The sequence below is a fragment of the Corylus avellana genome, chromosome 1 (assembly GCF_965113065.1).
Source record: "Corylus avellana chromosome 1, dhCorAvel1.hap1.2, whole genome shotgun sequence".
Taxonomy (NCBI): domain Eukaryota; kingdom Viridiplantae; phylum Streptophyta; class Magnoliopsida; order Fagales; family Betulaceae; genus Corylus; species Corylus avellana.
This window is the reverse complement of record NC_142490.1, coordinates 38,142,427-38,257,367: the sequence shown is the minus strand read 5'-3', so window position 1 is coordinate 38,257,367 and position 114,941 is coordinate 38,142,427. Positions and strand designations below refer to the sequence as shown.

Below are 114,941 nucleotides of genomic sequence, written 5' to 3'. Positions count from 1 at the left end.
TTATTTTTTTAATAATTTTTTAAAATTTATTGACGTGTTAATTTTGACATGTCGGTAAATTTTGACGTGTTTAACAGTAATACATCAGTAAAAAAAATTTACTGACTCCTATGTTTCTGATATTCAACACACTTCAGAAACGCCACGTCAGAAAAGTTTTCTGACGTTTTAGACACCATGACATGTCAAAAAACTTTGGTAAGGAAAAAATTGATTTTTTTTTGTAGTGAAACATAAATATTTTACGTTTAAGAATGGGTTAGAGTGTTGGATGGAACTTTCACACCGTCAATTCACTTTTATTTAAATTAAATATTTTACGTGTTGGACATTACCTATTAAAAGATAATTTGTGCCTATATGTGAGGTAGAGTGTTAGCAATAATTGAGTGATTAATTTTACATCTTCCTATTAGTTTAAACTTTTAGAATAACTGATAATTTAACAAAGTACCTTCCGTTTGGTTTAGGCTTTGAGGTGGTGGAGACAACACGAGTCCCTCACCAAAAAAAAAAAAAAAAAAAGGAAAAAAAAAAGAAGTCAAATTAAGAAATCGCATAACTGCACGTTCTTTCCACTATTGATCATAGAGGAGACGATGATCTTGATGTATGTGCCCAACTATGTGGTTCCGAGATCGTTGAAGATCTGGGAAGTTGACCCTTTGTCCATGGCATGGCATGGTGGGTAATTGATGTTTGAGTGTTAAGTTCACGTCATGGTCATGTCAAAATATGATTAACTTTAATTTAATTTATTTAATTAAATGAGTTAGATTTTTAATTTCAATTCGTTAATTTCACATGGAATTTACAGCTCGTATAAAAAATTAACAACCTAAAAATTGCATATAGAGTTTAAGTTGTGTCGAGATTTAGGTACAAATTCACTAAATTCATATTAAATTCGAGTTAATTCACGGGTCAAATCAAAACTCAGTCCGCAGCTTTGCTGGGTTACTAGCTCAACATGAGTCATTAAGAAGATAAGCAAAGGCTTTACTAAATTCGATATCTAGGGGTGCTATCAAATTCTCATTTGTTTATAGATTTTGAATTGTTATCTTAATTTTGGGTTTTGGTGACTGTTCTAATGGAAGTCATGATTATCCTTTGACATGTAAATTGTGAGTAGGATTGGTACTTTTTATTAGCATTTAATGCTTTTGTGTAAATAAAGTTGAAGAATTGCACAAAATTTTTTTTGTCTCGGCTGGAGAAGGAAAATCTTGCAAGGGATACAAGGAAAAATTTCAGAATACTTGAAATTAAAATGAACTAAGAACATATGAAGAGCTTACTTGTAAAGTACTTCAACAGGTATAGCATGAAACCCTATAGAATTATAACAACGAAAATTGCAATTGTCTCCTAGTTCATGAACTAAGGCTCAGTGATTCTCTTGCTGCTACCATAAACTAAGGCTCCGTTTGTTTTAATTTCAAATCAAAGCACTAATAAGAATAATCGGAAACGAAATAAGGAAAACTTTAATACATTACTACATTAGATTGAATTTCAAGCTCAATTTTCTGTAGGGCAAAAATTTTCTTATAAATTCGAAAATAATAATAATAACTTAAAAAAAAAAAAGGCACGCCACCCCTTGGTTTTTCATTTTTCCTTTTTTTTTTTTTTAATTCTTAAAAAAAAAAATTAGAAAAGATTTATAATATCATTATTTTATGATAATACTCCAACAAGGTAACATTGTGGCATACAAGCCACAATTTCTTATACTATCACAGTTTATGCGGAATTAACAGATATTTATCAAAGTAAACAACCATCAAAATATAAATAATCACACACAAGGATTTTAGTGACGAAGATGAAACCTTTTAGAAATCGATCTAAAAGTAAAACCTCTCTAGGGTAGCCAAACTTAAGAAATCACTATCAAAAGATTATTCAGAGATTACAGACACTAGGAACACTTACAACCCTTTGCAAGACCTTGGCTCTGTAAGATTGACAAGCCTACATCTCGTCTTCTTGCTCACAATCTTCTTCAACTTGATTCTCCTTAACCGGACCATTTCGATAGACTTCTCAATAAAGCTCAATGAAACTAACAATAATCAAGCCCACACAGATTTTCTCTCTAAGTATAGCCTCTCACGAAACCTATGGCAGAATTTTGTTCATCTCTCTCTCTCTCTCTCTCTCTCTCTCTCTCTAAAGATGTATATATACTCCTGACAAAACCCTAGACCTAACCCACTTAAAATCATGTTTTTGGGCCTAAAACTTACGGGGTGTCCGAACAGGTTTAGTTGGCTGTTCGGACAGGGCCTTGCGGAGCAGAAACAGAGTTTCTGGAAATGCTGTCCGAACATGGGGAAGGCATGTCCGAACAGGGCATGCAATGGGTGAAACTGCATTATGGAAATGCTGTCAAGCCTTGATCAACAGCTCCGATCGATGGGCTTTTGTGGTTCGATTGAGCTAAAATTTTGCAGAGACGTTCATCACACATGAATTTACATTATGAACGGTGAAGATTGTATTCTGAGTATTCTATATTAGTGTTTGAGTCCGTGAACAGTAGCATCTGTATTTTGGAACTGAATTAAGCTAACACAAGAACTAACAAACTCCCCCTTTGGCAATTTGGTGACAAAACCAAAATGCCGAGCCAATCCCATCATCTCCCCATATTTACTCCCCCTTTTTGTCACAGAATGACAAAATGTCTTCATATTTTCTGAAACATTTCACAAAATACATCAAGGCATATATAGAATAAGAATACATAAATAAAACTCATGATAAAAAAAAAAAAAAAATGACGTAGAATGCAAGATCATAAAGAAACATCAGCAAAACTCCCCCTCAATGTATGACTTAATTATCAACAAGAAACTGGAAAAGCAAAATATGTTTCTCCCCTTCAAAAGTCAAATGAACACACTGATATATATATCAATGACTCATGTATTGCACAATGAATATCCCAAACATGCTCCAAATATGCAAAATATACATGAGACTAGAAATGGCAAGAAACTTATATTGCTTAACCAAAGCAAAGAAAAATATTTCATTCAACCCATGCTTGTGTGGTGTGTGTGTAAGCTATCCAAAGAGGAAAAATTTCAACATACAAAATGAGGAGAAAGTTTCACCACCATGAGGTTTTGACAAGTATATTAAATCAAAAGTCAAACCTTATCATACTAGGGCCTAGCCACTCTCATCCTATACATTTCACTTTGTAAAACATTTTGCACAAGTTTGACACAGTGAAATAAATGCCTTTTGGAATATGATCTTTTGATTTTATTTGTTTCACTATTTTGTTTATTTTTCTCTTTGAGAAAGTGTCCTTAAACTTTTGGTGCTTATCACAAAAGAGAAAGCAGGAATTTTTAAGCCTTTGGTTCAACTAGCAAATGGTCAATTTGAAAAATATGACTAGTCAAAAATCTCATATGGTTACCTAATAGACGTCACAAATAAAGTAAAACAAAACCTCAATTTAAGCTTAAATGTGCACAAGAGATAAATGATAGGCAAAATGTACCACATAAGCTCAGGCTTTAAGTAACCACAAAAACAAGTCCATTGACATAAATTTTCATCTCATGCATATTAAGAGCATTCCAAGACGCAAGGAATTAAATCCATAAAAAGCAACATGAGAAATTAATGGACTATCTAGCTGTATAAGACAAAAAAAAGAAAAAAAAAAAGAACCAAAGTAAAATATTTTTGTCTTTTTGATATTATTCACAAAAGAAATGCACACAAACAAAATACAATTTCAAAACAAAATAAAACAAAAATGCAATTCAAAACGAAAAACAACATGCTCTAAGATATGCAAAGATACGCAAGAAAATCAATCCTAAGCATGTGGGTGATTCACCTAACATAAGGTGAGATCATCACCACTCCACCTCAAGGGGTGAATGGTATCATCCTTCCTAACCCAAACTCGAAAAATCTTAAGTCTAGACTTATGACTTTGCTCAAACTTATCTAGGCTAGATAATACTTATCTCATCATTATGACCAAACCCTTAGTTTCTTTCCTAGAATAGGAATTTTCATTTATATGCACATGAGGTTTCAAATTAAAACAAAGTCGAATGTGACCCACTTTTCCATAGTGATGACATAGAGGGACAAACATTTGAGAAGGTAGTTTCCTAGGAGGTTGCATGACTCTAGGTGTAGAGTAAGATGCATGAGGCTCAATGTAGATTTTCTTACCTTTCTTACCTTGAGGAATTGGAGCAATTGCTTGTTTTTCTTCACTTGAAGATTATTCTACTTTCACTTGTTTAACAAAAACAGTCTTTGAAGTAGAAGCACGGTTAAAAGACAAAAGAGTAGTTTTTATCAAATCCTAAGCCAGATCTGTCACTAGAATGCTTTTGAATATGCAACATTTTATCAAGCTTTTCACTAGAGAAATTACTCAAGTGATTTCTAGATGCAGTCAGATCATTTTGAAGGGATTTATTTTTAGCAATTAACACATGATTTTCAGATTTAAGAATATTGCAAATAACATGTGAATCACTCAAAGATTTCAACAAATTATCCCTTTCAAGCTCAAGATTCTTAAAATCCTTAACAATTTTTAAGTTAATAATTCTAAGCATAGAAAACTTTTCCATTAAATTGTTAAAGGAGTTTTGAAGATCATTAACCCTATTTGATTCATTATCAGAGGCAGACTGAATATCTAATTGACTAGAATCATCAGAATCATAGGATGCCACAAATGCCACATAATTAAGAGTTTCTTCCTCATCAGTGTCACTCAAGGTAATATTGAAGGCTTTTTGACCTTTTGGATTATTACTGTTGAGGTTAGCACAATCCTTTCACACATGACCATAGCCAGAACATTCATAATATTTTGGACCACATGGGTCTCTTTCATTTCTATCCCGAGTACTCTCCTTTTGTTTTCCAAATTTCTTGGAAATTTTATGTTCATTTCTAAAATACCTTCGAGCTATCAAGGCAAGTTCCTCTTCATTTGGTGAATCATCATCAGATAACTCATCAAAGTTCTTCCTAAGAATTCTAAGGGCAATATCCTCATTTTTCCTTGGTTGAGGCAAGGAAAACTCATAATTTTGAAAAACACCAACTAACTCTTCTATCCTCATGGTATTAAAATCAGTGCATGACTCAATAGTAGTTACCTTCATTCTGAATCTTTCAGGAAGTGATCTCATAATTTTTCTAATAAGCTTAATGTCAGAAACTTTCTTTCCTAGATTTATCATGAAATTTCTAATTTCACTAAGTTTACCAAAAAATTCATTGAATGTCTCATCCTCTAATATTTTAATATCCTCAAACTGAGAAACTAACATTTGAAGTTTCGAAGCTTTAACAAGATTAGTTTCTTCATACGTAGTTTCTAAGATCTCCCATGCATCCTTGGCACTATCACAATTTGAAATTCTGCAGAACTCGGTTTGTGAAATTACCAAGCATAGAGCATTCATAGCTTTGTCATTCGCCATACAAGTTTGTTTTTCAACATTAGACTATTCAGCTATCGGCTTATCTGGAGCTTTAAATCCAGATTCAATGACATGCCAAACGTCTATAGATTTTAAGAAAAATCTCATACGAGACTTCCAATAGCCATAATTTGATCAATCAAAATTAGGCACAGTGTTAAGAGTTTGAGATATCTTAAACAAGAAACAAAGATCACACTTAGGAATTTAATCCTTCACGGAGTGAACCCGCTTTGATACCAATTGAAAAACTCTAAACAAATAAATATCACAGTTTATGCGGAATTAACAGATATTTACCAAAGCAAACAATCACCAAAATATAAACAATCATACACAAGGATTTTAGTGACAAAGAGGAAACCTTTTAGAAACCGATTTAAAATAACTTAGAGAATAACTTCTTTATGGGTATGGCACAAACCCACCCCTATGTGCCCACCAATGAAGAGTTGACTCCTCAGCATGGAGCATATTAGAAATATAAACCCAAAACACCTGAATATATCAGGTTTTTTTTTTTTTTTTTTTTAAGAATTTGCAGAGGGAGGGGATGAGGGTGGCTCGCCACCACCTGCTCATCTGGGGTGGCCAGCGAGCCGCCCCAGATGGGTGGAGGTGGCCACGCAGCCACCCCTGGCAAATTTTTGAGGCAGTCTTATTGACATTTTCCTTTGCTACCTTATGAAGATGGCAAAATCAGTCTTCATAGACAATGGCATAAGAAGAGAAATGGCCCTTCTTATACGTCATCACCTCGTTAGCCACCGAAGACACGTGGATTGACACAACAAAATTAGGGGTGTCAATGCGGGCGGTTAAAAACTGCCCGTTAACTGTTAACCGCTAGCTGCTTAACCGTATTAATCGCCTAACCGCTATAACTGCCTAGCGGTTATTGGGTTTACTAACCGTAACCGCTAACCGCCTTTTTATATAATATATTTTTATAATTATAATTATAAAAATATTTATACATATAACATAATCACGTGATCATTAAATCACAATTTGAGTATTAATATATTATCACTATAATTTATATGATTGTATCATATAATCACTTGATCATTAAATCACAATTTTTTTTAAAAATAATTAAATTACAATTTGAGTATTAATATATTATCACAATAATTTATATGATTATATCACATGATTAATTGATCATTAAATCATTTGATTATATAATAACAAATTATACATATATAATATGACATAACTCATAAGTATACCAATTCATACTAATACAACAATTAACTATCTAGAGACTTATTTTCAATGTATGTTATAAACTTATAAGTCTATATAAGTCTACATATGTATATGAATAATATAAATGTATAATATCAATACTTAATCATATGATTCAATGACAATTCAAAAAATTTATTCAAGATTTCAAGTAAATCATATTATTAATGTACAATGATGATATGATTCGTATAATATCAAATTAAGTAATTGAAACTAGATTAAATAATGACCAATGTGTTACTTATAAACACAATTTAAGTATTAATGTATTATCATTATATGTTGTGACAATTGTTTGAATTCTGAACTTTTTTTTTATATGTAGTGTTGATTTTTTTTTTTTTTTTAAAAAAAGTTAACCGGTTATGATTTAATATTTAAGAAAAAATTTTTATAAGTACAAGTAAATGTAAATTTTGGGTCAAATATTTTTGATTTTTCAATATGGGCTCTTTTTATAGCAATTGAGCCCGAGAAGACACTAAAAAAAAAAAAAAAAAGAGGGTAAAAAAAAGCCCAAAAAAAGAAGCATAAAAAGCCCTAAAGAAAGCCCAAAAACGCCCAATTTTGAAAAAGCGGTTAGCGGGCGGTTATCTATTTCACTAACAACTAATTGGTGGTTAACCGCTAAGCGGTTAGCGGTTGCGGTTAGTGAAATCTACTAACCGCTAAGGCGGTTACGGTTAGCGGTTACTGCCAATAACCGCTAACCGTAACCGCCTTGACACCCCTAAACAAAATCATCCTCAAACCCTAAGTTTTCTAATCCAATTATGCATGTCAATATCTTAATTCCTCAATTCTAATTTTCTAATCAATTCATTTTCAAATCTCAGCAATTTTGATGACAAAGATGGTAGCATTTAACTTAATTGGCTCAACTGTAAAATAGCAAATTTTCAACATGCTTTATTTTGTTGAAGATTTGGAGAGTTGTGTCACTGTTGCTTTGTCCACATTAACATGTTGAGACAATTTTAAACTTATTATCACTAATGTGATACTAATCACTTGCACCATTCTCATTTAAGGAATATATATTCCATCATACATGAAATTCTACCACTCTTTCTTTTGCACGAGACGTATCCCCCATTGTTTGAGCTAGCTGTATAGGTTGAGATGAGACTTCTTTCTACTCATTAAGAGTACGGTTGGTATGCGGATTAGAACTCAGAATAGAATAGTAATACTGGAGAATAGTTATTCCATTCATTTGGTTACTTTTTTATTCACAGGATAACAATCTATGTTGAATAGTTATTCTTCAAAATGACAAATAGCTAGGAATAACTATAGCTTTAGTGATGGGAATAGCACATATTAATATCCAAACAGAAGCCATCCATTAAGAAAGTAGTCCCTCATGTCACTGAATAGTAGTGTCTTATAATACTCTTTTTTTTTTATTATTATTGCTTTGTCACTCAATGGCCACTTATTCCAACCGCTTTGCTAGGTCACTAGCTCAATCCAACCCACATAACCCATTTATTTTCCAAGAACAAGTAAATAAGCAAGACTGAATAAAAATCATGGTCTGAATCATTAAGAAGATTATCAAAGGCTTTATTGAATTTACTATCTAGGTGCCATCAAATTCTCATTTCAAGCACCCAGTTCTTATTTTAATTCATTTGGTTGAATTTTTTTTTCTTTTTTCCTTCAGATTTTGATCAATTGTTGTTATCTTAATTTTGGGTTTTGGTGACTATTCCAGTGGAAGCCATGATTGTTCTTTGACATGTGAATTTTGAATATTGGTGCTTCTTATTAGCATTCAAAATTTTTACAGTCCCGGATAGAGAAGGAAAATCTTGCAAGGGATTCAAGCAAAAATTTCAAAATACTTAAAATGAACTAATTTACATATGAAGTGTTTACTTGTAAAGTACTTCAACAGGTATAGCATGAAACAACATAGAATTATAAAAAGTGAATTGCAATTGTTTCTGGGTTTGTGAAATTAGCGAAATAGATTTTCTACAACACCATTGATCTATTGTCAAAGCCAAGCCACGAACTGAAAGATTTGATGTCGAATCAAAGCACCAAGAAGAACAACTGCAAAAGACACAAGGAAAAACTATTATACATGAGAATGCATTTCAAGCTCCTCCTCCTGATTAAACATTGTCCATTCAAGATGCCAGTTAAGCCAAATACAAAACCCTTTTTTTTAAAGCATTTCAGCATTGTTTTATTTCAGTCCCTGTAGTTATACTATAATTAATGCAATGTTATTTTAAGGCAATTTTGTTCTATTATAATTAATTGGATAATGGATGGTGCGAGTTCGAAGGTCATGACTATTTCAATTTGTAGGGAAATATATCATAAGTATTACTCTTTTATGAAAATACTCCAATGTCCTATTGTGGCATACAAGTAATAGCTTCTTATACTAAATAAACTATCCACTATAACACATTGGTTTCAAAGCCCTCAAAACTGTTACATATGAGAGAACAAACCCCCCCAAAGAATTAATCTTTTAATTATAAAAGGTCATTTGTGTTGGCCCAAGTCTAATTACCACTGCTAGATCCTTGTTGTAACATAGATTAGAATCAAACTCTTTTTAGTGATGACAAATTAAAATATCAAATAAATAGAGATACAAAAAACAACGAACACAATTTAGTGAGGAAAAGGAGTTGGTAGCATTCAAACAGTAGCTTAGGTGGGAACTCATCGCGCGGCCAATGTATGACTTTGTTAGAGCTTCTTTAGGATTGCGTTTGAAAAATAGAGGTTTTAGGCCAAACAGAATTAATCAAAAATCTCATTTCGTCTTTGAGACATATTCTCCCACCAGCATAATATGGGTCCATTATAGTTAGAAAGTACAAACTCCAAGTCTCATCTTCCAATAGTGCAATAACTAATACAAAGACATACTTAGGGTGGTAAACGAGCCAATACACTCGACAATCTGCTTGGTTAAGGTCGACCCAAAGTCGAGCTCGATATTGTACAAACTCACTCGTTACTGTAGAAATCCACTCGATTAGCAAGTGATACATACTCCACTCATTCGATTGAACTCGATGGGGGTTTGTGAGCTCAACTCGTTTAAAGCTCAACTGGATTGCTAGCACGGCTCGTTAGTCCAACTTATTAGCTTGTTCATATTTCTTTTGTGTGTGTGTGTGTGTATTACAAAAAATTAGTTATATAAATTTAATATGTATGTATATTAGTAATAAGTAATATATGTTATATAGATTATTTAATATTTATATGTGTATGTATTAGTTAATATACTATAGGTTACTCAATATTTCTATGTATATTACTTATATTATTATATATGTAAACTAAAAAAATATATATATTATTATATATATGTGTCTTATATATTAGTATTAACATACTAGTTAGTTAATTAATAAACTACCATATTAACTAAGTTACTAAGTATAATTAAGTATAGGTTACTTTGATAAATAAATTATAGGCTATTTAATGTATATATATATACACTAACTTAGTATATATATTAAGTTAACTATTTTTTTTTTTAAAAAAAATGTAAATTAAAATATTAGTTAATATGAAATATAGTTAAGAAGAGATTCGACGATGGTCACAAGCTTTGTTGCAAAGCAACATTTGTAGTGATTTGATTCACGAATTATGATGTCATGCTGTTCATTTGGTCATTGAAAAAATAAGAATAAAAAAAATTGCAGTTGAAAAAAATAAAAAAAAATAAAATTGTAAGAAAGTACACACTATTTGTTATTATTAGGTGTAGAAGAAGTCATGTTCAGTAATTAATTAGGAGAAGGGAGAACGAAGTGACACGGGTGTGAGACAAGAGATAAAATATTCAAAAATATATATTGGTCTAGTCAGAAAGTTGCATGTTGCAGTCATTTATTACGTGTCCAAATTTTGTTTATTTAGCCTGTTCTAATTATTCTTGTTGAGCATCTTAACTATCAAAATTTTTTTGTAAAGAAAAAAAAAAAAAAAAAACACACCTTTTAATCCTATTTTATTTTGGATTTCGTTTCTCGTGCATTTCAATGTCGTTCAAAGAAAACAGCCTTTTGATCATGTCTCTTTCACTTTTTTTTTTTTTTTTTTTTTGGTCTCTTTTACTTTTTTAAAGTTCCCTTTTCAACTCTTCTATCAACTTTTCTATTTTCTTCACCCTTCTTCTTCCATTGTCATAAGCCTACAATTATATTCTCCACCTCCACCTCCATAAGACTACGACTTAAACGGCTCGAATTCGGATTGTTTAAACGTCAATTAAAATGAGCTTGTCGGAAAATGTCAAAACTCAAAAAAATACTAGTAGCAAATACCTTATATGTTATTCACTTCCTTATGAGAAACTTGTGCTAGTGTTCTTGTTGAACTTTCTACTTCTAGCTACATTCCAGCAATAAGCGAGCGAACGGAGTATCTTATCTTGAAGTACCTCACATGCACATATTTCCTTCATCCAACTACTTCTCATATATTAAATGCAAACACCCACAATCTAAATCTTCCCCTCTGACTTAGCAAACCCAATGAAAACAAGAACACCCACAAACCAAAAACAGAAAACCCACATAAAAATCCAATCTTTAAAGCAAAACAAAAGAATACCCAAAAGGAAGAGTCATGTTCAAGACCAAAAAAAAAAAAAAATCTATGCTCACAAAGAACATTGCAGAAACTAGGGGAATTTGAAGCTTTTACCTTGAATTACGTTGGGTATGACTCTATGGCTCCATTTTGTGGATGATTCAATTAGTTTTTGCAATCCAGCTGCAGTCTAGGACATCCGAATTACTCTTGACTAATCAGCACACACAAAAGTCACTTGAGAAAGGCTATACTCGCAGTTAATGTTTGCAACTCTTTTGAGATTTGGAAGAGGGTAAAGATTAGTACTTTGAAGAATAGTAAACTGTATTTCTCTGGTCTATCATGTTAAAAGCAAAACAAGCATACATGATACAACCTCTTCTTTTCCTTCTGCCAACCAAAAGTCTGGTCCACCGCCACTCAAGTAAAAAACGGTCAGCTCACGCCGAGTTTCCGTTTGGCCTTTGAGGTGGCAGAGAGTCAGAGACAAAACAAAAAAAAAAAATTAGGGTAACTCCACTTACACGTAGGGTTGTTAAGTGAGCGAAGCGTCTCGCGAGCAAGCTCGGGCTCGGCTCGTGCTCGACTCGAATATTAAATGAAGCACTTCATGAACACAAATCCTAACTCGAATATTAAACGAAGCAAGTTCGACTCGACTCGGCTAGACTCGTGAGCAAGCTCGTATAAGCTCGTGTGTATATATATATATAAACTAAGTAATACATAATTAATTATAAATCTCATAATTATTAAAATCTTAAAATTGCATTTATATTTAAGCGTTAGAGAATGAAAAATTCTAAACCCTTCGTGATCAAAGAGAGAGAGAGAGCAATCATTAAAAAGACATCGATTCAATTAGAGTAGACCCAAACGAAAGGAAGAAGAATCAAGCAGAAACTATTGAGGGAGATTGCAAAAGGCATAAACTATTGGAGAATCATACAGACCTAAACACTATCACTACTTGTTTGATGAGCGAGAGTGAAAGAGTGGGAAATGAGAGTTTAGGTAGAAGATGCGCTGTGACTGGTGAGGGGGATTGAGAGAGAGACGTTGAAAAAATAGTTTTTTGTAGGCGGCGTTGTCCCAATGCAGTCTAAATACAACCTGTTAACTTGTCCCATATTGTTAAGAAAACATTAATCTCCAAGTTTGTTTATCTATAAAATGATGCATATCCTCTCTCTTTGAAACCAAATGCCTTGTTGTATTGACTCAGGCTCCATACTCGACTAGCCAGGTTAAGCAAATATTCATATGCAAACTAACTTCTTAAGCCGTTTAAGAGTACTTGAAGTTAATTTTTTTTTAAAACAAAAACATTAAATATAAGAGCCAGCTTGCGAGCTGGCTCGGCTCGACTTATTATTAGCTCGAGCTTGATTTTTTTGGCTCGCCCTTGAGCTCGACTCGAGCTCGAGTAAAATTTAAACGAGTCAAGCCTGAACAAGGAAAGCTCGCTCAAATTCGGCTTGTTTACACCCCTACTTACACGTGAAATAAGTCTAATGACGCGTTTTTTCCGAACACTCTAATGTTTAAAAACTCTCACTTAAGTGTATCAAACTTTTTTTCGTTTCAATTCCACACTCCGTTAGGATTTAACAATAAATCATAACGGAAGAGTGAAATTCTTAAAATACCATAATTTTCTATTAAAAGATCATTTTTGTTTTTTTTTTTTTAAAAAAAAAACTCTTAACCCGTAGGTTCACTGGTGGATCTAACCCACTCGTCTTATGGCCCACAGGTCATATTATTATTATTTTTCTAAAAAAGGACCATCATGGGTGACCCTCTGTTGGTCACAAGGTGACCCACGAGGTTGGTGTGTTTGTTAAAGGGTTTTAGTTCGATACTGTAATAAAAATTGATTTATATAAAAAAAAAAGTAAGAATATTTAAAAAAAAAAAAAAGAAAAAGTAAGAATGTTTGGTATGGAATAATGAAAATTTTTTGTTTTGTAGTGATTTTTTTATTTGAATAGTAATAAAATGAGTAGAGATTTTTGGCTGCCAAGAGTCAGCCAAGCGTCTGCCAAGTGTGATTTCTTTACTTTCTATGTTTTAATTGAAGAGGAAAGAGGTTACAGTGGAGATTATGGATGACTGAATTTGAGGCATTAGCACCAAATTTGAGGTATTAGCACCAACTTTAGGATGACTAAATTCCTTTAGGGTGATACCATCCCTAGAGGGTTAACCTTCCACTTCTAAGTTTTAGTTTTAAATCCAACAATGAGTTTTGAGACATTAGAATCCAAATATTAGCTCACAGATTTAAAAAAAAAATATATATATACAAAAAAAATACAATAGAATTTTCATTTCTTTATTATTATTATTATTATTGTTTTTAGAAGCAGCCATGCGTTGGACGACGTTTGGCTACCTCAATTTGGCCGCCGAATAGACAGACCAAATAAAAAGTGATTACTTTGAATCGCATCCAAATTTAAAATCCTCATTTAAAAGAGATTACTTTGAATCATCATATCTCTTTAGTAGAGAGAATCAGCGACGTACGATTGATTGCTTAGAATTAATATCCTTGTACCACTCCTTATTTGCTTAAAAAAAAAAAAAAAAAAAGTTAGACGATTGATTATTTTGAAGAGAATTATATGGATTATTTCACTTTTCTTCCCTTCCCATTTTTAGAACACCTTGCCGACACCACCTTCTCATTCATTTTGTTATTTTTATTTTATATTATTTTTTCCTTTTCCTCCCCTCAATCAACGCACCTTTGTCATCTTTATATTTCTTTTTAGCCTAGGCCGACTCCCCTATCACTTCTCTTTCTCCATTATTTTCTTTCCTTATTTTATAATCACAGCCGCCCTTCTTTTTATTATTTCTCCTTTTCCCTTCTTCTTTTCCTTTCCTATTAATTTATTCCTTCTCCTTGTCTTCAACGGCAAAACAGGACACAGTGAAATCGTGAGAAGAGAGTTCAAGGGAGACAGAGAGGGCTGGGCGATAGAGCTCACGAAGAAAAAGAGAGAGAGAGAGGGAGAGTAAGTTACTAAGAATCATTACAAAAAAAAATCAATTTTTGACGTGGCTATAGTACACAATTTTTTGTCACGTCAGTAAATATTTTTTTGACGTGGCAAAAAGTAAGACATCAGAAATTTCTGACGTGTTAAATGTTGGTATGTCAATAAAAAAATGAGCGGAATTTTCAACTTTTTCTTTCTTTTTATTATTTATTCTTTCCCTCTTCATTTATTTCCCCACTCTCTCTCTCCTCTCTTAATCTCCCTCCTCTCTTTGCACGGCAGCTCCCTCTAGAGGAAGAAAAAAAAGAAAAGGTGAAGAGAAAAAGAAGAGAAGCAGCAGATCAAAGAAAAGCAGAAGAAGAAGAAGAAGAAGAAGAAGAAAAAAAAAAAAAAAAAAAAAAAGAGAAGAGAAGAGGAAGAAGAAGAGAAGATAAAGAAATTTTTTTTGAGTTTTTGAAGATTAATTTGTTGGCTTTGACGTTTAGGTTTTTGATTTTTCAGGTTGATTTTTTGATTTGGGATTTTGATTTTTTGAAGATTTTTTCGGTTTGGATTTGGGTTTTTGAAAATGGAGAAAAGAATAGAGAGAGAGAGTGAGAAGATGAAGAAAAGAGACAGCTAGAGAAAAGAAGAGAGAGAGAGAGATCGAGTGAGAAAATGGAGAAAAGAAGAGAGGGAGAGCTCCCTCACTGCATGCCGTGCAGAGAAATTACAAAAAATAATAATTTAATTGAAAAATAATTTGGGAAACTTCGGAAAGTCCTCCTGAACTTCCAGCTGTTTTGACATATCCCCTGAATTTTCAAAACTCTCACTTTGAACCCTTTTAACTTTGTATACCCACTTTACCCTTAACCAAAACTACGTCGTTTTGGACTCCAAAACTACACCGTTTTGGGCTTCAAAACTACATCACCACTAAACCCAAAACGACGTCGTTTTGAGCATAATATTTATAAAAATAAAAATTAAAAAAAAAAAAAAAACCTGAAATCGAGCCACCCCCCTTGGCCAAAATGGGGTGGACCACCCCATTTTTGGCCAAGGGGCCCAGCCGGTCTGGGGGTGGCCGGACCACCCCCTTGGCCATGGGGGTTGTCCGGCCACCCCCAGAAGGCCAAAAAAAAAAAGGGGGGGTGGGAGGGGATCGGGTGCATTTGGGGGTGGCCGGACCACCCCCAAGGGGCTGGGGGTGGTTTCGGCCACCCCATACGGCCAGTATGGGGTGGCCGAAACCACTCTAGCCCCTTGAGGGTGGTCCGGGCCGTATGGGGTGGCTGAAACCACTCCAGCCCCTTGGGGGTGGTTCGGACCACCCCCTCACCCCCAGATCGGCTAGGGGGTGGCTGGAGCCACCCCCCTTGGCCAAAAATGGGGTGGTCCGGCCACCCCATTTTGGCCAAGGGAGCCACCCCCGATTTCTTTTTTCTTTTTTCTTTTTTTAAATTTATTTATTTTGGTTTTCTTTTTCTTTTCTTTTTTTTTTTAAATAAAAAAATAAATTAATGCCTAAAACGATGTAGTTTTGGGGAGGGTAAAATGGGTATAAAAAGTCAAATTTTTTTACTTTAACGTTAAAAGGGTCCAAAGTGAGAGAAAATCAAAGTTCAAGGGGCCTAAGTAAGAATTTTGAAAATTCAGAGGGTATGTCAAAACGAGTAGAAGTTCAGATGAGCTTTATGAAGTTTCCCCAAAATAATTTAAATTAATAAATTTTTTAATTGAAAAAAAAAATTCAGAAAAAATTAAAATATATATATATATATATATATATATATATATATATATATATATATATATATATATATATATATATTTTAATTGAAAAAAAAAATTCAGAAAAAATTTAAAATATATATATTTAATTTTTTAAAATTTACTGACGTGTTAATTTTGACACGTTAGTAAATTTTGGCGTGTTTAACAGTAATACATCAGTAAAAAAAATTTATTGACTCCTATGTTTTTGACATTCAATACGCGTTAGAAACATCACGTCAGAAAATCTGGTAAGGAAAAAATTTATTTTTTGTAGTGAAACATAAATATTTTACGTTTAAGAATGGGTTAGAGTGTTGTATGGAACTTTCACACCATCAATTCACTTTTATTTAAATTAAATATTTTACGTGTTGTGCATTACCTATTAAAAGAGAATTTGAGCCTATATGTGAGGGGAAGTATTAGTAATAATTGAGTGATTAATTTTACTTCTTCCTATCAGTTTAAACTTTTGGAATAACTGATAATTCAACAAGGTACCTTTCGTTTGGTTTAGGCTAAAAAAAAAAAAAAAAAAAACAAAAAAAAAAAGAAAGAAAGTCAAATTATGCCATCGCATAACTACACACTCTTTCCACTACTGATCGTAAAGGAGACGATGATCTTGACGTATGTGCCCAACTATGTGGTTCCCGAGATTGTTGAAGATCTGGGAAGTTGACCCTTTGTCCATGGGATGGCACGGTGGGTAATTGATGTTTGAGTGTTAAGTTCACGTCATGGTCATGTCAAAATATGATTAACTTTAATTTAATTTATTTAATTAAATGAGTTAGATTTTTAATTTCAATTCGTTAATTTCACATGAAATTTACAGCTCGTATAAAAAATTAACAACCTAAAAATTGCATATAGAGTTTAAGTTGTGTCGAGATTTAAGTACAAATTCACTAAATTCATATTAAATTCGAGTTAATTCACGGGTCAAATCAAAACTCAGTCCGCAGCTTTGCTGGGTTACTAGCTCAACATGAGTCATTAAGAAGATAAGCAAAGGCTTTACTAAATTCGATATCTAGGGGTGCTATCAAATTCTCATTTGTTTATAGATTTTGAATTGTTATCTTAATTTTGGGTTTTGGTGACTGTTCTAATGGAAGTCATGATTATCCTTTGACATGTGAATTGTGAGTAGGATTGGTACTTTTTATTAGCATTTAATGCTTTTGTGTAAATAAAGTTGAAGAATTGCACAAAATTTTTTTTGTCTCGGCTGGAGAAGGAAAATCTTGCAAGGGATACAAGGAAAAATTTCAGAATACTTGAAATTAAAATGAACGAAGAACATATGAAGAGCTTACTTGTAAAGTACTTCAACAGGTATAGCATGAAACCCTATAGAATTATAACAACGAAAATTGCAATTGTCTCCTAGTTCATGAACTAAGGCTCAGTGATTCTCTTGCTGCTACCATAAACTAAGGCTCCGTTTGTTTTAATTTCAAATCAAAGCACTAATAAGAATAATCGGAAACGAAATAAGGAAAACTTTAATACATTACTACATTAGATTGAATTTCAAGCTCAATTTTCAGTAGGGCAAAAATATTCTTATAAATTCGAAAATAATAATAATAACTTAAAAAAAAAAAAAAAAAAAAAGCACACCACCCCTTGGTTTTTCATTTTTCCTTTTTTTTAATTCTTTTTTTTTTTCAAAAAAAAAAAATTAGAAAAGATTTATAATATCATTATTTTATGATAATACTCCAACAAGGTAACATTGTGGCATACAAGCCACAGTTTCTTATACTATCACAGTTTATGCGAAATTAACAGATATTTATCAAAGCAAACAACCATCAAAATATAAATAATCACACACAAGGATTTTGGTGACGAAGATGAAACCTTTTAGAAATCGATCTAAAAGTAAAACCTCTTTAGGGCAGCCAAATTTAAGAAATCACTATCAAAAGATTATTCAGAGATTACAGACACTAGGAACACTTACAACCCTTTGCAAGACCTTGGCTCTGTAAGATTGACAAGCCTACATCTCGTCTTCTTGCTCACAATCTTCTTCAACTTGATTCTCCTTAACCGGACCCTTTCGATAGACTTCTCAATAAAGCTCAATGAAACTAACAATAATCCTCTAAGAGGAATAATCAGGCCCACACAGATTTTCTCTCTAAGTATAGCCTCTCACGAAACCTATGGCAGAATTTTGTTCATCTCTCTCTCTCTCTCTCTCTCTCTCTATAAAGATGTATATATACTCCTGACAAAACCCTAGACCTAACCCACTTAAAATCATGTTTTTGGGCCTAAAACTTACGGGGTGTCCGAACAGGTTAATTGGCTGTTTGGACAGGGCCTTGCGGAGCAGAAACAGAGTTTTTGGAAATGTTGTCCGAACATGGGGAAGGCATGTTCGAACAGGGCATGCAATGGGTGAAACTGCATTATGGAAATGCTGTCAAGCCTTGATCAACAGCTCCGATCGATGGGCTTTTGTGGTTCGATTGAGCTAAAATTTTGCAGAGACGTTCATCACACATGAATTTACATTATGAACGGTGAAGATTGTATTCTGAGTATTCTATATTAGTGTTTGAGTCCGTGAACAGTAGCATCTGTATTTTGGAATTGAATTAAGCTAACACAAGAACTAACAAACTCCCCCTTTGGCAATTTGGTGACAAAACCAAAATGCCGAGCCAATCCCATCATCTCCCCATATTTACTCCCCCTTTTTGTCACAGAATGACAAAATGTCTTCATGTTTTCTGAAATATTTCACAAAATACATCAAGGCATATGTGGAACAAGAATACATAAATAAAACTCATGATAAAAAAAAAAAAAAAAGACGTAGAATGCAAGATCATGAAGAAACATCAACAAAACTCCCCCTCAATGTATGACTTAATTATCAACAAGAAACTGGAAAAGCAAAATATGTTTCTCCCCTTCAAAAGTCAAATGAACACACTGATATACATATCAATGACTCATGTATTGCACAATGAATATCCCAAACATGCTCAAAATATGCAAAATATAGATGAGACTAGAAATGGCAAGAAACTCATATTGCTTAACCCAAGCAAAGAAAAATATTCCATTCAACCCATGCTTGTGTGGTGTGTGTGTAAGCCATTCAAAGAGAAAAATTTTCAACATACAAAATGAGGAGAAAGTTTCACCACCATGAGGTTTTGACAAGTATATTAAATCAAAAGTCAAACCTTATCATACTAGGGCCTAGTCACTCTCATCCTATACATTTCACTTTGTAAAACATTTTGTACAAGTTTGACACAGTGAAATAAATTCCTTTTGGAATATGATCTTTTGATTTTATTTGTTTCACTATTTTGTTTATTTTTCTCTTTGAGAAAGTGTCCTTAAACTTTTGGTGCTTATCACAAAAGAGAAAGTAGGAATTTTTAAGCCTTAGGTTCAACTAGCAATTGGTCAATTTGAAAAATATGACTAGTCAAAAATCTCATATGGTTACCTAACAGACGTCATAAATAAAGTGAAACAAAACCTCAATTTAAGCTTAAATGTGCACAAGAGATAAATGATAGGCAAAATGTACCACATAAGCTCAGGCTTTAGGTAACCACAAAAACAAGTCCATTGACACAAATTTTCATCTCGTGCATATTAAGAGCATTCCAAGACGCAAGGAATTAAATCCATCAAAAGCAACATGAGAAATTAATGGACTATCTAGCTGTATAAGACAAAATAAAGAAAAAAAAAAAAAAGAACCAAAGTAAAATATTTTTGTCTTTTTGATATTATTCACAAAAGAAATGCACACAAACAAAATACAATTTCAAAACAAAATAAAACAAAAATGCAATGCAAAACGAAAGATAACATGCTCTAGGATATGCAAAGATATGCAAGAAAATCAATCCTAAGCATGTGGGTGATTCACCTAACATAAGGTGAGATCATCACCACTCCACCTCAAGGGGTGAATGGTATCATCCTTCCTAACCCAAACTCGAAAAATCTTAAGTCTAGACTTATGACTTTGCTCAAACTTATCTAGGCTAGATAATACTTATCTCATCATTATGACCAAACCCTTAGTTTCTTTCCTAGAATAGGAATTTTCATTTATATGCACATGAGGTTTCAAATTAAAACAAAGTCGAATGTGACCCACTTTTCCACAGTGATGACATAGAGGGACAAACATTTGAGAAGGTAGTTTCCTAGGAGGTTGCATGACTCTAGGTGTAGAGTAAGATGCATGAGGCTCAATGTAGATTTTCTTACCTTTCTTACCTTGAGGAATTGGAGCAATTGCTTGCTTTTCTTCACTTGAAGATTCTTCTACTTTCACTTGTTTAGCAAAAACAGTCTTTGAAGTAGAAGCACGGTTAAAAGACAAAAGAGTAGTTTTATCAAATCCTAAGCCAGATCTGTCATTAGAATGCTTTTGAATATGCAACATTTTATCAAGCTTTTCACTAGAGAAATTACTCAAGTGATTTCTAGATGCAGTCAGATCATTTTGAAGGGATTTATTTTTAGCAATTAACACATGATTTTTAGATTTAAGAATATTGCAAATAACATGTGAATCACTCAAAGATTTCAACAAATTATCCCTTTCAAGCTCAAGATTCTTAAAATCCTTAACAATTTTCAAGTTAATATTTCTAAGCATAGAAAACTTTTCCATTAAATTGTTAAAGGAGTTTTGAAGATCATTAACCTTATTTGATTCATTATCAGAGGCAGACTGAACATCTAATTGACTAGAATCATCAGAATCATAGGATGCCACAAATGCCACATAATTAAGAGTTTCTTCCTCATCAGTGTCACTCAAGGTAATATTGAAGGCTTTTTGACCTTTTGGATTATTACTGTTGAGGTTAGCACAATCCTTTCACACATGACCATAGCCAGAACACTCATAATATTTTGGACCACATGGGTCTCTTTCATTTCTATCCCGAGTACTCTCCTTTTGTTTTCCAAATTTCTTGGAAATTTTATGTTCATTTCTAAAATACCTTCGAGCTATCAAGGCAAGTTCCTCTTCATTTGGTGAATCATCATCAGATAACTCATCAGAGTTTTTCCTAAGAATTCTAAGGGCAATATCCTCATTTTTCCTTGGTTGAGGCAAGGAAAACTCATAATTTTGAAAAACACCAACTAACTCTTCTATCCTCATGGTATTAAAATCGGTGCATGACTCAATAGTAGTTACCTTCATTCTGAATCTTTCAGGAAGTGATCTCATAACTTTTCTAATAAGCTTAATGTCAGAAACTTTCTTTCCTAGATTTATCATGAAATTTCTAATTTCACTAAGTTTACCAAAAAATTCATTGAAAGTCTCATCCTCTAATATTTTAATATCCTCAAACTGAGAAAGTAACATTTGAAGTTTCAAAGCTTTAACAATATTAGTTTCTTCATACGTAGTTTCTAGGATCTCCCATGCATCCTTGGCACTATCACAATTTGAAATTCTGGAGAACTCGGTTTGTGAAATTACCAAGCATAGAGCATTCATAGCTTTGTCATTCGCCATACAAGTTTGTTTTTCAACATTAAACCATTCAGCTATCGGCTTATCTGGAGCTTTAAATTAAGATTCAATGACGTGCCAAACGTCTATAGATTTTAAGAAAAATCTCATACGAGACTTCCAATAGCCATAATTTGATCAATCAAAATTAGGCACAGTGTTAAGAGTTTGAGATATCTTAAACAAGAAACAAAGATCACACTTAGGAATTTAATCCTTCACGGAGTGAACCCGCTTTGATACCAATTGAAAAACTCTAAACAAATAAATATCAAAGTTTATGCGGAATTAACAGATATTTATCAAAGCAAACAATCACCAAAATATAAACAATCACACACAAGGATTTTAGTGACAAAGATGAAACCTTTTAGAAACCGATTTAAAATAACTTAGAGAATAACTTCTTTATGGGTATGGCACAAACCCACCCCTATTTGCCCACCAATGATGAGTTGACTCCTCATCATGGAGCATATTAGAAATATAAACCCAAAACACCTGATTATATCAGGTTTTTTTTTTTTTGAAGAATTTGCAGAGGGAGGGGATGAGGGTGGCTCGCCACCACCTGCTCATCTAGGGTGGCCACGCAGCCACCCCTGGCAAATTTTTGAGGCAATCTTATTGACATTCTCCTTTGCTACCTTATGAAGATGGCAAAATCAGTCTTCATAGATAATGGCATAAGAAGAGAAATGGCCCTTCTTATACCTCATCACCTCGTTAGCCACCGAAGACACGTGGATTGACACAACAAAATTAGGGGTGTCAATGCGGGCGGTTAAAAACCGCCCGTTAACTGTTAACCGCTAACCGCTTAACCGTATTAATCGCCTAACCGCTATAACAGCCTAACGGTTAGCGGTTATTGGGTTTACTAACCGTAACCGCTAACCGCCTTTTTATATAATATATTTTTATAATTATAATTATAAAAATATTTATACATATAACATAATCACGTGATCATTAAATCACATTTTAAAAAAAATAATAATTAAATCACAATTTGAGTATTAATATATTATCACTATAATTTATATGATTGTATCATATAATCACTTGATCATTAAATCACAATTTTTTTAAAAAATAATTAAATTACAATTTGAGTATTAATATATTATCACTATAATTTATATGATTATATCACATGATTAATTGATCATTAAATCATTTGATTATATAATAACAAATTATACATATATAATATGACATAACTCATAAGTATACCAATTCATACTAATACAACAATTAACTATCTAGAGACTTATTTTCAATGTATGTTATAAACTTATAAGTCTATATAAGTCTACATATGTATATGAATAATATAAATGTATAATATCAATACTTAATCATATGATTCAATGACAATTCAAATACTTTATTCAAGATTTCAAGTGAATCATATGATTAATGTACAATGATGATATGATTCGTATAATATCTAATTAAGTAATTGACACTAGATTAAATAATGACCAATGTGTTACTTATAAACACAATTTAAGTATTAGTGTATTATCATTATATGTTGTGACAATTGTCTGAATTCTGAACTTTTTTTTATATGTAGTGTTGATTTTTTTTTTTTTTTTTTTTTTTTTTTTTTTTTTTAAAAAAAAAAAAAAAGTTAACCGGTTATGATTTAATATTTAAGAAAAAAATTTTATAAGTACAAGTAAATGTAAATTTTGGGTCAAATATTTTTGATTTTTCAATATGGGCCCTTTTTATAGCAATTGGGCTCGAGAAGACACTAAAAAAAAAATAAAGAGTGTAAAAAAAAGCCCAAAAAAAGAAGCATAAAAAGCCCTAAAGAAAGCCCAAAAACGCCCAATTTTGAAAAAGAGGTTAGCAGGCGGTGATCTATTTCACTAACAGCTAATTGGTGGTTAACCGCTAAGCGGTTAGTGGTTGCGGATAGTGAAATCTACTAACCGCTAAGGCGGTTACGGTTAGCGGTTATTGTCAATAACCGCTAACCGTAACTGCCTTGACACCCCTAAACAAAATCATCCTCAAACCCTAAGTTTTCTAATCCAATTATGCATTTCAATATCTTAATTCCTCAATTCTAATTTTCTAATCAATTCATTTTCAAATCTCAGCAATTTTGATGACAAAGATGGTAGCATTTAACTTAATTGGCTCAACTGTAAAATAGCAAATTTTCAACATGCTTTATTTTGTTGAAGATTTGGAGAGTTGTGTCACTGTTGCTTTGTCCACATTAACATGTTGAGACAATTTTAAACTTATTATCACTAATGTGATACTAATCACTTTCACCATTCTCATTTAAGGAATATATATTCCATCGTACATGAAATTCTACCACTCTTTCTTTTGCACGAGACGTATCCCTCATTGTTTGAGCTAGCTGTATAGGTTGAGATGAGACTTCTTTCTACTCATTAAGAGTACGGTTGGTATGCGGATTAGAACTCAGAATAGAATAGTAATACTGGAGAATAGTTATTCCATTCATTTGGTTACTTTTTTATTCACAGGATAACAATCTATGTTGAATAGTTATTCTTCAAAATGACAAATAGCTAGGAATAACTATAGCTTTAGTGATGGGAATAGCACATATTAATATCCAAACAAAAGCCATCCATTAAGAAAGTAGTCCCTCATGTCACTGAACAGTAATGTCTTGTAATACTCTTTTTATTATTATTATTGCTTTGTCACTCAATGGCCACTTATTCCAACCGCTTTGCTAGGTCACTAGCTCAATCCAACCCACATAACCCATTTATTTTCCAAGAACAAGTAAATAAGCAAGACTGAATAAAAATCATGGTCTGAATCATTAAGAAGATTATCAAAGGCTTTATTGAATTTACTATCTAGGTGCCATCAAATTCTCATTTCAAGCACCCAGTTCTTATTTTAATTCATTTGGTTGAATTTTTTTTCTTTCTTTTCTCCTTCAGATTTTGATCAATTGTTGTTATCTTAATTTTGGGTTTTGGTGACTATTCCAGTGGAAGCCACGATTGTTCTTTGACATGTGAATTGTGAATATTGGTGCTTCTTATTAGCATTCAAAATTTTTACAGTCCCGGATAGAGAAGGAAAATCTTGCAAGGGATTCAAGCAAAAAGTTCAAAATGCTTAAAATGAACTAATTTACATATGAAGTGTTTACTTGTAAAGTACTTCAACAGGTATAGCATGAAACAACATAGAATTATAAAAAGTGAATTGCAATTGTTTCTGGGTTTGTGAAATTAGCGAAATGGATTTTCTACAACACCATTGATCTATTGTCAAAGCCAAGCCACGAACTGAAAGATTTGATGTCGAATCAAAGCACCAAGAAGAACAACTTCAAAAGACACAAGGAAAAACTATTATACATGAGAATGCATTTCAAGCTCCTCCTCCTGATTAAACATTGTTCATTCAAGATGCCAGTTCAGCCAAATACAAAACCCTTTTTTTTTAAAGCATTTCAGCATTGTTTTATTTTAGTCCCTGTAGTTATACTATAATTAATGCAATGTTATTTTAAGGCAATTTTGTTCTATTATAATGAATTGGATAATGGATGGTGCGAGTTCGAAGGTCATGAATATTTCAATTTGTAGGGAAATATATCATAAGTATTACTCTTTTATGAAAATACTCCAATTTCCTATTGTGGCATACAAGTAATAGCTTCTTATACTAAATAAACTATCCACTATAACACATTGGTTTCAAAGCCCTCAAAACTATTACATATGAGAGAACAAACCCCCCCCCAAAGAATTAATCTTTTAATTATAAAAGGTCATTTGTGTTGGCCCAAGTCTAATTACCACTGCTAGATCCTTGTTGTAACATAGATTAGAATCAAACTCTTTTTAGTGATGACAAATTAAAATATCAAATAAATAGAAGTACAAAAAACAACGAAAACAATTTAGTGAGGAAAAGGAGTTGGTAGCATTCAAACAGTAGCTTAGGTGGGAACTCATCGCGCGGCCAATGTATGACTTTCTTAGAGCTTGTTTAGGATTGCGTTTGAAAAATAGAGGTTTTAAGTAAAAAAAAAAATCTTTTGGCAAAAGTTTCAATATTAAGATTTTGACAAAAGTGCGTTTTTGACATTTTTTAGGCTTGTTGGATCCTTGAAAATGCTTTTAATTTTTTTACCAAATGAGTACTGTTTTCTTCACACTGACATTTTGAGCGTTAAAATCACTTTTACGCCTCTCAAACGCAATCCCAAACAGGCCCTTAGTCAGCCATATAATGTGAAGAATTTTATCATTACATATAAAAAATATATATAAAAAGAAAAATTCATGGAAATCTTGTGGCTATTTAGAAGTGCATACCTTGTTCATCATTGAAATTCTACACGGCAGTTTGATCCCCCTAGATTGACCCTTGCAAACGCTCCAATAAGTCCGAATCACCGAGCTTGTATATTTGATATCGTTCTCCTTTAATCCGATACTTGAGACGGATAGTAGTTACCTTCTTGACTTTCCAATAATCTTCGCCTCCATCAGGCTGCATACGTAGTACAAATTCTCTCTGCATTTCATAGAAGTCGATAAGCTTTAGGCTTTCAAGGTGTTGGATTCCAGAGGGTACCTCCTTCATTTGTGGGCATGGCCCAATCTCTAGTTGCTCAAGACTGGACAGTGATCCTTTGTCTATTTCCACCATCTTTAATTTTTTCATCTCTCTGAGGGTGAGCTTCTTGAGTTTTCTAAAACCTCCCTCAAAATGCAGTTGCTCCCCATCATACGCTTGATTGAGGGAAAGGGTAATTAGATTTGGCAAAGCTTGGACACACGACAGTGGATATTCCTCTAATGATGAGAAAAATAAGATTAGCGTTACCAAATTTTGAAGCTCTAGAATCCAATTCGGCAACTTCTTCAATCGCCCTCTTAGATAGATATGCATTAGAGATGGAGGGGGCAAAGAAATTGATTCTAAGTCTATAAGCTCATCTTCACAAATTGAGCCTACAACCAAAATTTTAAGGTGGACCATCTTTTGTATGGAGGTACATAGGGCCCTCCCTCGTTCTGTAGTCATATTTGAAATGCCGAACATCCTCAACTGACTCAAGTTTCCGAGCTCTTCAAATAAACCAACCCCATGATGATTTGCCTCAATCATTGATAGGTCCTGCAATTCGTTTAAACATCCAACCCCTTCATGTACTTTTACTCCTTGTATCGAATAAAGGCTACTTTTAATTCCAAAGTCATGAGAATGATCAATAACATGTTGTAACTTATAAAGCCTAAATATCTCAATTGGTAGCTCACGCACTGGGGTTTGCATAAGATTTAGTGTCTGAAGGTTTTGTAGCATACCCACTGAATTTGGAAGTATCTTCACTTTTGTTCCCCTCAAATTTAAGTACTTCAAATGGAATAAAGTACCCACTTCTCGAGCAAGATAATCAATAGGAGCATCTTCAAAATCTAACACTTTCAAAAGCTTGAACTTTTTGAACAATTTAACCATGAAAGACCTAGGCATTTCATGAATGTTGAAGAGAAAAATAGAACGGACACGAGAGTACTCAATTGTCTCAAAGACATTTTCTCTAGCATCGTGGATTGATAGGCTCCGACTTTTACCATGGAAAGTAGTATCGCCTGCTTCCAGAACTTGAGAGAAATTCAACTCTCCAACCTTCAATAGGATGGTTTCATGCAGCAGATCATGGATTCTATACTTTCTAATTATATCATAATCAAACTCCCCAAATGAAACTTGAACCAAGTTTCTGTGGATAAGCTCCATTAAGTATTCTTCAGCTACCTTTAGCAATGTTTTTCCCTTCTTTCCTTTTATGAAGCCCCCAGCTTCCCATAGCCAAAGTAATCTTGTACTTGTGATTGAGTAGTCCTTTGGAAAAATGCCGAAGTACAAGTAGCAAAACTTTAGGTAGCAGGGAAGATCATGATAACTAAGAAAGAGAATTTTTGTTACACTTGTAAGGTGTGGATTACATTCTAGCTCAGAACTGAGGCTATCATGCAACTTTTTCCATTCTAATGGCACCTTTTCCTTTGTTGACAAAAGACCACCTATGGCAACAATTGCAAGTGGCAGGCCTTCACATTTTTTGACAATGTCCATTGACAGTTTCACCAACACTTTGGGACAACACCTTTGAAACTCGGACTGGAATGCCTTTCTACAAAACAATTCCCAAGCCTTGTCTTGAGACAGAGGTTGTAGCTTGTGGACCTGATCGAAAAAAAGATTCTTTACAACATACGCCAATGAGATCACTGCGTGTTGTGATAATAATCCTGCTTCCTCTGTCATTGCATGGTAAAGCATGTTTCACAATTTCCCAAAACTCTAACTTCCAAACATCATCAAAAACCACAACATACCTCTTTTGCTGTAAATATTTCCTCAGCTGGCTGATTAATGTGATCTCGTCCGTCATGTCTATTTGCCCTGGAGCCGTTTCATTTTCACAGTAGACTTTCTTTGTCATGGAGCTGAGTATCTTCTGGACATTGTATGACTGAGACACTGTGATCCAAACATGGCAGTCAAAATGTCCTTTCACTAATTCATTCTCATATACTTTCTTAGCAAGAGTTGTCTTACCAATTCCGCCCATGCCTACAACTGAAATAACAGATCGTTTAGATACTCCCCCCACCAACCAGCTTACGAGCTCATCCCTTGTAGACTCAATGCCCACAACTTCATCTTCCCCAATGAAAAGTGCACCCACACTAAGGTCATGGCATGTAACACTAGATTCACTACTACTTGATCCTTGCTCTAAGGAACTAAAACCATATCTTTCACTTCTTTCCTTGATTTCACGGATTGATATTTTGATATCTTGAATCTTTGTAGCTATGTCATGACGTGGTTTTAATTTTTTGAATAAGTGGCCAATTTTATGGAGGAAAGCAATAAAACTTTGCTGATGACGATGTCGTGCCACGTGAAGAACGTATTCATCAATTACATCTTCTATATGATAGGCTACTTCTCTCACTTATTTCACCCATGTTTTGACGCCATCTTGGAGGTCCCCTCTATCTGCATCTTTGAGGAAACACTGGATGCTCTCAAGTTCATCTCTAATGTCCGCAACATCTCGGTGGACACCCCTTAGCAATTTTGATTCATGAGCAATCAGCTGAACCAGCTGATTGATGACAAGGGTCACAACAGTTTCTGTCATGGTTTCCTCTCTAATATTGTCACAATTAGAAATGAATTTGGGTTAATTGTCACGCCCCAAGCCCAAAGCAAGACATGACACCTACTTAGAACTTGTATTGTGTTTCTTTTAGAAGTAATAGAAATATCATTAAAAAAAGAAAACACAATGCAAGAACACATGAACTATACATGAGAAACACATAACTAGGAGAAAAAAGAACATGAAATCAAGAAAACTAAGCAAATTAGTAAAGACAAATGCTATTGTCCAAAGATAAAGAGTAATAAAAAACGCAAATACAATTTATACTAAGCACTGATATTAAATCGAATTCAAACATTTTCTTACAGTTATATTTTATCCAATAACCAACTACTTGTACTACCAAATTACTTATAAAACATCAATTAGAGATCTATAAATAATCCAAACACAATTAATCAAAAATCTCATTTCGTCTCTGAGACATATTCTCCCACCAGCATAATATGGGTCCATTATAGTTAGAAAGTACAAACTCCAAGTCTCATCTTCCAATAGTGCAATAACTAATACAAAGACATACTTAGGGTGGTAAACGAGCCAATACACTCGACAATCTGCTTGGTTAAGGTCGACCCAAAGTCGAGCTCGATATTGTACAAACTCATTCGTTCCTGTAGAAATCCACTCGATTAGCAAGTGATACATACTCCACTCATTCGATTGAACTTGATGGAGGTTCGTGAGCTCAACTCGTTTAAAGCTCAACTGGATTGCTAGCACGGCTCGTTAGTCCAACTTATTAGCTTGTTCATATTTCTTTTGTGTGTGTGTATTACAAAAAATTAGTTATATAAATTTAATATGTATGTATATTAGTAATAAGTAATATATGTTATATAGATTATTTAATATTTATATGTGTATGTATTAGTTAATATACTATAGGTTACTCAATATTTCTATGTATATTACTTATATTATTATATATGTAAACTAAAAAAATATATATATTATTATATATGTGTGTGTTATATATTAGTATTAACATACTAGTTAGTTAATTAATAAACTACCATATTAACTAAGTTATTAAGTATAATTAAGTATAGGTTACTTTGATAAATAAATTATAGGCTATTTAATGTATATATATATACACTAACTTAGTATATATATTAAGTTAACTATTTTTTTTTAAAAAAAAAAATTTAAATTAAAATATTAGTTAATATGAAATATAGTTAAGAAGAGATTCGACGATGGTCACAAGCTTTATTGCAAAGCAACATTTGTAGTGATTTGATTGACGAATTATGATGTCATGCTGTTCATTTGGTCATTGAAAAAATAAGAATAAAAAAAATTGCAGTTGAAAAAAATAAAATAAAATAAAATTGTAAGAAAGTACACACTATTTGTTATTATTAGGTGTAGAAGAAGTCATATTCAGTAATTAATTAGGAGAAGGGAGAACGAAGTGACACGGGTGTGAGACAAGAGATAAAATATTCAAAAATATATATTGGTCTAGTCAGAAAGTTGCATGTTGCAGTCATTTATTACGTGTCCAAATTTTGTTTATTTAGCGTGTTCTAATTATTCTTGTTGAGCATCTTAACTATCAAAATTTTTTTGTAAAGAAAAAATAAATAAAAAAACATCCTTGTTTGGCTGGACACTTTTTTGTTTTTGTTTTGTAATTTGTATTTTTTGATTTTGTAAAAAATTTTGGTTCAGATTTCTGAAATGTAAAAATTTTCATGTTGAAGATAAAGTACAATTCTAGTTTGAAAACCACACTTTTTTGGGTATTCACAAATTGTTGGTTGCCTTAAATGCAAATGATTAGTCATTGATGACAAATAATTTGCATGAGATGTTGTCATAAAATATTTTAAAAAATAATCATAATAATCGACCTGGGTTTTGGGAATCTCTCACTACACGTAAAGTAACAAATAATTAAAAAAAAATTGGTGATGCTCTTGTTTTTGTCCGTAGGTGAAGTGCACAATGCAGACCTATGTAAATTGATTGCTTCATTCTATTTCCTTTCTTTTCGTCAACCGCGCGTGTGCTGGGGGATAAGGCATTGCATCTTCATTTCTAAAAAAAAAGGCTTGTACCTTGGGTTAAAGCATTGCATCTTCATATCTTTTTTTTTTTTTTTGAAAAAAAAAAAACATGCAGCTTCATTCAAGCTTTCTCTTAAGCTACAACATTCAAATGTGATCCTACCAACAGCAAATCATCCAAACGTAAAATAAATTACATCCTTCCAAACAAGGTTTTTTCCCTAAGACAAGCGACAACCGGCATAACAAAAATGCAATGCCAACAAAAATATATTCAACCAGTGAAGGGCACCAATAGTAGGAGGAATTCTAGGCAACATAATGTGCAAACGACCGAACCAAAATAGTACCGTATAGCAGTCTTTTGCCATTGTTTTGCCAATGAGTGGTCATCTTCTTCGATTGCATTATCATCACCATTCCAGTAGTTTTACTGTTCCACGTCAAGTGGAGTAAAAAAGTTGGTCACAGAGGGGAAAAGTGAGATTTGGAGTAAAAAAGTTAGGAATATTGGATTAAAAAAGGTTGGTCTGCTATGAGATGAGATTTGATTTGTTTCATTTATTGTGAATTGTCCCATTTGATGCCAGAAATCAGATCAAATCTTCATCCAGGGGGCATTAAAATTTTAACCATTTCTAATCTTTAATGGGTAAAGCTTCCACTTCCATCAGGTTTTGATATTCTCCAAATTGGTGTAAAGTCATCACCTTCTTCAATGCTTTATTGATTGATGATCTTGACAATCCGCAAATGCAGGCAAATGCATAAACTCATAATCTAAAAAATAAATAAATAAATAAATAATTCGTCCATTATTATATTGTTCAACTTGATATCTTGGTTGATTTTTTCTAAATTCACCATTGAATCTGTAAGTTTTATGTCTCGTATTGCTTGACGTAATGTCATAGTTATTATTATTTTCTCAAATCTACATGCAAGATTAATGAAAAAAGAAAAAAAAAAAAAAACGAAGAGGGTCTTTAAAAGTCACTTGCATCTTTAGGTGTTCGGACACTTCGGCCCCCTTTTGGGGCAAATGAATACCATTGAAGTCCTCTTTTAATTGACTATCCAAATTCAAGGACACCAATCCAAGAGACAGGAGGGGAAGGCGAGGATATGATTGTCTTGCAATTGGGCTGTTTGTTAATGTTTTAGTTCGGAAAAAAAAAAATTAAATTGGTTCATGTGCTTTATTTTGACAAATAACTTCATAGCGTTTAACAAATGACTAAACACTCCCTAAGGCAAAATAAAAAAAGAAAAAAAGAAACGAAAAGAAAAGGTCCTTACTATTAAAAAAGCTAACATAATTCGTTAATGTAGCACAACTACATCAATCATATTGTGACACGTTTCAATTACAATTAAAAATTAAATTATAAAAAAAAAAAAGACAAATAAAAACAAAGGAGTGGTCCGCCCCGAGCTACATATAATATCAAACCATGCATTACCGTGATCTTACTAAGAAAAGATCAATTACCGAAAAAATAAATTATCCTTCTTGCAAATTTCACAGCAAAAAACATACAAGTAAAACAGCAAAACACAAGCAACAACCAGTTACTATTGATGCAATACCACCAAAATGCACTTCAAGCAAATAAGACCACTAATATTACAATTACTCCTAGGCAACATAAACAGCACACGACCGAACCAACACAGCATCGCATAGCAGTATTGAGCCACTGGTTGCCCAATGCACCGCTATTACCATGTTCACCCACTTCTAAGATATCGGCCGATGGTGTTGATATATTTTCCAACAACTCATCTTCCCAATCTACTCGCCCTTGTTGGGATGTGGGTGGCGGCAAATTTTGTAGTAGCTCATCTTCCCAATGGAAACTACCTCGATGATTCTGCAATAACACCAATTGAGCATGGATATAATACCAATGTATTAAAAAAAAAATATAAGCATATTAATAGTTGAAGCACCTCGGTTAAATCAGCTAATGTTGCGTCATTCTTAAAACAAACTATTATGTTGATAGCCAGAAAAATTAATTACAAAACACACCACCTTTGGATCTGTTTTATACCCATCCCACTAGCCTCAAAGGTGTCTGCTATATGTGAACATTTATTTTTGCATCATTGTCAATGCTAAGTCACAAACAAGATGCAAAAACAACCAACGAATTATTGATACAACAATAAATTCAAAATCCAATGATAATTTCTCCATCTATGTAAGTCTAACGACGCAATAACATGATTTATTGTATAGGTAAAGCAAAAACATTGCATACCTTATAGAGGGGACACTTGTAAAAGCGCCTCATGTAGTTTCTGTCGGTTCTAGAAACGAGTAGTTTCATCGGTCCAGCACCACATGGACATTGCATCTCGAGCTCCATAACTAATTTATTTAACACATTTATGAAGCCAACGAAAATGACATACATGTACAATATACGCCTAACAACCGACATAGCAATACAAGAACAATTATCTTAATGCATAGACATAGATATGAGACCACACGTTTTGATAATTATACATAGCAATCACCAAAATGACATAGTCATATATGTGTCCACAGCTGACATAATTATACATAGCAAATACCAAAATAGAACTCAAGCCATCCATAGCGAGCATGTTGGCACACACAAAAGTAGTTTAGCACAAGTAAATGTGCTACAATGGCGAGTCATACAAAGAAATAGTCCCATTACACAACACATACCATAAACTAATAAACGGTACTGTAGGTACCGTAACAAAACATGAACTATATCACCATAGTTCCATTGCAATACCCAACACCACGTCAATTCGGCCCAGACCTATTATCCCACATCAACTGCGCAATTTGGTCCCTAGTGTTTGCCATGTTCAAAGCAGAAGCATCAGAGAAGTCATAGTGGTTGGGGTAATCAGCACCATCGCCAAGAATCACAGGAGGGGCATGTTCAAAGAACATATCATTCCGGTCAGCTTGTCGGATGAAGCTGTGTAGTGTGCAGCATGCATTGACTACAAGGGGCTGGCGACAGACTTTGTACTTAGGCATGTCGTTCAAAACATGGAAACGTGTTTTCAGCACTCCAAAGCATCGTTCAATCACCATACGGAGTGAGGAATGACGGTAGTTGAACAATTCCTTGAACCCCTGCGGGTCCCCACCATTACGAAAATCTTGTAGGTGATATCTCTCCCCACGATAGGGCGGAAGATAACCCATATAGCATGGAAACCCCGAATCAACCAAGTAGTAGTGATCTGAAAATTACCATGCAATACGTGTCATGATTGAGACCAAAGTTTAAAACATAAACATAGTTAATAGAGTTGGTTCGTGTAGTGAAGAATGCTCACCTTCAGGTGCTGTAGGAAATTCATTTTCAGGTCTCGTTATAGCATCGTAGAAGACCCTCGAGTCATTAGCGGTTCCCTCCCACCCGGTATACACGAATGTGAACATCATGTCGAAGTCACATGCGCACACCACATTTTGAGACACGACCCCCTTCCTCCCCCTGAAGGCATTTTGTTTCTGCGCCGGGACCCAAGCTTTGATATGGGTGCCATCAATAGCTCCAACACAATTCTACCATACCAGTAATTGTCAATTAGTGTAATGATAAAGTATGGCCCCAAAGTCGACCATATAATTGAAATTACATATTACTATTGTTTCATACCTGAAACCAGGGGTAATATTTCGGATTTTCTTGGATGTATGGGTGCACACCGTCAACATTCCTAGGCCTTATAATGCTCTTGCCCAAGTTGCATAAAGCCCTCATGACACACTTGAAATGGCGTGAAATGGTCTCGGTGGAGTGTTGGAACCTGTCCTCCGCAACCCTCATCCCTTGGCGGTGCCCAACTATCAAGCAAAATATGGCTAGCGATTCTTCCACACTGACGGTGCGAGTATCTTGTATGTAGTTCGCCCTAAGGACATCTGCTAAGGAGATAAAAGTATCTCTTTTCATGCGAAATAGCTCGTAGCAAGTGCCCGGATGCCCATGTAATACCTCATGCACGAATGCAGCACCCGTGAGGGCTGACGTGCGCTGGGGTATCCTGTCCACTTCGTTTTCTTCATCACACAAAGCCTCAATGTGAAGCAAATTCAAGAACATCTCCTCAAACCAGTCATCGTCATCCATGACATGGTCAACAGCACCATAGAAAACAAAATTTGGGACATTTGGGTTCATCCTGTTTGGAAAATGTATAAAATGGCAACGTCAAACACAAATGATTGTAATTACATGGTCATTACCAAATATTTTGCCATTTTTAATATTGTTGTTATCTCTCTTTTTTTGTTTTTTTTTTTTCCCCTCTGCACAGTAAGGAGATAGAACAATTTATTAGTGCAAGTATGGTTTTTTCAAATACAACAAACGATCGGTGTTCCCTTTTGATTGGTGGTATGTCGTGGATTTGTGTTAGTCGGTACTGTTATATCTATCAAGTGACCTACAATTAAATTAACTAATTAAATAATAATATGTAGTAAGTCATAATGTGACTTGTAACATTAATTTTTGAAAAATATATAATAAGTTATTATTTTATGAATAAATTAATACATAAAAAATTTCTTGAACCGAATTCTTAGACAAAACAGTTGTATGCTTGTCAAATGATCAGTGTAAGTATTGATTATTCAATATTGGGTACTGATGGTTTAACCCATTTTACACAATTTCTTAACTATTCTCATTTTAACACGAGTTAAGGTAATAACAACAATTAAATAAAGTAAAAAAACCAATAAAATTGAATTAGGTTTTGTAGTGCGAATATAATTGAATTAGGTCTTGAACAATTTTTTTAGGTAAAAAATAATCCTAACAAATGAATATCAAAATAAATTTTTTGATATTGTTATAATATTAATATTAATCAAATAACTTAATTTATTATTTGTTTAGTATTTTTTTTTTGGGGGGGGGGGGGGGTGGGTGGGTGGGTGGTTGGTGAACATTGATTTCATGCTATTAACACGTGTTGGGCTTTACGGGTTTAGACGATAATTTTTTTTCCCATCTTGTAAAATGGGCAATTTAAACACAAGGTGAAGTATACTTTGCCTACTCCTATGAACTTCAACCATTGTGCGGTCATTTAACATGTCTACCTACTAAAATAGAAGCATACAACAAAATCTATTGCAAAGTAGAACTCAAAACAATCACAATCAAAAGCTTTTAATTTCAAACCACGTATTTATATTAATTTTGGTACTTGGATATTCAATAAGTGTTAATTAGATAAATTTTTTAAAATGTTTTGCATATCTTTTATTATATATTGTCAATTTTCGTTTTTAAAAATTGATTTTTTTTTTTGGATTTTTTAAACGAAGGTAGCAAATCTTTCTTTTTTTTGTTTTTAAGAATTTCTATAAAATTTAAGATATTTTAACATATATACACTTAAGATTATTGATACATTACTCCGTAGCTAAAGTCTTAATATAACTCTTATATTGTTTTAGATAACTCTTATATTGTTTTAAGCATAAATTAACTAACTCTAGAAATTGAGATACAAGGGATAAAATAAAATGGGAAACGATAAACACAAAGTGAAGTATATTTTGCTATTCCTATGAACTTCAACTATTTGGGTGGTAATTTGTGTTTAGCTCTTATATTGTTAAATAGGCATAATTCCTATGAACTTGACCTATTCCTAATTTGTGTTTAACTCTTACATTGTTTTAGGCATAAACTAAGTCTACAAATTGAGATGCAAGGGATAAAATAAAATGGGAAATTTAAACACAAAGTGAAGTATATTTTGCTATTCCTATGAACTTCAACTATTTGGGTGGTAATTTGTGTTTAGCTCTTATATTGTTAAATAGGCATAATTCCTATGAACTTGACCTATTCCTAATTTGTGTTTAACTCTTACATTGTTTTAGGCATAAACTAAGTCTACAAATTGAGATGCAAGGGATAAAATAAAATGGGAAATTTAAACACAAAGTGAAGTATATTTTGCTATTCTTATGAACTTCAACTATTTGGGTGGTAATTTGTGTTTAGCTCTTATATTGTTAAATAGGCATAATTCCTATGAACTTGACCTATTCCTAATTTGTGTTTAACTCTTACATTGTTTTAGGCATAAACTAAGTCTACAAATTGAGATGCAAGGGAGAAAATAATCATTACCAGACAACAATGTTCATTCTAATATTAATATAATGTACTAGAAGATAGAAGGATACAAGTATTATTAACAATAATCATAGGATTTCCAACCAGACATACTAGCAAACCATAACAAATGGAGAAAGTTGAAGATAAAACAGGAGCTAAACAAGAAGCAGCATATAGAAGATAAATCAAACATGTCACATTAGTTAAGTGCAAGAAGTTCAAGCAAATATAAAAAAGGTGCCAGTGGCACTAATATTACATGCCAATTGTTCTTGGAAATAAGCAAATATAAAAAAGCAAATATAAAGGTGCCAGTGGCACTAATATTACATGCCAATTGTTCCTGGAAATAAGCAAATATAAAAAAGCGCCAGTGGCACTAATATTACATGCCAATTGTTCTTGGAAAATAACATAATAAAACAAGCCGACAAACCCATAGAAACATGCTGAAAAAACAAACAATGCCATAAGTAGCATTAGAAACGGTCCAACACTGGACTATGCAGTCAGCATGCATACAAACTTAAACCACAAGCCCAACAACATAGTTACAGCTTCCCAATCCAAGCCTTCTTCCTTTCTGGAGGTAGTGCAATAAAACCATTACGGACATTCTCATCCCTAAAGAGCTCAAATGCCCTAAAATACCTATCATCATCTAGGTCGGGGGCAATCTCATCCAACATGCCAATGGCCCTACTCATGCCATTGGAAAAAGATGCACCACTACCCCCAGCACCTGCACTACCTTCCCCACTACTCATTCGCAGTTGATCTTGTAACAAGATTTCTTTCTTCAAACGGCTAACCTCAGTAAACTCTTTTAATGCATCACTATGAAGAGAATCTATATGAGATTTACCCTTACCTTTCCTCTTGTGTTCTGTGCTAGGCCCAGAACTATCAACTGGACGCTTACCACGTCTGTTACCCCCAATGACTATACCCCTATTTTGAGGAGGAGGTTGGCCACTCCCCTGACTCGAACCACCCACAGAACCAAGAAAATCCCCACTCACACTGTTATCAACAGCCGCTTCGGTTGCTTGACTAACATGCATTCCAAACCGCAAGAGTTGCTCATTCAACTCGTCCTCTTCGTCACTACTCGGTGGTGTCCTAGCGGATGAATGGCGGAGGACCCCAGTGGCTGTTGAGCCATTGAAGAGTAGACCCAACATTTCGTAGTTTGGACAGCCCTTCCTTCGAAAACGACTAGCCTTCGGCTTGATCTAGGACAGACGAAAAAATAAAAAATAAGAACACTTCTGTGTGACCTCAAATGAGAGTGTGGGAACTGATATATTAGGCAAGGGTTACCGAACTTTACCCTAAGTTACTGCTGCCACTGGGTCTCCGTCCCCTAGACTGTGTTTGATACTGGGTCCCAACCAAATCCAGTTCTGTGCTGGAGTAGGTCAGAGAAGTCACGGTGGTTCATCCTAAGTCTGGAAAATTTAGTCCGACACTGTACGGCAGTGTAGGTCCGACCGGTCATTGTGGAAAGCTGGGAAGCTATAGGTGACCACAGGTTCATATTAACTGACCCATTCACTATTCTCCCCGTATTGGACAATTCGACCAACATTTGCACAAACATACGTTCAAACTCAGGAGACCAAAGTGATGGGTCCTCGCCTTCAGCGGGTTCCATCTATGCATAAATATACCAACGTAAAAAAAAAAAAATGTTCATGTCTACATCTTAACCAACACAGCATTCCACTGCCACACAACAAAAAAAAAACCCGAATAGCTCGTGTGAGGCATACCTTACGCCTTTTGTAGGAGATGGGTGTCTCTGGGTCCCGAGATCGCTTGCTACTCCTTGTCCAATACGCCTGCACAAATATAGGTAACAGTGTGTGTAAATGATATAGAAATTAAACAAATTGAACGAAAAGGAGCATAGAAATTGAGAGGGAGTGCGATTATTACCTTCCAAGACCGTGTCTTCGAAGGGGTGCCCGTGTCCGTAGATGCTGAAATGATACAGGGTCGCCATTGCTTACGAGGTGACTGCGGAATAGTTGTAACGGAGTAGCTATCGGAGGATTTCACAGACCCCTCTGAAGAAAGGTCTATGAAGATGGCCTTCTGCATGTCGTTGTGGAGGAGGATTATATGGACGGGTGATTACTATTCACATATCAGCTCAGCTCCAGGGAAAGTGTACTAGGTATTGATGAGGACTCCATTAGCGCGCGGCTCGGGGTGGAAGAAGTTGAGGGCATACGTACTGCAGAGGACGCTGGAGAAGACGGGTGTAATTGCCCATTGAAAAAATGCATCGCAGCTCTGGTTTGTGGAGATAAGCGAAAATGCTTCAGACAAACAGATCAACGACGATTGAAAGGGCACGTTGTGCTCACATATCTGGTATGGACGGCCCACATTTGTTCAAAAAGAAATGGACGGTCTGATGAGCATGCACAAATCAAGATGCCACTAGACATACGCGGTTCGCAATTCACGCAATGGGTGTGATTCGGTGTGGTGTAGGTGCAATGCAAAAGTCTGCGCGAATCTTTGACATACGTTTGTTAGGCACAAGTTGCATGATGGGTGAGGTGGCGTCCATCCACGAGTCGATTAAGGGAATTTCATCCCTTTACAGTGAGTGCAAGTCCATCCTAAAATAAACTAAGTCTGAAAACGGACGGTCAGATGAGGTTTGAAAGAAATCGGACGATGCTCAGCTAATGTTGGAATTCCCGCACATCAGTTGTGCTTTTCGTTGGATTCGCCAGCTTTCACGGCAACCAACGCATGGAGAACGTGCGTTGGTTGCCGTTGTGAATCTTGCAGTGGATTTTGTTCTACTGTCTATTAACTTTTGACAGCAGTGGTTGGTGATTCCGTGGGTCGCGGATTTGAATGGAATTACAGGGACCTGCCACATGTCACCCTTAGCATTACTGAATACCGACTGACGGTTAGGATTAAAGCACCTTTGCTCTTACAGATGCATCTCGTCTCCCAAGCCGAGTTCACCGTGACATTGGGTACAGGTGATTTTAGTTCATTGTTGCAGAGCCGCCTGACAATTGTGTGATCTTCACGCCAAGCAGTAAATCAGCTGCAGTGGGTTGGTGTGTCGGTGCGTGTGAGTCGATGGGCAGTAATTATTGGGCCTTGTTTCTGAACCCCTGTAGGTACTGTAGAACACTGGCCTTAAAATCAGGGCTGGTCGTGCTTGGGGTTCGAGTGTGCGAACGGGCCGGTTTTGGAATTTGGACCTGGATCACATTTCAGAATTAAATTCCAGTTGGGTTTTGTGACGAACGGGCCAAACACCAAATCTGCATGGGTTTTTTAAAATATCCAAAACAAAAACAAAATCTGGCCCATCCAAACAAGGCCATAAGCCTTTTAATCATATTTTATTTTGGATTTCGTTTCTCGTGCATTTCAATGTCATTCAAAGAAAACAGCCTTTTAATCATGTCTCTTTTACTTTTTTTTTTTGCAAGTCTCTTTTACTTTTTAAAAGTTCCCTTTTCAACTCTTCTATTTTCTTCACCCTTCTTCTTCCATTGTCATAAGCCTACAACTATATTCTCCACCTCCACCTTCATAAGACTACGTCTTAAACGGCTCGGACTCAGATTGTTTAAACGTCAATTAAAACGAGTTTGTCTGAAAATGTCAAAACTCGACAAGAGTACTAGCAGTAAATACCTTATATGCTATTCACTTCCTTATGAGAAACTTATGCTCAGTGGCGGATATACGTGGGGGCGACCTAGGGGCGGTCGCCCCTGGTAAAAGAAAATTTTAAAAAATTTCTTAAGTATTTTTCCTACAAAATTTTGTTACCGCCCCTACAAAAAAAAAAAAATAATAAAAATAAAAATAAAAATAAAAATAAAAATCTTACCCTTAAGTCAACAGTCACCCAGGAAGAGGAAAAGAGAAAAACTCATCAAGATGGTGAGGGCCGCAAGGCCCGCAACTCGCAAGACTGAAGACTGCAAGAGCCTCTGGACAACTATCGCCGATCGGCACCTTGAATCCTTGATATATATATTTTTTGTTTGGATTTCGGGTGACTGGTGAGGTTCATAGTTTTCTGTTTCTGATTTTCTTTTATTTGGGTTTTGTTCATATTTTGTTAATTTGTTCGGATCTGATCTTTGTATATATTAGGTTGATTAGAAAAAGTGAGGAAGAATGGAAGATAAACAAATATTTTATTTTTTAGTTCTTAGTTTGTTGCGCTGCACGCCTGGCGCCTGCACTGTGCGTGTTTCTTTGTGCTTTGTGCAGTCTGTGCGTGTGGTGTAGAGGGTGGACCATTTCTTTTGATATGATCTTGTATATATATATATATATATATATATATATATATATATATATTTTTTTTTTTTTTTTTTTTTTGTAACACTGATCTTGTATATATTTCATATATTTCAATAGTGGGTTGCTTAGAAGTTAGAAAAGTGAGGATGATTGGGCAAGGTGTGTTTTATGATTGGGATTTTGCACCTTGAATCATTTAGTTTCTAGTATGATTGGGATTTTGTGGAGCTTTTTGATTGGGCAATTTACTGAAATTTACAAACTCTAATGAATAATATGATTGACTGAAATTTTTGGAACTTTTTGATCGACACATATCTCTTATTTTCATCATTTTATTTATCTTATTCTAAAAAAATATTGTTATTTTTTTGTAAAGTGTATTTTATATACTTTAGGATTTTGTCGAGCATCAACGAGTTTCAAAAGATTATTGTCAATCTCATGTTTGTTCGTTTTATTAATTCATTTTAGGCTAATAACAATCGGAATATGGCACTAATTTTATTATAATATTATTAGAGTATGTTTCATTAGCCTTTTTTAGTTTGAGAAGTATTCAAACTAATAAATAAATAATATTTTAGGGTTCTGAAAAAACTTAGATTACATTATAGGCAAGACAAAAACAATTTATGCATTTTTTTAAAAAAAATATATTGATTCAAATTTTAAGCACTTTATATTTTGTATTTTCTTTTACTTTTGTACTAGTGCTTACATAGTAATTGATATATAAATTTAGCATATATTTATGAAGTCAAATAAATATGTTTTTTGTGATACATATATTGTGATATAATTTCTTTTTATTTTATTGTATTTACCATATTATAATAAAAATATAATATATAAAGAGAACAAAAAAAATATATTTTATCATTATATTTTATTATTTTATTGACGCCCTGGTAGAATGAATTTCTGAATCCGCCACTGCTTATGCTAGTGTTCTTGTTGAACTTTCTACTTCTAGCTAAATTCTGGCAATAAGCGAGTGAACGGAGTATCTTAACTTGAAGTACCTCACATGCACATATTTCCTTCATCCAACTACTTCTCATATATTAAATGCAAACACCCACAATCTAAATCTTCCCCTCTGAATTAGCAAACCCAATGAAAACAAGAACACCCACAAACCAAAAACAGAAAACCCACATAAAAATCCAATCTTTAAAGCAAAACAAAAGAATACCCAAAAGGAAGAGTCATGTTCAACACCAAAAAAAAAAAAAAAAAAATCTATGCTCACAAAGAACATTGCAGAAACTAGGGGAATTTGAAGCTTTTACCTTGAATTACGTTGGGTATGACTCTATGGCTCCATTTTGTGGATGATTCAATTAGTTTTTGCAATCCAGCTGCAGTCTAGGACATCCGGATTACTCTTGACTAATCAGCACACACAAAAGTCACTTGAGAAAGGCTATACTCGCAGTTAATGTTTGCAACTCTTTTGAGATTTGGAAGATGGTAAAGATTAGTACTTTGAAGAATAGTAAACTGTATTTCTCTGGTCTATCATGTTAAAAGCAAAACAAGCATACATGATACAACCTCTTCTTTTCCTTCTGCCAACCAAAAGTCTGGTCCACTGCCACTCAAGTAAAAAACGGTTAGCTCACGCCGAGTTTCCGTTTGGCCTTTGAGGTGGCAGAAAGTCGGAGACAAAACAAAAAAAAAAATTAGGGTAACTCCACTTACACGTGAAATAAGTCAAATGACTCGTTTTTTCTAGGGGTGCAAATGCGGTTATGGTTAGCGGTTAGTGGCAAAATAGATAACCGCCTTAGCGGTTAGTAGATTTCGTTAACTACAACTGCTAATCGCCTAACGGTTAGTAGTTAGCGGTTAACCACCAATTAGCGGTTAGCGAAATAGATAACCGCCCGCTAACCGCTTTTTTAAAATTGGGCTTTTTTTTTGGACTTTTTTTTACCCTCATTTTTTTTTCTTGTATTTTTAATATCTTCTTGGGCCCAATTATTATAAAAAGAGCCCATATTAAAAAATCAAAAATATTTGACCCAAAATTTACATTTACTTGTACTTTAAAAAAAATTTCTTAAATATTAAATCATAAATGGTTAACTTTTTTTTAAAAAAAAAAAAAAAAAAAAATCAACACAACATACAAAAAAAAGTTCAGAATTCAGACAACTGTCACAACATATGAAAAAATATATAAAAAAAGTTCAACACAAAGCATATAAAATAAGTTCAAATAAAACATTAAATGATACAAATACATTAATACTTCAATTGTGATTATAAGTAACACATTGTTGAATCTAATGTCAATTACTTAATTAGATATTATATAATTATACAGTCTCATTAAATTATATCATATGATTCATATGATTAATTATTTAAATTCTTATCATATTTACTTATAATCTTTTTTCTTTGAATTGAACTTAATATCTAATGGTAAATGGTAATGTTTAAACTCCTAAATCCTAAATTCCTAAAGTATCTAATATTGCTTTAATTAAATTGTAGACTTGTAGTTATAAGTAATATATTGTTTAATTCAATTGAATCAATTGTGATTATTATTGTACATGAATCATATGATTAACTTGTAGACTTATGACTTATGAGTTATGTCATATTATATATGTATTATTTATTATTATATAATCATATGATTTAATGATCAAGTCATCCTGTGATATAATCATATCAATTATAATGATAATATATAAATTACTAAAATTATAATGATAATACATTAATACTTAAATTGTGTTTATAAGTAACACATTGGTTATTGTTTAATCCATTGTCAATTGCTTAATTTGATATTATGCGAATCATATCATCATTGTACATTAATAATATGATTCACTTGAAGTCTTGAATAAAATATTTGAATTGTCATTAAATCATATGATTAAGTATTGATATTATACATTTATATTATTCATATACACATGTAGACTTATATAGACTTATAACATATATAGACTTATAAGTTTATAACATACATTGGAAATAAGTCTCTAGATATTTAATTGTGGTATTAGTATGAATTGGTATACTTATGAATTATGTCATATTATATATGTATAATTTGTTATTATATAATCAAATGATTTAATGATTAATCTCATGTGATAATCATATAAATTATAGTGATAATATATTAATACTCAAATTGTGATTTAATTATTTTTTTTTAAAAAAATTGTGATTTAATGATTAAGTGATTATGTTATATGTATAAATATTTTTATAATTATAATTATAAAAATATATTCTATAAAAAGGCGGTTAGCAGTTAACGGTTACGGTTAGTAGACCCAATAACTGCTAACCGTTAGGTGGTTATAGCGGTTAGGCGGTTAGCGATTAATGCGGTTAGACGGTTAAGCGGTTAGCGGGCGGTTTTTAACTGCCCGCCTTTGCACCCCTAGTTTTTTCCAAACACTCTAATGTTTAAAAACTCACTTAGGTGTATCAAACTTTTGTTTCGTTTCAATTCCACACTCCGTTAGGATTTAACAATAAATCATAACGGAAGAGTATGAAATTCTTAAAATACCATAATTTTCTATCAAAAGATAATTTTTGTTTTTTTTTTTTTTAAAAAAAAAAACGGTTAACCCGTAGGTTCACTGGTGAATCTAACCCACTCATCTTATGGCCCACAGGTCATATTATTATTATTTTTTTAAAAAAGGATCATCATGGGTGACCCTCCGTTGGTCACAAGGTGACCCACGGGGTTGGTGTGTTTGTTAAAAGGTTTTAATTCGATACTGTAATAAAAATTGATTTATGTAAAAAAAAGTAAGAATATTTTTTTAAAAAAATGAAAAAGTAAGAATGTTTGGTATGGAATAATGGAAATTTTTTGTTTTGTAGTGATTTTTTTATTTGAATAGTAATAAAATGAGTAGAGATTTTTGGCTGCCAAGAGTCAGCTAAGCGTCTGCCAAGTGAGATTTCTTTACTTTCTATGTTTTAATTGAAGAGGAAAGAGGTTACAATGGAGATTATGGATGACTGAATTTGAGGCATTAGCACCAAATTTGAGGTATTAGCACCAACTTTAGGATGACTAAATTCCTTTAGGGTGATACCATCCTTAAAGGGTTAACCTTCCACCTCTAAGTTTTAGTTTTAAATCCAAAAATGAATTTTGAGACATTAGAATCCAAATATTAACTCACACATTAAAAAAAATAAAAAAATAAAAAAATAAAAATACAAAAGAATTTTCATTTCTTTATTATCATTATTATTGTTTTTCGAAGCAGCCATGCGTTGGACGATGTTTGGCTACCTCAATTTGGCCGCCGCATAGACGGACCAAATAAAAAGTGATTACTTTGAAACGCCTCCAAATTTAAAATCCTCATTTAAGAGAGATTACTTTGAATCATCATATCTCTTTAGTAGAGAGAATTAGTAGACGTACGATTGATTGCTTAGAATTAATATCCTTGTACCACTCCTTATTTGTTTTTTTTAAAAAAAAAAAAAAAAAAAAAAAAAAAAGTTAGACGATTGATTATTTTAAGAGAATTATATGGATTATTTCACTTTTCTTCCCTTCCCATTTTTAGAACACCTTGCCGACACCACCTTCTGATTCATTTTATTATTTTTATTTTATATTATTTTTTCCTTTTGCCTCCCCTCAATCAACGCACGTTTGTCATCTTTATGTTTCTTTTTAGCCCAAGCCGACTCCGCTATCACTTCTCTTTCTCCATTATTTTCTTTCCTTATTTTATAATCACAGCTGCCCTCTTTTTATTATTTCTCCTTTTCCCTTCTTCTTTTCCTTTCCTATTAATTTACTCCTTCTCCTTTTCTTCAAGGGAGACAGAGAGGGCTGGGCGATGGAGACAACGCGAGTCCCTCAAAAAAAATAAAAAAATTAAGCAATCGCATAACTACACGTTCTTTCCACTACTAATCGTAAAGGAGACGATGATCTTGACGTATGTGCCCAACTATGTGGTTCCGAGATCGTTGAAGATCTGGAAAGTTGACCCTTTGTCCATGGCATGGCATAGTGGGTAATTGATGTTTGAGTGCTAAGTTCACGTCATGGTTATGTCAAAATATGATAAATTTTAATTTAATTTATTTAATTAAATGAGTTAAATTTTGAATTTCAATTCGTCAATTTCACATTGAATTTACAGCTCATAAAAAAATTAACAACTTAAAAATTGCATATAGAGTTTAAGTTGTGTCAAAATTTAGGTACAAACTCACTAAATTTATGTTAAATTTGAGTTAATTCTAGGGTCAAATCAAAACTCAGTCCGCAGCTTTGCTGGGTTACTAGCTCAACATGAGTCATTGAGAAGATAAGCAAAGGCTTTACTAAATCCGATATCTAGGGGTGCCATCAAATTCTCATTTGTTTATAGATTTTGAATTGTTATCTTAATTTTGGGTTTTGGTGACTGTTCTAATGGAAGTCATGATTGTCCTTTGACATGTGAATTGTGAGTAGGATTGGTACTTTTTATTAGCATTTAATGCTTTTGTGTAAATAAAGTTGAAGAATTGCACAACAATTTTACTGTCTCGGCTGGAGAAGGAAAATCTTGCAAGGGATACAAGGAAAAATTTCAGAATACTTGAAATTAAAATGAACTAAGAACATATGAAGAGCTTACTTGTAAAGTACTTCAACAGGTATAGCATGAAACCCTATAGAATTATAACAACGAAAATTGCAATTGTCTCCTAGTTCATGAACTAAGGCTCAGTGATTCTCTTGCTGCTACCATAAACTAAGGCTCCGTTTGTTTTAATTTCAAATCAAAGCACTAATAAGAATAATCGGAAACGAAATAAGGAAAATTTTAATACATTACTACATTAGATTGAATTTCAAGCTCAATTTTCAGTAGGGCAAAAATTTTCTTATAAATTCGAAAATAATAATAATAACTTAAAAAAAAAAAAAAAAAAAAAAGGCATGCCACCCCTTGGTTTTTCATTTTTCCTTTTTTTTTAATTCTTTTTTTTAAAAAAAAAAAATTAGAAAAGATTTATAATATCATTATTTTATGATAATACTCCAACAAGGTAACATTGTGGCATACAAGCCACAGTTTCTTATACTATCACAGTTTATGCGGAATTAACAGATATTTATCAAAGCAAACAACCATCAAAATATAAATAATCACACAAGGATTTTGGTGACGAAGATGAAACCTTTTAGAAATCGATCTAAAAGTAAAACCTCTCTAGGGCAGCCAAACTTAAGAAATCACTATCAAAAGATTATTCAGAGATTACAGACACTAGGAACACTTACAACCCTTTGCAAGACTTTGGCTCTGTAAGATTGACAAGCCTACACTTCGTCTTCTTGCTCACAATCTTCTTCAACTTGATTCTCCTTCACCGGACCCTTTCGATAGACTTCTCAATAAAGCTCAATGAAACTAACAATAATCCTCTAAGAGGAATAATCAGGCCCACACAGATTTTCTCTCTAAGTATAGCCTCTCACGAAACCTATGGCAGAATTTTGTTCATCTCTCTCTCTCTATAAAGATGTATATATACTCCTAACAAAACCCTAGACCTAACCCACTTAAAATCATGTTTTTGGGCCTAAAACTTACGGGGTGTCTGAACAGGTTAATTTTGCTGTCCGGACAGGGCCTTGCGGAGCAGAAACAGAGTTTCTGAAAATGCTGTCTGAACATGGGGAAGGCATGTCCGAACAAGGCATGCAATGGGTGAAACTGCATTATGGAAATGCTATCAAGCCTTGATCAACAACTCCGATCGATGAGCTTTTGTGGTTCGATTGAGCTAAAATTTTGCAGAAACGTTCATCACACATGAATTTACATTATGAACGGTGAAGATTGTATTCTGAGTATTCTATATTAGTGTTTGAGTCCGTGAACAGTAGCATCTGTATTTTGGAACTGAATTAAGCTAACACAAGAACTAACAAACTCCCCCTTTGGCAATTTGGTGACAAAACCAAAATGCCGAGCCAATCCCATCATCTCCCCATATTTACTCTCCCTTTTTGTCACAGAATGACAAAATGTCTTCATGTTTTCTGAAACACTTCACAAAATACATCAAGGCATATGTGGAACAAGAATACATAAATAAAACTCATGATAAAAAAAAAAAAAAAAAATGACGTAGAATGCAAGATCATAAAGAAACATCAGCAAAACTCCCCCTCAATGTATGACTTAATTATCAACAAGAAACTGGAAAAGCAAAATATGTTTCTCCCCTTCAAAAGTCAAATGAACACATTGATATACATATCAATGACTCATGTATTGCACAATGAATATCCCAAACATGCTCCAAATATGCAAAATATACATGAGACTAGAAATGACAAGAAACTCATATTGCTTAACCCAAGCAAAGAAAAATATTTCATTCAGCCCATGCTTGTGTGGTGTGTGTGTAAGCCATCCAAAGAAAAAAAATTTCAACATACAAAATGAGGAGAAAGTTTCACCACCATGAGGTTTTGACAAGTATATTAAATCAAAAGTCAAACCTTATCATACTAGGGCCTAGCCACTCTCATCCTATACATTTCGCTTTGTAAAACATTTTGCACAAGTTTGACATAGTGAAATAAATTCCTTTTGGAATATGATCTTTTGATTTTATTTGTTTCACTATTTTGTTTATTTTTCTCTTTGAGAAAGTGTCCTTAAACTTTTGGTGCTTATCACAAAAGAGAAAGCAGAAATTTTTAAGCCTTAGGTTCAACTAGCAAATGATTAATTTGAAAAATATGACTAGTCAAAAATCTCATATGGTTACCTAACAGACGTCACAAATAAAGTGAAACAAAACCTCAATTTAAGCTTAAATGTGCACAAGAGATAAATGATAGGCAAAATGTACCACATAAGCTCAGGCTTTAGGTAACCACAAAAACAAGTCCATTAACACAAATTTTCATCTCATGCATATTAAGAACATTCCAAGACGCAAGGAATTAAATCCATAAAAAGCAACATGAGAAATTAATGGACTATCTAGCTGTATAAGACAAAATAAAGAAAAAAAAAAAAAAGAACCAAAGTAAAATATTTTTGTCTTTTTGATATTATTCACAAAAGAAATGCACACAAATAAAATACAATTTCAAAACAAAATAAAATAAAAATGCAATGCAAAACGAAAAACAACATGCTCTAGGATATGCAAAGATATGCAAGAAAATCAATCATAAGCATGTGGGTGATTCACCTAACATAAGGTGAGATCATCACCACTCCACCTTAAGGGGTGAATGGTATCATCTTTCCTAACCCAAACTCGAGAAATCTTAAGTCTAGACTTATGACTTTGCTCAAACTTATCTAGGCTAGATAATACTTATCTCATCATTATGACCAAACCCTCAGTTTCTTTCTTAGAATAGGAATTTTCATTTATATGCACATGAGGTTTCAAATTAAAACAAAGTCGAATGTGACCCACTTTTCCACAGTGATGACATAGAGGGACAAACATTTGAGAAGGTAGTTTCCTAGGAGGTTGCATGACTCTAGGTCTAGAGTAAGATGCATGAGGCTCAATGTAGATTTTCTTACCTTTCTTACCTTGAGGAGTTGGAGCAATTGCTTGCTTTTCTTCACTTGAAGAGTCTTCTACTTTCACTTGTTTAACAAAAACAGTCTTTGAAGTAGAAGCACGGTTAAGAGACAAAAGAGTATCAAATCCTAAGCCAGATCTGTCACTAGAATGCTTTTGAATATGCAACATTTTATCAAGCTTTTCACTAGAGAAATTACTCAAGTGATTTCTAGATGCAGTCAGATCATTTTGAAGGGATTTATTTTTAGCAATTAACACGTTATTTTCAGATTTAAAAAATATTGCAAATAACATGTGAATCACTCAAAGATTTCAACAAATTATCCCTTTCAAGCTCAAGATTCTTAAAATCCTTACCAATTTTCAAGTTAATATTTCTAAGCATAGAAAACTTTTCCATTAAATTGTTAAAGGAGTTTTGAAGATCATTAACCCTATTTGATTCATTATCAGAGGCAGACTGAACATCTGATTGACTAGAATCATCAGAATCATAGGATGCCACAAATGCCACATAATTAAGAGTTTCTTCCTCATCAGTGTCACTCAAGGTAATATTGAAGGCTTTTTGACCTTTTGGCTTATTACTGTTGAGGTTAGCACAATCCTTTCGCACATTACCATAGCCAGAACACTCATAATATTTTGGACCACATGGGTCTCTTTCATTTCTATCCCAAGTACTCTCCTTTTGTTTTCCAAATTTCTTGGAAATTTTATGTTCATTTCTAAAATACCTTCGAGCTATCAAGGCAAGTTCCTCTTCATTTGGTGAATCATCATCAGATAACTCATTAGAGTTCTTCCTAAAAGTTCTAAGGGCAATATCCTCATTTTCCTTGGTTGAGGCAAGGAAAACTCATAATTTTGAAAAACACCAACTAACTCTTCTATCCTCATGGTATTAAGATCAGTGCATGACTCAATAGTAGTTACCTTCATTCTGAATCTTTCAGGAAGTGATCTCATAACTTTTCTAATAAGCTTAGTGTCAGAAACTTTCTTTCCTAGATTTATCATGAAATTTCTAATTTCACTAAGTTTACCAAAAAATTCATTGAATGTCTCATCCTCTAATATTTTAATATCCTCAAACTGAGAAACTAACATTTGAAGTTTCAAAGTTTTAACAAGATTAGTTTCTTCATACGTAGTTTTTAGGATCTCCCATGCATCCTTGGCACTATCACAATTTGAAATTCTGGAGAACTCGGTTTGTGAAATTACCAAGCATAGAGCATTCATAGCTTTGTCATTCGCCATACAAGTTTGTTTTTCAACATTAGACCATTCAGCTATCGGCTTATCTGGAGCTTTAAATCCAGATTCAATGACATGCCAAATGTCTATAGATTTTAAGAAAAATTTCATACGAGACTTCTAATAGCCATAATTTGATCCATTAAAATTAGGCACAGTGTTTAGAGTCTGAGATATCTTAAACAAGAAACAAAGATCACACTTAGGAATTTAATCCTTCACGGAGTGAACCCGCTTTGATGCCAATTGAAAAATTCTAAACAAATAAATATCACAGTTTATGCGGAATTAACAGATATTTATCAAAGCAAACAATCACCAAAATATAAACAATCACACACAAGGATTTTAGTGACGAAGATGAAACTTTTTAGAAACCGATTTAAATTAACTTACAGAATAACTTCTTTATGGGTATGGCACAAACCCACCCCTATGTGCCCACCAATGATGAGTTGACTCCTCAGCATGGAGCATATTAGAAATATAAACCAAAAACACCTGATTATATCAGTTTTTTTTTTTTTTTTTGAAGAATTTGCAGAGGGAGGGGATGAGGGTGGCTCGCCACCACCTGCTCATCTGGGGTGGCCGGCGAGCCGCCCTAGATGGGTGGAGGTGGCCACGCAGCCACCCTTGGCAAATTTTTGAGGCAGTCTTATTGACATTCTCCTTTGCTACCTTATGAAGATGGCAAAATCAGTCTTCATAGACAATGGCATAAGAAGAGAAATGGCCCTTCTTATACCTCATCACCTCGTTAGCCACCGAAGACACGTGGATTGACACAACAAAATTTGGGGTGCCAATGCGGGCGGTTAAAAACCGCCCGTTAACTGTTAACCGCTATCCGCTTAACCGTATTAATCGCCTAACCGCTATAACTGCCTAGCGGTTAGTGGTTATTGGGTTTACTAACCATAACCGCTAACCGCCTTTTTATATAATATATTTTTATAATTATAATTATAAAAATATTTATACATATAACATAATCACGTGATCATTAAATCACATTTTTAAAAAAATAATAATTAAATCACAATTTGAGTATTAATATATTATCACTATAATTTATATGATTGTATCATATAATCACTTGATCATTAAATCACATTTTTTTAAAAAAATAATTAAATTACAATTTGAGTATTAATATATTATCACTATAATTTATATGATTATATCACATGATTAATTGATCATTAAATCATTTGATTGTATAATAACAAATTATACATATATAATATGACATAACTCATAAGTATACCAATTCATACTAATACAACAATTAACTATCTAGAGACTTATTTTCAATGTATGTTATAAACTTATAAGTCTATATAAGTCTACATATGTATATGAATAATATAAATGTATAATATCAATACTTAGTCATATGATTCAATAACAATTCAAATACTTTCTTCAAGAGTTCAAGAGAATCATATTATTAATGTACAATGATGATATGATTCGTATAATATCAAATTAAGTAATTGACACTGGATTAAATAATGACCAATGTGTTACTTATAAACACAATTTAAGTATTAATGTATTATCATTATATGTTGTGACAGTTGTCTGAATTTTGAACTTTTTTTTATATGTAGTGTTGATTTTTTTTTTTTTTTTTTAAAAAAAAATAGTTAACCGGTTATGATTTAATATTTAAGAAAAAAATTTTATAAGTACAAGTAAATGTAAATTTTGGGTCAAATATTTTTGATTTTTCAATATGGGCTCTTTTTATAGCAATTGGGCCCGAGAAGACATTAAAAAAAAAAAGTAAAAAAAAGCCCAAAAAAAGAAGCATAAAAAGCCCTAAAGAAAGCCCAAAAACGCCCAATTTTAAAAAAGCGGTTAGCAGGCAGTTATCTATTTCACTAACAGCTAATTGGTGGTTAACCGCTAAGCGGTTAGTGAAATCTACTAACCGCTAAGGCGGTTACGGTTAGTGGTTACTGTCAATAACCGCTAACCGTAACCGCTGACACCCCAAAACAAAATCATCCTCAAACCCTAAGTTTTCTAATCCAATTATGCATGTCAATATCTTAATTCCTCAATTCTAATTTTCTAATCAATTCATTTTCAAATCTCAGCAATTTTGATGACAAAGATGGTAGCATTTAACTTAATTGGCTCAACTGTAAAATAGCAAATTTTCAACATGCTTTATTTTGTTGAAGATTTGGAGAGTTGTGTCACTGTTGCTTTGTCCACATTAACATGTTGAGACAATTTTAAACTTATTATCACTAATGTGATACTAATCACTTTTACCATTCTCATTTAAGGAATATATATTCCATCGTACATGAAATTCTACCACTCTTTCTTTTGCACGAGATGTATCCCCCATTGTTTGAGCTAGCTGTATAGGTTGAGATGAGACTTCTTTCTACTCATTAAGAGTACGGTTGGTATGCGATTAGAACTCAGAATAGAATAGTAATACTGGAGAATAGTTATTCCATTCATTTGGTTACTTTTTTATTCACAGGATAACAATCTATGTTGAATAGTTATTCTTCAAAATGACAAATAGCTAGGAATAACTATAGCTTTAGTGATGGGAATAGCACATATTAATATCCAAACAAAAGCCATCCATTAAGAAAGTAGTCCCTCATGTCACTGAACAATAGTGTCTTATAATACTCTTTTTTTTATTATTATTGCTTTGTCACTCAATGGCCACTTATTCCAACTGCTTTGCTAGGTCATTAGCTCAATCCAACCCACATAACCCATTTATTTTCCAAGAACAAGTAAATAAGCAAGACTGAATAAAAATCATGGTCTGAATCATTAAGAAGATTATCAAAGGCTTTATTGAATTTAGTATCTAGGTGCCATCAAATTCTCATTTCAAGCACCCTGTTCTTATTTTAATTCATTTGGTTGAATTTTTTTTTTCTTTTTTCCTTCAGATTTTGATCAATTGTTGTTATCTTAATTTTGGGTTTTGGTGACTATTCCAATGGAAGCCATGATTGTTCTTTGACATGTGAATTGTGAATATTGGTGCTTCTTATTAGCATTCAAAATTTTTACAGTCCCGGATAGAGAAGGAAAATCTTGCAAGGGATTCAAGCAAAAATTTCAAAATGCTTAAAATGAACTAATTTACATATGAAGTGTTTACTTGTAAAGTACTTCAACAGGTATAGCATGAAACAACATAGAATTATAAAAAGTGAATTGCAATTGTTTCTGGGTTTGTGAAATTAGCGAAATGGATTTTCTACAACACCATTGATCTATTGTCAAAGCCAAGCCACGAATTGAAAGATTTGATGTCGAATCAAAGCACCAAGAAGAACAACTGCAAAAGACACAAGGAAAAACTATTATACATGAGAATGCATTTCAAGCTCCTCCTCCTGATTAAACATTGTCCATTCAAGATGCCAGTTTAGCCAAATACAAAACCCTTTTTTTTAAAGCATTTTAGCATTGTTTTATTTTAGTCTCTGTAGTTATACTATAATTAATGCAATGTTATTTTAAGGCAATTTTGTTCTATTATAATTAATTGGATAATGGATGGTGCGAGTTCGAAGGTCATGAATATTTCAATTTGTAGGGAAATATATCATAAGTATTACTCTTTTATGAAAATACTCCAATGTCCTATTGTGGCATACAAGTAACAGCTTCTTATACTAAATAAACTATCCATTATAACACATTGGTTTCAAAGCCCTCAAAACTGTTACATATGAGAGAACAAACCCCCCCAAAGAATTAATCTTTTAATTATAAAAGGTCATTTGTGTTGGCCCAAGTCTAATTACCACTGCTAGATCCTTGTTGTAACATAGATTAGAATCAAATTCTTTTTAGTGATGACAAATTAAAATATCAAATAAATAGAAGTACAAAAAACAACGAACACAATTTAGTGAGCAAAAGGAGTTGGTAGCATTCAAACAGTAGCTTAGGTGGGAACTCATCGCGCGGCCAATGTATGACTTTCTTAGAGCTTGTTTAGGATTGCGTTTGAAAAATAGAGCTTTTAAGTAAAAAAAAAATCTTTTGGCAAAAGTTTCAATTTTAAGATTTTGACAAAAGTGCGTTTTTGACATTTTTTAGGCTTGTTGGATCCTTGAAAATGCTTTTAATTTTTTTACCAAATGAGTACTTTTTTCTTCAAACTGACATTTTGAGTGTTAAAATCATTTTTAGGCCTCTCAAACGCAATCCCAAACAGGCCTTAGTCAGCCATATAATGTGAAGAATTTTATCATTACATATAAAAAATATATATAAAAAGAAAAATTCATGGAAATCTTGTGGCTAATTAGAAGTGCATACCTTGTTCATCATTGAAATTCTACATGGCAGTTTGATCCCCCCAGATTGACCCTTGCAAACGCTCCAATAATTTCGAGTCACCGAGCTTGTATATTTGATATCGTTCTCCTTTAATCCGATACTTGAGACGGATAGTAGTTACCTTCTTGACTTTCCAATAATCTTCGCCTCCATCAGGCTGCATACGTAGCACAAATTCTCTCTGCATTTCATAGAAGTCAATAAGCTTTAGGCTTTCAAGGTGTTGGATTCCAGAGGGTACCTCCTTCATTTGTGGGCATGGCCCAATCTCTAGTTGCTCAAGACTGGACAGTGATCCTTTGTCTATTTCCACCATCTTTAATTTTTTCATCTCTCTGAGGGTGAGCTTCTTGAGTTTTCTAAAACCTCCCTCAAAATGCAGTTGCTCCCCATCATACGCTTGATTGAGGGAAAGGGTAATTAGATTTGGCAAAGCTTGGACACACGACAGTGGATATTCCTCTAATGATGAGAAAAATAAGACTAGCGTGACCAGATTTTGAAGCTCTAGAATCCAATTCGGCAACTTCTTCAATCGCCCTCTTAGATAGATATGCATTAGAGATGGAGGGGGCAAAGAAATTGATTCTAAGTCTATAAGCTCATCTTCACTAATTGAGCCTACAACCAAAATTTTAAGGTGGACCATCTTTTGTATGGAGGTACATAGGGCCCTCCCTCGTTCTGTAGTCATATTTGAAATGCCGAACATCCTCAACTGACTCAACTTTCCGAGCTCTTCAAATAAACCAACCCCATGATGATTTGCCTCAATCATTGATAGGTCCTGCAATTCGTTTAAACATCCAACCCCTTCATGTACTTTTACTCCTTGTATCGAATAAAGGCTACTTTTAATTCCAAAGTCATGAGAATGAGCACTAACATGTCGTAACTTATATAGCCTAAATATCTCAATTGGTAGCTCACGCACTGGGGTTTGTACAAGATTTAGTGATTGAAGGTTTTGTAGCATACCCACTGAATTTGGAAGTATCTTCACTTTTGTTCCCCTCAAATTTAAGTACTTCAAATGGAATAAAGTACCCACTTCTTGAGCAAGATAATCAATAGGAGCATCTTCAAAATCTAACACTTTCAAAAGCTTGAACTTTTTGAACAATTTAACCATGAAAGACTGGGGCATTTCATTAATGTTGAAGAGAAAAATAGAACGGACACGAGAGTACTCAATTGTCTCAAAAACATTTTCTCTAGCATCGTGGATTGATAGGCTCCGACTTTTACCATGGAAAGTAGTATTGCCTGCTTCCAGAACTTGAGAGAAATTCAACTCTCCAATCTTCGATAGGATGGTTTCATGCAGCAGATCATGGATTCTATACTTTCTAATTATCTCATAATCAAACTCCCCGAATGAAACTTGAACCAAGTTTCTGTGGATGAGCTCCATTAAGTATTCATCAGCTACCTCTACCAATGCCTTTCCCTTCTTTCCTTTTATGAAGCCCCCAGCTTCCCATAGCCAAAGTAATCTTGTACTTGTGATGGAGTAGTCCTCTGGAAAAATGCCGAAGTACAAGTAACAAACCTTTAGGTAGCATGGAAGATCATGATAACTAAGAGAGAGAATTTTTGTTACATTTGTAAGGTGTGGATTACATTCTAGCTCAGAACTGAGGCTATCATGCAACGTTTTCCATTCTAATGGCACCTTTTCCTTTGTTGACAAAAGACCACCTATGGCAACAATTGCAAGTGGCAGGCCTTCACATTTTTTGACAATGTCCATCGACAGTTTCACCAACTCTTTGGGACAACACCTTTGAAACTCGGACTGGAATGCCTTTCTACAAAACAATTCCCAAGCCTTGTCTTGAGACAGAGGTTGTAGCTTGTGGACCTGATCGAAAAAAGATTCTTTACAAGATACACTAATGAGATCATTGCGTGTTGTGATAATAATCCTGCTTCCTCTGTCATTGCATGGTAAAGCATGTTTCACAATTTCCCAAAACTCTGACGTCCAAACATCATCAAAAACCACAACATACCTCTTTTGCTGTAAATATTTCCTCAACTGGCTGATTAATGTGATCTCGTCCGTCATGTCTATTTGACCTGGAGCCATTTCATTTTCACAGTAGACTTTCTTTGTCATGGACATGAGTATCTTCTGGACATTGTATGACTGAGACACTGTGATCCAAACACGGCAATCAAAATGTCCTTTCACTAATTCATTCTCATATACTTTCTTAGCAAGAGTTGTCTTACCAATTCCACCCATGCCTACAACTGAAATAACAGATCGTTTAGATACTCCCCCCACCAACCAGCTTACGAGCTCATCCCTTGTAGACTCAATGCCCACAACTTCATCTTCCCCAATGAAAAGTGCACCCACTCTAGGGTCATGCCATGTAACACTAGATTCACCACTACTTGATCCTTGCTCTAAGGAACTAAAACCATATCTTTCACTTCTTTTCTTGATTTCACGGATTGATATTTTGATATCTTGAATCTTTGTAGCTATGTCATGACGTGGTTTTAATTTTTTGAATAAGTGGCCAATTTTATGGAGGAAAGCAATAAAACTTTGCTGAGGACGATGTTGTGCCACGTGAAGAACGTATTCATCAATTACATCTTCTATATGATAGGCTACTTCTCTCACTTGTTTCACCCATGTTTTGACGCCATCTTGGAGGTCCCTTCTATCTGCATCTTTGAGGAAACACTGGATGCTCTCAAGTTCATCTTTAATGTCCACAACATCTCGGTGTACACCCCTTAGCAATTTTGATTCATGAGTGATCAACTGAACCAGCTCATTGATGACAAGGGTCACAACGGTTTCTGTCATGGTTTCCTCTCTAATATTGTCACAATTAGAAATGAATTTGGGTTAATTGTCACACCCCAAGCCCAAAGCAAGACATGACACCTACTTAGAACTTGTATTGTGTTTCTTTTAGAAGTAATAGAAATATCATTAAAAAAAGAAAACGCAATGCAAGAACACATGAACTATACATGAGAAACACATAACTAGGAGAAAAAAGAACAAGAAATCCCGAAAACTAAGCAAATTAGTAAAGACAAGCGCTGTTGTCCTAAGATAAAGAGTAATAAAAAGCAAATACAATTTATACTAAGCACTGATATTAAATCGAATTGAAACATTTTCTTACAGTTATATTTTATCCAATAACCAACTACTTATACTACCAAATTACTTATAAAACATCAATTAGAGATCCATAAATAATCCAAACACAATAAATCAAAAATCTCATTTTGTCTCTAAGACATATTCTCCCACTAGCATAATATGGGTCCATTATAGTTGGAAAGTACAAACTCCAAGTCTCATCTTCCAATAGTGCAATAACTAATACAAAGGCATACTTAGGGTGGTAAACGAGCCAATACACTCGACAATCTGCTCGGTTAAGGTCAACCCAAACTCGTGCTCGATATTGTACAAATTCACTCGTTACTGTAGAAATCCATTCGATTAGCAAGTGATATATACTCCGCTCGTTCGATTGAACTCGATGGGGGTTCGTGAGCTCAACTCGTTTAAAGCTCAACTGGATTGCTAGCACGGCTCGTTAGTCCAACTCATTAGCTCGTTCATATTTCTTTTGTGTGTGTGTGTGTGCGCGCGTGTATATATGTTACAAAAAAATTAGTTATATAAATTTAATAAGTATGTATATTAGTAATAAGTAGTATATGTTATATAGATTATTTAATATTTATGTGTATGTATTAGTTAATATACTCTAGGTTACCCAATATTTCTATGTATATTACTTATATTATTATATATGTAAACTAAAAAAAATATATTATTATATGTGTGTGTTATATATTAGTATTAACATACTAGTTAGTTAATTAATAAACTAACTAAGTATAATTAAGTATAGGTTACATTGATAAATAAATTATAGCCTATTTAATGTATATATATATACTAACTTAGTATATATATTAAGTTAACTATTTTTTTTAAAAAAAAATGTAAATTAAAATATTAGTTAATATGAAATATGGTTAAGAAGAGATTCGACGATGGTCACAAGCTTTATTGCAAAGCAACATTTGTAGTGATTTGATTTACGAATTATGATGTCATGCTGTTCATTTGGTCATTTTAAAAATAAGAATAAAAAAAATTGCAGTTGGAAAATTTTTTTTTTAAGAAAGTACACACTATTTGTTATTATTAGGTGTAGAAGAAGTCATGTTCAGTAATTAATTAGGAGAAGGGAGAAAGAAGTAACACGGGTGTGAGACAAGATAAATTGGTCTAGTCAGAAAGTTGCATGTTGCAGTCATTTATTACGTGTCCAAATTTTGCTTATTTAGCCTGTTCTAATTATTCTTGTTGAGCATCTTAACTATCAAAATTTTTTTGTAAAGAAAAAAAAAAAAAACCCAGCCTTTTAATCATATTTTATTTTGGATTTCGTTTCTCGTGCATTTCAATGTCATTCAAAGAAAACAGCCTTTTGATCATGTCTCTTTTACTTTTTTTTTTTTGCAAGTCTCTTTTACTTTTTTAAAGTTCCCTTTTCAACTTTTCCATTTTCTTCACCCTTCTTCTTCCATTGTCATAAGCCTACAACTATATTCTCCACCTCCACCTCCACCTCCACCTCCACCTCCGTAAGACTAGACTTAAACGGCTCGAGCTCAGATCGTTTAAACGTCAATTAAAACGAGCTTGTTTGAGAATATCGAAATGGCTCGGACTTGGATCGTTTAAAGGTCAATTAAAACGAGTTTGACTGAAAATGTCAAAACTCGACAAGAGTACTAGGAGCAGATACCTTATACGCTATTCACTTCCTTATGTTTTAAAAAAAAAAATTAGAAAAACCACAAAAACATATGCACATCAAATTTCTTGTATTTAACTAACGGTTGTTACAGTGTTTTTTAATGCATAGGAAATCAAAAGTGATTCTCTACACATTATTTTAGTATAAATATTTCTCTTTTCTCTCTTCTCTTTCATCTTTTTGTTTTAATTAAAGATTGTGTTGAGATTTTGTGAAAAAAGTGAGAGTAGGTAGAGATCTTATATTTTATAAAAAAAATAATATTTTAATTATATGAGGAAAGCTAATAAAAATTATTGTGAAATACATTTTTATAAAATAAAAAATATATATATATATATATATAGTTTTGTAGTCTAAACATAGGAAAAATCAAAGAGAAACTTGTGCTATTGTTCTTATTGAACTTTCTACTTCTAACTAAATTCCAACAATAAGCGAGCGAACGGAGTATCTTAACTTGAAGTACCTCACATGCACATATTTCCTTCATCCAACAACTTCTCATATGTTAAATGCAAACACCCACAATCTAAATCTTTCCCTGTGAATTAGCAAACCCAATGAAAACAAGAACACCCACAAACCAAAAACAGAAAACCCACATAAAAATCCAATCTTTAAAGCAAAACAAAAGAATACCCAAAAGGAAGAGTCATGTTCAACACCAAAAAATAAATAAATAAATAAATAAATAAAATCTATGCTCACAAAGAACATTGCAGAAACTAGGGGAATTTGAAGCTTTTACCTTGAATTATGTTGGGTATGACTCTATGGCTCCATTTTGTGGATGATTGAATTAGTTTTTGCAATCCAGCTGCAGTCTAGGACATCCGGATTACTCTTGACTAATCAGCACACACAAAAGTCACTTGAGAAAGGCTAAACTCGCAGTTAATGTTTGCAACTCTTTTGAGATTTGGAAGAGGGTAAAGATTAGTACTTTGAAGAATAGAAAAACTGTATTTCTCTGGTCTATCATGTTAAAAGCAAAACAAGCGTACATGATACAACCTCTTCTTTTCCTTCTGCCAACCAAAAGTCTGGTCGACCGCCACTCAATGAAAAAACGGTCAGCACACGCCGAGTTTCCGTTTGGACTTTGAGGTGGTAGAGAGTCAGAGACAAAACAAAAAAAAAAAGAATTAGGTAACTTCACTTACACGTGAAATAAGTCAAATGACGTGTTTTTTCCAAACACTCTAATATTTAAAAACTCCTATTTAGGTGTATCAAATTTTTGTTTTGTTTCAAATTCCACACTCCGTTAGGATTTAACAGTAAATCATAACGGAAGAGTGTGAAATTCTTAAAATATCCTAATTTTCTATTAAAAGATAATTTTTGTTTTTTTTAAAAAAAAAAAAAAAAAAAACTCTTAACCTGTAGGTTCACTGGTGGATCTAACCCACTCGTCTTATGGCCCATAGGTCATATTATTATTATTTAAAAAAAAAAAAAAAAAACCATCATGGGTGACCCTCCGTTGGTCACAAGGTGACCCACGGGGTTAGTGTATTTGTTAAAGGGTTTTAGTTTGAAACTGTAATAAAAATTGATTTATGTGAAAAAAAAAATAAGAATATTTAAAAAAAAAATGAAAAAGTAAGAATATTTTAAGAGAATTATATGGATTATTTCAATTTTCTTCACACCTTGCCGACACCACCTTTTGATTCATTTTATTATTTTTATTTTATATTATTTTTTCCTTTTCCTCCCCTCAATCAACGCACCTTTGTCATCTTTATATTTCTTTTTAGCCTAAGCCGACTCCCCTGTCACTTCTCTTTCTCCATTATTTTCTTTCCTTATTTTATATTCACAGCCGACCTTCTTTTTATTATTTATCCTTTTCCCTTCTTCCTTTCCTTTCCTATTAATTTACTCCTTCTCCTTGTCTTCAACGGCAAAACAAAGACACAGTGAAATCGTGAGAAGAGAGTTCAAGGGAGACAGAGAGGGCTGGGCGATAGAGCTCACGGAGAAGAGAGAGAGAGGGGGGGAGAGTAGGGGTGTCAATGCGAGCGGTTTAAATCACAATTTTTTTTAAAAATAATTAAATCACAATTTGAGTATTAATATATTATCACTATAATTTATATGATTATATCATATAATCACTTGATCATTAAATCACAATTTTTTTAAAAAATAATTAAATCACAATTTGATTATTAATATATTATCACTATAATTTATATCATTATATCACATGATCAATTGATCATTAAATCATTGATCATATAATAACAAATTATACATATATAATATGACATAACTCATCAGCATACCAATTCATACTAATACAACAATTAAATATTTAGAGACTTATTTCCAATGTATGTTATAAACTTATAAGTTTATATATGTTATAAGTCTATATAAGCATATGAATAATATAAATGTATAATATCAGTACTTAATCATATGGTTCAATGACAATCCAAATACTTTATTCAAGACTTCAAGTGAATCATATTATTAATGTACAATGATGATATGATTCGTTTAATATCAAATTAAGTAATTGACATTGGATTAAACAATGACCAATGTGTTACTTATAAACAGAATTTAAGTATTAATGTATTGTCATTATATGTTGTGACAGTTGTTTGAATTCTGAACTTTTTTTTATATGTTGTGTTGAATTTTTTTTTTTTTTTTTTATATGTTGTTTTCTTTTTTTTTTTCTTTTTTTTTTTTAAAAAAAAAGTTAACCAGTTATGATTTAATATTTAAGGAAATTTTTTTAAAGTACAAGTAAATGTAAATTTTGGGTCAAATATTTTTGATTTTTCACTATGGGCTCTTTTTATAGCAATTGGGTCCAAGAAGACACTAAAAATACCAACAAAAAAAAAGGGGTAAAAAAACGCCCAAAACGTCCAAAAAAAAAAGCCCAAAAAGCCCTAAAGAAAGCCTCAAAAGCCTAAAAAAAAAGGTTCAATTTTGAAAAAGCGGTTAGCGGGCGGTTATCTATTTCACTAACTGCCAACCGGCGGTTAACCGCTAACCGTTAACCGCTAAGCGGTTAGTGAAATTTACTAACCGCTAAGGCGGTTACGGTTAGCGGTTACTGTCAATAACCGCTAACCGTAACCGCCTTGAGACCCCTAAGGGAGAGTAAGTTACAGAGAGAGAATCACTACAAAAAAATAATCAATTTCTGACGTGGCTACAGTACACAATTTTTTGCCACATCAGTAAATATTTTTTTGACGTGGCAAAAAATAGAACGTCAGAAATTTTTGACGTGTTGAATGTTGGCACATCAATAAAAAAATTAGCGGGATTTTCAACTTTTTCTTCCTTCTTATTATTTATTCTTTCCCTCTTCATTTATTTCCTCACACTCTCTCTCTCCTCTCTCAATCTCCCTCCTCTCTCTGCACGACAGCCCCCTTTAGAGGAAGAAGAAAAAGAAAAGGTGAAGAGAAAAAGAAGAGAAGCAGCATATCAAAGAAAAGCAAAAGAAGAAGAAGAAGAAGAAAAAGAAAAGTAAAAGAGAAGAAGAAGAGAAGCATAAGCAAAAAAAAAAAAAAAAGGAGAAGAGAAGAAGATTTTTTTTGAGTTTTTGAAGATTAATTTGTTGGGTTTGACGTTTGGGTTTTTGATTTTTCAGGTTGATTTTTTTATTTGGGTTTTTGATTTTTTGAAGATTTTTTTTGGTTTGAGTTTGGGTTTTTGAAAATGGAGAAAAGAGAAGAGAGAGAGAGAGAGAGAGAGAAGATGGAGGAAAGGGAGAGCTGGAGAAAAGAAGAGAGAGAGAGAGATCGAGTGAGAAAATGGAGAAAAGAAGAGAGGGAGAGCTCCCTCACCGCATGTTGTGCAAAGAAATTACAAAAAAAAAAAAAATTAATTGAAAAAAAATTTAAATTAATAAATTTTTTAATTGAAAAAAAAAAAAATTAAAAAAGCAAAATTATTTTTTTAATAATTTTTTAAAATTTACTGACGTGTTAATTTTGACACGTCAGTAAATTTTGACGTGCTTAACAGTAATACTTCAGTAAAAAAAATTTACTGACTCCTATGTTTCTGATATTCAACACACGTCAGAATCGCCACATCAGAAAACTCTGGTAAGGAAAAAATTGATTGATTTTGTAGTGAAACATAAATATTTTACATTTAAGAATGGGTTAGAGTGTTGGATGGAACTTTCACACCGTCAATTCACTTTTATTTAAATAAAATATTTTACGTGTTGGGTATTACCTATTAAAAGAGAATTTGAGCCTATATGTGAGGTGGGAGTGTTAGTAATAATTGAGTGATTAATTTTACCTCTTCCTATCAGTTTAAGCTTTTGGAATAACTGATAATTTAACAAGGTACCTTTCGTTTGGTTTAGGCTTTGAGGTGGTGGAGACAACGCAACTCGCTCACAAAAAAAAAAAAGTCAAATTAATCCATCGCATAACTACACGTTCTTTTCACTACTGATTGTAAAGGAGACGGTGATCTTGACGTATGTGCCCAACTACATGGTTCCGAGATCGTTGAATATCTGGAAAGTTGACCCTTTGTCCATGGTATGGCATGGTGGGTAACTGATGTTTGAGTGTTAAGTTCACGTCGTGGCCATGTCAAAATATGATAAACTTTAATTTAATTTATTTAATTAAATTAGTTAGATTTTTAATTTCAATTCGTTAATTTCACATGGAATTTACAGCTCGTATAAAAAATTAACAACCTAAAAATTGCATGTAGAGTTTAAGTTGTGTCGAGATTTAGGTACAAACTCGCTAAATTCATATTAAATTCGAGTTAATTCACGGGTCAAATCAAAACTCTAGTCCGCAGCTTTGCTGGGTTACTAGCTCAACATGAGTCATTAAGAAGATAAGCACAGGCTTTACTAAATTCGATATCTAGGGGTGCTATCAAATTCTCATTTGTTTATCGATTTTGAATTGTTATCTTAATTTTGGGTTTTGGTGACTGTTCTAATGGAAGTCATGATTGTCCTTTGACATGTGAATTGTGAGTAGGATTGGTACTTTTTATTAGCATTTAATGCTTTTGTGTAAATAAAGTTGAAGAATGGCACAAAATTTTTTTTGTCTCGGCTGGAGAAGGAAAATCTAGCAAGGGATACAAGGAAAAATTTCAGAATACTTGAAATTAAAATGAACTAACATATGAAGAGCTTACTTGTAAAGTACTTCAACAGGTATAGCATGAAACCCTATAGAATTATAACAACGAAAATTGCAATTGTCTGCTAGTTCATGAAATAAGCGAAAAATGGATTTTGTACAACCTCAGTGATTCTGTTGCTGCTACCATACACTAAAGCTCCGTTTGTTTTAATTTCAAATCAAAGCACTAATCAGAATGAGAAATGTTTGGCTTCATTAAAAAATCTATTTTTTGGCCATTTTAATCCTAGGTGGTATAGTCCATTTTCCAGAAATCTATTAATTTATTGTTTAAAATCTATGAATTTTAAAATGGACTATGCCACCTAGGATTAATATGGCCAAAAGATAAACTTTTTAATGAAGCCAAGCATTTCTCAATAAGAATAATCAGAAACGAAATAAGGAAAACTTTAATACATTACTACATTAGATTGGATTTCAAGCTCAATTTTCAGTAAAGCAAAAATATTCTTATAAATTCGAAAATAATAATAATAATTAAAAAAAAAAAAAAAAAGACACGCGCCACCCCTTGGTTTTTCATTTTTCCTTCTTTTTTTTTAAAAAAAAAAAATTAGAAAAGATTTATAATATCATTATTTTATGATAATACTCCAACAAGGTAATATTGTGGCATACAAGTCACAGTTTCTTGTACTTTCTAAACTATGCCATAAACATTATACTTAATAATGTGGATAATTTTATCATTACATAAAAAAAAATAAAAAAATAAAGAAAAATAAAGTATTGTGGCTTAGAGGTGCATGCCTTGTGAAAAACTCTAAACAGACAAAAATCACAGTTTATGCGGAATTAACAAATATTTATCAAAGCAAACAATCACCAAAATATAAACAATCACACACAAAGATTTTGGTGACGAAGATGAAACCTTTTAGAAACCGATCTAAAAGTTAAACCTCTCCGGGGCAGCCAAACCCAAGAAATCACTATAAAAAGATTATCCAGGGATTACAGACACTAGGAACACTTACAACCCTTTGCACTGTAAGATCGACAAACCTACACCTCATCTTCTTGCTCACAATCTTCTTCAACATGATTCTCCTTTACCAGACCTTTCCGATAGACTCCTCAATAAAGCTCAATGAAACTAACAATAATCCTCTAAAATGAATAATCAGGCCCACATAGATTTTCTCTCTAAGTATAGCCTCTCATGAAACCTATGGTAGAATTTTGTTCATCTCTCTCTCTATAAAGCTGTATATATACCCCCGACAAAACTCTAGACCTAACCTACTTAAAATCACGTTTTTGGCCTAAAACTTACGGGGTGTCCGGACAGGTTAATGGGCTGTCTGGACAGGGCCTTGCGGAGCAGAAACAGAGTTTTTGTAAATGCTGTCCGGACATGGGGAAGGCCTGTCCGGACAGTGCATGCAATGGGTGAAACTGCATTCTAGAAATGCTGTCAAGCCTTGATCAACAGCTCCGTTTGATGGTCGTTTGTGGTCCGATTGAGCTGAAATTTTGCAGAGACGTTCATGACACATGAATCTACATTATGACCGGTGGAGATTGTATTCTGAGCATTCTATATCAGTGTTTGAGTCTGTAAATAGTAGCCTCATTAAGCCAATACAAAAACTAACAAACTCCCCATTTGGCAATTCTGTGACAACCAAAATGCCGAGCCAATCCCATCATCTCCCTATATTTGCTCTCCCTTTTTGTCACAGAATGGCAAAAGGTCTTCATGTTTCCTGAAACACTTCACAAAATACATCAAGACATATGTGGAACAAGAATACATAAATAAAACCCATGATAAAAAAAATGACGTAGAATGCAAGATCATAAAGAAACATCAGCAAAACTCTCCCTCAATGTATGACTCAATTATCAACAAGAAACTAGAAAAGCAAAACATGTTTCTCCCCCTCAAAACTCAAATGAACACACATGATATACACATCAATGACTCATGTATTGCACAATGAATATCCCAAACATGCTCCAAATATGCAAAATATACATGAGACTAGAAATGACAAGAAACCCATATTGCTTAACCCAAGCAAAGAAAAATGTTCCATTCAACCCATGCTTGTGTGGTGTGTGTGTAAGCCATCCAAAGAGAAAAAATTTCAACTTACAAAATGAGGAGAAGGTTTCACCACCATGAGGTTTTAACAAGTATATCAAGTTAAAAGTCAAACATTATCATACTAAGGCCTAGCCACTCTCATCCTATACATTTCTTTTTGTAAAACATTTTGCACAAGTTTGACACAGTGAAATAAATTCATTTTGGAATATGATCTTTTGATTTTATTTGTTTCACTATTTTGTTTATTTTTCTTTTTGAGAAAATGTCCTTAAACTTTTGGTGCTTATCACAAAAGAGAAAGCAGAAATTTTTAAGCCCTAGGTTCAACTAGCATATGGTCAATTTGAAAAATATGACTAGTCAAAAACCTCATATGGTTACCTAACAGACCTCACAAATAAAGTGAAACAAAACCTCAATTTAAGCTTAAATGTGCACAAGAGATGAAGCATAGGCAAAATGTACCACATAAGTTCAGGCTTTAGGTAACTACAAAAACAAGTCCATGGACACAAATTTTCATCTCATGCATATTAAGAACATTCTAATACTCAAGGAATTAAATCCATAAAAAGGAACATGAGAAATTAATGGATTATCTAGGTGCATAAGACAAAATAAAGAAAAGAAAAAGAAAAAGAAAAAAGAAAAAAAAAAAACCAAAGTAAAATATTTTTGTCTTTTTGATATTTTTCACAAAAGAAGTGCACACAAACAAAATACAATTTCAAAACAAAACAAAACAAAAATACAATGCAAAACGAAAAACAATTTTCAAGTTAGTATTTCTAAGCATAGAAAATTTTTTCATTAAATTGTTAAAGGAGTTTTGAAGATCATTAACTCTATTTGATTCATTATCAGAGGCAGACTAAACATCTGATTGATTAGAATCATCAGAATCATAGGATGCAACAAATACCACATAATTAAGAGTTTCTTCCTCATCAGTGTCACTCAAGGTAATATTGAAGGCTTTTTGACCTTTTGGCTTATTACTCTTGAGGTTAGCACAATCCTTTTGCACATGACCATAGCCAGAACACTCATAATATTTTGGACCACGTGGGTCTCTTTCATTTCTATCCTGAGTACTCTCTTTTTGTTTTCCAAATTTCTTGAAAATTCTATGTTCATTCCTAAAATACCTTCTATGTATCAAGGCAAGTTCCTCTTCATCTGGTGAATCATCATCAGATAACTCATCAGAGTTCTTCCTAAGAGTTCTAAGGGCAATATGCTTATTTTTCCTAGGTTGAGGCAATGAAAACTCATAAGTTTGAAGAGCACCAATTAACTCTTCTATCCTCATGATATTAAGATCAGTGCATGACTCAATAGCAGTTACCTTCATTCTGAATCTTTCAGGGAGTGATCTCATAACTTTCTTTCCTAGATTTATCATGGAATTTCTAATTTCACTAAGTTTACCAAAAAATTCATTGAATGCCTCATCCTCTAACATTTTAATATCCTCAAACTAAGAAACTAACATTTGAAATTTCGAAGCTTTAACAAGATTAGTTCCTTCATACGTAGTTTCTAGGATCTCCCATGCATCCTTGGCACTATCACAATTTGAAATTCTGGAGAACTCAGTTTGTGAAATTGCCAAGCATAGAGCATTCATAGCTTTGTCATTCACCATATGAGTTTGTTTTTCAACATTAGACCATTCAGCTATCGGCTTATCTGGAGCTTTAAATCCAGATTCAATGGCATGCCAAATGTCTATAGATTTTAAGAAAAATCTCATACGGGACTTCCAATAGCTATAATTTGATCCATCAAAATTAGGCACAGTGTTAAGGGTTTGAGATATCTTAAACAAAAAACAAAGATCACACTCAGAAATTTAATCCTTCACGGAGTGAACCCGCTTTGATACCAATTGAAAAACTCTAAACAGATAAATATCACAGTTTATACTGAATTAACAGATATTTATCAAAGCAAACAATCACCAAAATATAAACAATCACACACAAGGATTTTGGTGACGAAGAGAAAACCTTTTAAAAACTGATCTAAAATAACGTAGAGAATAACTTCTTTATGGGTGTGGCACAAACTCACCCCTATGTGCCCACCAATGATGAGTTAACTCCTTAGCATGGAGAATATTAGAAATATAAACCCAAAACACCTGATTTTATCAGGTTTTTTTTTTTTTTTTTTTAGAATTTGCAGAGGGAGGGGGTGAGGGTGGCTCGCCACCACCCGCCCATCTAGGGTGGCCAGCGAGCCGCCCGAGATGGGTGGAGGTGGCCACGCAGCCACCCCTGGCAAATTTTTGAGGCAGTCTTATTGACATTCTCCTTTGCTACCTTATGAAGATGGCAAAATCAGTCTTCATAGACAATGGCATAAGAAGAGAAATGGCCCTTCTTATACCTCATCACCTCGTTAGCCACCAAAGACATGTGGAATGACACAACAAAATCATCCTCAAACCCTAAGCTTTCTAATCCAATTATGCATGTCAGTATCTTATATAACTGTCAAAACGGGTCCGCGGGTCGACCCGCTTATGACCCGCGGGGACCCGCGACCCGTTTAACCAAGACCCAGACACGACCCGTTTATTAAACGGGTCGTGTAGTGTCTCAGAATTTTCAAAGCTATTTAAATAGATTATTTTGATAATGATGTTATTTTAATATCCATTGTAGCTAAGGATTTTAATTCTTGGGAAATTTATGAGAATGGTAATTAGAGAATGGTAATTGGTGAAATAATAGGATAGTAAATGGTAGGTATAAGGATGGTAGAATAAGAAGGTAGAATAGTATAGGGTTGGTAGAATAGTATAGGGTTGGTAGAATAGTATAGGGTAGGTAGAATAGTATAGGGTTGGTGAAATAGTAAAATGAGGGTATAACTGTAAATTGAAGGTAGAATAGTGTTTGATTTTCTCCTATAAATAGAGCTCTTCTCCTTCACAATTTTCACCACTCATCTCCTCTCCCATCTCTTGCATATATTCTTCCTTCTTCCGCTTTTTACTCGGTCTTTCTTCTTTCTAAGAGTGTTTACTCAGAACAGAGAGAGAAAGGGCGAGACCAAGCGCTACAAGAAAGAAAGAACACAAGAGATAACGGACTTTAGAAATTAGTTTCAAAAGATATACTAGTGGTGTTAGTCATATTGGAGCAACTAGATTCCTTCATACCACTTTTAGCTTCAGTCTAGAGGTAAGTAAATTCACTACCCCTTCTAAAATTACTTCATGTCATGCTATTTATATATTCTTGTATCAAACTGTAAATGATTATTTTATTTACCTGTCATGGAGATATGTTGCATGTATGAAGGATTTCTAAAAGAATTATTTAGAAAGTTTATATTTCTTTAAATGCTTTTTAAGCACAACAAGTTTATATTTGGAAAAGTTTCTATTTTAAGAAAAGAAAGTTGAGAAATGATGATGATTATAAGAAAGAAAAATGATGATAAACCCTCCTACATGTTGCCCTAAGATGCATCAAAAGAAGTACAAAGAAAAGTACAAGAGATGAGATAAATGTTTATGAAATGAGGGCACATGTATGGAGGAGAGTATTTTTGGCCCCAAGATAAGATAAGATGAGAGTTCGGTACCGATACTCGGATGGAGGCGAAACCACTGAAGGAGGCTATGCCAGAAGGTGGTATTCCATCAACTAGACCGTTGAGTGCACCAAGAAAGAGTTAATTGACGGTCGGGCATGGCTGTGGCCACAGTTCAGTGCCATGGTCACAGGACCCGCAACCCTCGTGCACAGGGGTAATAGTGTACATGGGCCTTATTATGAGAAAATGATACTATATTTTCAACGAAGATATGCTAAGATGATTTACAAAGATTATTTATAATGATGCATTATGATGATGATTTATAAAGATGATTTACAACGATGATCTATTACTAGATGTAATAGTATGTATATGTTACGGGAGATGCAACCGTACATACAGATATTATTATGGCTAGAATTATATTTATTTGCGAAAATGATTTTCAAAACTGAGAACAAGGAGTAAAACTATTTATGGTTGTGGATTTTATTTGCTGGGCCCCCTTTGGGCTCATTCAGTTTTATTTCTTGTTTTCAGGTAGAAAGGACGCTGGAATAGGAGGCCGGAATGGGGATGGGAATAATTATAAATTTTCAAGGTCTTTTCATATCAGTGATTATAATAATATGATATTCCGCAACTAAAGTTTAATGTTTTCTAATTTCGCTTGTAATAAAATCTCTTGAATAATGTTTTATACATTTATCGTATCCTTTAAAATCAAGTACTCTGGTAGACCTTATAGATCTTTGCAAAATTTTTTGTTGTGAAAGAAGAAAAGTAGCAAACCCAGCCTTAACGGGCTGGGGATGTTACAATTTTGGTATCAGAGCAAAGGTTATAAGGTTCTGGCAGACTTTTCAAAAAAAAAAAAAAAATTTGGGGGGGTTAATGAGAAGCCACATTCCGGCCAAGTAAAGTGTGCATTGTTGTGTGGTCTCTAATAAATGATGCATGAGCATTTTTCTAATGGTTAATTTTTTTTTTTTGTTAAAAAAAAAAAAAATCATCTTAGTGTGATTAATTTGGAGGATTTTATTATTGTGATCATGTTAATGACGGAGATGAATTTTTATTTTATAGATAGGTTGTGATCTATAGTATCTACCTATTTGGATTTGCGGCAGTTTTCTAGAGTATCGATTGATAAGGGTATATTTTAAGGTGTCTCGATGATTTAGAAAAGATTATTGATCATGATTTAAAAATCGTATGATGATTTTATAAATTTAGGTTGCGAGATGATTTGTGAAATTAACTTGTTGGCAAAATGGTTTTATTGATTTAGGTTGTGAAACAAATTGTGTAAGTGACTTGGTAACGAATGGTCTTATGGATGTCGGTTGTGAAAAGATTCTTGAACTGAATTAATGGTATAAGAGCTTATATGAGTTTTTGGTAATGGCTAAGGTTTGGTCGATGACAATAATGATACTATGATTGATGTTATAATATATGGATTGATGAATAAGGATTACGTAGTGGCATGAAGTGAATGCCTAAGTATTGCAGGGATAAATGCAAATAAGGTATACCCTAGAATCTATAAGATATTTTGAGATATAAAGTTGTGGTTTAAGGATTTTGATATTTTCAAATGATTGTGATGACTTTAAGGTACAATTCATGAAATCTTTGAGGTAATTCTTAGAATTTGAGGTGCTAGGTTTTCTGTAATTGAGGTAAATTATATTGAAGTGATGCTTAAAATTTTGAGGATGAATTAGTGCTCCTAGGTTGTGGATAATATTTAAATTTTGAGGCATTAGTGGATATGAAATTATGAGAAATTTTAGTTACATGCCAAAGCTTTTAATATAATTTTCTTTTACTAAGTAAAGATAATGGATTATTATTCTTGAGGTAAATTGAAGCATAAAGGTAAGAGTTGAAAGACAATATAATACAGTGATATAATATAGTGACATGATCTAAATTTCTCTTATAAGATATATGTTCAATGATATTAAAGTATTTTAGAGATTGATAACATGTGATGGTGCATACTTAGATGTTTTATTGAGTGATTAACTTGCTAAACAGATTGTTTGTTTAAAGGAAGTTATTATAATGAATATTGAATGAGTACTGAATGATTACGAAAAGAAATGTTTGGAGAACAAGCTCCTTATAATATTACATACCAGTGTCCATCAAAAAAAAAAAAAGAAAAAAAAAAGAAGGGAATTTGTTGCATAAAGAGACACGTGGTAATGATGAGCAGATGATTCCTCAGAGCTGCTCCAGGAAAATTATTTCTGCATAGAGAAAACCTAGTATGAGCAGAATCGTATATATTTATATAATTGAATTATCAAAGGGAATATTTATTTCTAATGAGGTACCTGACTAGAGCGTGTGCGGAGAGACTTGCACTACCCCTGAACATCGACCCGGAGTTTTTCGTGCTGTCGCTGGAGACGTTCGGTATTCTTCTCCATTTCTAGCATCTTTGGTCCTAAGTATTCTGCGTAAGATAACATCATCTTTTTCAGCTGAGTATTCTCCTGCTTCAAATCCACGTGTTTTTGTTTGTAGTATTTGAGCAGTCGCTGTAAGACCCCGATTTGGTTTCTTGAGACTTTCAGCTCAACATTTCTGGCACTCAAACGTTGTGCCATGTCAGAAACTGAAGCAGCACCTTGGATACTGAATGCCAATGAATTATTAATAGCATCAGTATCCGACCTATCCGCTAAGAATGTTTGATCCCGTGGAATTACGAAACCTTTGGCCACTGCTACAGCAGTAGAATCATGGAGCATGACAGAATCGTGAATAGTGATAGGACGATTGTCAAAGACAAAAGTTGGCTGCCATACGTTAGGATATGCAGCAGGTTCATTAGGGTGTGTAACAGGTACGACGGGATGAATAGCAGACACTTCAGGAGGAACAACAGGCACATCCGGTTGCACGTCAGGCATAACAATGGGTTGTGCTGCAAGAGCAACATTCAAATCAAGGTTATTAACGGATGATGATGATGCTCCCATATTTAGGAGAGTAAGGAAAAATAGTAGAGAATACGAAGAATTTGGGAGAGATGAAGTATTGAAAAGAGACTGAGCGTTAGAAACTGAAGAAATTTTTGTGAAGTTTCTGGAAGCAGCAGACGAGTAGCCTTAAAGAAATTTTTTCACTTCAGGTGAAGTAAACAGTAAACAACAAAGCGTTAGGCGACCTCGGGCCGCGATGGAAATTTTGTCAAAAGATCCCGTGGAAGTAGGATCTTGTCTCCTGTCATAAATTCGACTGAGCTCATTTTTCAAACCCACTGTTCAATCAACGACTTCGAATACCATGCGTGGGCAACTGAATGAATTGTCATGCCAACGCGCACCACGCGCTCGTTCATTATCCAGAAACCCTTCATATAAATTCACACCTCTTTCTCCATTGCAACGCATGCCTTCTGATCATACTCCTTCACCTGAAATCTTCTAATGACCTTCCATACAATAAAAGCTCGACTTTTCCTCCTAGTTGAGCGTATCCTCAAGAGAAAAATGCAGCCTCACGACTTGATTCACAAACCCAACTCCTTATACTCTCAGTAGTAAACCATTGAAGCAAGATTATCGTTGATCATGTCCTGAGGAAGCAAGATTATCCTTAATCATGCTTCTCAGGCTAAATATCTCTCTTTTCTTCAAATCTTCGTAAATGACAGAAGAGAGAGAGCATCCGATATGGGTATTTTGAAAGTCTCAGGAAGGAGTCACATGCACATCATGTCCTGAAATGCTTTTCAAATCTTCATTTCTAGAAAGCAACAGGACTATCTTTCTCTCTTTTCTCTTCTTAACCTTGCAAGACCCAAGGGAGAGAAATTATAGCATGTGTACGACGGAACTTCCAGCCTGGAAACTTATCCATATCCTACTTTGCTTGCTTATCAATTTCATCTCTAAAACGCAGCAAAACACAGCATGTATTAGTCAAGAATGGATGAGAATCTTACATTTGATGTAATCGTGTATTTCATTTGAGTTGAAATCTTAATTACGAGTTTCTTTTGCTGAGCTAAGATGTAGTACAGAGAGATTTTCGCTAATATTGTAGCATCGACACAAAAGTTGGGATGAGAAAATAGAAACGGTTGTGTATTTAGAATGAATCGAATTATGATGTCATTTCTGAGGTATATTCATGTAATGATGTTTTTGGAAAATATAAACTGTAGAATGTTGGTGCTATTTACTTTTACAGGTTTATGATGGTGAGAAGTTAATAATTATTAAAGCATCATATTAAAATTTCGTATACATGATTTGGAATATAGAGATACTAAAGAGAATATAGGCAGGGAATGATTTTTTACACCTTTTGGATAAAATTGATTAAATTAGATCGAGAAAATTATTGCAGGCTTGAAATGAGGACTATGATGTTTGGAGGTATGAACTATTGATCACATGATTTATTAATTTGATGTTTAAACCTTGATTGTAGACTGTTGATGAATAACTCGATTGTTGTTATTGAGGTTGGAAAGAAACAATGGAAAAGATTTTGAGGTAAGATTTTAGTGTGAATTGATGAATGATTGCAGAAATTGAGACTTTAGACTGTGAATAAGATTTACTCATAGAAGAAGGAGATGGAATTTCAATATGATAAAAGAGAGTAAGCTTTGATGAAGGATTGAAAGGAATATTTTCTGAATCCCTTAACTTGAAGATTGGACGATAATATTATAGGTTTTAATTTCGAGGACGAAATTCTAATAAGAAGGGAAGATTGTAGTGTCTCAGAATTTTCAAAGCTATTTAAATAGATTATTTTGATAATGATGTTATTTTAATATCCATTGTAGCTAAGGATTTTAATTCTTGAGAAATTTATGAGAGTGGTAATTAGAGAATGGTAATTGGTGAAATAATAGGATAGTAAATGGTAGGTATAAGGATGGTAGAATAAGAAGGTAGAATAGTATAGGGTTGGTAGAATAGTATAGGGTTGGTGAAATAGTAAAATGAGGGTATAATTGTAAATTGAAGGTAGAATAGTGTTTGATTTTCTCCTATAAATAGAGCTCTTCTCCTTCACAATTTTCACCACTCATCTCCTCTCCCATCTCTTGCATATATTCTTCCTTCTTCCGCTTTTTACTCGGTCTTTCTTCTTTCTAAGAGTGTTTACTCAGAACAGAGAGAGAAAGGGCGAGACCAAGCGCTACAAGAAAGAAAGAACACAAGAGATAGCGGACTTTAGAAATTAGTTTCAAAAGATATATTAGTGGTGTTAGTCATATTGGAGCAACTAGATTCCTTCATACCACTTTTAGCTTCAGTCTAGAGGTAAGTAAATTCACTACCCCTTCTAAAATTACTTCATGTCATGCTATTTATATATTCTTGTATCAAACTGTAAATGATTATTTTATTTACCTGTCATGGAGATATGTTGCATGCATGAAGGATTTCTAAAAGAATTATTTAGAAAGTTTATATTTCTTTAAATGCTTTTTAAGCACAACAAGTTTATATTTGGAAAAGTTTCTATTTTAAGAAAAGAAAGTTGAGAAATGATGATGATTATAAGAAAGAAAAATGATGATAAACCCTCCTACATGTTGCCCTAAGATGCATCAAAAGAAGTACAAAGAAAAGTACAAGAGATGAGATAAATGTTTATGAAATAAGGGCACATGTATGGAGGAGAGTATTTTTGGCCCCAAGATAAGATAAGATGAGAGTTCGGTACCGATACTCGGATGGAGGCGAAACCACTGAAGGAGGCTATGCCAGAAGGTGGTATTCCATCAACTAGACCGTTGAGTGCACCAAGAAAGAGTTAATTGACGGTCGGGCATGGCTGTGGCCACAGTTCAGTGCCATGGTCACAGGACCCGCAACCCTCGTGCACAGGGGTAATAGTGTACATGGGCCTTATTATGAGAAAATGATACTATATTTTCAACGAAGATATGCTAAGATGATTTACAAAGATTATTTATAATGATGCATTATGATGATGATTTATAAAGATGATTTACAACGATGATCTATTACTAGATGTAATAGTATGTATATGTTACGGGAGATGCAACCGTACATACAGATATTATTATGGCTAGAATTATATTTATTTGCGAAAATGATTTTCAAAACTGAGAACAAGGAGTAAAACTATTTATGGTTGTGAATTTTACTTGCTGGGCCCCCTTTGGGCTCATTCAGTTTTATTTCTTGTTTTCAGGTAGAAAGGACGCTGGAATAGGAGGCCGGAATGGGGATGGGAATAATTATAAATTTTCAAGGTCTTTTCATATCAGTGATTATAATAATATGATATTCCGCAACTAAAGTTTAATGTTTTCTAATTTCGCTTGTAATAAAATCTCTTGAATAATGTTTTATACATTTATCGTATCCTTTAAAATCAAGTACTCTGGTAGACCTTATAGATCTTTGCAAAATTTTTTGTTGTGAAAGAAGAAAAGTAGCAAACCCAGCCTTAACGGGCTGGGGATGTTACAGGACCCCCTGACACGACTCGAACCCGGGTTTTTCACGGGTCGCACGACACGACCCGTGAGACCCGTTTACCCGTTTAACTTAAAAAATGATTTTTTTTTTTTTTGTTTTTAAATAAAATAATAATATTTTTAGCAATTATCTCTTAAAATTAAACTCCTAGCAGGCTAGCCATACCAAATCACTTAATAGTTAGAAGTTAAGTGGCGTGGGCGGTGGCGTGATGTCCGGTGAGGCCGAGAGGGAGGAAATTGAGGAATGGCCGAATGGGTTTTTGTTTATAATTCTAGACCTGGACTGGAGGCTTCACGATCTAATCTATGGCTCTTAGCCTCTCTGTGCTGTTTTTACTTTTTAATTTTTTCTTTAATTCTTTTAAGTGAAAAAAAAAAAAAGACAAACGGGTCTGGCAGGTCACCCGCGGGTCGACCCGCGACACGACCCGTCAAGCACTCATAAACGGGTCATAAACGGGTCGACCCGTTTATGACCCAAACCCGTTTAATGTAAACCCAAACCCGCTAATTTCGTGTCGGGTTGTCGGGTTGTGTCAAAATTGCCAGCCCTAGTATCTTAATTCCCCCATTCTAATTTTCTAATCAATTCATTTTCAAATCTCAACAATTTTGACGACAAAGATGGTAGCATTTAACTTAATTGGCTCAACTGCAAAATAGCTTTGTTGAAGATTTGGAGAGTTGTGTCACTGTTGCTTTGTCCACATTAACATGTTGAGACAATTTTAAACTTATTATCACTAATGTGATATTAATCACTTTTACCATTCTTATTTAAGGAATATATAAACCATCGTACATGAAATTGTACCACTCTTTCTTTTGCACGAGACATATCCCCCATTGTTTGAGCTAGCTGTATAGGTTGAGAATGAGACTTCTTTCTACTCATTAAGAGTACGGTTGGTATGCGGATTAGAACTCAGAATAGAATAGTAATACCGGAGAATAGTTATTCCATTCATTTGGTTACTTTTTTATTCACAGGATAACAATCAATGTTGAATAGTTATTCTTCAAAATGAGAAATAGCTAGGAATAACTATAGCTTTAGTGATGGGAATAGCACATATTAATATCCACACAAAAGCCATCCATTAAGAAAGTAGTCCCTCCTATCGTTGAACAGTAGTGTCTTATAGTACTCATTTTTTTTTTTTTTTTTAAATTTATTGCTTTGTCACTCAATGGCCTCTTATTCCAACCGCTTTGCTAGGTCACTAGCTCAATCCAACCCACATAACCCATTTATTTTCCAAGAACAAGTAAATAAGCAAGACTGAATAAAAATAAGGGTCTGAATCATCAAGAAGATTATCAAAGGCTTTATTGAATTCAGTATCTAGGTGCCATCAAATTCTCATTTCAAGCACCCAGTTCTTATTTTAATTCATTTGGTTGATTTTTTTTTTTTTCCTTCAGATTTTGATCAATTGTTGTTATCTTAATTTTGGGTTTTGGTGACTATTCCAATGGAAGCCATGATTGTTCTTTGACATGTGAATTGTGAATATTGGTGCTTCTTATTAGCATTCAGGATAGAGAAGGAAAATCTTACAAGGGATTCAAGCAAAAATTTCAAAATGCTTAAAATGAACTAATTTACATATGAAGTGTTTACTTGTAAAGTACTTCAACAGGTATAGCATGAAACAACATAGAATTATAAAGTGAATTGCAATTGTTTCTGGGTTTGTGAAATTAGCGAAATGGATTTTCTACAACACCATTGATCTGTTGTCGAAGCCAAGTCACGAACTGAAAGATTTGATGTCAAATCAAAGCGTCAAGAAGAAGAACTGCAAAAAGACACAAGGAAAAACTATTATACATGAGAATGCATTTCAAGCTCCTCCTCTTGATTAAACATTGTCCACTCAAGATGCTAGTTTAGCCAAATACAAAACCCTTTTTTTTTAAAGCATTTCAGCGTTGTTTTAACATTTTAGTCTCTGTAGTTATACTATAATTAATGCAACGTTATTTTAAGGCAATTTGTTATTATAATTAATTGGATAATGGATGGTGCGAGTTCGAAGGTCATGAATATTTCAATTTATGGGAAAATATATCATAAGTATGTACTTTTATGAAAATACTCCAATGTCCTATTGTGGCATACAAGTAATAGTTTCTTATACTAAATAAACTATCCATTATGACACATTGGTTTCAAAGCCCTCAAAATTGTTACATATGAGAATAAACCCCCACAAAGAATTAATCTTTTAATTATAAAAGGTCATTTGTGTTGGCACAAGTCTAATTACCACTGCTAGATCCTTGTTGTAACATAGATTAGAATCGAACTCTTTTTAGTGATGACAGATTAAAATATCAAATAAATAGAAGTACAAAAAACAACGAACACAATTTAGTGAGCAAAAGGAGTTGGTAGCATTTCCAACAGTAGCTTAAGTGGGAACTCATCACGCGGCCAATGTAAGACTTTCTTAGAGTTTGTTTGGGATTGCGTTTGAGAAATAAAGCTTTTAAATAAAAAAAAATAAAAAATAAAACATTTTTTTGTCAAAAGTTTCAATTTTAAGATTTTGGCAAAAGTGGGTTTTTGATATTTTTTAGGCTTTTTAGATCCTTGAAGTGTTTTTAATTTTTTTTACCAAATGAGTACTTTTTTTTTTTTTTTTTTAACAAACTGACATTTTGAGTGTTAAAAGCACTTTTAGGCCCCTCAAACGCAATCTCAAATAGGCCCTTAGTCAGCCACATAGTGTGAAGAATTTTATCATTACATATAAAAAATATATATAAAAAGAAAAATTCATGGAAATCTTGTGGCTAATTAGACGTGCATACCTTGTTCATCACTGAAATTCTACATGGCAGTTTGATCCCCCAAGATTGACCCTTGCAGACGCTCCAATAAGTCCGAGTCACCGAGCTTGTATATTTGATATCGTTCTCCTTTAATCCTATACCTGAGACGGATAGTAGTTACCTTCTTGACTTTCCAATAATCTTCGCCTCCATCAGGCTGCATACGTAACACAAATTCTCTCTGCCTTTCATAGAAGTCGATAAGCTTTAGGCTTTCAAGGTGTTCGATTCCAGAGGGTACTTCCTTCATTTGCGGGCATGGCCCAATCTCTAGTTGCTCAAGACTGGACAGTGATCCTTTGTCTATTTCCACCATCTTTAATTTTTCCATCTCTCTGAGGGTGAGCTTCTTGAGTTTTCTAAAACCTCCCTCAAAGTGCAGTTGCTCCCCATCATACGCATGATTGAGGGAAAGGGTAATTAGATTTGGCAAAGCTTGGACACACGACAGTGGACATTCCTCTAATGAGGAGAAAAATAAGGCTAGTGTGACCAGATTTTGAAGCTCTAGAATCCAATTCGCCAACTTCTTCAATCGCCCTCTTAGATAGATATGCATTAGAAATGGAGGGGGCAAAGAAATTGATTCTAAGTCTATAATCTCATCTTCACTAATTGAGCTTACACACAAAATGTTAAGGTGGACCATTTTTTGTATGGAGGTACATAGGGCCGTCCCACGTTCTGCAGTCATATTTGAAATGCCCAACGTCCTCAACTGACTCAACTTTCCGAGCTCTTCAAATAAACCAACCCCATGATGATTTGCCTCAATCAATGTTAGGTCTTGCAATTCCTTTAAACATCCAACCCCTTCATGTACTTTTACTCCTTGTATCGAATAAAGGCTACTTTTAATTCCAAAGTCACGAAAATGAGCAAAAACATGTCGTAACTTATAAAGCCTAAATATCTCAATTGGTAGCTCACGCACTAGGGTTTCCACAAGATTTAGTGTCTGAAGGTTTTGTAGCATACCCACTGAATTTGGAAGTATCTTCACTTTTGTTCCCCTCAAATTTAAGTACTTCAAATGGAATAAAGTACCCACTTCTTGAGCAAGATAATCAATAGCAGCATCTTCAAAATCTAACACTTTCAAAAGCTTGAACTTTTTGAACAATTTAACCATGAAAGACCGGGGCATTTCATTAATGTTGAAGAGAAAAATAGAACGGACACGAGAGTACTCAATTGTCTCAAAAACATTTTCTCTAGCATCGTGGATTGATAGGCTCCGACTTTTACCATGGAAAGTAGTATTGCCTGCTTCCAGAACTTGAGAGAAATTCAACTCTCCAATCTTCGATAGGATGGTTTCATGCAGCAGATCATGGATTCTATACTTTCTAATTATCTCATAATCAAACTCCCCAAATGAAACTTGAACCAAGTTTCTGTGGATGAGCTCCATTAAGTATTCATCAGCTACCTCTACCAATGCCTTTCCCTTCTTTCCTTTTATGCAGTCCCCAGCTTCCCATAGCCAAAGTAATCTTGTACTTGTGATGGAGTAGTCCTCTGGAAAAATGCCGAAGTACAAGTAACAAACCTTTAGGTAGCATGGAAGATCATGATAACTAAGAGAGAGAATTTTTGTTACACTTGTAAGGTGTGGATTACATTCTAGCTCAGAACTGAGGCTATCATGCAACTTTTTCCATTCTAATGGCACCTTTTCCTTTGTTGACAAAAGACCACCTATGGCAACAATTGCAAGTGGCAGGCCTTCACATTTTTTGACAATGTCCATCGACAGTTTCACCAACTCTTTGGGACAACACCTTTGAAACTCGGACTGGAATGCCTTTCTACAAAACAATTCCCAAGCCTTGTCTTGAGACAGAGGTTGTAGCTTGTGGACCTGATCGAAAAAAGATTCTTTACAAGATACACCAATGAGATCACTGCGTGTTGTGATAATAATCCTGCTTCCTCTGTCATTGCATGGTAAAGCATGTTTCACAATTTCCCAAAACTCTGACTTCCAAACATCATCAAAAACCACAACATACCTCTTTTGCTGTAAATATTTCCTCAACTGGCTAATTAATGTGATCTCGTCCGTCATGTCTATTTGCCCTGGAGCCATTTCATTTTCATAGTAGACTTTCTTTGTCATGGACATGAGTATATTCTGGACATTGTATGACTGAGACACTGTGATCCAAACATGGTAGTCAAAATGTCCTTTCACTAATTCATTCTCATATACTTTCTTAGCAAGAGTTGTCTTACCAATTCCACCCATGCCTACAACTGAAATAACAGATCGTTTTGATACTCCCCCCACCAACCAGCTTACGAGCTCATCCCTTGTAGACTCAATGCCAACAACTTCATCTTCCTCAATGAAAAGTGCACCCACTCTAGGGTCATGCCATGTAACACTAGATTCACCACTACTTGATCCTTGCTCTAAGGAACTAAAACCATATCTTTCATTTCTTTTCTTGATTTCACGGATTGATATTTTGATATCTTGAATCTTTGTAGCTATGTCATGACGTGGTTTTAATTTTTTGAATAAGTGGCCAATTTTATGGAGGAAAGCAATAAAACTTTGTTGACGACGATGTTGTGCCACGTGAAGAACGTATTCATCAATTACATCTTCTATATGATAGGCTACTTCTCTCACTTGTTTCACCCATGTTTTGACGCCATCTTGGAGGTCCCCTCTATCTGCATCTTTGAGGAAACACTGGATGCTCTCAAGTTCATCTTTAATGTCCACAACATCTCGGTGTACACCCCTTAGCAATTTTGATTCATGAGTGATCAACTGAACCAACTCATTGATGACAAGGGTCACAACGGTTTCTGTCATGGTTTCCTCTCTAATATTGTCACAATTAGAAATGAATTTGGGTTAATTGTCACGCCCCAAGCCCAAAGCAAGACATGACACCTACTTAGAACTTGTATTGTGTTTCTTTTAGAAGTAATAGAAATATCATTAAAAAAAGAAAACGCAATGCAAGAACACATGAACTATACATGAGAAACACATAACTAGGAGAAAAAAGAACAAGAAATCCCGAAAACTAAGCAAATTAGTAAAGACAAACGCTGTTGTCCTAAGATAAAGAGTAATAAAAAGCAAATACAATTTATACTAAGCACTGATATTAAATCGAATTGAAACATTTTCTTACAGTTATATTTTATCCAATAACCAACTACTTATACTACCAAATTACTTATAAAACATCAATTAGAGATCCATAAATAATCCAAACACAATAAATCAAAAATCTCATTTCGTCTCTAAGACATATTCTCCCACTAGCATAATATGGGTCCATTATAGTTAGAAAGTACAAACTCCAAGTCTCATCTTCCAATAGTGCAATAACTAATACAAAGGCATACTTAGGATGGTAAACGAGCCAATACACTCGACAATCTGCTCGGTTAAGGTCGATCCAAACTCGAGCTCGATATTGTACAAATTCACTCGTTACTGTAGAAATCCATTCGATTAGCAAGTGATATATACTCCGCTCATTCGATTGAACTCGATGGGGGTTCGTGAGCTCAACTCGTTTAAAGCTCAACTGGATTGCTAGCACGGCTCGTTAGTCCAACTCATTAGCTCGTTCATATTTCTTTTGTGTGTGTGTGTGCGCGTGTATATATGTTACAAAAAAATTAGTTATATAAATTTAATAAGTATGTATATTAGTAATAAGTAGTATATGTTATATAGATTATTTAATATTTATATGTGTATGTATTAGTTAATATACTATAGGTTACCCAATATTTCTATGTATATTACTTATATTATTATATATGTAAACTAAAAAAAATATATTATTATATGTGTGTTATATATTAGTATTAACATACTAGTTAGTTAATTAATAAACTAACTAAGTATAATTAAGTATAGGTTACATTGATAAATAAATTATAGCCTATTTAATGTATATATATATATACTAACTTAGTATATATATTAAGTTAACTATTTTTTTTAAAAAAAAATGTAAATTAAAATATTAGTTAATATGAAATATGGTTAAGAAGAGATTCGACGATGGTCACAAGCTTTATTGCAAAGCAACATTTGTAGTGATTTGATTTACGAATTATGATGTCATGCTGTTCATTTGGTCATTTTAAAAATAAGAATAAAAAAAATTGCAGTTGGAAAATTTTTTTTTTAAGAAAGTACACACTATTTGTTATTATTAGGTGTAGAAGAAGTCATGTTCAGTAATTAATTAGGAGAAGGGAGAAAGAAGTGACACGGGTGTGAGACAAGATATTTTGGTCTAGTCAGAAAGTTGCATGTTGCAGTCATTTATTACGTGTCCAAATTTTGCTTATTTAGCCTGTTCTAATTATTCTTGTTGAGCATCTTAACTATCAAAATTTTTTTGTAAAGAAAAAAAAAAAAAAAAAAAAAAGCCTTTTTAATCATATTTTATTGTGGATTTCGTTTCTCGTGCATTTCAATGTCATTCAAAGAAAACAGCCTTTTGTAAGTCTCTTTTACTTTTTTAAAGTTCCCTTTTCAACTCTTCTATCAACTTTTCTATTTTCGTCACGGGAAATGCTTTTTTGCCATCTCCCCACCATCTCTTCTCTCTTTACTTTTTTGTTTTATTATTTTTTTTTTTTTGAAAAAATCAAAATCCAAGTGAAGAGATGGTGAGTAGATGGTGGGGAGAATGCATTATAGCATTCCTCTTTCGTCACCCTTCTTCTTCCATTGTCATAAGCCAACAACTATATTCTCCACCTCCACCTCCGTAAGACTACGACATAAACGGCTCAAGCTCGGATTGCTTAAACGTCAATTAAAACGAGCTTGTTTGAGAATGTCGAAACGGCTTGGATTTGGATCGTTTAAAGGTCAATTAAAACAAGTTTGACTGAAAATGTTAAAACTCGACAAGAGTACTAGGAGCAGATACCTTATATGCTATTCATTTCCTTATGTTTTTTTTAAAAAAAAAAATTAGAAAAAACACAAAAACATATTCACATCAAATTTCTTGTATTTAACTAACGGTTGTTACAGTGTTTCTCAATGCATAGGAAATCAAAAGTGGTTCTCTACACATTATTTTAGTATAAATATTTCTCTTTTCTCTCTTTCCTTTCATCTTTTTGTTTTAATTAAAGATTGTGTTGAGATTTTGTGAAAAAAGTAAGAGTAGGTAGAAATCTTATATTTTGTAAAAAAATAATATTTTAATTATATGAAGAAAGATAATAAAAGTTATTGTGAAATACATTTTTATAAAAAAAAAAATAAAAAAAAAGTTTTGTATTCTAAACATAAGAAAAAATCAAAGAGAAACTTGTGCTATTGTTCTTATTGAACTTTCTACTTCTAACTAAATTCCAACAATAAGCGAGCGAACGGAGTATCTTAACTTGAAGTACCTCACATGCACATATTTCCTTCATCCAACTACTTCTCATATATTAAATGCAAACAACCACAATCTAAATCTTCCCCTCTGAATTAGCAAACCCAATGAAAACAAGAACACCCACAAACCAAAAACAGAAAACCCACATAAAAATCCAATCTTTAAAGCAAAACAAAAGAATACCCAAAAGGAAGAGTCATGTTCAACACCAAAAAAATAAATAAAAAAAATCTATGCTCACAAAGAACATTGCAGAAACTAGGGGAATTTGAAGCTTTTACCTTGAATTAAGTTGGTATAACCAGGGCCGTAAACGAGCCGAGTTTGGGGGAGTTGAAGGTGTTCAAGATCATCTCGTATGTACTGTTCACAAGCTCGAGCTCAGCTCGAGCTCGTGACGAGCCATAAATGGTGGACTCGGCTCGACTCACCAAGAGGAAAATCTTGTGCGAGATCGAGCTCGAGCTCGACTTCTAGGCGAGTAGAGTGTCTTATCGAGCACTCTGCTCGGCTCGCCAACTTCTCACCTTTCTTGAGCCACTCCGTCATCTAAGCCCCAAAATCACCACCATCTTAGCCGCGCACAGTATTTCTTGCGCTTTCCCTCTCTCTCTCTCTGATGCTATGTGTTTTACCAAAAGCAAGGGCGTGGTCCATTTTTATGTTTTGTTTTCTTTTGCAAAGGCTAAGGGGATAAGATATCCCCATATATCCAATCAAAGCCACACAAGTGGTAGTATGTAGATTTTCTTTTTAATTCAAACCTCTCACTTTTTTAAACTACACTACTGCCCTCACCTTATTTTATTTCTATCATTTGTTAATTAATAGGGTTAAGTACTTAATACTTCCACTGGGGTTTGGAAACTTTATTTTTATCCCCCTGGGGTTTCATTTTTATCACAGGACCCTTCTGAGGTTTTGATAAATGACCAAGTTAGTCCATCCGTTAGTTGACCGTTAGGACTGACACGTGGACCAATCAGATGTTGACACGTGACACATAGTTAATTTTTTAAAAAAATAAAAAAATAAAAAGGAAAAAAATTGGGGGTGGCTCTTGGCCAAATGGGGGTCGCCAGGCCACACCCATGGCCAAAGGGGGTGGCTCCCAAATCAAGCCACCCCCAATTTTTTCCTTTTCTTTTTTCTTTTTCTTTTTTTTTTTTAAAAAAAAAATTAAATTAAATATGTGCCACGTGTCAACATCTGATTGATCCACGTGTCAGTCTTAACGGTCAACTAACGGATGGACTAACTTGGTCCTTTATCAAAACCCCAAGAGGGTCCTGTGATAAAAATGAAACCTCAGAGGGTAAAAATAAAGTTTCCAAACCCCAGGGGATATTAAGTACTTAACCCTAATTAATATTTAACCCCTTATTTAATTTAACTACAATTTACTATTACAAATAATTATTTATGACACTAGTACTTATTAATACTATTTTATTATCCTATTCAAGATTAATTCCTGAATATCCCTTTAATTTAATTAATTCAAATTACTTTGGAGATGTTCAACGTGGAAGTCAAGTGGGAACTCTAGAAGAAATAACTGCAAGAATAATCTTATAATGCGTCAATTACAAGCAGTAACATAATCTTGTAATGCATTTAATGCTATAAATTATACTGATAATATATTAATACTTAAATATTATGAAACTTACACCATGAATCTTTAACTATGCTTACTAAGTTACTTAACTAGTAATTATATGTTCATATGGCAAAATATTAGACCATATGATAATTAATGTGACTAAATTCAAATGATAATTCGTATGATATAAAATCTAAATTACAATGATAATACTTAATTTGTGATTGTAACAAACAATTTTATTTTTTATTTTTTTATTTTATTATTATTATTTTTTTAACATTGTAATCTTCATTCATCAAAAAATAGATATCTAGAGCATAACACTCCAAACATAACAAGAGCATATAGCTCCAAACAAACACATTGTTGATTATAATATTAATCACTTAATTTGTGATATATATGATCATATGATCTAACAATTCACATAATCTTTTTTTTTTTTTTCTTCTAATTACAATTCACATAATCTTTAGATCATGTGATCTAACACTAACTATATTTAGTATTTAGTATGTTAATACTTGCTTGTATATTAACTATTCAGTATAGTTATATATTTAATTAGTTAACAACTTAACCATATTGCATAATATTTTATATTAGTTACTATTTATGTAACTTGTTTTGATTAACTTATTTTGTTTTTGTTTTTTGAAAATAGTTAACTTACTTAGTAATACTAAGTTAATATATATTAACTAACAAGTATGTATATTATATATTCATATATATAATACAGATACAAATATTAAGTAACATATAATTTTTTTTGTCAAAATAACCTATAGTTAATTATACTAAGTTAGTAATTTAATATATATTAACTTAGTTAATATGTTAGTTTATTAACTAACTAGTTATTAAGTCTCGGGGTACTTAATTATTGTATTAGTATGAGTTTTTATACTTACGACTTATGTCATATTATATATGTATATTTTGTTATTATGTAGTCATATGATTTAATCATCAATTAATTATTTGATATAATCATATAAATTATAATGGTAGACCATATGAAAATGTGACTAAATTCGGATGATAATTCATATGATATAACATCTAAATTATAATGATATCTAGAGCATAATACTCTAAACATAACAAGAGCATATATCTCTAAACAAACACATTGTTGATTATAATATTAATCACTTAATTTATGATATATATATATATATGATCATATGAGATAATAATTCACATCATCTTTAGATCATGTGATCTAACATTTAACTTAATAGTAATACTAAGTTAATATATATTAACTAACAAGTATATATATATATTAAGTAACATATAATTTTTTTGTTTGTCAAAATAACCTATAGTTAATTATACTAAGTTAGTAATTTAATATATATTAACTTAGTTAATATGTTAGTTTAATAATTAACTAGTTACTAGTTAATATGTTAATACTAATATATAACACACATGTATAATAAAATAGTAATATACATAGAAGTATTGAGTAACATGTACTTAATTTTATATATATATATATATTAATTAATTAACTAGATAATATGTTAATTTATGATCTAACTAGTTAGTGTGTCAACTAATACATACACATGAATATTGAATAATTCATATAACATATATTATTTAATTACTAATATACATATTTAAATATATATAACTATTTTTTTTAATATATTTTGTATATATATATATACAAGATATATGAACGAACTAACGAGCCGGTTCGAGTCTTAAACGAGTTGACCTCACAAGTTCCCGTCGAGTTTGATCGAGCGAGCCGGGTATGTATCATTAACTAATCGAGCGGGTTACATCAGTAACGAGCGAGCTTATACAATATCGAGCTTGAGTTTGGATCGAGTTTAACCGAATGGGTATCGAGCGAGCTACCGAGTTGTATTAACTCGTTTAAGAAATAGTGCAGTACAAACAAGAACCATTGGAAATTGGTCAAATAAATGACCTGACCTATCAAAATAACTAATATCACTAAAGATGGTGGTTTCCAAAGGCAAAATTCCTAGAGAGGAACCATCTAAGCAGTAGCTGCAACAAACGTTGAAAAGATTCACAGCAAGAGACCAAGCATTGGGGGAGGGTAAAGATAGCAACCGAAGAGAAGCATCCTCACAAAACCAAAGACGGCATAGCAATGACACAAGGGAAGGATGGATCTTGAGAGGCCCCTCAACCGTTCTCGAACCTCGTGTGGAGAAAACAATAACCAACAACAGTGAGCAAAAATGCCCCCCCGTCCCCCCCCCCCCCAAAAAAAAAAAAATAAATAAATAAATCAGGGCATAAATACACTAAAAAATAACACAAAGCTTAGAACTTGTCAACACCAGTAAGGGAAGCGACAACCGACAGGGAGAAGGGGCGTTGTAGCCACACACTGGCCGGTGTGTGGCTGGCGAGTGGGGGCTGGGCTGGCGGGTGGTCCATCCCTCCTCTTTTAGAGAAACCGCTAGAGGTGGTGGAAGATGACAAAAACAACAAGGATTCTAAAGAGAAGGTAGTGCTTCTCTCTTTAAAGAGAAGCCAAATAAGTAACTATCGAGTAAATTGCTACTTGATCTTGCTATTATTATTATTATTATTATTTTAAAAGCAGTTGATCTTGCTATTTTACTTTGCCTTAAAGAATTTTAAATTGACTTTTTCTTTAATTCTATAGCCATATGAACACATGAATGGCGAGAAACAGAATGAGCAGATTAATCAAATGGATGGAATCAAACATAGATCCACTTTTAGACCCTAATATGCCAGAATTTCAAAACTAAGCACAATATATTCAACCTGTAATCACCATTATATTATATCATATAATACAAATTTTCTATTAATATGATGTGAATCCTAATAAAAACCCTAGCAGAATTAGATGATATATATTCAACCCCCCCCCCCCCCCCCTTTTTTTTTGAGAAAATTACAGTTTACCCTTTTAAAGTTGACAGCGTTTTTCAATTCGAACACCAAAGTTTTAATTTTTGCAATTTGACCAATTATATCAAAAACTTTTCATATTGCCCATAATTTTTATTTTTTTATTTTTTTATAAAAAATTAAAAATAAAATTCGGGGTGTAGCCACCCCTTTGGCCATCTGGCCATTTTTGCAATTTCAAATTTTTTTTTTTATATATAAAAAATAAAAAAATTTTAAAAAAAAATCAGAGGCAATATGAAAATTTTGGGATAATATTGGTTGAATTGAAAAAAATTGAAACTTTGTGGGGGTAGATTGCAAAAATTAAAACTTTGATGTTCGAATTGAAAAACGTTGTAATCTTTGAGAGGATTGAAAAACGTTGTAATCTTTGAGAGGGTAAACTGTAATTTTCTCTTTTTTTTTTTTTTTTTTTTGGTGGGTTTGATGGGCTTGAACTTGAAGTCCAACTGGGTCAAGAGAATGTAATTCTAAAAAAACAAAATACTTTGAGGGGGCATTATCGTCATTTAGGCCAACTACGAAAACCCTAGGACGCACTTCGTTCCGCTCCTATTATACCCAGTACCCTCTTTATCTCCCTCGGCGTTCCACTCCAGTCTCTCTGCCTCCGCTCCTGCACACCACAATGGTCCCTCTCTCTCACTGATCCAGTATGATTTCTATTTCATCCATTTGTTTTGTTTCTCACGATGTTGTAGTTGTATTTGATTATGAACAAAGCAGGCTTCAGAGAGGAAACTAAGCAACCCAATGCGGGAGATCAAGGTCCAGAAGCTCGTCCTCAACATCTCCGTTGGCGAGAGCGGTGATCGTCTCACCAGAGCCTCCAAGGTTTCCCCTCTCTCTCTCTCTCTCTCTCCTTTGTTTGTTTCCCGAGAAAAACCACCCTGATTCAAATACATTTCGGGTTTTTTGTTTAATGATAATGACTGTTTTCCGGGTTTTTTTTTTTTTTTTTTTTTTTTTTTTTTTCCCTTAGGTGTTGGAGCAACTGAGTGGCCAGACCCCAGTCTTCTCAAAGGGTACGATTTGAGTAACTGGTTATCGATTTTTTTTTTCTTTTGTGATTTGCGATTTGTTAACTGGTCTGTGACCGAACGAACGGAAACAGCTAGGTACACGGTGAGATCGTTCGGGATCAGGCGTAACGAGAAGATAGCGTGCTACGTGACGGTGAGGGGGGAAAAGGCGATGCAGCTTCTGGAGAGTGGGTTGAAGGTGAAGGAGTACGAACTTCTGCGTAGGAACTTCAGCGATACCGGCTGCTTTGGCTTTGGTATTCAGGAACACATCGATCTCGGAATCAAGTAAGTTACCACCATTCGTTTCCTGCAATTACTTGTTTGCGGCATTGAGTTGTACAAGCTAACGAATTCAAGTTTATTGGGATAAAATTGTTCGCCAAATGTGACAATTGGTTGTGAATAAATGCATTCACCTTGCTAATACAGTTTTTATTTTTTAATTTTATTAGTAAATTGCTAATAAAGAAAGTATGTTGTTTATTTGAGCGAGAAAGCTATTGAAATTTGTAGTAGTCATGAAAAGGATGACACTTTTGATGGGTTGGGCGTGTATAATGACAGAGGGGCACGTATAAACTAGTTAGTTTTGTGCTTGAGGGGAACCATGAGGACTTGACATGGGGAGGATGGTAAAATACTTTTCTTTCTTCTTCCATGTGTCCTCTCTTTAAAATAGATACTTGTGTGCTAAAATTCATTCACTGAAAAGTATGGTTCTAATCCACCGTGCCAGTAATAAAATTGGAATAGTATATTATCTAGATTATGGGTTTACTTAAAACGTGCGTGCTATCATGGGATGATTTTGATATTCATGTAAGGGTTGATAAGAGAGAAGGAAGAAGCAAGATGAAAGAAAACTCTTTTTTCTTGCTTCCTCTCACCATTCAATATGCACAATTTGATTGTCTCTTGACCACCCAATCAACAAAGACCTAAACCTAACCATCTGATTAATGAACATTTTGACCCATGCTCAGCTAAACTAATTGCGATGTCTTTAATCATAACAAGCTTAACAGGAATGATGTGTTTTTTTTTTTAATTGGTTATGAAACACTGAAGCTACCATTCCTCTTCAAGCTACATTTGTATATTTGCTTATTTTTCACTTTTATTTATGAAAAATGTTAGGCTTATAATTCTTTTATAACTTTTTGACACGTGTCAACATGTAATTGGAGGGTGTTAAAAAAATTTAGTTGTTGATGTGGCTGCAATTACATTCTGACAAGTGTAAGCAAGTTTTAAAAGTTGTGAAAGAGTTGCAGGTATTGCTCTTTATTTATTGACTGCCCTTTGTTCAGATGAGTAACCTTTTTATTGACTTGATAAATAATGCACAAGTGCAACTTCTCAGGACTTTGTGCCTTCTTATTGGGTTTGCTTCTTATGATGATATGAGAACTAGGCTTTCTGTCTATGGCGTAACATAACTGTAGATATCTGCAAAGAGGTTACTACTTCAATATATTTGATTATTCCAAGGAACTTGCTTTCCTCTGAAAAATACTAGTTTGGAAGTGATGGGTACCTAAGCTTGGTTCATGTTAGGTCTATGAATTCTATACTGCATTCAAGCCACTTGGGTTTCCTGCTTTTTGTAGTTTGTTTGGTTCTGATGGTTTCCTTTTATATTATTAATATGTTTGGTGATATTTATTCACATATGATATTTCCTACGTATTGCCATAACAGTGTGCTAATTGATAGAAGATATAATCTAAGATATAGGTCTTTGTATTTTTTGCACTTCTGTTATGGTTGAATATGCTGGGAATTTTAAGTTCTTCCTATTAGGAAGGTGTTAGGCCAGCATCATCTCTATTATTTATTAAAAAACAGTTGGACTTGGTGTGTTGGAGCTAACTGTTGTCTTTTCTTGCTTCAGGTATGACCCTTCAACCGGTATCTATGGTATGGATTTTTATGTTGTTTTGGAGAGAGCAGGATACCGTGTGGGTCGTCGTCGTAGATGCAAGTCCCGTGTTGGAATCCAGCACAGGGTTACTAAAGAGGATGCAATGAAATGGTTCCAGATGAAATATGAAGGAGTTATCCTTAACAAGTCTCAAAATACTTAGAGATCTATGTAATGTCGGAGTTGTTTTAGTTTTGGCGAGTTGTTACCATTCTGCAATTTGTTTATCAGGATTAATATTTTGTTTGAATGAGATTTTATTAGTTACTTTATCTTTAAGTACTTTCTGGTGAATTTCATTGCGACTCTTGGCATTATTTTCTCATGTTCAATCCCCATTAATTTTTGTGGTTGGTTATTCTCTTCTGGTCGGGCAGCAACTATAAAGTTTTGAGCAACACAGTAGTAAGCAGTAGCAAAAGCTACAAGAAATGATATTTAGTAAACTATTATGTAATTAGAATAATGTGATAGGTAGGTAAGTAGGTAGAGAATACCTCATAGCGCGAGACAATTCTCTTTAACGGACTTGGCAAAATAGTTCTGAAACTTTGGGAGAAGAGGTGACTGCAAGACAACTCTTTAAGGAACTTGGCAAAATAGTTTTGAAACTTCGGGAGAAAAGGTGACTCCTCACAAAGGAGGTTGTAGGGGGCCAAGCCCATGCTACTTGTTTACCAAAAACAACCACGTATCTAAAATAAGAAAAGGAAATGGGGTGGGAATAGGTCTTCGCAAAATCGTTAAACCATGAAATGGAGGTTGATGCAAGCCCAATGTCAAAAGGTCAAAGGGAGGTTGATGCATGCCCAATGTTGAATGGTCGAATGGTTAAGGAAGTTAGTGACCTGATGATAGGGGAGTCCGCGACCGAAGTCTCGATGAATGGCGGTCGTAACTATAATGGTCCTAAGGTAACAAAATTTTTTGTCGGGTAAGTTCTGACGTACATGAAAGGTGTAACGATATGGGCAGTCTCAGAGAAAGACTCGGTAAAATAGACATGTCTGTGAAGATGTAAACTACTTACACCTAGACAGAAATACCTCTTTTTGTCTAACTCACTTCCTTTTTTCTTTGTGAGTTTTGGGAATATCTCTATCAATAGGTCCAAGATCCACATTTATGAATTGAAAGGTCCAAATGATCAACTTTGCAATCAGTTGTTAGAATCAATAGTTTTCAAATCGTTCATTTGAAAAAATTGAACTCTTATTGGATGATCATGAATCATGATACTTCCCGAAAATTGAAATTTTTTAGTAATGGAGGAACGATATCAACATTTTTGTTCAATAAGATACCAAAGTGGTGGATGATTGACTCATTTCATACTATAAATAGCCAAATCTTTTGGCTGAATCCTATGACACCATTTCATAAAAGTTCAACGATATCTTCTTTTATAAAGCAAATTGACTTCAATTCTTAAATAATCAACATCACTTTTGCTTTGATTGTAACAAAAGATTCCATTTTTATGAGGAAAAGGCTCATGTCAATAATTATGGTATGGACAATTTATCATATTGTGTTCATTCGCAACAAAATATTTCCTTTATGCGACCGTGAAAAAAATATGTTTTTTTGGAAAGAGATACTATTTCACCAAAATCGAGTCACTGGTCTTTAACATATTCATACCTGATGATTCTCCACAAAGTGGTGATGGAAGATATAACTTGTACAAATCTTTCCATTTTCCAACTCTTTCAAGTGTGGTTGCTTCTAAGCAAACCTCCTGACCGTCTTTGCACCCCTACCTCCTTTATCACTAAGCGATCATTTAGGGGTCTTAACTAGTAATTTAGGTTGTTTCCCTCTCGACAATGAAGCTTATCCCCCATCGTCTTACTATGAGACCTTGACCCCTGTTATTTTGAGGTCATATCTAGCATTTAGAGCTTGCCTCGATTTCATACCGCTCTTGCGGCCTACACCGAAACAGTGCTCGGATCCTAGATGTCCAGTCAACTTCATACCTTAGCGAATAATACTATTTAATAAACTGTTATATAATTTGAATGATATGACCGTGAAAATTAATCTTAATTTATTATTTATTATTTTTTATTATTATTATTTTATTATTATTATTTACTCTTGCTCAATTTGAATGATATGACCGTGAAAATTAATCTTAATTTATTATTTATTATTTTTTATTATTATTATTTTATTATTATTATTTACTCTTGCTCAACTGGTCTCTGAATCTAACTTGAGTGTAGGCCAAACAGTGCAAAAGAACCATATAACAAGCGAAACATTTTAAGTTCCAAGAGGGGAAAAAACAGAACCGTTGGCACTTTGCACATAAGGCCATTTAACTACAGGAAATTTCGTTACAATAGAATCTGTTCATGTAGCTAAAATTATAAGTCACGAAAACCAAACAAACAAGGAAAATGAAAACAAAAAACAGAGGACCTTCAATGATATACATCAAACGCTAGAAAGATCACCTACTTTTGTCAGTGCTTTGTAACTTCAAACTGTTGGATTCTATGTTTCTCATCTCAGGAAAACTTCCCATTGTTTTAGGACCTTAGTAACTCTACGAGCTCACTCTTCTTCAGTTTTGAGTAACCCTTCATTCCTCTAGACTTTGCCACTTCTTTAAGCTCTGTTAGTTTCATACCCTCTATTCCCGGCAAATTCAACTCCTTGCTTCCATCTCTAGCCGCCAATGCTTCATCATTCAACTCAAGTATCTTTCCTCTTGGGGTTGATGGAGATGGTATTGGGGATCTCTTCACAAATTCCGATGGCGGCCGAGTTGACTTTAAGTCTGCTACCTGTTGACTGTTCTGCACTGCCTGCTCTTTCTGGGGCACACCTCTTCTTCTTGTCAACACCTTATCACCTTCCTTGTCTGAAGTTTTGTCTGCCATAATAAGAGAATCCGAATTATATAAAATCATAAACAAGCAGAATGACTAACAACAGTTATGCATCACCTTTCACTTGCTTCCTTGATTTGCGAAGTACGTCGAGAATTGATTCAGGGGAGGGCTTATCCTCAGACAAGTTGGAATTTCTCTTCTTCGTACTTAGAGACTCTCCCTTTGAGATTGAGGACTGAATTCGTCGGAACAGAGCAATTATCTCTTCCTGGTTAGATGATTTGGACTTTTTACCATCAGATGATTGAGGTGTCTCATTTTCATCCTCCTTTCTTCTTCTTGAATCTGAACTTCTCCTTGGAGGTCCGTGTCTTCTATGCCCATCAGATCTTATGCTTAAAACAGTTAAGCGAGGAAAACCCTTTTGGGAGTCAAAGAGTAAAGGCCCATCTGCAATCTCTGCCAAATTTAACAAGCTGCATCAAAAAATGATCTCTCAGTCTGTAGTTCACAAAACGAACATAAGCTCCAAACAAACATATAAATAACGACGACGTCCAATTTTTTCAGCGGAAGCTAATAAAGAGGGAATGATAGACTCAATATAGCCAATCAGAAGCAAACAAACAACAATATAAGAAAGAAGAATTTTAAGCTCTTTATTTATTTACTTATTCTTGTAAATAAATAAGCGATCGTGTTAAGGAAAACAACCATCCATAATTATACAATAGCGCGGGCAATTTCCCAGACAAAACACTGCAGAAAACTCCCAGGTTGGAAAAGAGACTAAAACCCCTTGAAGAGTCCCCCAACCAACTCAGAAACCAAAATATAAAGGAAGATGCTAACCAGGCCTTAAAATCTCATCTGAACTATCCCATGATCCCTGAAAACATCTTTTATTTTTTTTTTGTGCAAACTTAAGACCATGGAAGGTATTAATTCTTTCCTTTACACAAACACATAACCTCATAGGACATAGTACAAGCATTTCTAACACTATTGTCAAAGGTTCTTGAGTTCCTTTCTATCCAAGTTAGATAGAAAGTGGAAACTAGTATGAGTTCACAATTCATACTCAGAAGGGATTTCCCTTTAAATCATTGGACCATCCAGCAAACTGTATCCTCCCAGCTTCTGTAAACTCATTGCAGGTTGAACTTATCACATGAGAAATGCCATATTCTCTCTGAAAAAGGACAAGAGAAGAAGAGGTGGTTGAAATCTTCAGCGTCTCGCCCACAAAAGCAACAATTTCCTGAATGACGCCAACTGTGTTTTTCCTTTATCAATCCATCTCACAAGGTCTTTGGCCATGGTCTAACTCACACTTGTTTTAAGTGGTCTGAACAATATAAGGATGACAAAGTGGATTACCAGTAGTGTTAGAATATAAATTAAATAATTAAATTAACCATTTTCTACCGGCTTAAAATTTTGGGATAAGGGGTAATTTTATCATGGTATTAGAGTTAAAAGTCGCGAGTTCGAACTTTATTTCTGCCATTCACCTCACATTTCAATTAAATATTCCACTTGTTTGGCCTCGTTAACTATTAAGGGGAGTTTGAGCTCATGAGGGAGAGTGTTAAATTTTAAATTAAATCATTAAATTAACCATTTCCTATCAACTTGAATAAATGGGATTTAACAACCAGAAAACTATTAGATAAATTGTGGTTGAGAACATACAAACACCAAAAATAACAGGTAAAAGTTAGGGACTGTTCATTTGTAACTCAAAGTTGCTTAGTCTAAACATTAACTAACATTAACTCATAATATGGAGCTTAAATTTCATATGAACATAAATTACTAGTTCTAACCTCAAAGTAAGTTGAAGCAGCAACTCAGAAGTCACCCATCAATCAAAAGAAATCATCTTTCCGCAAACAGCACAGTGCAAACACAAAGTTATTGCCGCACGAGTTGCAGACTCAAAACATCAAAACCCAACAAAGATTACCTACAATTACTACAATTCAATCGCAAAAATCGACTACCAAGCATGATAACAACAGTACAGTACTTCAAATCGCAACCACAGTACAAGGACAACAATACCCACAGAATAAGTGGGTTGAAATGGGAGAGGTAAATTAGGGAGAATACATTTAACAATCACAGTTATCAGGTAAAAAATGGTGAATGTAATTATTTAATTAATATTAAAATAAATTACTTAAATAGATGATGCAGAAAAAGGAAAATATAGGAACATAGGATATGGGTCTTGAAAGTTGAAAGCTTTGGTACCTTTCAGAGAGATGGGTTTTCCTCCCAGGCTGGGCTGCCCGCTGAATGAGAGGAAAGAGGGAAACTGAAGGGCAGAATGAGAACGGAAAACTGCTACTGCATTCATATTTTTCTGGGAAATCTGAGATTCTGAATATGCAAATGGATTAGCACGACAGCATTCACATGTTCTCATATATGTCGGAATATACACCTGGCATTGAGTGATGAAGTACACGTGGCGTCGTAGTCGGGACAGTGTGCGGTTGCTATGGGTCAAAGTCAAAAGGTTTAAGCTTTTTTGTTTTTTTTTTTGGTTTTTTAAATTTATTTTATTTATTATTATTTTCTTTTTAAATGGAGAAGGTAGGAGTATTAGTTCATATATTTGGATGTCGGGTTCGGTTGCGTTGATGAATGAGTATAAGGTTATATAATTTATTTTAATTCAATTTATTTAATTTAACGGGTTATACTTCTCAACTTTAATTTGCAATTTTTTATTGAGTTCGAAATGGGTTTACACATTGTGTCAAAAAATTTTAGTTCCTAATTGTTGCGTGCTAGGTTCGGGTCATGTTGAAACATAAATATAAAACTATATAGGTTAATCGTAATCCAACTTATTTAATTAAACGAGTAAGACCCTCCAATCATAACTCACTAATTTTATTGTTTGATTCATGTTGAAATCGAGAGTTGTGTCAAAAATTACTAGTTTAAGTTGATATCAACCCAAAACCTCCAACATTTTTATGAAGTCCGATTGGGCCCAAAGCCTCTCTATAAGGTGTTATACTAGAAGGGAAGGCTTACGTTCTTTTTGTGTCATCTCAAAATTGATGTGATTTTTAAAATCATCATTAGCTTTGTGATAGATGATTATTGAATTTTTATCAAATTATAGTTTTAAAAGCCATATCAATTTCAAGATGACACGAGGAGAACATTGGTCTTCTTTCTAGCATTACTCTTAATTGGGCTCAAACTTTAATAGATGAGACCCAACACGTTGAATATTTAATTTTAAAATAAGAGTGAATTGGTGAAGCCTTTGATATCATATTAAATCACCAATTATCTTAAAAGCATGATAGGAAGAGATAAATTTAATCATTTTAATCAATACTTTAACACTCTCTCCCATTTGTGAGCTCAAATTCTCTTTTAATAGGTGCGATTCAACATATAAAATATTTAATTGAAATTGATGATAATTTGCGAAACTAAGGTTTGAACTCAAAACCATTGGTTCTAATACATGTTAAAGATGCATTTCTCCATATTAAATCATTCCTTATCCCAAAAGCTTATGTAAACTTAATAATTTACTCAATAATTATATCATTAATTTTTTTCAAGGAAAGTTACAAATACGTGGAACCTCTTGTATTTTACTCGATTTAATTTTTAACTTTTAGGGGAAACTACCTTTTGTTCTCATGAATTACAACACATTTTTACTTTGTCTCCATGAACTACCAACTGTGACACTCGACCCCATGAACTACCATTTTTATGCCCAAAACCCCCATTCCATAAGTTAAAGGCCCCTTCCGTCAGTCAAAGGCGTTAACTCAGACGGTCAAAGTGACAATGCGTTGTAGTTTATGTAGGCAAAGTGACAATGAATTGTAGTTCATGGGGCAAAGTGACAATGAATTGTAGTTCATGGGGGCAAAGTGACGGGTAGACAGTTTGAGTTAACGCCTTTGACTGATGGAATGGGCCTTTGACTGACAGAAATGGGTTTTTGGCATAAAATGATAGTTCATGGGGGTCGGGTGTCACAATTGGTAGTTCATGGGGGCAAAAGGTAGTTTATCCTAACTTTTAAATTTTAATTTTCAAATAATAAATGTTAGAATAATGGTAGGGACCATCTTTTTATCCTCCTAAAACTAATGTGGCTTTTAAAATCACCATTAAATTTTAGATGAATCATACTTGAATTTTGATCCAATGATAATTTTAAAAGCCACATCAGCTTTAGGAGAATAAAAAAATGGGGACAAAGTTTTCTTCCAAACTAGGTTAGAGGAAATTCTTCCAACCTTGTCTCTAAAATTGACATGTGTCCTCAAACATGTGCTTCTCACATGTTTTTTTTAATACCCTAATTTCCACAAACTATAGTTAACTCCACTGTCAGTTTCTCTCTCTCATGTTCTCTCTCTCTCTCTCACGTCCTCTCTCTCTCCTTCCCCTCCCACACGAGACCAAGCTGTCTTTCCAACCCAAAAAATCTCTTCATTGAAACTTTGCCAAGAGGTTTTTTTTAAAAAAAGAAAATATTTTTAAGAGGGGCGATTGGGTTTTTCTTAAATTTTCAAAACCATCTATTTAACAAATAAAGATTATTCTTCAATCTGAGCATTTTTTGATGATCCCTTCAATCTGGGCATGGTAAAATTTTTTTATGAAATTTCCAGAAAAGTTTCAATCTTTGATGATCCCTTCAATCTGAGCATTTTTTGTTATCTTTTCCGACTAAAAAAAGAGAAAGTACAATTGTTATTTTTTGTTAAATTTTTAAGAAAACCCAATCAACCCTCTTAAAAATCTTTTCTTTTTTTTAAAAAACACTCTTCCGTAAAGACGGAGAGATTTTTTGGGTTGGAAAGACAGCTTTGGCCTCGTGTGGGAGGGGAAGGAGAGAGAGAGAACGTGAGAGAGAGAGAAACTAACGGTGGAATTAACTATAGTTTGTGAAAATTAGGGTATTAAAAAAAATATGTGAGAAGCACATGTTTGAGGACACATGTCAATTTTAGAGATTAGGTTGGAGGAATTTCCTCCAACCTAATTTGGAGGAAAACTTTGTCCAAAAGATGATATCTGGTATTAGTCTAAATATTATTATACAGAGTTGTAATCCGGCAATTTGCTCCCCAAATTGTTTTCATTTCTTTTCTACTACATGAGCTGGTCCACTCATTGCCTTCCCAGAGAGCTTCTTCACCGTGCTTCGTGCGCCAAAAATTGTTAGTTTTTCTTTCCCGTTGATTACAAATTTCCCGCGCTCATCAAATTGCAGGGAAGAGCCATGCTGCTCACGCCCCTAACCGCCCCAATCTTCTGGGTCTCTCTCCCTTTTCACCACAATAATCCTAATCCTAATCCTAAAGAAAACTCTGTCAAATCCCAAAATGCTTTAATTTCCTACAGACCATCTTCAACGGCCCTTCCGTTACCCACCAATTCGTATTATTCTTGCACCACAACCCGTGCCTCGGCCTCGCTCACCCAAACATCCGTTCAAGAAACTACGGATGTTAACATTGAGATTTGCAGTTTCTGCGAATTGGGTAATCTTAGAAATGCCGTGCAATTGCTTTGCACGGCTCAGAAATCCGAGCTTGAGACGAAGACTTACTGTTCTGTGTTGCAGCTCTGTGCTGAACTTAAATCGCTAGAAGATGGTAAAAAGGTTCACTCCATTATATGTTCTAATGGCTTAGTGATTGATGGACTTTTGGGTGCGAAGCTTGTTTTCATGTATGTCAATTGTCGGGATTTGAGAGAAGGGAGGCGGGTTTTCGATAAGGTTTCGAATGAAAAGGTCTTTCTTTGGAATCTTATGATAAATGAGTACGCAAAGATTGGTGATTTTGGGGAAAGTATACGTTTATTTAGGAAGATGCAGGAGTTAGGGATCGAAGCAAATTCATATACGTTTCCTTGTGTTTTGAAGTGTCTCGCCGCCTTAGGAAATGTAGAAGGCGGCAGTCAGGTTCATGGGTATTTGTTGAGATTGGGTTTTGGTTGTCACAACTCAGTTGTGAATTCTCTGATTACTTTCTACTTCAAATGTGGAAGAGTTGAAAGTGCAGAGCAGTTGTTCGATGAATTGAGTGATCGAGATGTTATATCATGGAATTCAATGATAAGTGGGTATGCTTCGAATGGTCTTGCAGAGAAGGGACTTGAGATTTTTAAAGAGATGCTAGTTTTGGGGGTTGATGTAGATTTGGCGACAATAGTGAATGTTTTTGTATCTTGTGCAAGTATTGCTGCATTATTGTTGGCTAGAGCACTTCATGCTTATGCAATAAAAGCTTGTTTGGACAGAGGAATCATGTTCAATAATACTCTGCTAGATATGTATTCAAAATGTGGTGATTTGGATTCTGCAATTCGAGTTTTTGAGAAGATGGGCAAAAGAAGTGTCGTGTCATGGACTTCCATGATAGCAGGTTATGTCCGAGAAGGTCTATCTGATCGGGCAATTGGATTATTCCGTGAAATGGAAAAGAGTGGTGTTAGCCCTGATCTTTTTACTATCACTAGCGTCCTTCATGCTTGTGCTTGTAATGGCTCTTTGGATGGGGGCAGGGATGTACACGCTTATATAAAGGAAAAGAAAATGGACTCAAGTTTGTTTGTCTCTAATGCTCTCATGGATATGTATGCAAAATGTGGGAGCATGGAAGAAGCTCACTCAATTTTTTCTCAGATGCCTGTAAAGGATAGTATCTCATGGAACACAATGATAGGGGGTTGCTCAAAGAACTGTCTTCCCAATGAAGCTCTTACTTTGTTTTTTGAGATGCAAGGAGTGATAAAACCAAACAGCATAACAATAGCCTGTATCCTTCCAGCTTGTGCCAGCCTAGCAGCTCTAGAAAGAGGCCGAGAGATTCATGGTCACGTATTGAGAAATGGATACTCTTCAGATCAATATGTTGCCAATGCACTTGTTGACATGTATGTAAAGTGTGGGGCACTAGTTCTTGCACGGTTACTTTTTGACATGATTCCTTCAAAGGACCTGATCTCATGGACAGTTATGATTGCTGGATATGGAATGCATGGGTTTGGAAGTGAAGCAATTGCAACCTTTAATCAGATGAGAAATGCCGGCATTGAACCTGATGAAGTTTCCTTTATTTCTGTTCTTTATGCGTGCAGTCATTCTGGATTACCTGATGAAGGATGGAGATTTTTTAATATTATGAGAAATGAATACAATATTGAGCCCAAATTGGAGCATTATGCTTGTATGGTGGATCTTCTTTCCCGCACTGGGAAGCTGTCAAAGGCATACAGATTCATTGAAACGATGCCAATTGAACCAGATGCCACAATTTGGGGTGCCTTGCTCTGTGGGTGCAGGATCCACCATGATGTAAAACTAGCAGAGAAAGTTGCAGAACGTGTTTTTGAACTGGAGCCAGAGAACACAGGGTATTATGTACTTCTAGCGAATATCTATGCAGAGGCAGAAAAGTGGGAAGAGGTGAAAAAGTTGCGGGAGAGGATGGGTCGGCGAGGATTGAGAAAGAACCCAGGTGCTAGTTGGATAGAGATCAAAGGCAAAGTTAATATCTTTGTGGCTGGAGATAGGTCACACCCACAAGCCAAAAGGATAGGGTTACTGTTAAAGAGGTTAAGAACGAAGATGAGGGAAGAGGGTTTCTTTCCAAAGACAAAGTATGCTTTAATTAATGCAGATGACATGGAGAAGGAAGTGGCTCTCTGTGGGCACAGTGAAAAGTTAGCAATGGCTTTTGGAATATTGAGCCTACCTTCTGGCAAAACCATAAGAGTGACAAAGAATCTAAGAGTATGCGGTGACTGTCATGAGATGGCCAAGTTCATGTCAAAGTCAACTAGCAGGGAGATTGTCTTGAGAGATTCCAATCGCTTTCACCATTTTAAGGATGGTTATTGTTCTTGCAGAGGTTTCTGGTGAATCTATGGGGAGTAGGAATTTGAATGTAAAGGATTTCATATCTAGAACAGTAGCAAATCAGGGGTGTTTGGCAACCTATTCTTTTCTCCTTTTGGGAAACTTCTTTCTTCACATTAACAAACAACTTTCTTTACTTTTCGCTTACAAAAAATTCAAAACTCATTTCACCTTTATGTTACTTCAACCCATATCTTTCTTCTTTTTCCTCTCAAGAATGTTTGCCAAACAACCCGACTTCTCAAGAAATGTCTAAGAGCATCTCTAACAGGTTTTTCAAAACCTTTATATTGTCTAAATTTCGACAATAGGAGCCAAAACTCTTCTCCAACAGATTAGGTATCAGCTTATCTAAACATACTTTTGCTACAGTAAAAGGCCACAAGTAGATGGTGTTGCTGGAGATGCTCTAAGTTGTAAATTATGGTTTATTGACTGACACAAACATACCTCGGATGAGGATTAGAATCTCTTGTATATGTTGGGTTAAATGAAATCATACTTAATCCACAGGTCAAACTTTGCGATTGCACTTCTATGGAGAAGCTCCCTCTATGTCTCATTTACAACTATTAGGAGTTTATGAATAATTTCTTTCTCATGTAAATGTCACTTTCTTGAAGAAGCCTTCCATTTCATGGCTTTGAGTATGGTCTACATGCAGGTTTTGTCTGTTTTGAAGTAGAGCTTTGGAGACTGAATACTTGGCTCATATGAAAATAAATAGTTCTTAATGAGATGGTGATCTCCTTTGTTTTGTATTAATAGATATTCTCTCTATTTTCGACAGGGATAGCTAACCGAGGATGTCTCCCTGGAAGACAGTAAACTTGTGTCCCCGGGAATGCTGTTTGGCTTCCGAGGACTTGGCAAAAATCAACTTTCACACCGTTGCAGTTGGAAGTATGGGAATTATCAAATGTGGAGCAGCATAAAAGATGGCCAAGCAGGTACCGCCAACTTTTGAGAAGTTCTTGAAAATCTTGTTAACATGTGACAATTATGGTTTATGCTATTTAATAAACTTGTTGGAACTAATCGCTCATATTAGAACACCAGTGGTTGGCCAAGTAGCGGGGTATTTTGGAGATTTTCAAAATACGTCCGTACAACTAGGGTTTTCCTATATATATGTTATGTTGTAACCCTTAATCATTAATAGTAAAATACAACCGCACTCTCTGTGGATGTAGGTACATTGCCGAATCACGTAAATCTGTATCTCGACTCTCTCTTTTCGATTCCATATTATTCATCATTGTTGTGCACAGTAACAAAAAACTGTTATATGACTGTTATACAACTGGAACTGAGATAACAGGGTAATAAAAGGTAGTTTTTTACAAGTGCTAATCCAGGTGACAATGAAAGAAACCGTCTACTAAATAACATTACTTTTTTTTAAGACAATTTTTTGTTTTTTTAGCAAAAGTATAAAAATTAACAAACAACTTAAAACACAAAATATTAAAAAATACTTAAAGTTTGCTTTTATGTCCCATAACAGTTCATTCGGAATCATTGTGGTCACCATTAGAGTTATTCTTAGAATATTGCTTCAAACGGCATCTTTTAATAATTTTGTCTTCCTCTTTCTTTTTTCACGTTTCTTGCTGCTCCTTTCCTGGAGAACCCTTGTGGAACTGCTCGCACTGCAGGCCCACCAACGGAGACACCAGCTCTTCCGTGTGGTGCCAGAAGGTTCAACATTGCAAGATTCTTATACAATTTATTGTGTCCGGTTATTTTTGTTGTTTCGGTACACTCTAGGGTTTGGGACCACTATGATATGTTTGATCTCCACACACACACAAACAAACACCATTTCTTTTCAGTATTATCTTACTTTCAATATTTAATATGTTTTCGAGGGTCTTCAAGAGGCAGTTTAATCGGCTGGGACTATACTTAATGAAGTGGAGGTCACTAGTTCGAATCCCACTCTCTCCCTCTTGTGCGGACATATCAAAACAAAAAAAAAAAAAAATGTTTTCGAGGGTTTTTTTTTTCTTTTGAAAAAAGTATTTTAATGTGACATGTAGGTGAAAATTGTTTTTATATTTTTATTAATATTTTATGTTTGAGTTGTTTGTTAATATTTTTGTTTTGAAAAAAGAAACAAAAATTTTAACAAACAAAGCAACAGTCGCCCATCAACAACATTTGTCATTCTGTGAGGATGGTATAGTTATTTATTTATTTATTTTTAAATTTTAAAAAGGAAAAAAGGGATGATCGAAATAGTTACTCTACTTGCTCATGATTATAGTAGCACTTGCCCACTTTCGACATTAGAAAATCCCAGACGCTCTCTTAAGCCAGTTGAGCCATAGTTTGTGACTCAGCTCCACTGAGAGCACTAACGACACTCAAGGTGCAGTAGGGCTGGCAATTTTGACACGACCCGCGAACCCGACACGAAGTTAACAGGTATTGGGTTTAGGCTTATTGGGTTCGGGTCTTAATCGGGTCTACCCGATTAAGACACGATTAAATTCGTGTCTGGCGGGTTGACCCGTCGGGTCCGCGAGTCAACCCGCCAGACACGTTTAATAAATGGGTCTGGCGGGTCAGTCGGGTCAACCGGGTCTGGCGGGTCAATCGGGTCACCCATTTAATTTATTATTATTATTTTTATTATTATTATATTTTTTTTAATAAAAAAATATATGTCTAAGTTCTAACTAAGTTAACCCTAACACTTACTAACTCACTCACGGCTTCATTTCACTCTTCACTTCACGACTTCACAGTTTTCACTTCACTGGCCTATTCCTTGTTTTTCCGTTACTTTTTCTATGTGGATCTATATATTAAAACATTATCTTTTAAATCATTATTTATATATTAAAACATTCTCTTTTAAAAAAATTTATTCTTTCTTGGATGGTTATGATAAATTTGACTAGTTCTTTGGCCTAAGAGATCCCTTTATTAAATTATTTTTTTCAATTTTGATTAAGGTTTTTTTTTTTTTTTTTTAACGGGTCGGGTCGTGTCGGGTCTACCCGATATGACCCGGTTATGCTAAATGGGTTAAGCGGGTCGTGTCGGGTTACCCGGATATTTTTTGTGTTATAATCGTGTCAGACCCGCTAACCCGTTTAGCTAAACGGGTCGTGTTCGTGTTTCGGGTAATCGGGTCGCTGGTCTTAACGGGTCCTAATCGGGTCTACCCGATTACCCGTTTTGCCAGCCCTAAGGTGCAGGTATGAAAATAATCTGAAACGCTTCTCATTTTGGGATTTCGTGAGAATAGTATAGTTTAATAATACGTGGATAGACTATATTTGTTAATCAACTTCAGCTTTCTTACTTCTTGCCCTCTCATTTTTTGCACATGACAGGCACATCCATGAATGAACTCCATCAATGCGGGGGACCAAGTAGCAAAAGGCAGAGTACAAAAGCAGGTGGCAGTAATTATGGGCTTGACATATGGAAGGATAAGTTTGCCATGTTGGTAGAGTTGAGAAGCCACTCATGTCTTCCCTTTTGAGTTTGCTTAAGATTATGTACATTTCAGCATCATTTCATTTTCAGATCTCAGCAGCAGCAGCTTTAAGAAGCTCAGGTCTACAAACAGGTTTCATTTTGAAGACTTGTTTGGTTTCATGCCAAATCCTGAGATAAGAATCTTCTATTGTTGATGGATTGGTGGCCACAGAGAAAAAGTGCTCCCTCATATTTTGGCAATCGATTGTACACACACTAGAGTGAGCTGGTTTTGGACATGTTTCTTAAAAACAGAAAGCACAACCATAGGGTAGCAAAGATACAGTAAATCCTTTCAGATTTGAGTGATAGTATTGAGGAGTAATGATATAAGGAGGACTAGAGTCTTTCCAAATGTGACATGACTTTTAAAATTAGTAAATTACCATTGAATTTGAAATGATCATTATTGAATTTTGATCTATTGATAATTTTAAATGACACATCACATTTGAGAGTACTCTAGAAAGACTATAATTCTCTTTATATCATTACTTGACACTGAGATTCACCACATAGCTGGATGACAAGTGGACAAAACCCAAGAGAGTATAAGGGAAAAGGCAGCCCAACCTTCCCACCCTTTGATGCCACTTCTCTTAACCAAACAATATTAACTACTTCAAATCACTTTACATGCAGCTAAATTAACCAAACAATATTAACTACTTCAAATCACTTTACATGCGGCTAAATAGTTTTACATAGAATGTTATTTAGCAAAGCTTGTAAATAAGAACTCTATTATCCATAGCAATCTCCTAAACAAGAGTAATGTGTTAGGTACTACCTTTTCATCCGGATGAAAAATGTGGTAGCTAGCATTACTCCCCAAACAAGAACCTGAAATATTTAATTGAAATGAGAGGTGAATTACAGAAACAAGATTCGAACTCAAAAACCTCTGCTCTAACAGAAAGTGTTTGAACTTAAATCACCACTTATTTCAAAAACTTGAACTAATAGAAGTAGATGAATTTAATCATTTAATTTATATTCTAATAAAAAATTACATAAAATTTAAATTGTGAAAAATCTGCAAAAATTTCCTTCAACTTTTTTACAGCATTTAAGCCAAATCCGTAAAATTTTTAGGTTGTACGGAAGTGTGAATAGAGGCCGATACCCAACTATGGAAAATTGACTAACAAAGTAAAGCCAAAAAGAAAATTGTTAAAATTAGGAGTGTACAAGCGGTTGCGTTTAGCGGTTATTGGCTAAAACCGCTAACTGCAAATCGCCTAAGGTGGTTATTGGATTTTAATAACCGTAACCACTCTGCTTAGCGGTTACTTTATAACCGGCGGTTAGCGGTTATTCAAACCAATAACTAGCGGTTTTATAACCTTTTTTTTTATATAAGCTTTTGAGCTTTTTGAGGTGTTTAAGGCATTCATTGTGTCTATTTTTTAGGCTTATTTTAAATAGTTTTGGGTCAAAATGTTCCAAAAAACAATGAATATGATGAAACCCTATCCCTAACTCATATTTAAAACGACACTGTTTTGGTGTTTAACACCAAAACATCGTTTTAATGTTTTTAATATAAAATATATATTTATATTATTATATATAAAGGTAGGCGGTTATTAACCGTTTTTTCCTATCCCTAAAACCGCTAACCACCCCGCCCGAGGCGGTTAGCGGTTGCGAGGCGATTATAACTGCCCCGTTTGTACCCCTAGTTAAAATGACAGAATAAGCAGCTAAAACAAGCTGGCAGGTTGATGGTTCTTAACAATTGGTTCAGAAGGTCCAGTCCAATATGCAGACTAATTACTTTAGAACCTCATTACTCATTTCAGAGTTTCACCAAGCAAGGAGACACAACTTGAATCAACTATCTACATTTACATTGACCACATGGTTGGATTCAACATCCCTTGCCATTCTCCATAATTATCCAGCCAGCTCATTGTCTCTTCCCTATTCATGGCCCTGGATATAATAAGGGGCAGTAGTTTTAGTGTGGGGGCACATTGAAAAATCATCATCCCATCCAATCATGGACCCTACTCAATGAGCCTTCACATAAAAGATAATCAGCCTCTACATCAAAATTATACACCTACATTGGCCATTATTGCGATCTACTTGGTAAATCACACTTTACAAGAAACCTCACACACAAATAATAAAAAAAAAAAAACACATTTCTCTATTCAGTTTTCACAATAGAACCTATTGACTTGAGCTCAACGGTCAAAAAATCTACTTCAACCACTACTTAAAAAAAAAAATCATTTTCATCACCATCACCTAAAATAATTGCATTTTGTCTTTAAGGGTAGCTCAATCGACTGGGAACCATGCCTTATGATGCGGATGTCTCTAGTTTAAATCTTCCTCCCCTCTTGTGTGGACATATAATAATAATAATAATAATTGCCATTTTGTTTACATTTTTTGCACTTTAAAAAGACACAAAGGTCATGAGTCAAGGAATATGCAGCCATCCATTAATACCCAAAAGACATATCTCAAAGCTGCATACGGAAATGGGAAGAGCAGAACATAAACCTTTGGTAGCAAAAACCTAGTACAATATGCAAAGATCAAAATTACTTAAATACCCTCATTTTACATCATAGGCTTCATCATCGAGCACCAAAAATATGAAATGAAAATCACAAAGTACAACAAGAGATCCAATTAAAAGCACATAGGAGGAAGGGGGTGGCTATGGTAAACAAAAAGTGTAAAAAAGGAAAAAAAATACTTGTAGCTCAAGAAAAGGTAGTATTCAGGAATAATAATAGATCAACCCACTTTTCCCCAAAGGCAGCCAATAATACACACACCAAACACAACAAAATGATAAACCCACTGCTCTTTTCTCCATAGAATGATCAAAGCAGCAAAAAAATAACACACCAATTCAATGATTCCTCTCTCTCTTTCCTTTTTCTTTTTCTTTGTTTTTTTCCCCGTTACACCTACTCTTCTTCATCATTAAGTGTATAATAAATGAAAAAAATAAAAAATAAAACTCATCTCTAATTTACCAATTCCTCCTAATCTAAGTTACAGAAAAGAAGCAATGATTTTTTTTTTTTTTTGGTTTACCCTTTAACCACACCATTTTGAGAGAAGAACAAGGAAAACAATGAGAAAAACTATAGAAGAAAGCCCAATTGCCACGCCAAGAACAACCTTACTTGGCCCATGATGATGCTCGCTCTTGCCACTAGAATTATCCCCACTACTCTCATCATAATCCGAATCACTGCTGTTGTCGTCCGATGAAGAATCCGCCTTAGACGCCGGCGGCGACATTGGCAATCCGTGCTTATCACAAGGCGCAATCCCGAGCTTCAACTTTGATGACAAAATTGAATGGTTATAGCACAGATTGCTATTCCCACCCACCTTGAATACAACCAACTTCTTAATGAAACTCCCGTTGAACGGCATAACCCCGTGAAAGTCATTGTTTGCCAGATTCAAGTACTTCAAGCTCTTCATCTCCGAAATGAACCTCGGAATCGTGCCGTTCAACTGGTTCGAGCTCAGATCAATGTGAACCAAACCCGGTATCGCTGACATCGACGTTGGAATCGACCCGGACAGCGAATTCGAGGCCAGAGACAGGTTCTGTAGCGAAATCAAGTCCCCAAACGAAGTGGGTATCTCACCAACGAGCGCATTCGAGGAAAGATTCAAGAAATCGAGGTCTTCAAGAAGCGTAATGGAGCTGGGTATCTTTCCCCTGAGCTTATTACCGGAAAAATCGATGTGGGTAAGGTTGAGATTCAAGTGTTTGGTAATATAACCGGTGAGATTGGCGTGGGAGATGGTTATGGACTTGAGCTTCTTCATGTTTCCAAGAATGACATAAGAGCCGGAGGTGGTGACGGGGGTGGCAGAGACGGTGAGGTCGGTGAGGTTATGGAGGTGAGAGAGCCAGAGGCCGGTGAGTGATTTGAGGGAGTGGACGCAGGTGAAGGATCGGAGAGAGGAGGAGAGTTCGGAAGGGAAGCGGATGGGGGAGATTGGGCAGTTGAGGAAGGAGAGGGAGTGGAGGGAGGAGAGGGACTTGAGGGCGGTGAAGGAGAGAGCGACGTCGTTTGGGGAGCAGTTTGCGAGTGAGAGGGAGAGGAGGTGGCGGAAGGGCTTTGAGGAGTCGCAGACGAGGGTGGCGTTGTTCTTGCTTTGGCAGGGGTCCTTCGAGGTCGGGATGTTGAGGGACTGCAGCGCTCTCAGCTGCTTTGGGTCGAGCGTGGAGGGTGAAGAAGAAGAAGAAGAAGAAGAAGGAGAGGGCGCCGCTGGAGTTGGAGACGGCGTCGTTGGAGTCGGAGACGGCTTTGTTGGAGTTGGAGATCGCTTCGTTGGAGTTGGAGACGGCTTTGTTGGAGTTGGAGAGGAAGTGGGAGAGGGGGTGGGGGGGAGGGAGATTGTTTTGCTGGTGGCGGTGGCGGCGGTGTAGAGGAGGAGCAAGAGAGTGAAGAAGAATGGTTGTGGTGCCATTTTTTTTGAGAGGCGTGCAGGGAGTGGAGTTGTGGAGTGAGCTTTCCAGCTCAGGAGAGTGTGAGGGGAGTTGAATGTGTAAATTTATGGGTGTGTTGGACACTCTATTTCGAACTGATAAGCGAGAGAGCTCTTTTAGAATGTCACAGGATTAGATTTAAGGGTGTGTGTATGACAGTTGGGAGTGTACTTTTCTACCCTTGGATTTTGATATATTTACTCTCATGCAGGTTTTTTTTTTTAATGAGTAAAAAAAATGCAACATATATAAGTACATAACAATTAAAAATAAATAAAAATTATAGAAACCAAAATGAAAGACGGACAAAATAATACTTTTCATGCATCAATTCATTGTACAATTAAAGATGCAAAAATTGTTGCCAGCAGTATTGGTTGTAGCGACACATGGTGAAAATTTGCAAGTGATATGAACGGTACTTAAGATGTTTTAAGTTGCAGAATGAGTTGTTAAGGTTAAAAAATATATCTAAAGTAGATATTGAGTTTCCCCACCTTGAATTGTGAGATAAATGATAACAAACATGATATCTTGAGATCTAGGATCTAAAGTCTTGGAAGAAAACTAGAGGAGCATAGGAGTAAAAAGCAATCAAATCTACTTGTTGAAGCAAAGGAAGGTGGTGGCGTGTGTATCCCACGCACCGTAATGAAGGACATCGGTGGAAAAAGAGGTAGTCGGAGATAATGGAGTAGGGGGCATGTGGCTTGTTTGGATGGAGAGTTTGCTATGAATCTAAGATGATAATCCTATTTTGAAAAAGAAAAAAAGGGAGGCAGGTAGAAAAAAAGTTTATTAATTAAGGTGGTGTGGGGGAAGAAAGCTCACATTTAAGAACGTGAAGGTTTTTGCAAGAGAGTTTATTATTATTATTATTTATACGCACCCTAAGGTCTGCATAAATTAAAAAACGTCATAAACTGTTTTATTTTATTTTTCTTTTGTCCACTTTTTTTTCTTTTTGGCGAGAAGGACACTAGAATCGATGGATGATTAAAGTCTGATGAATCTTGAGAAGGTCAAAAACGTAAATAAGAAGTAAGCCAAGGGTAGTAATGCAAATAAAAGTCCAGACCACGTCAAACGACATGGGCATTTTCCGTTTAATAATTTTGTATTATTTAGTTAAAACAAATATCCATAACGGCTAACGAAATAGTAATGACGTCATTGGTAATGTAATGATTTTACAAAAAAGCCAAACAAATCAGATGTGCGTTGTCGCCAGCTCTTCCTTCTTCTTCTTTACTTCCCCTCCTTCCTTTATTCTTTGATGTCTGACTGCGTTTTGTTTTCTTTTTGAGTCGGCGAGTCATGACTTTTAAACTTGCATAACCTTATGGAAAGAGACGTGGATGGTATTATTCTTTGGCTCTTTTTATAAGAGAATGTACTAATTTACAATTGAATCTATTGTCAATTTATGCATCTCTTATATTGAGATGAACAATAAGTGCGTAAGAAGATGAAAATATCCATTTATTATTATTATTATTATTTTTTAATATGTTGAACGATTCGAACTAGTGAGCTTCGCATTATAAGGCATGGTTTCAGCTAATTAAGCTATTATTTGAGAACTGTTTCTCTTTCGAGAGAAGAGAATCATGAAAACAACCAAAATTGCTAGATTTACAGTAAATAGTAGGAGAGAGTTTTTTTTTTTTTTTGATCAAATTGGGATTTAAGAAGTTCTTTCAGCCCAACCTATAAAATTGTTCATAAAAATTCATATACTCTCTTCAAAGTTCAAACTACTACTAGATTGACCATGTCGCAATAAAATTTGAATTGCGACAATATCTTCCAAAGGCCCAAAAAAAAAAAAAAAAAAAATAGTAAGACAAAAATATCCCTATAAATTAAAAAAAAAAAAAAAACACTAAAAACTAAATCTTTTTTTATTTTATTTTATTTTTATTTTTTAAGAAAAAGAAGGGATAGTCGTGAATCACCCCTAGGAGTGAAAGAGTCACCTCCAACCGGTATTTGTGGGTGGCTTAGCCAATCCCGATTCAGATTGGGTGGCTGAGTCACAATGCTTTGGGGTGGATCGACAACTCCTATTAGATTTAGATTAAATAGTAGGAGGGAGTTTTTAATTTTTTTTTTTTAATTTTTTAATTTTTGTTTTATTTTATTTTTATCAAATTGGGATTGAAGAAGAACATATTTCGATCTCCAAAATATAGTAACAATACACAAGTTACAAGAATACGGCCTTGACTTTGTTCACACGGTGCTTACATATAGATACAAAATTAGGTAAAATTCACTTAACCTCCTTAAACTACTACCCCAATGACAATTTATTCCCCAAACTATCAATTATGACAATTTACCCTTCAAACTACCAAAATGATGACAATGTACCTCCCCAATGCTAGCAAAATGATGAAATTACCCCTATAGAATTTTCAATAAGACAAAAATACCCTTAAAATTTTGAAAAAAAAATTAAATTTTAGTATTTTAGTTTTTATTTTAGTAAGGGTAATGTCATCATTTTCAAAAATTTGGGGGTACATAGTCATTGTTTTGGTAGTTTGGGGGGTAAATTGTCGCAATTGATAGTTTGGGAGGTAGATTATCATTGTGGTGGTAGTTTAAGGGTGTTAAGTGAACTTTACCTTACAAAATTTCTCATTAGGTTGCCAAAGTATGGACAGGGAATCAAATAGGCCCAAAACTTTATGGGCTAGTTTCGCAAACATCTTGGGTTTTTTCACTATAACAAAAATTAATTGATGTGAAAAAATAAGAATATTTGATATGAAAAAATAAAAAAAATAAAAATTG

General features: G+C 34.1%; 6 protein-coding genes across 10 annotated transcripts; 2 read left to right on the top strand and 4 right to left on the bottom strand.

Moving 5' to 3' along the window:
* Positions 1–24,756: 24,756 nt before the first annotated feature.
* Positions 24,757–61,344, bottom strand: LOC132169722 (disease resistance protein RPM1). Of its 3 annotated transcripts, none has more exons than XM_088512287.1 (3): positions 61,106–61,344; positions 55,514–58,374; positions 24,757–24,993 (listed from the first exon to the last, which is right to left on the bottom strand). In XM_088512287.1, exon 2 carries the CDS (start codon positions 58,362–58,364, stop codon positions 55,533–55,535), a length of 2,832 nt encoding a protein of 943 aa, XP_088368413.1. In that variant the 5' UTR covers positions 58,365–58,374; positions 61,106–61,344; the 3' UTR covers positions 24,757–24,993; positions 55,514–55,532. The 3 variants fall into 3 exon arrangements, 2 of the variants coding, with proteins under 2 accessions (XP_088368413.1, XP_088368412.1); XM_088512286.1 differs by lacking the exon at positions 24,757–24,993 and adding an exon at positions 54,225–54,521; XR_015909792.1 differs by lacking the exons at positions 55,514–58,374; positions 61,106–61,344 and adding an exon at positions 42,637–42,786.
* Positions 61,345–80,470: 19,126 nt separating this feature from the next.
* Positions 80,471–83,315, bottom strand: LOC148589805 (disease resistance protein RPM1-like). Its single transcript, XM_088512157.1, has one exon. It carries the CDS (start codon positions 83,313–83,315, stop codon positions 80,484–80,486), a length of 2,832 nt encoding a protein of 943 aa, XP_088368283.1. The 3' UTR covers positions 80,471–80,483.
* A 7,634-nt stretch (positions 83,316–90,949) lies between these two features.
* On the top strand, positions 90,950–93,676 carry LOC132172733 (large ribosomal subunit protein uL5z). Its single transcript, XM_059584289.2, has 5 exons — positions 90,950–91,064; positions 91,160–91,267; positions 91,416–91,458; positions 91,548–91,743; positions 93,353–93,676. The coding sequence occupies exons 1-5, from the start codon at positions 91,062–91,064 to the stop codon at positions 93,543–93,545; spliced, it is 543 nt and encodes a 180-aa protein (XP_059440272.1). The 5' UTR covers positions 90,950–91,061; the 3' UTR covers positions 93,546–93,676.
* A 1,997-nt stretch (positions 93,677–95,673) lies between these two features.
* Positions 95,674–98,623, bottom strand: LOC132171377 (Rho termination factor). Its single transcript, XM_059582674.2, has 3 exons — positions 98,488–98,623; positions 96,343–96,687; positions 95,674–96,269 (listed from the first exon to the last, which is right to left on the bottom strand). Exons 1-3 carry the CDS (start codon positions 98,591–98,593, stop codon positions 95,923–95,925), a joined length of 798 nt encoding a protein of 265 aa, XP_059438657.2. The 5' UTR covers positions 98,594–98,623; the 3' UTR covers positions 95,674–95,922.
* Positions 98,624–101,397: 2,774 nt separating this feature from the next.
* On the top strand, positions 101,398–104,677 carry DOT4 (Pentatricopeptide repeat (PPR) superfamily protein). The gene has a single exon (XM_059579419.2). It carries the CDS (start codon positions 101,513–101,515, stop codon positions 104,159–104,161), a length of 2,649 nt encoding a protein of 882 aa, XP_059435402.2. The 5' UTR covers positions 101,398–101,512; the 3' UTR covers positions 104,162–104,677.
* Positions 104,678–108,200: 3,523 nt separating this feature from the next.
* On the bottom strand, positions 108,201–112,271 carry RLP51 (receptor like protein 51). Of its 3 annotated transcripts, none has more exons than XM_088518640.1 (2): positions 110,812–112,271; positions 108,201–108,496 (listed from the first exon to the last, which is right to left on the bottom strand). In XM_088518640.1, exons 1-2 carry the CDS (start codon positions 112,118–112,120, stop codon positions 108,366–108,368), a joined length of 1,440 nt encoding a protein of 479 aa, XP_088374766.1. In that variant the 5' UTR covers positions 112,121–112,271; the 3' UTR covers positions 108,201–108,365. The 3 variants fall into 3 exon arrangements, with proteins under 3 accessions (XP_088374766.1, XP_059438198.2, XP_088374768.1); XM_059582215.2 differs by having other exon boundaries at positions 110,807–112,270; XM_088518642.1 differs by lacking the exon at positions 108,201–108,496 and having other exon boundaries at positions 110,709–112,270.
* Between the last annotated feature and the right edge of the window lie 2,670 nt (positions 112,272–114,941).

What these genes read in the sequence shown, in the direction of transcription:
- LOC132169722 (XM_088512287.1), bottom strand. Translation starts at nt 58,364, where the DNA reads ATGACAGAAACCGTTGTGACCCTTGTCATCAATGAGCTGGTTCAGTTG.
- LOC148589805 (XM_088512157.1), bottom strand. Translation starts at nt 83,315, where the DNA reads ATGACAGAAACCGTTGTGACCCTTGTCATCAATGAGTTGGTTCAGTTG.
- LOC132172733 (XM_059584289.2), top strand. An exon ending in GTCTCACCAGAGCCTCCAAG is followed by an intron (nt 91,268 to 91,415) that starts GTTTCCCCTCTC and finishes TTTTTCCCTTAG; the next exon opens with GTGTTGGAGCAACTGAGTGG. An exon ending in GACCCCAGTCTTCTCAAAGG is followed by an intron (nt 91,459 to 91,547) that starts GTACGATTTGAG and finishes GAACGGAAACAG; the next exon opens with CTAGGTACACGGTGAGATCG.
- LOC132171377 (XM_059582674.2), bottom strand. Translation starts at nt 98,593, where the DNA reads ATGAATGCAGTAGCAGTTTTCCGTTCTCATTCTGCCCTTCAGTTTCCC. An exon ending in AAAACCCATCTCTCTGAAAG is followed by an intron (nt 96,688 to 98,487) that starts GTACCAAAGCTT and finishes TAAATTTGGCAG; the next exon opens with AGATTGCAGATGGGCCTTTA. An exon ending in ATCAAGGAAGCAAGTGAAAG is followed by an intron (nt 96,270 to 96,342) that starts GTGATGCATAAC and finishes TTATTATGGCAG; the next exon opens with ACAAAACTTCAGACAAGGAA.
- DOT4 (XM_059579419.2), top strand. Translation starts at nt 101,513, where the DNA reads ATGCTGCTCACGCCCCTAACCGCCCCAATCTTCTGGGTCTCTCTCCCT.
- RLP51 (XM_088518640.1), bottom strand. Translation starts at nt 112,120, where the DNA reads ATGGCACCACAACCATTCTTCTTCACTCTCTTGCTCCTCCTCTACACC. An exon ending in CGAGCATCATCATGGGCCAA is followed by an intron (nt 108,497 to 110,811) that starts GTAAGGTTGTTC and finishes TAAATATTTCAG; the next exon opens with GTTCTTGTTTGGGGAGTAAT.